General features: G+C 49.1%; 2 protein-coding genes across 15 annotated transcripts in view; both read left to right on the top strand.

The window, feature by feature from the left end:
• EEF1A2 (eukaryotic translation elongation factor 1 alpha 2) overlaps positions 1 to 8,509 on the top strand; it is a 15,066-nt gene extending 6,557 nt beyond the window's left edge. The window contains exons 4-8 of the mRNA XM_074604676.1: positions 750 to 1,046; positions 5,206 to 5,356; positions 6,800 to 7,056; positions 7,143 to 7,377; positions 8,102 to 8,509. Coding sequence (XP_074460777.1) covers positions 750 to 1,046; positions 5,206 to 5,356; positions 6,800 to 7,056; positions 7,143 to 7,377; positions 8,102 to 8,229 — 1,068 coding nt within the window. The 3' untranslated portion in view covers positions 8,230 to 8,509. The remainder of the gene's footprint in view (positions 1 to 749; positions 1,047 to 5,205; positions 5,357 to 6,799; positions 7,057 to 7,142; positions 7,378 to 8,101) is intronic.
• Positions 8,510 to 21,154: 12,645 nt separating this feature from the next.
• KCNQ2 (potassium voltage-gated channel subfamily Q member 2) lies at positions 21,155 to 99,254 on the top strand. 14 transcript variants are annotated; one of them, XM_074604701.1, is made up of 18 exons: positions 21,155 to 21,547; positions 45,646 to 45,736; positions 47,296 to 47,422; positions 48,576 to 48,751; positions 49,907 to 50,032; positions 52,398 to 52,508; positions 53,175 to 53,270; positions 53,991 to 54,085; positions 57,415 to 57,444; positions 61,967 to 62,035; positions 64,030 to 64,059; positions 69,666 to 69,719; positions 77,097 to 77,320; positions 77,728 to 77,836; positions 78,373 to 78,504; positions 81,429 to 81,536; positions 87,415 to 87,538; positions 88,286 to 99,254. In XM_074604701.1, exons 1-18 carry the CDS (start codon positions 21,252 to 21,254, stop codon positions 89,003 to 89,005), a joined length of 2,718 nt encoding a protein of 905 aa, XP_074460802.1. In that variant the 5' UTR covers positions 21,155 to 21,251; the 3' UTR covers positions 89,006 to 99,254. The 14 variants fall into 14 exon arrangements, with proteins under 14 accessions (XP_074460802.1, XP_074460803.1, XP_074460792.1 ...); XM_074604702.1 differs by lacking the exon at positions 69,666 to 69,719 and having other exon boundaries at positions 21,156 to 21,547; XM_074604703.1 differs by lacking the exon at positions 81,429 to 81,536 and having other exon boundaries at positions 21,158 to 21,547.
• Positions 99,255 to 141,516: the final 42,262 nt, after the last annotated feature.

Below are 141,516 nucleotides of genomic sequence, written 5' to 3'. Positions count from 1 at the left end.
GTGAGCATATCTCCACATTATTTTAGCCTCAGCCAACTGAGGTATACAAGAAACTTCCAAGAGTCCCCTAGGTTTTATTGGCTAAAGGAGACTCCTGGATCTTTTATCCTTCCTTTTTCTTGAAACAGCTGTCTTTGTCCCATAAAACACATCACATTGCCAAACTCAATGGTCTCCCCTTCCAGCATAGGGTGGTTTTCCCTTGTAGCACTGCAGGACGTTCCTGCATCTCCCTGTGGTTGATGGGTGCTGGATGAGCCTCCCTGCGTGCCCAGCGAGATTCCCGTTGTGATGCCAGTTGCGCTGGGCATGGCTTTCTGTCAAACCCAGGCAGCTTCTGCTGTGGGTTCTGGGTACAGGAGTAATCTGGGGAACAGTTTCCACGGCTGGAGTCTCACCCGTCGCCCAAGGAGACTATTTGCAAGACTTCAGTAGGGTTTTAGATAAGGCCTTGGCTGTGCATCCCTGGATGATCAAGGTGAGGTCCTCGTTAGAGTCATGTAACCTGGAGGGACCCATCCTGGTTTCCAGCCCATGTTGCAAACCATGCACAGTTGGCAGGTCTGAAATAACACAGGTCAGTTTTGAGGTAGATCAGCAGGGTTATGGGTAGTGCCTGGCAGGGGGTCTGTCCAAGCCGTCCTTATTCTGAGTAATGTTCATCTGGGACTTACTCAAAGCTCTCAGGGGTGTCACCAGGAGCAGTGCTCTCTGGGGACAGAAGCAATTCATTAGCTCTCTCCTCCCAGGCTGACTGCGCCGTCCTGATCGTTGCTGCCGGCGTTGGTGAATTTGAAGCCGGCATCTCCAAGAACGGGCAGACTCGTGAGCACGCCCTGCTGGCTTACACCCTGGGGGTGAAGCAGCTCATCGTGGGCATCAACAAGATGGATTCCACAGAGCCCCCGTACAGCGAGAAGCGCTATGACGAGATCGTCAAGGAGGTCAGCGCCTACATCAAGAAGATCGGCTACAACCCAGCCACAGTTCCCTTCGTGCCCATCTCGGGCTGGCATGGAGACAACATGCTGGAGCCCTCTCCCAATGTAAGTGTGTGTTGTGTTAGACTTTTCCCTCCATCCTGACTACCCTGGTCCAGGCTGGAGCTGACCTCCGTGCCCTGAAAACCGCAGGCACGTTTCACGTTCCCGTTGTGCGTAATGGCCCGTGCTGCCAGCATAGACGTGTTTGTCACGTAGCTCTGATTGCGCCAAGGCAGGATGAATGGGCCCACTGTTCACAGGCACGCTGGTTGCTGTACCATGGCCAGGCGCCCCAGCGGCTAAACACGAGCATCTTCAGGAGATGATCTGTACGGCTTTGCTTCTGGGATGTGATTTGAGGGTTTCGCATCGTCAGACCCACGGTGACATTAGAGCCATCCGCAGCAACTGCCACTCTCAGCAGGAATATTGTGTGTGGTTTTAGGGCTTTGTTTTCTAAGGCAAATAACATGGTCTGGTTGCAGGCTTGTAACGGCTCTCACCATGCAGCCGAGCTCCCACGTGTTGGGTATTGGGTGTCCTTCCCCATCAGTGCCATGTGCCACTGTGGCAGCCACACCTCCAGCTCCGGTGCTGGCATCTCACTTTTTAAGGTGATTTTTTTTCTTGAGGAGGTACCAGGTTTCCCATGCCAAAATCGTGGTTTCCTGGAGCATCCATTTGGGTTTGGTCTTTCTCCAGTTGGTTTTTACCAGATCTCTCCCTTTGTGCGTCAGTGGTGGGGGTGGTGGGCGCACAAAGTCAGGGTGCTCTGGGTGAGGCCTTGCCATTATTTCATATGACAACATGGAAGAAAGAAGAGCTTGAAGAAGGACGAGAGCTTCTTGGCAGGCAGGCTGCCAATAACAGTTGCTACTCTGATACTCTTTTTTTGGAGGAAAAGCTACCCCAGCTTTAGTCTTCTAAACAAATGGTGGGCTGGAAAGTTCTGGCCAGAGGAAGGTCCCTGTTCTCCTGCTGGCTTCTGGGTGACCTTGAGCAAGTTGCTCAGACCAGAAACGCCCAGCCATCCCTTGTGAAACCAATGGGAAATTTGATGCTTAAGGGTGCTTTAGGATTTCAGCGGTGGATTATGGGTCAGGGCTCTGTGACGAAGGAGGCGACGTATGAGGATAGCAGCAATTGAGGGAGGTCAACTGAGCAATTGAGATCACGAGCCCAAGCTAGAGGAGCGCTGCGGTGCAAGCTCACACCATCGTGAAACACGTCTCCCAGCCTTGCACGGGAAAGGCAGCTCACTTGGGGCTGGCTTGGACGGGAGGAATTTTTGGGGTGCTTGGGAGATTCCTGTCCCTTGAGGAGCGGAGCTGGGATAAAGGTCAGCCGCGGCCATGCCAAACCCAGCCGCATAGTTCCTGGGTGCCTCTAATCAGACAGGCTCCAAATGTCAGCAGCTGCTGGGCCGGGAAGATGATCCCCGACCATTCTCCTATTAATAGGCTGCGGAGGGGAGGCACAGAGCGGGATGGGGCTTGTTGGCCTCCTTCCTCTGGAAGCAAAGCATGTTCTCAGTGTGATGCACTGCCCGAGAGGAGGCAGGGGCCGGAATAGTTCACCTCTCTGCTGTAGGGAGGCAGCTGGCTCCAGGGCGGGTTCCCAGCCTGGGAATTCCCAATTTCCCAGCCTGAGCTGGGGAATTGGGAAGAAAGCCTGGCCAGAGGTCTGGATCAGCATGAGCTTTGCTGGAGAGGGTGCAGCGTCCTCCCAATGCTGTGGTCCCCATCCTGCCTTTGCCAGGCTTGGGACAGACTCCTCCTCCCCATATTGCACCACATCTAGGAAAGCTTGAGCAGGAAGCTGGTGTAGATATCTCTCCTCTCGTTCCTCACCCAAAAAAGCTCTGATTTTTTTTTTCACTCACAGTTTCTGGCTGGGTTTCACCAAGGCACAAGGCAGTCAAGTGACTTGTCTGTCTGTCAGGGGACTTATCAGAAAGTGGGGATTAGACCCGTGACGTCCCTGCGGCTCCTGTCACCTCCGGGCGAGAGGAGGTGTGGTGGTACGTCAGGCTGGAGCCAGCTCTGCGTGGGAGGCTCCAGCCCACTGCCCTGTAGCACAGCATCCGCAGGCCAAATGCAAAAAAAAAAAAAAAAATTGCATCAAAGTTTGACATTTGAGAGCTTTTTGGCAAACGGGGTTTCACGTGAAGCCAGCTTTCTGCTGCTGCGGCCGACAGACCCGGGCCACTCGATGTGTTTTGAGGGACCTGCACCCTGCGGGATGCTGCAACCCAAACGCAGCCAGTCTGCGGTGCAAGGTCGGGGTGTGCGGGGCGGGTGCGTTGGGATGCTCACCCGCGTTGGGATAAAATCAGAGAAAGGCGACTGCTCCGTAGAACGCACGTGGGGTGCCAAAGAGTTGGAGCTCAGCTGTTGTTTATGGGAGCTTGAGCCCGCAGTTTAACCCGTCTGGCTGGGGGGTTTGGTCGCATCCAATTGGTGGTCGCATTCCACATTGGTGGAATTGGAATTGCTCTTTGGGAAGCAGATTTGGGGGATACATAAGAGAGGTTTTACTTGGGCGGCCCTAGGAGGCAGCACAAACCAGGTTTTGCAGATGCTTCTCACCCTGGGGACGTGCCGAGGTTTGGCAGAGTGGATTTGCTCCCAGAAGGTGTCAAAGGGCATCTTTATCTGATTCTTGGGATGTCAGAAGTTCTCCGGATAATGCACCAAAAGGAAAAGGGACGTCTCTGACAGCCAGGCGTCACGGGACAGAGTTTGCCATTTCTCCATGTCCCCTGGCCATACAGGGGCAGAGGGACGGGAGCTGCGGGCACACGGTGACTGTCACCCTCAAGACAGAGCCCGTGGGCCGGTGGCCACCGGGTCAGCTGCTGGCACGGGCACCTGCCCGGCGTTTTGGGCTGCGACAGCAGGCTGGGGGGAAGGTCTGACTCATCCTGCGCATCACATGCGGCTCCGTCACCGGCTGGCTGGATTTCTCATTTCGCCGAGCTGTTAGCCCGGCACCGGGGCCGCCTGTGTAGCAATAGCTGCCGTGTCCTGGGAAGGATCCCTCTGCAAAAGTGTCCCCAGGCTCCTCCTGCCACTGTCACCAAGGAAGACAATTGGTGTCAGCTGTGACCCTCTGAAGGAGGCTGGCCTGAACACGCAGGCTGAATTCCCTGGCTGGACCCAGCTTTTCCCCTTGCTCCTTCCCAAAAGCGGTGCAGATCGAAGGATGGGAAACCAGCCGTGTCCTCCAGGGATGGCTGTGAAACCGGGGGCACTATGGGGGTCCCGTTTGACCTCTAGCCCCAGCCCCATGTCCATTGCGCTGTGCCACTGGCATTGGTGCCTGAGGGAAAAGCCACGTCCATAACGTGTGCGATGGAGCTGGGGCACACGGGCAGCGTTTTACGTCTGAGTGGGAAAATATTGTCTAAACCTCTCTACGCAGAGGAAGGGGGAAAGACCTTGCAGACTGAGCTCTGTTTGTTGTATCAGGGCTGTTTCAGACCCAGGACTGAATTTTTCTTGCTGGCAAGCCCTACAGACGTGCACCATCACCCCAGGAAGGCCCTGTGTTCCCTGCATCAAACCATGGCCTCTGCTGAGCACGTTTTCCTACCTCTCGGCCTCTTTTCTGGCCAATCTTAGCTTCAAGGGTCCAATTTAGGGCAGGAGCAGAGGTGAAAAACAACCCTGCCCCTTTGCAGCCCTAGTGCAAGCCCCAGGTTTCCAGCATCCTCCCAAGCCAGGGTTCAAAAACTAAACCCTGTGGGGGGGTGGTGGCAGGAGTGAGCAGGGAGAAGGGTCTTTCTGGGGCTCACCTTGAAGAAACTCAGTTCCCAGGACTGAAGGTTGAACGCTTTGTAGCTAGGACTTGGCTGGAGACCCTGTAGTCCCTGTGCCATCATCACTGGAGGGCAGGATCCAGGAAGCTGGCATAGGAAGGCAACATGCATAGGTTGGTGTTGGGAATGGAGACAGTGAGTTTGATGGATTTAACCACTTCCATCCTTTTTTTCTCATGTTAATGCATGTTTTGCAATTTTCTAAGAGAGAGGAGGGAGATTGAGCAAGGGGGTACAGATAAGCCTGCAGGGATGGTGAAGCAAAAAGAGCTCCCCAGTCCCCAGGAAAAGCCAGGACGTGGTTGGACTGACTCCATGAAGGCTGTCCTGGTGGGACGTCTCTCTGGGCTCGCCTCTGAGGACGGGCACACTCAGTGCATGTTGTTGCTGCTCTGTTTCCAGATGCCTTGGTTCAAAGGCTGGAAGGTGGAGCGCAAGGAAGGCAACGCCAGCGGGGTGTCCCTCTTGGAGGCCCTGGACACCATCCTGCCCCCGACCCGCCCCACAGATAAACCCCTGCGCCTGCCCCTCCAGGACGTCTACAAGATCGGAGGTGAGCAAAAGCCTTGCCACTTTCCCTCTTCCCTCTGCTTTAACCGGAGTCTTCATTCCATGGGAATTTGGGAATGACATTTCCAGGTATTGTGAAACTGGAGGGACTGGACTCAAACTTGAGATGAAGTTGGGGAGAAGGGTGGTAGCTCCAGGGGAAAGACCTTGTTTGAGACTGGACTATCTGGGGTTGGAGGGTGACTTGTCCGAAGGTGCCCAGGGAGTGGAGGGGAGCAGCAGGTTTGTGAGCTCTCCCCAGGGTACACACGACACCAAAAAGGCTGCAAATCTGGGAGTCCCAGAGGTCACGGCTGGTGGGGCAAGATGGAGGCAGCAAAAACGTGCTGGAGCCTGGATGAGGGACAGGGCCAGCGGGGAGGGCCACCGGTGAGGCTGGTGTGTGGCAGCTTGGCCGCGCTCTGGCCATGCTTCCCAAATGCTGGTGTCCATCACCGGCACCTCCGTCTGCCCAGCCGGACTGTGGCACCAGCCATGTAGGGAGTGCATTGGTCGGCGCGTCTCCCTTTCCCTCTGGAGCGGTGATGGGGACACTTTCCGGAGCTATAAATATCCCGTGAGCTCTCTGACCTGCTGGCAGCAGTGGGCAGCCCTGCTGACTCTCCCGGCTGCCGGATCAGGCAGAAACAGCCATTTCCAGCCCTTTTCCACATTTTTCCAAGAACGCGTGCACTACAGAAACCAGGCAGGGATTGAACATGGGGTTTAGCAGGCTTTTCAATGCAGTCTTTTCTTTGCAATGGAGACAAAAGGTGGTGAGCAGGTCTGTGTCCTACCTCAGCTGGGGCAAAGAGATATGGTGTTACCAAGAGGCAGGTCCTTAGAGAGCAGAGACACCGTGGGAAGGAGGGACGTGGAGGCAGCAGGGTGGATGTGGAGGAGTGGATGGGTCCAGCCAACCTCCCCAACCCCTTTTTGAGGTTGTTTCTCTTAATACTTCTTCACCTGACTCCAAAGGTGAGTTTTCCTGCAGTCTTCTGATGACACAGGGTGTAAAATGTCCCCTTCATTTAATTAGCTGCCCTCATTCCCTGGCACAGCTGGGCCTCGTCCCGTGCTGATGGTGTGGCCATCAGGGATGTGGAGCGTGTTGTTGCACATACTGCGCTGTGCCCAGACCTCCATGCAGGAGATGCCACAGCTGCTACAAAGGAAGAGCTTTCAGGGCACATGGATTGCTCATGGCTTTCTGATGATGGTGTTACTCCTTTTTTACAAAACATTGGGTAGAAAGGACGGACTCATGGTATCTTTGAAGATCCTAATGTTGATCTTGCAGCTAAAAACTGTTTTTTTGGGGGCAAGGAGCAAACTTAGTCTTTGGTGAAAGCCACTGGAGATATCTTGCTTTTGCTGCAGCCAGGCTCTGGCTCAGGGATATGCCAAGGAGGTTACATTTTGGTCTGCTCTGTCCCTGTCTCCGCAGGGATCGGCACAGTCCCCGTGGGCCGGGTGGAGACCGGCATCCTGCGGCCTGGCATGGTGGTCACCTTTGCACCTGTGAACATCACCACTGAGGTGAAGTCTGTGGAGATGCACCACGAGGCGCTGAGCGAGGCGCTGCCTGGGGACAACGTTGGCTTCAATGTGAAGAACGTCTCCGTCAAGGACATCCGCCGCGGGAATGTCTGTGGGGACAGCAAGTCGGACCCGCCGCAGGAGGCAGCTCAGTTCACATCTCAGGTCAGCAGAGCTGGTGGTGCCACCATGCACGGTTTGACACCATTATCCAGCTCCCAGCCTTGCCCTGACACCGCTCTGTCCCCCAGGTGATCATCCTGAACCACCCTGGCCAGATCAGTGCCGGCTACTCTCCCGTCATCGACTGCCACACCGCACACATCGCCTGCAAGTTTGCCGAGCTGAAGGAGAAGATCGACCGGCGCTCTGGCAAGAAGCTGGAGGACAACCCCAAGTCCCTGAAATCGGGTGACGCAGCCATCGTGGAGATGATCCCTGGCAAGCCGATGTGTGTGGAGAGCTTCTCCCAGTACCCACCCCTTGGTAAGGGAACGGCTCTTTGGAGGTCTCCTGTGGAGGAGCATGAAGGCTCTTTGGGTGTAGCACACACCAGATGTGCTAAGCCTCTCCCAGTATCCCCCACCAGTTAGACTGGGGAGGGAGCTGAGGATGTTTTATTGCTCCCCCCTGTGCCGGGGGTGCAAAACTGATGCATAAACTGTTTTAGGGCTGGTGGGGTGGGAGGGACTCTCTCCTGAGCTGGGTTTCCAAAGGCAAGGCTGGGGTTTCCCTCTGGGACTAACAGGACCTTGCCCTCAAGGTTACTAAACCCTGATAATTTCTGAATGCAGAAAGATTTTTCAGCTTCCCCATCTCTGCCCTAAAACACAACCGGTCAGGAGAAGAAAGAGAGAAGTTTGCTCACTAGAGGTCACCTTTTAAGGCAGGGAAGTGCGATGCTTTCCTTGGATGACTTTGCACATCTGGAAGCTTTAGCAATGCTGGGAGCTTGCAGAGAGCAGATGTGATTTAAGTTTAATAAATAGATATTTAAACAGAGAGGAGCACCAGGGCTAGCTTGGTGGTCAGAGCAAGGGTTGATGGCTCAGAGCTTGCTCCTGCAGGAACCTGCTCCAAGGACAGGGGTAACGCATGGCACCACGAGTGGTGGGTGTAGATCCCACCGTCACCCACCCACAAGAGCTCAGCCTTAGGGAAGGCAAGGTGGCCGCGTTTCACTCATGTCCCACCACTCTCCATCCCACAGGCCGCTTCGCTGTCCGTGACATGCGGCAGACCGTGGCCGTGGGCGTCATCAAGAACGTGGAGAAGAAAAGCGGTGGGGCTGGTAAAGTCACCAAGTCTGCCCAGAAGGCCCAGAAGGCTGGCAAATGAATCGTGGGCTCCCAGTGCATCGCGCAGAAACCATCCCTGACACCAGGACGCTGCCACCGTCTCCCCCGGGCGCATGTGTGCACATCAGCTTGTAAGAGTTTATATGTCAACGACTGGATGCTCACCATTAAGGTCCAGTGGAAATTCTTTAAAAGGAAAAGCATGTTCCAGCGTTTGTGAGGCTTCATGTTAATTTTACCAATAAAACTGGTACAACATCCACAGTGGAAAAAAAAACCCAAACAAAAAAAAAAATCAAAACAAACCAACCAACCCAAAAGGTGTGGAGCTCTGTGTGTGCGTCTGTCCTTGAGAGGGGCTGGTTTTGATGGGTTTCGTGTGCTCGCACATAGAGCAGATGGTGGGGATGGGCACAGACAGGGCTGGGATGGAAATTTGGAGGGAGGAGGAGAGTTGGGAACACGTATTCAGGGTGTCACCCAGCACCCAGCCCTTCCCCAGGTCTCCCTCCTTGAGTGATGCAGGTGTCTGGGCTGATTCCGTTCCTCTGGCCTAAAGCAGGAGCTGCTCTTACAGCAGTTTTGGTATTCTCCTTAACCCGCTCAACCCTCTAATATCAATTACCAGGGCCTTTATTATAATTTTTTTCCATGCAAAATAAGCTTAAGTTAACCTCCTACAGTTATGCCATTTAAAGAAAGCAAATAGCATACCCCATGCCTCCTGGAAGGGCTGGCAGCATTGCTTTTATTCCCATCATTCTGGGAGAAGTGGCAAGTGGGAGGTGTCCCTGCCCAGGGCAGGGGGGTTGGAACTAGGTGATCTTTAAGGTCCCTTCCAACCCAAACCATTCCGTGATTCTCTGTACTCACTTCTTTGCCTCACACACGGTGGATCCTCAAGCCCTTTCCAAACAACACGGCGGGAGTGTTTCTCCCTGATTAAAGCCAAGTGCTGGTGCCCAGATGTAACTCAGGATTCCTAAGAAACCCCAAAACTCATGGTCTTCACCCAGGATGGTGCCTTGGCTCCCATTGCAAACTTGCAGCCCCGGTGAGGTCTTTGCCTCTCCTCACTCCACCCAGTAGCAGCTGTCCCAATCCAAAGGGTTGTGGTTGCCCGAGTGGTTAGGAATGACCAAAATGCGACAGCCAGAGGCTTGGAGGAGGAAAGGGTGGGAGCACCAAGCGCGGGGAGGAGCAGGAGGTGGTACGGCGGGGCAGGGAGAGGGAGGGAGGAGGTGTGAGAGTGCTGCTCCCACCCCACCACTGTGCTCCGGGGACATTTCCAAGGGACATTTGCCCCCTGAAGGTGGGGTTAGCAGCGTGCCCGGGCATCCTGAGGGTCTCTGTGCTCATCACTAGCCTTTTAGGAGAAGCCACAGCGCTGGGAGTGGATGCCATGCACAGGCTTTGTGAAGGACGGCATTGTGCAAGGTCCTTCCCAGAAGAGCTCCAGAGGCACAACTATCATTACTGTTTGTGTTGCAGGAGCCCTTAATGATCCTAATTAACATCTGTCGATCTGCAACACTAAGTTCCCCCAGGCAGAGCCTCAAGGAGCAGACGACAAGCTGAATTACAGAGAGTCCTTCATGAAGCCACCACCGCCTGCTCCTCCGACAGTGTCCCCATCCCATGTCCGGGTCTGACAGCAGACAGACACACGTGAACTCACTGAGACACATTCCCCAAAACTCTGTGCACGGGCCGCTGAGGCTCCTCGCCCCTTTCCACACCCCCAGCAGCCACCAGCTTCATCCGCAGAAATGGATTTGATGCCCAAGGTCTTTGTAGTATTTGGGCTTTATGAAGCGCCGTGTCCTTGGCATGCCACAAATTGGAAGGGGACGTGGGGATCCCTCCAGGCACAGTGCGACCGTGGAAGAAGGCTGTTTTCCCACTGACAGTTTAATCTCCTCTTCCACCTCCTCCTGCATGTCCCAGCTCCTGAGGCACGTTGTCCTTGAGCCAGCACAGCGGACTTGCGCCCCTTCCTGGGTATTTCCAAGCAGGGCAGGAGAACACCATCACAAGCATGTTTTTCCTCTGTCCTTAAAAGCAGCAGGAACATGAACTCTAGTGGGAACGTCCCTCCTACGCTGGGCAGGAACCTCCAGCTCTCTGGTCCCCAGTGGAAGCCAGTCCCTGGCACAGCAGGAGCGGGGACAGCCTTGGCGTCAGGTCAGAGAAGAGCAGGAGCAAAGTCTGCACCTGGTCCTCTGTAGCTATTTTAAAAGCAAAACCAAGTTTGATAAAACCACAGCTACGTTTCCATAGAAATATGCCAGGGGAGCTGCGAAAGACGCCCTGGGAGCGATGCGCAAGTGGTGCGGTAATTAACGGTGTAGCTGCAGAAAAGGGAGAATATAAACCCCAGCGGATTTAACTCAAACCTGCTCACAGCTCACAGCAGGTCCAAATTTTCAGCCTGATTTCAGCGCAGTCAGAACCCCAGGTAATCTGCAGGGTCAGAAAGAAGAGACAGGGCCTGAAGTGAGATGTCTGCAGCAGCATCCTCCGTTTGGGGCAGGCTCTGTAGAGAGAGAGATTTAGCAGAAATATTCTATTTTAAACCCACTTCAAAGCATGAGGTTCAAAAAAAGAAAATGAAGTGTGCTGATTTTCCGGGGATCGCAAATCAAATGAAGCCATGACCTGCTTCCACCCAGACCTGGGGTTTGAAGACCCATTGTGGATCTGGGTTTTGGGACTGGAACGATGACCAATGTGCGAATCATCGCCTGATCCCACAGGGCTTGCAGGCGCACTGGGGGACGGTGCTTTGTTTGGCAAGGGTGACCCATTTTGGGGTTCTACCAAAATTACGAGCAGCCCAGCATCACCCTGAACTGGGCCACAGATGGCTTTTGGCAAACACTGCGGCGAACTCGAGTTGATTTGAGAGCCATCATCACGCTGTGAGAGCAGGTGGGTGTTGTGTGGCCCGTGGCAGGTGATATATAGGGCTGTGCTGCTGAGATGCATTTTAAAACACTGACTTCTCCTCCAATTCCTCCCCGCCATGGCCAGGGACCTCACAACTGAGAACTCAGAGGCATTTTTTCCTTCACCAAAAGCAACTTTAGATTATTTTGGAGGCATTTTTCATCACTCTCTTCCCTGCAGCCGCCTCGGTGGATGCTTCCCTTCCATAGCGGTCTCAGCGATGCCATCTCGTGGAAACAGGGACAAAGTCCTCCTGGAGCAGCTGCCAAGGAGAGGAGGAACCCCAGCCCCACGTCCCACCTCTGCAAAGCCGGGCCCTGACAGGCAGCGCGTCCGTAAGCGAAGCAAAGGGTACAGCCTGGGGAGCTGCAAAGTGCTTATTGGCATTTCTTTGGGGACCGGAGTTTGCAAATGGGATTGTATTACCGGAAAATTTAAAGCTCGTGGGGGGAAAATTACTAGAGGTTGTAGGAAAGTCAAAAGGCTTCAGGGCTGGCTCTCCTGTACTGCTGCGGGTCAGCTCGTCAAGAGGGTGTTTGAGAAACCAATGGACCTGGAAGAAGAGGGAAGGAGACGGAGGTGCAGGGGGAGCTGGACGTGGACCAGCATCCAGTTTCCAAAAGGGACGTCATCTCCACGATGCAAGCATGCCCCGCGCACAGTGTAGCACTGATTCCTCATTTGGGCTTTCCTGACGGAGATGGGAAGAGCCAGAAAAAGGACCATCTTCCAAGGCACGGGTGGACACCTCTTCCCATTCCCAGCCTGGTGCTGGCTGCTCTCGTGGCACCCACTGGAAAAGGAGGAACGAGTAACTTCTCCTTTCCCACCTCTACCCCACGGGCCTCGTGTCTGGCTGTGCGCTGTTAATAATTTAAGGTAAGTTTCCTTAATCCACCGCAGCTGATTGGCCGACTCAGCAGGCACTTTGGGCTGCTCTAAAAAATTTATAAGGTTTTTGCAAGACTGCAAGTGGAACCCGTGCTGCAGATGCTGAGCTGGGCGAACTTGAGCCGCCCGCTGCCCTTCTGCGCTTGGAAGCGAGTTAAAGCCTCAGCTGCAGCCCCTCGTCCGCCTGGGCACGTCCCAGCAGAAACCCAGCATGGGCAGCATGTCACTAGGCCAGTGTGGAGCATTGCGTGGCAGCTTGGACGCATGAGAAAGCCTCTCCGGTTGAGGCAGCTCCTTTCCCATTGCTCCTTTCATCTGTCACCAGCCTCCCAGTATGTTTTGCTGAACCTCAACCCCACACGGGCAGTGAGGTTCTGCCTGTCTCGTGTTGACTCAAAAGCCTTGATGGCATCTGGAGTATTTCAATGGCATCTGAAAACTCACCCCAACTATGGGGGAAGACCAAGCGGAGATCTCCTGACCTTCCATCCCATTCCTGCTACCTTGGAAGCTGATGGCACCAAGTGCCAGGGGACCAAGGTACACTCCAGCCCTCTGAACACCAGCATCGCCAGAGGACATCACCCATGTGGGTCCTGCCATCGCCTGCTGGTGACGGAGATGCTGAATCATCTATGCCAGAGGTGAGAATGACGCACATGCAGCACGAAGTCCATGACAATGCGACCTCGGAAAGTGAGTTCATCGCTGACCAACACCTTTGCCTGGGGAGCTGTGTCCAACAGCAGCCTCTTGCCTTCTCCTTGGGCAGTTTCCCAGTTTCCCTGGGAAACAGATGATGGGTAAGACCAGAAGGGTGGAAAAAAGGCTGATCAGGGCAGAGAAGAACCTCCCACGCCGGGGTGGGTCTCGTCTCTCCATCCTGCTTCCACCATGCCCCCTTCACAAAGTGCATCAGCCACCCTTGGCCAAATCCTGCCCTGGAGAGGCACAAATTCAGGGAGGGGGGCAGCAAGCCAGGCCCTCCCCCAGCATTTTGTAACATGTCAAGGACTAAACCTGGGAGGTTTTTTACTCATTTCCTTTAAGCACCTCCCTCAGCATCCCCCTATTTGAGATACCCGTTTTCGGTGTGAGCCTGAGGTGCGTTCGCAGCTGGGGGAGCCCAAAGCAGCAGCTCCGGCCAGGGCGATGCACCGTGCCCCATCCTCCTCACCCCTGGGCAAAGATATTGCTGATCTGATGGAGAAATCCGAGCTGTAACACGGCCCAGGGCCAAGATCCCGGCCAGACACCCACTCCTGCCGCCAAGCAAGTGCTCTGATATCTTGGATGTTTTACGTAGAGGTACTGCAGCATCTTCAAATAATTCATTTCAGCTCCGTTCACAACCACTCCTTCCATGTGTCAGGCTGCCCGCAAATTTAGGGTGGCCTGGTTTTGCCTAGTCTAAATGATTTCTAATCACCCCCTGTCTGGCACTATTTTCATGCCTTATATCTGCTAAATGCTTTTTGCAGTCCCGGCCAGCCGCAGCGAATGCCTGCCCGCCGAGCACTTAGGAATGATGAGTCTGGAAGCGGCCAGCCTTTGGGATGGGGCTGCAAGAAGGGGAAAGAGGGCAGGATGATCCCCAAATCTCCTCTGTGGGGAGCTGATGGGGTGAGAGCAGCTACTTAGTGAAAGTTGCATGCTTCTGAGCCTGTGTTTTGGTGTGGAGTGGGAGTACGGGGCGGAGGGTGCGTTGCCTGTGCCAGCCCCTGCCACTGCTCACACATCAGCGTGATGGGACGCTCCTCTCCGATGCGTTCCAGCTCCAAGGACACAGCGTGGACTTCTCCCCTGGCGCCGACCTGAAGGAGCGCGGGGATGAGGGAGGGCAGCCCGTGCCAGGCGAGAGGCAGCTGTGATTAACGGAGCTGCGCCGGCGTCTTGGATTCTCTGAGCGGTTCCCATTAGAGCGATTGCTGCGAGGGAAGCGTGTCGCTGCAGGTCGATATGCTTTGGTGCCTCAGGACATCTCCGGCCACAGATCTCCATGGGGACCATGGGAAATATGCGGGAGAAGGGGGACAGGGAGGGGTGGCTGTGGCTGACCACATCTTCAGGTGGAGGTGAAGTCCCTCTTGAAGGGTGGCCTGGGCAGCTGAGCCGTTGCCAGCCCAGGCTACAAACACATCTCCTTTTTAAAACCACCCTCCCCTGCTTCTCCCACTGTCTGCACACACAGGAGAGCACGTGGAGATGCTGGATGAGATGTTTTGCGTGTGCAGCCAGAGCATCCGGATGCCCAGAGGACAGGAACAGCCTTTGGACCACTACGCGCCAAGACCAAGTTGCAAGAACAAAACAGGGGCTGCATGAAAATAAGGCTGGAAGCGAGGAAATGTCGTCCTGCAGACACAGCATCAGCTTCGCCCGAGGGAACCTGCCCCTCCGCCTTGGTCCCGCCTGCCTTGTAGAGTACCCAGGCACCGAGATGTTTAGCAGAAACTCTCTGCCCCTCCCACGGGATCTAAAAAGAGCCCAAAAAGAAGCAGTTTCACAAGCAGCAGAACCAGGGGGCTGCAGTTTCCCAGGGATTTGTGTTTTGAAAAGTCAGGGGTGGGTTCTCTGATGTCCAATACACAGCATCACCGTCTCCCTCAGGGGGGAGACTTCACGGTTTCTGTCCTCTCTCTGATCACACCATTTCACTTGCAGCACTCTGAAGTGTCCCCCCTACCTTTAACGAACTAAGACAAAAATTGCCCATAAGCTCTGCAGTTATTAAAAAAGAGAAGAGAGAGGCAGATGCACGCACACCAGCTTTCCTAAGGACCTCAGGTTAAAGATAAATAAATCATAAACCCCTGTCCCTTCATGTTCTCTTGATTTCCCAGGCTGAAAGACTGAAGCAAGCCTGCAGCAAAAGCTCATGGTGCAGAGAAACTATGAATTTAGTTACTTCAAGAATTTTTCTTTGTGTGTGACACATCGTATGTTGTGGCAGAGGCAGGAGCATGGAGACAGCCAGGTCTGCCTGGCACTTTCCCAACAGAATACTTGCCTTTTTTTTTTTTAACCCCGTACACTACACCCCATTTCCCTTCTCTTCTCCAAGGGGTAACACCCCCCAGCTGTCACTGGGGCAAGATGGGCTTATCTCCCCAAGGCCTGTAACACCCCAACAGAAACCACTTCCTATCCTATTCCCCAAACCCCCTTTTGTCCCCACAGTAGCCCTCCAAGGTGGGGTGGAGCCCAGCTCTGGAATGTCCCTCCCTCCTAACCCAGGACACCTGGGACCATTTGGAGCCTATTTATATTAGTTGGCTTCCCCCCCCACCTCCTTCCCTCAAGAGTAGAAGAAAGCAGAGCGATCCTGTGTGCTCCTGCACGATTCATCTCTCAGATAAGATATGTCAGAGTTGTTAGCTATTTCAGTATGGGCTTTTTCTTTCTGGTGACAACCTCCAGTCCCTAAATATTCGTGCAGGTTTCAATTCAGCGTTGAAGTTGGTGGGAGGCAGGTGCTTGAATGGGAACAAAGCACCTAAAGGGTTTTGTGGGACTGGGCCCCAGCAAGGATGCAGTTATGGTCCTGGGAGGTGCTTCGCTAGGAGAAGAATCATTCCTGAGACCTGGCAAGGCTGGAAGAGCTCCCACGCAAAACCAGGTTGGTTTTATTCCTATAAAGCTGTATGTTGTAAGATGGAGAAACTGGGAGGGGGTTGCTGATGGGAAGTCTTCTAAGTCACTCCATGTCCCTGAGGGGTCACCCACAAGGAGCCTGTGGTGGCCCCAGGGTTGGGGGGAGGAGGTCCTGGAGCAGCCTTGTCTTGGGAAATGAGGTCTAAGAGCACAGAGGTGATTGGAGTCGTGTGGCTTTGGTCCTTGCGGGTGCAGGAGGAAGCAGAAGCCCAAGGAGGTCAGGAGGAAGAACGTGAGTGCTGGGAGATGTGAGGAATGACTAAGAGAGCTAAATTTACAGAGTCTGGGAAAAGGAAGGCTCAGGGGCAACATGGTCACAGGCTAAAAATACCTTCAAGGTAACAATATAAATGAAGAAAGGGAATTGCATGTGGTCTCAAAGGAGGCTAGGGCAAAGACAGAGCTGGAGGCTAATGAAGGAAGCGCATCATGTAGAGATGGGGAAGGAGTCCTGATCAGTGGGGAATTTGCCAGGGGAAGGGGCTGAGAGGGGCAGGAGCAGGGTGACCACAAGGCGCTAAGGGAAATGGCGCGGGCACCAGTCCCCATGCGACCAAGATGCTTATTTTCATATTTCTGGGCACTCTGAGTGTAACCCAGTCTAATTCAATAGAATCCACCCTAACTTTGCTTTTCCCCATTGCTTCTCCTTTCAAGTGCCCAATTGAGTAGATGTTCCTTCCAGTAACTGGTTTTTTTACAGTTAGGCCTATAAAGCACAAATGAATATTTAGATGTCAGCAATTTTAATCACTCTTAGAAAGGAGAAACATAAGCTTTCTAGTTGAGAAAGAAGTACGTGTGTGTCTTCCTTCCAGGTTAATTCAGTGCAACTCAGGGAGATTTCTGTTTGTGCACTCAGATGCTTCCAGCTGGAGCTCAAGCCAATCTCATACGGCATGATATGTCCTGGGTTTTGCTGGAGCAGCCTCCAACGAGGTAGGTGCTGTCTAAGAACAGGAGAGGAAGATGGATGGTGGCACAGAAATTTTGCATCCAGTAAACATAAAATAAGTAGCTCTGTCAGCACCAGGAGGATGGAAGTCTGGCTTTTTATCAGTGTGTTAGTCACAAATTCAGATTGAAGCGTTTTAGTGGCTGGAAGGGGTGGTGTCCTCTTGGGCACCTTCTCTGGCATCTGATAAAGATGAGATCACACTTCGGGATCCCCTTTGGAGGGGGAAGGAGGTGGCATTAGGAAGACTCTGCCTCTCTCTAGGTTTCTTGTTTTCATGAAAATTGACACAAATGCAATTAGCCTTGAGGCTGTCAGATTTGATTGAAACTGGACAACCAACTGGTGTATCTTCATTTTAGGTGGCCGTGCTGCTGGTGATGCAGCCCGGGCTGTGAGCACACATTGTCATCTCATGTTGAGCTTCTTACCAACCAGCACCCCCAAGTCCTTCTTTGCAGGGCTGCTCTCCATCCCTTCATCCCCAGCCTGTGTTGATACTGGGAGTTGCCCTGACCCAGGTGCAGGACCCTGCACTTGGCCTTGTTGAACCTCATGAGATTCACATGGGCCTGCTTCTCAAACCTGTCCAGGTACCTCTAGGTAGCATCCTGTCCCTCAGGCATGTCAACCGCACCACTCAGCTTGGTGTCATCTGCAAACTGGCTGAGAGTGCCCTCGATCCCCCTGCCTATGACATTGATGAAGATATTGAACAGTACTGGTCCCAACAGGAAACCAGTTCTCTGCAGCTGGGCCCAAATCTCCCCATCCCAAATGACGAAGCCTTTGCTGAGCACTGGCTTATGTTCTAGCCAGAAGTGTGCATCCCCTTGTCACGCTCATCTTTATCCGTTGGAAATCTGCAAATTTCTCCATTTATGCACCAGAATTTGTTTCTCACAGCCTTTTCCCCTGTGGGCTCAAACCCTAATGCTGGAGAAGCATCACTTTCCAGGCTGAATCCCTTGTATGAACCAACCTCTCTCTTGGGTCAGGTTTCAAAACCCAAAATGGTTTGGCACATGTTGGAAAGAGTACCTGTTGGCCAAGCAGTGAAGATGTGTCTAATCAATAAACGTGGGTTCCTGGGGGCTGTTTGCTGCTCAGAGGGTGGGGTTGTGAGAGGCGAGGGGGGTGGCCGAAGCTGAGGGAGATGGGTGGACACCGGGTGTAGAAAGACCGAGCTCTTCATGCCTTTGCTCTTGGCAGGTTAGGTTTGCTCGGATGGTGTAGCCTCCTGTACAAGCGGAGATAAAGCCATCTGCTTTAGGTTTTGAAAATAGCTCTGGAAGAAAGCTGGGAGTGAGAAAACCCAGGCTACGGGTAGCACAGTTCACACAAACCACCAGCGTGGACAAAGGGTTCTGGTTCAGTGTTTCAAGCAGAAATATATCCCTGGACTCTTTCTACATATTTCACACCAGTCGCTTCTTACTATGTCTCAAAAATTGCCAGGGGACAGAGCATGGACTTTCTGTATCTTAACTTAGCTTGATAGCTTTCATCTTACCTTCTGGGTCTAATCTGCCACGGTGTTTGTGTTTTAAAGCCGTCAGTAGTGTTGAAAGTAAAGAACTGACTCAGTAATTCTGTTTGTTTGTGGAGACATAATGTCCTTGGAACAGATAAAAGCACCTTCCCAGTACTGCTTTTATGTACCTCATTAATTGGCACAGTGTTAGTGGCTGTGTCTTTTCTTCCCCCCCCCCCCCCCCCCCCGCAGAAGTAGCAACACGACTGACTTCGTCTTCAAAATTGCCTGCCGCAGACTTGGTGGCAGGACATCGGGGCTCGATTAGTGTTTAGATCTCAGTTGTTCCCAAGAGAGCGCCGCCCCTCTCAGGGCTGCAACTCGCCAGGCACTGTGTAAACCGGATCACAGCTCTGGGAGCTGGCGGGCTGGCACGGGAAACCAGCGTGATTTGGTGGGGGGACCACCAGACCTGCTCTCCTGCCACCCAAGACAAAGCCCTCTCTGCTCCACCATACTGCTTCTGAACACTCCAACTTGCAGTTCCAACCCACGGAATATTGTCTGTAGAGAAAGAGTTAGAGATGCCCTAAGAGCCCAAGGAGAAAGGAGGGAAGGGGCAAGGCTAGAGTGGGTCTTCATCCACAATTCCAGGTCTTTTCCACCTCCCAAGGACTGCTCTGTTTTATATATGGAGACCATTCTTGGTGCTGCTGGCTCACAAGGACTTGCTTGTCTTTGTCTGAGGTTTTACCTCCCTCCCAAGTGGAGCAAAAAGCCCTGACAGTTGCTACAACCACACTGTGCCTTCCCTCGGCCCATCCATGGCTTGGGAAGGACGAAATCCCATCCCCTCCCTTGGCTCACTCTTGTTTTTTGATGGTCTTGGAGATATGTGATACCCAAAGCTGTGCTGCAGTATGACGCCACAAATGACCAACTAATTAGGGAAAGAGGAGTGCGATGAATTTAGATTCTGCTTTAGGGCTCACAGACTGTTAGTAATCTTGAATTTGTTAATTGAAAATTGCTTCCTCTGTTTGTTGTTGGCCTTTCTGTGGAGGGGGATATTTCCTGCTTTTGGACTGCGTCGCTGGATCTATAATAATGCACTTTGTACATTAGTGCCAGGCACATTTGTAATTGGCTACCCTATTAAAGAACACTAATGATCTTACAAGTGTTCACAAATAATGAATAGAACGGCCCCTCGCTGAATTGAGTAATTTATTCACTGACATACTTGCAGATCTGTTTTTCCATTATTTAACCCAGCTTTAGTTTTCTGCCTGCCTTGCAGAGATGACTCCTCTTCCAGCCGTGCGGTGGAGAGAATATGGGTCATGGGAAACATACTGCTCATAAAAATGTAGGGCTGCTCCATGCTGGCTCTTCTTTTAACATACATGGTAGGATTTGGAGAGTAAATGGCAGCAGTTTTAGTCTCAATGCTCCTCTTGTCCATTAGTTGTTGTTGGGATTCTCCTGAGGCACAAGGAGAGGGCCAAAAAGCCAGGACTTGGGAAATGCGCTCCGGAAGGTTACGTTGATTTTATTATTTAAATGTGAATTTCAGGAAAAGCATGTCAATGATACAGAGCGGCAGGACTGGTTTTCCAACTGCAGACCCTCAGAAGAGAGGGAACTGAAAGGCAGCCCGGCGTGCTTCCTGCACATCACAAAACTTTGGGCAACCATTTTGCTACTTCCACATTGCGGCAAAGTACTTTGTCTTGAAACAAGCAGCTCATCTGAGCTTGCAACTTTATTTATGTACAAAAAGCCTGTCCTAAAGCATTGCTTGCTTACAACGGAACAGGCAGAAGTGTGCAGTTCACAGATCATCAATGACTTGTTGGGTTGTAAGGGGTAGGAAATTCCCTGCAGTAGCAGCTGGTGGTCGTGGGCTTGATTTTGTGGAAGACCACCTTGAAGCAGGTGGTCTTCCCGTTGCACTACAATGACCCTTTTCCATGGAGGATAATTGTATGGGGAAGGAACCTCTGCCTCACCTCGGCACCCTACCTGTCTTCTCCTGAGTTTCGTGAAGGTGTGTCAGTAGGAAATAATCCTTGGGGCAGAAGCGAGCCGTGGTGTATGGGTGAAAATGGTAATGCTGGCCCATAATCAATAGGGTGTGTTAAAGAGCTGATTTGGGTCAGCATATCTGGAGATGGACTTCCTGTGCTGGGAGCTTTGTGACCACATCACGGTGGAGCTTCGGTGGGTGAAGCAAGCTGACTTTGGGCTTCCAAACCTTAAGAGGGCAGGTTGGAGCTTGGGGAAGCATGGACGAAGGGAATGGCTTTGCACAAGGAGATGTGTGGTGGGGTTAAGCAGGTCTGGTGGCTGAGTGGAGATGGTGTATGGACTTGGGTCCTTCTCATGAACATCCATCAGTGTCTGTACCCGCTGCCAGTGGGACCACATTGAAGCCATGGGGATGGGCGCTCATGGCAGGCTGTTCCCAGCCCTTCTCATGTGGCCTTTGCAGAAGGACCCCACCCGTGGTGATTTTGCCGGGGGGGGAGATGCCAGAGCCTGGTTCTGGGAGGAGACATTGGACCCTGGCTTGGGGGCAGCGGAAAGGTGCCAGAACTTGATTTTAGAGAAGGACGTGGGAGACTTCTTTGGGGGATGTGCTGGAGCCTTATTTGGGCGGGGGGATGTGGGAGTATTCTTTTTGGGGATGCTGGAGCCTTCTTTGGGGGTGCGTGTGTGTGAACGTGGGAGTCTTCTTGAGGGGGGGGGGATGCGGGAACCTTGTTTGGGGCGGACGATTCCGGATCTCGATTTCTGGGGGAAAACCCAGAGCCTGATTTTTATTTCTTTTTTTTTTTTTTCCTTTCGGGTAGGGGGTGCCGAACCCGGATTTTTCGGGGTGGGGGGTGTGTGGGTGTGGGGGGAAAAACTGCCGGAGGCTGCCTTTGCAGGGGGCCGGCTCGGGAGGGCAAGGGTTAAGGGGGCGGGGGCGCGGGCGGGGCGGCGCTGGCGGAGCAGATTGCAGCCGGCTCCTGCGGCTTCGCCTGCGCCGGGCGCGGAGCAGCGGCGGGGAGCGCGGGCGGAGCCCCCCGCCGCCCCCGGCCCCGCCGCCCCCCCCCCCCCCTCCCCATCCCACCCCCCTCCCCCGACCGCCACCATGGTGCAGAAATCCCGCAACGGAGGCGTCTACCCGGGACCCGCCGCCGAAAAGAAGCTGAAGGTGGGCTTCGTGGGGCTGGACCCGGGAGCCCCGGACTCCAGCCGGGACGGAGCGCTCCTCATCGCCGGCTCCGAGAGCACCAAGCGGGGCAGCATCCTCAGCAAGCCGCGCTCCGGGGTGTCGGGCAGCGGGAAGCCCCCCAAAAGGAATGCTTTTTACCGCAAGCTGCAGAATTTCCTCTACAATGTGCTGGAGAGACCGCGGGGCTGGGCTTTCATTTACCACGCATACGTGTGAGTAAAAGGAATTTGGGGAGGGGGGGGCGCAAACCCCATGGGAGAGACCTCCACACGCACCCGGTCCGGATCTGCCCTTGACAGCCCCCTCTCTCCATCCCCCCCCCCAAAACGCATGCCGAAGGATGCTCCAGCTGCAGAGCGGGTGCAGGGAGGGGATGCCGGGTGCCAGGGCTGGTTGGGGAGCCCCCGGGGGGATGCTAGGGGGTAGCGGAGGCTGAGCCTCCCCCCCCCCCCCCCCCAACTCTCCTCCGCCTCCCCCGCGAGCAGCCGGGCCGCCGCTGCATCCCTTTGCCGGTACCCGGGCACGCTGCGCCCGCGGACGGGGTGTGTGACGGTGGGGAGGGCAATCCGGGGCGGGGGAGAAGCTGTCCCTGCAGAGATGGGGGGTGGCTCCCCGGGGAGATGCAATGCACCGGTCCCCCGGCGTCCCCCGCCTTCCTCCTGCCCGCTCCCGCTGGCGGGGGAAGGGGCCGCTCCCTGCGGTCGGTGCAGGGGGCTGGAGCAGCGGGAGTGATGGGTAGGGACTGCTCCTCCGTCTTGCTTGAAATCACCATAGCAATGCTGTGAGCAGGGGAACAAAAAAGCTCTGCTCAGGCACTGTCTCTCCTTCCCTCCTCCTTCCCCCTCCCCACCCCCCCCCCGGCCCCATTTTTGGTTGCTGCGGAGGGTTTGGGGCCGGGGGTTGGTTTTGTGGCTCTGCGCTGGCCTCTGGAGGTATTTCTTGTCCCCCTGTGGGAAGTGGCTGAATGGAAGATGAGTCTAGAAAGAAATGCTAATCGGTGTCTGGGGCTTCCTGACTGCACAGCCATGGAGCGGTAAACAAAGGAGCAGTCCCAGGGTGCACATTTCCCCGCTGCCACCCCCTTTTTTTTTTTGCCAGAAATGGCCACATCTGACCCGCCGTTTGGGAGAAAGATGCCCATATCTGAAGGCATTGCTGCATAGGGAGCGCAGATGACTTCCCGTTGTTTGGAGGATTGCAAAGGGAGGGTCAAGATAAATTGCTGTGTTACTGCAACTCCCTTCCCTCTGGGACTTTCCACAGTCCCACCAGGCTCTTCTGCAGGCCTGGGCTCAGGCTTGGGTGCTCGTTCCCTTGGTGCCGGTGGGTTTTTTTTTTGTTTGCATGTTTTTCATTATGGCTAGGGCCTCTGTCAGCCCTGGCAAGAGGATTTTTTGGGCCTTTCGGGGTTTTTTTTTCCCCCCGTTATTTTGCTGTTATGCCATTCTCAGATAAGGTGTCGGAATATGCTTTCTGCTCCTCAGCCATTTTGTACATTGAGGCCTTCCAGGGAGGTGTTGGTGAGTCCAGTCGGTGAAATGCTGGCTGGGTGGGAAGGGGGAGCTTTGCCATGCGCTGCAGCGGGTTGGGGTCCTTCCGGGAGCTCATTCCCCCAGGGAAATGGGAGAAAAGAGAAGAGGGAGTGTCTGTGGAGCTCAGTTGTGGTTGCGATGAGGAGTGTGGAGTCCAACGCTGGGACTCCTGAGCATCCTCCATGCTCAGGGCCGTCCCCTCGACTTGTAGATGGTTTGTGTCGCAAAATCCTCCAGAATCGCGTGGAGGGGCCAAGCGTTCGCGTTGCGAGCCGGGTGCTTGCTTGTGTGTGCGCCGAGGATGGGGGGACGTTGGGTGCAGCCTGCGCTGTAAGCTATTAAATACAGGTGACACCCCAGCTTGGGGACACTGGGGTGACAATGACAGAGGTGGAAGGGGATGAAAGCCAAATGGCAAGCGGTAGCCCTGACTGTGAGGGGTTTATAAGCATCCTTGGCTTCTTCAGCTACTCCGTCTTAACTTCTGACCCCCCTGGCTCTCTGCGGTGACATTTTTTTGGGCAGCTGGTAATCCTCACAGGGCAGGAGCGGGGACACCCCAAACTGACCTCCTGCCAGGGCTCACTTTCCCCGGGAATGCCCCGTCCCTGGTGCCAGGCTGCGGTGCCCCTTGGCTCTCACCACGTAGCCGCATCCCCGACATGCCTTTCCCCCCCCTGCCCCAGCCCAAGCAGCTGCATCTCTCCTGGGCTCGTGACTCCACTTGTACCTGCCGTGACACCACGTGGAGCCGTGCTCTCCCATCAGAAACCGCTGGCCTGGGATGCGCTGGGAGCTGGGCAACCTCCCTGGATCACCTTGGGGCAGATGCTCAAGCATCCGGGAGACGTAACCACTGCGAAACCATCCTCTGACCCTCCACTCTCGCACCCATCGGGAAATGGAGGCGTGGAGGCTGGATTCAGGGCTGAGGTGGTAATTGCACCAATGTCTGTGAAGCATTGGTGATATAATTAATTTTTTTAACAGTGTGTCGGGAAGTTATGTGGAATCCAATCTTCTGGACTATACACATCATAGGTTTAGCCTTCGCAGTTTGCTAATATATTGTTTAAAGAGCTGAAGGGTATGTTAAACATCATACAAATCACCAGGATAAGCCCATGCACCAGTTAGTGCCCTCTGTTGGCTGGGCGAGCCTGGCATGGCCTGTGCCAGATGCGCATGTGTTTGCGTGGGGCAGGGAGAGGGTTTTCTGGGTGTCTGTAATCCAGACAGGCAGGGCAGATGAATAAGCAGCCACTAAGCTTTTTAAAGATATGGGAGGGTGAAGGGACTGGCTCAAGGTCATAAAGTTTGTACGGGCGAGCTGGAGCCACCCCCGACGTCCCGATGGCTGGTGCAGTGCCCTACCTGCGCTACTGGGGTCACGCCATCTCCTTCTGCCCAAAACACCATTTTGTGCCAAAGCCTTGAGCACAAAAACACTTTTACCCTTCATACCGCCGGAGTGGGGGCCCTGAGGGAGGCTGTGGCTGGGGGACCCTGTCCTGCCACCGTGTTGGGCTGTGCATCGCTCAGCCCCTCCATCCCGGACCCCATCTACCAGCATCCCTGTATCTCTGCTCCCGCTGCTCGCAGGGGCTTTCTTCCATGAAGATTTAGGACCTGTTTCCAGCGTGAATGAGTTTGTGACCCTGCGAGGTTGGATTTTAGCTTGTAGAGATGAGTTTGTGACCCTGCGAGGCTGGATTTTTAGCTCCTGCAGATTCTTACAGACCCCCACAGCGTTTTTAGGCGTGGGGCTGCTGTGCTGCTCGGGCAGCCACCCTGCACCCAAGCGCCAAGACACAAACTGTAGAGACTCTTCCAGCATGGACGTGTTTTAATGAATCTGAGAGGTGCTTCTGCATAAGTACCTCTGAGAAATGCCGATCTGCAGAGGCCCACCTCCCAGGCTGGTATCACACCGGGTGACTGCTGCACCGCCTCGAGATGCCTCTGCAAGTTGCATTTATTTCCAGTGCTGCATCCCAGCTCCAATCCACCCGATTGCTTTCCCCACCTCTTCTTCCAGTCATCGCTCGTTCCCTTTTGCACCATTTCATGCATAAGAAACCAGGGAAATTCAGAGCAACTCCCACCCCTCAGCCCCAAACGCGTTAACGTGGTCTCATCTCAGATGTTGCCTCTGTAAAAGCGCCGTTACCTCTGCGAGCAAAAGCACTATTTTATATTTCTGTGCTGTGATTCATTTTTGTACTTACTAGCTCTTCCTACACTGACACAACTGGGTGACCTGCTCATGGTAGCTGTGTGTTTATGTATATAATATATATATTTCGTGAAGCCCCATGGACAGCTGAGCCTGATGGGTCCCACTTTTGAGCATGGCTGGAGGCGGGCTCTGGCTGCCGGAGGTCTGAGCCTCCCCTGTCTCGCATCTTCTCCCAGTATTTATCTCAGCGCCTTTCTTTTCTATTCCCCCTCCTCCCCCCCTTTTTTTTTTCTTTTTTTTTTCTTTTTGACAGAGCCCTGGCAATGCCGCACGTGGCCTCATTCTGCTCAAGGTTGAGCTGAAACTTGAAAAGTTGAGCTTGTGCCTGAATAGCAGGCCAGGCTTTTTGAGGGATGCAGCAGCACTTAGATCTTGTGGTAGACCTTCTCTGCATGGGGAGGCATTTTGCTTCCAAAATGCTTCCATTTTATTTCTTTTAATAATTTATTTTTTTTTTCTTCTAGTCCTTTTACCTTGGTTATTGTAACCTGCCCTGTGCTCGGTGGTGCTGAGTTTGTAGGGCTGCGATACTTGAAAGTGATTTTTGTCCCTACCTGCCCTCTTATTTCGAGAGGGATCGCTGTGTTCTGTGCCAGCCTCAGCCAGGTGCTTGCAGAGGGCACCCCCGTGGCCTGATGCATCCGGAGACGCGTTTGCTGATCCCCCCCGGTGAGCTGCTCGTCTTTGGTCCCTGAGCTGAAGACGGGGCCTGGATTTGGGGCAGTAGCAAGAAAACAGCCTGTATTCAGAGACTTCTAAAGCTGTGTGCCCAGGGCCAACGCAATCCTTGCGTTTCCTACTTTGAATTTACAACCTTAATGCGTCTTTTTAACTGCGTTAAAAATAGTTTGGGTGCATTTTTTATCCGCATACTGTGCACCATGCATTCAGTTAATTAAGCAAGTGCACGGACTTAAATTATAATAAGGAAGAACATTTCCTCCCCATCTAATTTATTAAAATTTCCTTGTGCCATCCCCGTCCCGTTTGTTCTTCCCTTTTAACCTAGCCAGAAGCCACCTCTCTCTCCAGAAAGTCTCCTCCCTGTGCCGCCTGCATCCTGGCATGGCCACGGTTGGCGCGGTGGGAGGATGGAGGGTTGATGCGATTGCTTCCCTGAAGGTCCAGGGTTTCTTGGTGCAGAGGTCGCCGCTTTTCTGACTCCTTCCCCTCCTCAGGGACTGATGAAAACAAGGTTGTTTCATATAGATCCATTCCCAGATGATCTTTTGCATCAGATGGAACGACTCTGGGAACCTGCAGCCATTTTTCTGCTGCCTGGGTTGGATTTTTAGGCAGCTCTTGTGTTTTGTTTTGTTTTCCACTTACTTTTTCAATAATGGTTTTAAGACGCGTAAATTTAGTTGGCCAGTCTCATTTATCCATCCCCAAGCAGCGAGGGGTGGTGTTTCATGGCAAGCCCTCACCCACAGACCGGGGTATTGCTAGGAGGTGTGATGCCACCAAACTCAGCCCATCCACCAGCGATGTGCAGGGACCTCTTGGGTTCTCCTCCCCACCTCCTAGTTGAGTATGTGGGATGGAGGTGCCAATAGAGGTCTCCCGTAAGCGTTGAATTTAATGGACCTGCTGGGCTTTGAGCTCAGCTGTGCAGTTGTGCCTGTCCTGGGGACCAGGGACCTCCGCGGTGTGATGCCTCACGAGCTCCTCTCCAGCTGCTTAGTCAGAGCTTGGTGGGAGCAACCTGATTTCAGTTGCTTTAATGTGTCACGTTCCAGCCGTCACATTCGCCCCACACTGACATTAAAGAAATGAAAAACAAGCCGATCCTCTGGGTGACCTCCTTTCTGTGCTGCAGCACACCTCAACCAGGTGAGACTTCCTATGGCTCAATTTATCATAAAAGGGAATAACCCCAAAAGCAAGCCCGAAATCCCCACCCTAAAGGAAAGATGGGCATTGCTTAAAGAGATGTAGTTAGCAAAAATTAGATTTCTTGATTTTTCTTTTCTTTTTTTTTTTTTTTTTTGCATTGCAGCAGAGGGAAGGGACGTCAGCAGGGTGAGACACGGTGTGGTTTGTTTGGTGGGGCAGGGTAGAGGGTTTGCCTGTCAGTTAGGCATCAGTGGGGCTCACCAGGATAAAAAAAACCCACATACATTTAGTATTTGGCATCTGGGATTTAAGCAGCAAACACGTAGCCCTGCATAATCCTTTTTAAGGTAGCCCAAGTGCTCAGCTGGTTTCTCAGGCAGTTCTTGAGGGACAGATTCCTCTTTAAATTGTGGTGGCAGGGAGATGTGCCAGTCCCTTTTTCTGCTATGTAATCTCCTGTAGAGAAGATACAGGAGAGCTGAGAAAGATGGAGAGTGGTTCCTACAAAGGATTAAACTGTGTCTACGGTGTGCTTCTCAGGCAAACGTGAGCCCGTCTGTGCTGGTGTGAAATGTCCCCAGTCCCCACTGCATCAGAGAGAGAGGAGGTCTCCAGCACCGAGGTGCACATTGCTGCAGAATAACACAATGGCTTTTAGCCCCCAACGGCCAAAAAGGAACCCGATTTCAAAACCAGGTTATTGTGGTGGTCTGAGCTGAGCTTCTCGAATGTCTTTAGGCAGGAGGCGTGTTGCAAGGTGATTTGATCAGTGAGCACACGAGGGCAAAACCAGGGAGTGCCGAAGGGTTTGGCTGGCACAGCTGGGTCCTTTACCACCGTATGTTTAAATGGCTCCTCATCGGGTCACAAGCCAAAACCATTTGGGCTACTCTGACACTCGCCTATGGCAAAAGATGGCCCCACCAGGACTACAGGAGTAGGTATTTAAATATGGTCCCTTGGTGGACGTGCCCACCCACCCAAGGTAAAAGAAAAATGACGTTTTTCTCCAGTAAGAACGAGTTGGGTGGTACTTGGTCAGCCCACTGAAGCTGGGGGTGACCTCAGCTCCCCACGCGGTTCTCCTGGCCTTGTCCTGGGTAAGCTGCGAATGCAGCCTCCTGTGACACTTACATGGAAGGTGGTTTTTTGGGGGGTGGGAGTCATGTGCATTTATTCTAAAACACTGAATTAATTACATATAGTGTTGTTTGCTGGGGAGCATCTCACATAAGTCACTGGCTGCAAGATCTTCTCGCCTCTTGCTGCTGTAGGGAGGTGGTTTAAAGCTCCATGAGGGTCACCTGGAGTGCTGGGCGCAGCAGCAGCCCTGTCTGTGTGAGCCCCGTGACTGAGCACTCACTGGATTTGTTTCAGTGCATACAATGGCCAGACGTCGCAGGTGGAGTGGGCGTTCAGCTGGGGTTCGGTGATGCTCAGATACCTGCTGGGTTCCTCGTGGAAATCCCATAGGAGCCTCCGTGCAGATCTCAGGTGGGCAGGGCTGCCTTCTGGAAGTGCCCGTTTCTCTCTGTTGATGGCAGAGAGTTGATGCAAGTTCCCTTGCATACCTTAGGGGAAAGCTGGGGGGGATGAGTCCAGACAACAGAGAGGGAAGACGGAGCCTGGCACAACTTCAAACTGAAAACTGGAGTGAGTCGAGGCATCTCCCACCTCCTGCCCCAGCCTGTAGGAACTGGGGAGTTCAGACCCAGAACTCCTCCGTGGACACCCTGCCAGGTAAGGTCACGGTGAGAGATGGGGCTGATCCGCATTGAAACGGGATGACCAGGATCCGAGATCCACATTTACTCAGCAACGTTTGAGAAAAGGTTTTGGGAAAAGAACCTTTATAGCAAAGCCTGATCAACTCATGGACCTCCAACCCCCGGGACCCAGGGGAAATCAGAAGATAATCAAGCCTTATTAATACTGATTAACGTTCATAAGCAGCTACAGTTGTGTTTAGGCTCTCAGAGGAGAGTGCCCAGTGGTCAGTGTTCGTTCAGAAATCCTCCTTTTTTCAATCCTCCCGCGGGAGGGTGGGACAGGGCAAAGGAACAAGAGGACAGGCAAGGTCAGAGGGAGCGTCTGTCCCTGCGTGGGTTGGGAGGTGACCACTCTCCATCTGAGGATCCCGGCCGTCCATCGTGGCTGGCACTTGGTCTCTTCAGGACAAGATCAAAAGACACAGAGATTTTTGCCTTCCGGAGGGTCTTTCCCAGGGATTCACAAATGCCTCATTTGTAAACAAACCCTGTTCTGCCTGGAAGTCCTGCTTTCTCATTTCGAGCTTTGCCAGCCAGGGGGAGGTGACAGTGTCGACGCAAAATACGGCTGGGGTGATAACTGAGCTGCTGTCGCACGCTGCGGTGGATGAGCGCAGCAGGAGAGGCAATCCTAGTGCTGCTTCCACGGATACGCTGTCACCCTCCATAAAGTTACGATGATGCCTGGGGGGAAAAAAAAAAAAAAAAAACCAAACAAAACCTAGCAGAAATCCTGACTCAAAGGTGACTCACGTACACCTCTTCTCCGTCTCGCGTGTGAATGCGGTAGCTTGTGTCTGGGTACCTGCTGTGTGTGCTTGTTCCAACTTTGGTTTGATACGCTTGGAACAAGTAATACGCGGCACAAAAGAAAAAGAAAAACTTCAGTCAAATAGTAGTTAAAGTGCAAACCAAGGGGAAAACAATACTCCATTAATATTAACAGCAGCGTGTGAGCACCCGTAATGGAAATAGAGGTCTACAAGCTTCTCTTCTGTACGTCAAGCCAAAAAGAGCCAGTCCCTGCTCTAAGGACTTACTGTATTGAACAGACAAGACAGATGAAAGGCATAAAGCAGTTGTCAGGGAAGGGCTGGTAAATGTTATCTTTGCTCGGCTTTTTCTTTTTAACAGTGTTTGCCCGGCTTCTCATCTGCTTTTGAATTGGTGGGTTGGTTTCTATTCATGCTCCTTGGGTTTGCAAAAGAAAGTGGGGTTTGTTTTGACCGGAGCAGACTCTCAGAGACACCGTCGGGTTTATCTTGGAGGGAAATCCCGTGGTCTGAGGACCTCAGCGGAGTTAACTTTGGGCTGGGAGAACGAAGGCGCGTCTTCCCGGGGCCGTGGCTCACCCATACTGGGGCAGTTCGCTGTGGTCTTGCTGTTCATTGCAAATGCGGCGCGTAGAGGGCTGTGAATTGGGCTTGTTGGCTTTCTCACTGTTCGAGTGTTGTACGCGGCAGCAAAATGACAGCACTGGGAGGCTTTTTTTCCTGCGTGTTTATGGGCTTTCGCACAACTCGGAGTCTCGAAGTGGCCATTAATTGAGTTTGTGCTTGCTCGGAGGTTTGTTACCTGATCTGAAGAACATAATAAGGGATGTAAGAGCACTCCATCTGTCACTCAGGAGGAGAGCAAAGGAGTTAAATATAAATATCTGTATCTGATAGCTGGACAAGCAGGGAGCGAGGCCGCGTTGCTCCTGCCACGTCAAGCCATGCAGTGGTTAGGCCTGAGTGCTTCCAGGAGGGGCAGTGAAAACCAAAACCTCTCCCCAGTAACAAGGACTACTCATTGCTCTTGGAGGAGGTAGACGGCACGAAGGGCTCAGGCTGGTGTGGCCATTGCTTCAGTGTTGGACACTGGTTTAATTCTGTGGTTACTCGTCCTTCCTCTATGTCTGGCACGGCTGGAAATACCATGTCTTGTCGGGTTAACCCCTCACTGGGCCTTCCCCCAAGTCTCCTAGGGTTTATTAGCAATGATTTGTGCTTTAAGGACTAGTGAGATCCCTGAGTCATCTCCTTAGGCAGGGAGCTATTTATTTCAGTGTGTGTGTTACACTCCCTGGGAGTGGGTGTCTCTCTTCCGCTTTTGGATCCTGCCCTGACTCTATATAAAGACTCCAGGCTTGAATGAGCAGCAAAACCAACCCTCAAACTGGCTCCATCGTTTGGAAGATTCGTGCTGCTGATCCCGTCTCTCCTGGCTGAAGGAGCATGGCTGTTTGGAGCACGGGTAGGAGTTTGCGTGGCGTAGCTGCTAGGACACAGCGTACTGTGTGTCCATGGCCGGGAGCAAGTCTTGCTCTACAGGAGGTTGTGAGCAAGAGGAAAGCACGATTTGGACCTCCTCTTCTTCCCTAAGGTCGATTTGCTGACACTGTTGGGTTTTCGGTTGGTGAGATTTTTCTTACTTAAGAGAGATGAGATATTCCTGATGAGATGAGATATTCCACTTAGGAGAGTGGCTGTAATTCTCCGTTGCTGTCAGAGCAGGGACTGGAGGTGCCACGGGCAGATGAAGATGGGCTCCTCTGAGACATCATCAGTGCAGGAGCTGCCGGGTTTTCACTGTGTCTTATCTCCTGGGATGGCCCTTTTCAGCCACATCCCGTGCTTGCTTGGTGGCCTCGTAGAAAGCTGCCTTGCTGCGTGTGAGTTTGGGGGTGCAAGGAGAGCCCCTCACGTAACAGTTCTCGGGGGAGCTGCAAAGAAGCCAGCGTGCTAATGGCAATGTTCATCCAAAAGCTGGCTTCGCACCCAATTAAGCATCACCCTGAGCCAGAGGGACAAGTCCTCATGTCATTATGTCTTGAACTAAATTGCTGGCACTTCATGAGGGCTCTGTCTCCGTAGCCTGAGGGGCCGATGCATTTAATCCGTATCAGCGCTAAAGAAACTTTGTTAACGTGACCTCGTGGTTTGGTCCTTACGGCTGCTGGATGCACATTGCTGTGGTTGTCTTTTTCTTAATTATGGCTATTCCTGTAAGGAAGGAAAGAGACCTAGAGAAAAGGAGAATTTTCTGAGCTCTTTGTCTGCAATTTGCCAGGCATGACATGCAGTCACAGAATTTTGCACTGGATTTTTCTTCTTTCCCACGTTTTCCCCTTTAACATCTAGATGTTTTTAATGCTTTCCTTATTTAGCAGCTTCTGTCTTACTGTACCAGCTAATGAAGGGTGGGAAGAATTTCTGCCTTGACCTTTTGTTGTTGCTGATGTTCTTCTTTTCCGCAACAGAAATCAGATATAATTTGAAACCTTCTCTGAGCTGCCCCTCCAGGCCCTGCGCCTGCGCTCCCCCCGATGCCTGTTTGCGGGTGGTTGGGAGCATCTCGAGTCGTGCGAAATGGCACAGAGCGAGCTGCCGAGCCTGTGAATCAGTGGGTCTCCCATCTGAGTCGGGGATAAATAACACAGCTGTAGGTCTGAACTTGGTTTTAAGTTGGTGATGGATTAACCTGCCTTAGTATGGGGGGAATGATTTGAGGTTGTGAGTACAGGGAAAGGTAACGAAAGTGCCTGAATAAGAGAAGTGAATGGGACTCTAAAGGTGTCTCTGTCCCATTGTTTCTGCTGGGAGATGGAGACGTCTACAAGTAGATGAGTTTAGATTAAATATCAGGAAGAAATTCTTTGCTGTGAGGGGGGTGAGCCCCTGGCCCAGGTTGCCCAGAGAAGCTGTGGCTGCCCCATCCCTGGAGGGGTTCAAGGCCAGGTTGGACGGGGCTTGGAGCAACCTGGTCTGGTGGGAGGTGTCCCTGCCCAGGGCAGGGGGTGGCACTGGGTGATCTTTAAGGTCCCTTCCAACCCGAACCATTCTCTGTGTGTGTGTGAGGCATATCCCAACCTCAGGTCTCCACCTTGTGCTTTGGAAAAAGCAAATCTGGGAGACCTGCTAGTAGACAGGAGTTGATGTTGCCTGGGTGTCCTGAGCTTGACCCATCCGTATGCAAGAACTTGGGCACCTGGGGAACACCTCCATTGAATTTGCCATTTTTCCTGTCCCTCCTTGCAAACACCCTGCAGAGCCAATAAGCCCACCCTGGGGTGTCCTCGGTGGGGAGCACCTCCCAAGCCCCAGCTCCCTGCAGAGAAACGGGCTGAACCTCCAAAACGAGTTCCAGTCCTACCTAGCCTTGCTCGTTTGGCCCTTCTCCACGTGGGAGCAGACGGCTATTAAAAATTCTGGAGAAACTCATTAAGCTAACGGGTTGCCAGCCCCCATCCGTGACGGGGGAGGCCTGTCTGCCCTGCAGCCGTGTCCCCGTGGGATGTGAGTTGGGAAGAGTGGCCGGAGCCAACCCCAATGGCATTCCCTGCTGCTGCGGCGGGATGTGCATCCCATGTGTGAAACACAAGGGCTGGCAGAGCAGCCCAGGGAGGTAGCCCAGACCTGATGGGACAGCTTATGTTTCATTTGCTGAAAGCACAGCAGAAATTAAATGAAGATTAATTAAACCTTTTCTTTTTTTTTTTGTCTCCTGCTTCCTCTCGCTCTTTGCTGTTTCTAGGGAAGACTGAAAAAAAAATGTGCTAGAGAGGAGGCTAACCTCTGAGCATCCTTTCACGGATGCAGCATTCGGCCCCCACGGGACTGCAGGGAAAGGCCCTGTAATTACGGGGAAGGTCCTGCGAGGCCGGGTTACACAACCAGGACGGACGGGGAGCTGCTCCCGCTTCGGCTTAGCAGCAGGCCGATGATGCTGTAACTCGAAATACTACCTGGCTATTATCCATTCATTGCTTTTTATCACTGTCGGTGTCCTCAACGCGCAGCACAGACCACTCGCGAGGCTCCGAGCCAAGGAAGGAGGTAGGAAGGAGCGCGCAGGATCATAAAAGGGCCATTTGATATTTACAGTGCCTGGTGACATAATTCCCAGACAGCCCGAGCGTATCTCGGAGCCGGCTGACGAGTCGCTGGGGAGATCTTGCTACGATGCCACCAAGTGAAGGTGACTCCGTCCCGGCGCTGGCGGGAGCAGGATGCCCTGGTGGAGAAGTCGTGCTGCAGCGTCTGCTCGCAGGCTCTGCACCGGCTGCTGCCACCGGCGTTAAGAGCCAAGTTGAGCGGCTGGGAGAAGGGATTCAGGGCTGTGGCAACCGCCTTGAGATGTGGTACAGGGGGAGCACTAACACCTTGGCTGCGGTGCTGGGCATGCCCTGGTGTCGTGTGCTGGAGGACGTTGCTCTTGCGTGCTCCCCGGTGGCTTTGCGCTGTCATTTAAGATGCTGCTGTTGGCGCTGGTCCACGGGAGCCTTGGTTTCTGGCGTGCTTTGCAGGTGCTGTTGTGCCAGGCTCTAGGAGGACTTATTCATTGCTGAGGGCCATGGGCATGCCTTGAGCTATTTGTGGGCTTAACCTCAGCTGTGCCCCCGTGGGCTGGGGGGAATCCTTACCCCTGTTTTCCAGTTTGGGAGCTGAGGTACGGAGGAATTTAGCGCCTTGGGATGCCAGCAGCATAATGCAGCATCCCTGCTCCCCGTGCTGTAACCCTAGCCTCTCCCTCCTCCTGCAGTAAGAACCATTTCCCATACAGACAGGGAGACTTCAGCATGTATCCTTGTCCCGTCAGGCCTTCCTCGGCTTTGAATTATTAAATATTGTCTCTGGTCTCCATTATAAAGGTTGTTAGAGCACAGCTACTTATCAGAATAGAAAATACTCAGTTTCCGTACTTTAACAGTTGGCTTCATCTGCTTGTGGGATTTACAATAAATGAGAAGAATTAAAAAAAAAAAAAAGGGGCAAAAAAAATTATGAGAGCCTGAGGTTGGAAGTAAACACAAAGAAGTAACGTCTTTGCGGGAGGATGTCCGCTTTTCTGTCCCAGTACCCACGTGGCTGCTGGTCTGTATCTTCTGTCTAAAACAAAATCCCATGCAAATTCATTAGCATTAATAGGCTGGAGAATGTGTGCTGCTGTGACTCCCCTGATGCTGGATTAATTGTGCTCTGGGGGTGCCCCTTCCTCACCCCCCCCATCGCCTTCACCTCCATCAGCCAGCGGAGACCCCAGCAAACCATCCTGGCTGCGTTTTTGGGCAATGATGGTGATCAAGTGATATGAGGAGAGGCTGAGGGAGCTGGGCATGTTTAGCTTGGAGAAGAGGAGGCTGAGGGGAGACCTCATTGCCCTCTACAACTCCCTGAAAGGAGGGTGTAGAGCGGTGGGTGTTGGGCTCTTCTCCCAGGTGAATAATGACAGGACCAGAGGAAATGGTCTGAAGCTGCGGCAGGGGAGGTTTAGGTTAGATATTAGGAGGAATTACTTTACTGAAAGAGTGGTCAGGCACTGAACAGCCTGCCCAGGGAGGTGGCTGAGTCACCATCACTAGAGGTATTTAAGAAACATCTAGATTTGGCACTTCAGGCCATGCACTAGTGGCAGAGATTGTAGGTTGTGGGGTTTTTTTGTTGTGAGGGGTTGTTTTTTTTGTGTGTGTGTGTGTGTATGGTTGGACTCGATCTCAAAGGTCCTTTCCAACCATGAAGATGCTATGACTCTCTGATTTCGGCTTAGGGGGAACAACAAGAAGGTGCAGATGCAGAGGAGGAGACCCAAGGCCAGCTGCAGACTGCAGCCAGCTGCGGAGCTCAGTGATGGGTTTATCGTTATTCCTGCCAGCCTGAAGCCCTGGCTGCAGATTGCCGTAATTTCCAAGGTCACGTTTTTTTCCTTGTTACTTGTAAGACATCGGGTGGTACCTGCTGCTTTGCACGTGGCTGGGTTTAAGCAGCAGTAATCCGGTTATTCCCTGGCTCTGGAAGTCTCTTGCCCCACAGCTGGGCACCTCCTGGACCACTCATCTGCAGCATCCCCGAGCGGAGCTGCGTGATGTGACCCAGGCAGGTGATCCCTGTTTTTCCCAGAGCATAAACCATGGAAACCGGCTTGAGAATGAGCTGGAAACTGTGACGCGGGGTCACAGTGCTGTCAGCCTGTGTCTGATTTCCTTGGACCTGCTGGGAGAGGCCCCGTCCCCTTCTCCAGCTCCCGAGTTAAGCCGTGGCAGCTCTCCCAGGCGGTGGTATGGCACACAGGGAGCTGCCGGGGGACTTGGATTGTGCCTGAGAAAAGGGGGTTAAAAGCAGGTTTTTGCAAGCTTTTGCCTGCCATTTTAAACGGGAAGGATGTTTCCCTGGCAACGAGATGGATGCTTCCCAGCAGAGCATATGGCTTCCATCGACTTTGATTTACCGGCGTGTTGAAATGGCAGCTAGTTAATCTCTCTTCAGCTTTAATGTGTCCATGCCCTGTGTCCCTGTTACTTATGAGCTTTAAAAGGCCGTGGGTCTGGCCCCTGCGGTGCTGGCCTTGCTCCCAGTCCATCCCAGGGCTGGAGCTGGTGGGGTCCCATGTCAGGGTTGGGTCCAGGGACCTCTGCAAAGAGGGACCCGCACGGAGGACCTGAGCATCGCCTGGAGCAAGGAGCTGCGGGGTGGGCAGGAAAAACCTTCCCTGTCTCTGCTGCCTTTCACCAGCCGAACTCCTCCTCCTCCTCCTCGGAGAATATAATCCGCAGCACTCTCTTCCTTTCCTCCTCCCTGCTTTAAATCATTTTTAGATGTTTTCCACCTTTCACCACACAATCATCTGCCTCCTGCAGCTTGCTATTTATTGTTGTGTTTACTGGCGCGGAGAAATAAGGAGAAGGGAACAAACCTGTCCTTTGCGGAGTGGGGGAGCTGGTTCCCGCGAGCTTGTGGCTCTCCCAGGCTCAATGGCATGTGCTGGCCCCACCACGCTCCCACGGCAGCCGCCTCCGAGGGGCAAACCCTTGGGTGCACCCCTTCTCGTTGCTGCCCATCGCTGGGTCTCTGTGCTTCGGCAGGTTTGATGAAAATTGGCCAATGGGTGCAAACATTAGGTAGGGACAGTGAGGGAGCCAGAGAGGGCGATGGCAGGAGCCTCGTTGCCTTAGGAAGCGGGATAGCCGGAGAGGTGCATTCGTGCACCTGGGCGATGCTGGGGCTGGTTCCCGGCTGCCCCTGCCTGTGGATGGTTTGTAGCCGCGAGGGCCAGGCACGGGGCTCGGGAACCTGCTGGGTAGGGTGGCCTTAAATGAGATTAAAGTGTGGCGCTGGGCTGCGAATGGCTGCGCCGCAGGGACTGGGGGAGACACACATCATTCCTCCCCTCTTCCACTCAGGGAGGATTTTGGGGAGCTGTAGAGGAGGTAATGCCATCTTCTTTGCAAGTGTCCAGGCAAGCCACAAAGCCCCGGTCGGCACATGCTGGCTCTCAACGAGCCCCCAAAGCTGCCCAGCCTGAAAGGCTTTAAAAAGGCGGCTCCCTTGTAATGGAGGTTGCCTTTATTTCTTCTATTTATTTCTTCTGGCAGGACCATTGCTTTGTCCTCCTCCCTGGGCAGCCTGTCCCCCTGCAAAGGGCGCTGTATGACGGGGGTTCACCCGCTCACCCATCCACACCTGGCCACCCGCTTGTTGCGTTTGACTTATGCCGGAGAAGAAGCAAGAGATAACAGAAGTGATTAACCACCCGTTGGTGCTGGGGATTAATTTGTCCGGTGTGAGGAGAGGCTGTGCCCTGGCAGACCTGGTGCTGCCTGTGCAGGTGGGGCAGGTGTCACGAGCTGGCTGTTCTCTGCCCTGAGCAAAAGGGGACACCGGCGTGGGTGATGGCAGGAGCATCTCCCCATCGCTCCTCGGGGACAAATCTGGCTCCCCAGGAAAAATCTGGCTCAGGGAAACTTTACTGCTGTAGAGGGGAGATTGGTGGAAAAGGACTTTGAAGCTCCTGGAAGACCCGAAATAGTTATATTAGTGGCAAAGTTGAGCGGAGTTTGACTGGCAGCTGTTTTGATGCCCTCCCCTCCATGCAGCATAACCAGCTGTTTCAGCAATTTTTTTAGGGCTAAAGAGCGCTGCCTTTTTAAGCCTGAGCTCTCCGGAGATCTGGGTTTGTTTTGCATCCTGTCACCCCGAGCGGCTCCCCCAGGCCCCCCTGTCCGCATGGCCCAGGCACTGCTCCCAGCAGAGGCCTTCCATCCCGGCGGACGTGAAAAGCACCAGGGCCGTATTCTGCCACCTTTGCCGTGGAGGAGCGCACCCTCCTGCTGCTGTGGGGAAGGGATGCAGAGCTCCGAAACTGGCCGCTGGCCTTTTATTTCTTGTTGTTGGACCTAATCCTGTGGTTTTTTGTGTGCCAAACTCGGGTGTCTCTTGGGCATCGCGGGGTTTGGATCCAGCTGAGCTGGACGCGCTCTCCTGGCAGTGCAGCCCCCGTGGCTTTCAGGGGGTTATTCCTGATTTGTACCAGTCTGAGTGGGGGAGAGTTGCGGTTTCTGCTGGTTATAGCACTCCCGTTATTCCTCTGGGTATATTTTTTTTACCCAGCTTGAGGGTCATCGTCTTCTGGGGACTAAAATCAAAAGGCTGTGAACAAGCTCTCCTGCTTTTTGGCTCGGAGCTCCTTCCTAGTCACTAGCTGGGACGAGAGAAGTAAAATTGAACAGATGGCAAAAATTACCAACTCTAGGACATATTATACGGGCAGTTTGCAAATACTTCTTTCTTTTCACCAAGACTCGGTTAATTAAATAAACTGATGAGCAAATGAAATTAGCGGTGCTTTGGTAATGCTTGCGTTTTATGCTTTGGCATTATCCGTTAGCCGCTGGCTCCGAGAAGCCACGTTCTTGTCTTCTCGTTATGGAGGCACGAAGCTGGGGACGGACCCAAAATCTCCGCTGTCTTTCGCCGTTAGCTGGGAGGGAGCCCCGGAGCACAGCTCTGCGGTCCTGCCTTTACAGAAGCGTAAACCGTGGGCTTGAGGCATGGGGAAAGTGAGATTTTTAAAGTCAACCTTGAGATTTTGAGCTGTTTAGTTGCCTGCTGGGGATCTGTAGACGGTTCGTGCGGCTGCTGGGAGCCGCCGAGCCTCTGTGCCGGCAGCTCCCTGCGGATGCTCTCGGCGAGGATGCTCGGTTTAGAAGTAAGTCTTGGTGCTATAAAACCAGTGCAAAGTCAGAGCCGGGGAAGCGAAGCTCGAGGAGCTCAGCGAGACAGAGCTTGTCCTTTGCGGGCAGGAAACCTCGGGCTCCAGCTGAATCACTGATTCTGGGACAGACCTTTGAAAAACCAGCTACTATTCCTGTCTGCAGCGGGAACCAGCCCTGCACATTTTGAGACGATCTTCCTATCTGCAATTAGACCGGAGCCTATTTTTGTATATCCCGTTCCCTCGAGGAATGTTTAGATGAGATGCAGCATTACATTTTACAGGGGCATCTTGCTTTTAACCCAGTTTTCGAGCTCAGTTAAGTCAGGCCAAGTGACTTGCCCAGGTCAGTCAAAGAAGCTTGACATCAGCAAGAAGATTTTTTTTTTTTTTTTATTCCTGCCTGCTCCAACCATGCGGTATAAATCTTAAATTTATTTAATTCATTTTTCTTGAGGTGTTGCAGAAAAGCAGGGCTTCGCCCGTAAGAAACGGAAATGACTTGATCTCCATATGCAGGTAAAGGTTAGATGAGGAAGGCTCGTGTCCCTGTGCTCTTCAGTAATGGTTTCTCAGAGGTGGGGAGGAAGCACAGGCTCTTTTGGGGGAATACCCTGCGGGATGAAACGGCGCAGTGCTCAGATTTCAATCTGAATAATACGGGCATTGCATGAGACAGCAACTTTCCCTCACATTAAAATCAATGAATGCGCTCTGAGTAAATGCCTGCGCAGACATTTTAAGAATTACTTAAATGTCCAATGTTTTGTACTCTTAATTTACCTCCCAACGCACCGTAATTGCACCGTGGTCTTTAGGATTTTCTCTCCCGTGAACCGTTTCTGCAGCTGCATGAATATATTTCTCCCCACTAAGTTTTTAAACGAAAACCTCATCCCGGCAGCGCTGAATCGCAGCGGAGACAGACTCTTCTGGCAGGTGCATGGGCTTGATTAATACTTTGGGTTTTCCTCCAGACATCTGGCTCCTCGGAGGCTGCGTGCGCAGGGCACGAAGAATACGCAGACAAGCATTTCCCAGTGATTCATGTTAGACGAGGATGGAGAGGAACATTTGAGCTAGAACTTTGCATGCGGTGATTATTATTAATAAGGCTTTTACTCGGAGTTGAGTTGCCTTGAGTAAGTTAAATGAATAGAGCCAGCCTGCAAAACAAACAACCGATTCCTTAAATTTAACCCCTTTTTCTGCTGTAAACGTTCAGATCTTGATCTCCATTCCCTGTCATTTCCAGTTGGCTTTTGTCCTTTCAGGCTTCAATCCAGAAAAGCTCTTAGGCTCACTCTGGCTTGGAAGTGTGGAGACACATGATCCTTTACTGGACCGGGTCATGCAAAGATACATCACATAAAACCCATTTCTGCTCAAATTCCTGCCGTTCATGGGTCCAGGTGGGGACTCCGGCTCTGGGCAGTCGGGGAAGATGATGCTGTTGCTGCTCTCTGGCTCTGATACAAGCAAGAGGGAAAGGCTGGAGGAGCTTTTGGAGTGGGAACTGATTTCAGAAGTGGTAGCTGTTGAAGGAGAAAACAAATGTGAGCCCGTATCCTGCCCTTTTCCTAGCTGAGAAACGTGCTGCCTAAATAGAGGGAAGGCAGGGGAAGAGAAGTTTTGTGACTTGTGCCCATAGAGTGAAGCTATGGACACCTATTCCTTTTTCCTTAGTTTGCTGGAATGGATTTGTGAATGCTCCTTGTGTGCCCATAAAGCAGAAAATGACCTTCCCCCCGCTCCCCCCAAAAAAAAATGGTGCAAAGGAGATCTCATCCCCCTCTGTTTCCCTGGGGTGTAAATGTGCAGGCATGTTTCGGTGGCTGGAGGGGAGCCGGAGCGGGGAAGCAGGGTGCTGTGCTCGGCCAGCAGCGTTCCCGCTCCTGGCCATGTGTCCGGGGAAGACCCCAAAAAAACCCGATCTGCTGGAAAACCACCTCCTGTGTTTTGCCACGTTGCTGTCGGGCAGCCAGGAGAGCAGGTTTGCTGCATCTGTGCACGGGGCCTGGGGGGCGTTTCTTGGGGCTTGTTGGGAACATAAACCCTTTCATTTTGCTTCCCACCCCAGTGCCACCCCTGTAATGTGATCTGCGATCTCTTAAGACCTGATTCTCTGTAGCCTGATTAATTCCCACCTCTCAATTCCCACACTGCAGCCTCCTCCAGGAAACTGCTTGGGTCCTCTGGAGATGCTCCGTTGCACGTTTTACGTCACCGTCCTTAGCACGCTTTATGGCTTTGTACGAACAAGGTGCGTCTTATCGGGGCTGCTCAGCCATCATCTCAGTGCACCGAGGAGGCACAGGAGCTATTAACGTTGTCCCAGAGAGGCTTTTGCTAAAGATTTATTAAAAAGTGTATAAACAATGAGAATCCCCGCCTTGGAGCCAGCCTGTGTGTTGCTCATAGGGAAGGTTTTCTACCCGCTGGGTGCCCGGGGAGCCTCCAGGCTCCTCCGAGGAGTGAGACCTGGGCTGGGCACAGCCGAACCTGCGGGGAATGAGACGCCATCAGGAGCTATTTTGGGAAAGGAGAGCATTTATTAAGGCACAGGACCGAAAGGCAGGACTCCCTGCTTCTATTTTCGGCTCTGCTAGTGACAGAAGTTGCCTTGGAAGATGATTTTGGCCGAGGCTGAGGGATGTGGAAAGCCGGAGTGAGGCATTTAGGCTCGTGTTTAGCCTTGTAAATGAAGAGCTGGGTTACAAATCGCGGCAGGGTTGCCAACATGAATAAAGATGATGGATGCTCCTGGCTAAGGGTAGGTGCAACGCGCAGCGTCTTTAGCCCTGGAAAAGTCATGGCGTTATCAGAGTTCTGCTTCTGATTCACCGGAGATTTGAGCTGAGCTGTAAATGCTCCCGTTCTGGTTATGAGGCCCTCTGAGTGTCAAAAGGCGTTTGACAATCTCTGTTTCTCTTCAGTGCGGATGTTCTTTCGCCTTGGTTTATTGTTGTTGCTGCGTTTTCATGGCCCTGTGATTTACGTTGAAGTTTCAGATAGTTGAAAGCCAGGGCTTTACGGAGACCACAGCAAACGGATTGCTGGGATTACAGATGGATCGCCCGTCAGCATTTTGGTTTTATTTCAGCACAATTATCAGTGCCGTTTTTACATCCCCAAAGTAATTTTTAAGAGTTTTAAATGTTTTCAGTTGTTTTCCATTGTGCAGCTCTCAAATACCTGTCATAAAATACTCCTTCCTTTCCGGCTTTGCTCTTTTTAATTAGATCTTTAATTCCCTTTCCCAATTCCAGGGAAAGCCAGCGAAGTGTATAACAAGCACAGTGGCTTGTTACCAGCTTGGGCCGCCTCCTTGTATCGTATCCATCCCCATCGCATCCAGGCATCCCGTTGCTAATTACTGGTGCTCCATCAGAGGAAGCCCAAAGCTTTTGGATGTCGGGTGAATGTTATCTGAATACAAGTATTTCAGGAATAAACTTAAAGGTCTTTTAAAGTTCTTATGTAAATGGCTGTGTAGATTCCAAGGGGGTTTCTTTTGGAAGGCAAATGAGATGATTAACCTGAAAAGCTTGATGATGATTCCATCATATGCTTTTGCTGAGGGGAAAAAAAAGAAAAGAAAAGGACAGTCTTTCCTGTTTCAAGTCATTTTAAGTAAGTTTTTTTTTTTTTTGAGAGGGAGTTCAGTCATTTCTTTTTTGTATTGCTCACATGAAGCACGATGGGTATGAAATCTGGATATGCAGATTTTTGTGCTGGGATTTATCGGTTGTAATAAGAAGCTTGTATGGGTGTTTTAAGTCAACGTAACCTTTGGATGTAAAGCCAGGCTTTGGGAGGACTTTGGATGTATTAGTATTAGCGGCAGTCAGATTTGTGCAGCTGAGTCTGGGCTGAGCGTAAAGGTCTAAGCGACAGGAGTGGGGGATGCCCAACAGCAGAAGGTGCTTGGGTGCCCGTCGGAATGGGGGGGGGGGAGAAGATGCAGTGACATGAGGTGTGTCCTTCTCCAGTGGCTCCAGGAGGCTGGAGCCACCTTCCTCTGTGCCATTGCTCCATGGAGGGGACAGTGGTCCAAAGCCCACTCTTAGCACCCTGGCCTGGGTTTGGGAGAGGCTGGTGCCGGCTCCAGCCGTGCCTTGCGTAGGACCCAGCTCCTGCCTGCTCAGGAGGAGGATATTGTCTTCTCCCAAAGCTCTAAGCAGAATTGGCATCTTTAATGTAAAAATCATTAGACGGGACATAATTAACGTTCCTTATTGCACATTAACATTACCCAGAGTCAGGCTGCAGACATAATTTGCTTTGATTAGATATGTAGCTTTAAAAATTAGATTCTTCCCAACCCCTACACTATTTATTGGCCTGTTTCCCTTTCCCTAGCTATCCATTATTGTCTGGAGCCCTTTCCTGCGCTGTCTGGGTAGATTAGGTGAAATTAAAGCAGAGTCAGCCTTCCTGTTCCCCACTGCCCTCCTCCGGGGGAGCTCAGAGGACACGCGCCATCTCCGGTGTGGACATACCTCTCGGCTTTCTTCTTCCAACCCTTATTCATAAGGGGTCTACAGATCCTGCAAAGCCTCCCAGGAGCCATATAGCCTCCAAAGAAAGGGGGGCAAAGAAAGGTTTCATGTTCTTAGTCTGCTTTTACAGCCTCCCAGAGGTTTGCGGACCACAGGGTCAAACAGAGCAGCTGTGCATCACTGTGGAGCTATTTTGGGATGCTTGAGCATCTCACCCTGTGATGAGCCAGTGCCTGCATCCCTTGCTGGCAGGATCGTTCCTTACCTGGTGGCTGAATGTCCCCATCGGGACTGAGACAGGGAGATTTTGGTCCACGTGGGATTTGGCCGTGGAGCTCCCATACTTCACTGAAGAAGCTGGTGCCTTCCCTATTGCTTCCCGTGCTTGGCAGTGCTGTAATTAACGCTGGCCCTGCAAGCATGATCTGCATCAGGTCTCCCCGGCAATGAGAGCCCTGGAGAGCGTAGAGCCGAAATTACAGCAGCCCCGAGCTGGCCCCAGGGAGGTGAGGGAACGGAGAGGTTGGGGACAAGGCTGCAGCCGTGTGCTGGGGAAGGGAAGAGGCAGCACCTGGGCATCCCACTGCCCCAGCAGCCCCCGGAGCTGCCCTGGCTCTCCCCATGTAACTGCTGCTTGCACAATCCACCCTTGGGATTCAAAGCGATACAATTGTTTTTCCTTTCTTTCTTCTACCCGATCAATACATGTCTAATGACAAATTTAATGTACAGCAATCCGCTTTCTTGTGGCGTTTGTCCCTCCCAGGACTCATCGTTTGAACGTGGCGTCATTCTGGATCCCTCCGAGGTGGTCACCTAACCCAACGCAGTGTGCAAGTCCACATTGATATTGGCGCTTTGCTTCCAGCACCTCCCCAGGCATTTTGTTGTGATGTTTGGTCATAAAAATACAACCCACGTTCTACTTCTTTAATCAGAAAATGTAGGATTTTCTTTTCCCCCTCTTCCCTTTCCATTATCTGTTGTTGTTGTTTTCCTCTTCTCTTTCTTCTTTCATTGATTATTCATTTGTTTCTCACTCCAACGTAGGAGTTTGCAGCCAAATCTGGGCCACCCCAGCAGTGGGGCTGCCTTGACCCAGTTGCAGCTCCCTCCCTTCAGCCATGCGGGGCTCTGCTTCCCCCACCACGGTGGGTCCCCAGCTCCCGGGCACCCGGAGGGATGGATGGAACCCGTTTGGCTGCAGGGCGGGTTGTGGTAGGCTTGTTTATGGCAAGGGGTTTTAAGAGACCAGCTGGGGGACAAAAAAGCATTTTAAGTGAGACACAAGGAGACATTAGGGACATCGTGAGTGGGATTGCAAGGGATGTTTTTCTTGCTCTCTTGAGGTTGTTTCAAGTCTCTGGGTATCAGATCTGGTGTGAGAAGAGGAAATTTGCAGAGAGAAATCAGGCAATTGTCCTTATCTGGTCTGCACTGAATTCATCTCGCTGCTGACAAAGCGCAGCCTTCGCCGAGATGGCTCCGAAGGTCCCTTACCTCCAGCAGGCAGGGGACGGTTCAGCCTGTGGTTCAAATAAATACTGCAAAGTCCCCGGTTTTGACTTGTTATTGTGACATTAATGGTCATTGTGAAGCCACAAGCACGACGCGCATGGCGTGAAACTCCTTCGCTTTATACAACGAAAAGGAGCAGAACCCACCAGCTGAACCGTACCTTATAAATATTCAATATGCAGTTTGTAGGAATGCGAGACAAAGCCAGACAGATGAATTATTTAATGCTTTTAAAGAATGCAGCTTTTAGTTTCTCCCTGAGCTGGCCTACTTTATTGTGTCAGTAAATAGATCTTTAGTAAATTAATTTCCCTCCTTTTGTTTGAGCAAGCAGTGGGCATCTCGGGCTGGTGGAAACCTTCTCTGTCTGTGAGCGGATGCCAGGACACCTCTGTAGCTGTGGAATGGAACATGAAATCCGCCGGAAAATGTCCTACCTTGGCAAGGAGGGGAAATGCAATCCCACTCCTGTGTGAGGAGAATGCATAAGCGGAGCATCAGAGGAGTTCTGTCGGGGTTCGCGTTCAGCCGGGCTCCTGCTCATCAGCCAGTCTGGGCACCGCTTATCGTGTTAATAAACGAGTGTTTCCCTCGTTGTTTGCACGCTTGTTGAAAGCGCGTTGCAGTAAGAGCTTGACAGTTCCTTGGGGAAATAATGTCAGAGGTGATCAGAGCCAGCAGCTGGGAGAGGAATTGGGTTGGAACTGGCCAAACTGGGAACAGTCCAGTGGGTCCGTCTTCTTATAACCCTTCCAGTTAGTAAAACCAGGGACTCTACTCTCCCTTTTTACATGGTGTTGTAGGAGCAGCATAGTAAATACTCCTAGAGAAATACGTCCAAAAATGCTCTCTGGATTAGTCTGATGAAGTGTGAAAAATTCCCGCTCTGGAGACTCATGTGCGCTCGCTCTCTCTCTCTCTTTTTATTTTTGTGTTCTATAGTTTTCTACTAGTTTTCTCCTGCCTGGTGCTGTCTGTCTTTTCGACCATCGATGAGTACCAGAACAGCTCAGAAGGGGCCCTTTACATCCTGGTAAGTGGAGGGCTGCAAATGAAGCCATCAGCGAGGCATTAAAACAAGGTCAAAAGCACACAAAATACCGAGGTTGGGGGTGTTTAACTTGGGCAAGAATTTAAATTGTGGCTTGTGAGAAGGGGACCACTGGCACCTGCAGGTAAGAAATAGGGAAAATGTGAAAAGGAGAAATCTGGATCAGGAATAAACTAAAAATATTTTTAAAGATCCCTTAAAACCCTTCTTCCTAAACTTTTTCTGCATTTATCTTCAATTGCAAAGCCCAGTAGCAAGACTGATCCCCACTGAAAAGCAGTTTGATGTCCAGCAGCTCCCAGTATTTAAAGCTGCCGGTGCGCTGCGTAGGGAGCAGCCTGCTCCTCTCCCACGTCCCTGCAACTGTTTGATCCGACATCAAGCTGCAGACTTTCGTTCCTTAAATAGCCTGGCATCCCTCGCGCTGACAGCGTGGCTTCTGCCATCAAGAGCCCGCAGAGAGATCCTGCACGCACCGCCACGGCGCGGGGCTGCCGGATTCGCGCCTCTGCCTGCCTTTTGTCTTTCTTCCTCTTCCCCAGTCCCTGCCCTACATCGGCATCAAAAGGCACTGCAGGCTAATTAGGGCTTCGTCAGGTTTGACACATGACCAAGCTGAGGCAAGCGCCGCTAGTAAAGAAATGGGAGGAAAGGGAACGTGCAGGTGTTCGGGTGGTGATGGAAGGAGCTGCGATGCACAGCATCGGCATGCTCGCTTGGCATCAAAGGATGGAGGATCTCCACAGCCCCTGCACCAGATGGCCCAGAACAGAGACAACCAGGCCAATTTTCTAGGGAAAAAGCTCAAATAGCTTATTAAGAGTCTTAGGGTGGAGTAGCCAGTGATTTCCATCTCTGGTCTTCCCCGATCTGCTCAGCGTTAACCTAGCCAAGTCATAGAGCGTGGAATGGTTTAGGTTGGAAGGGACCTTAAAGATCGTTTAGTTCCAAGTCCTGGAGGCTCGGTGTCTTCTCCAAGGTGATAGGACAAGAGGAAACAACCTCAAGTTGCGCCAGGGGAGGTTTAGGATGCGTATTAGGAAAAATTTCTTCACCGAAAGGGTTATCAAGCATTGGAACAAGGCTGCCCAGGGAAGTGGTGGAATCGCCATCCCTGGAGGTATTTAAAAGCCAGGTAGGTGTGGCGGTGAGGGACATGGGTTGGTGGTGGGTTTAGCGGTGTTGGGTTGATAGTTAGACCTGATGATCGTAAAGGTCCCTTCCAACCTAGATGATTCTATGATAAGTATGTACTCATCAATGCTGTAACGTGGGACACAAACACAATATAAGAAGGTGCAAAATTCTAGTTCACGGCTGCAATGTGCGGTACCTCTCACCACGCCAGGGGAGGGTGAGGGAAGACGCAACAGCAAAGATCTGACAATCATTCAAGCCTGGGCTCTCCATTTAATGGTGCAGAGAGCTCTGTGATGTGTTTTCTGAGGTGTGCGGAGTTTAGGTTATGGGTTGGTACTTGGTTCTGGAGCATGCTCTCCGTCACGCTGCTTTCTCCACTGATGGCGTTGTCTCCCTCTCAGGAAATCGTCACCATCGTGGTGTTTGGGGTCGAATACTTTGTGAGGATCTGGGCGGCTGGCTGCTGCTGCCGATACCGGGGCTGGAGGGGAAGGTTAAAATTTGCCCGCAAGCCTTTCTGCGTCATCGGTAAGACCTGCGTCCGATTTCCCAGACCAAAATGGCTATTGCGGGCTTTTGCTTACACAGTGCTCCGATTGTATGGGTTTTGAGAGTTGACCCTCAGCTGCTTCACGGTTGCCTTGAGAAGGGAAAGAGTGCAGAGGCCGAAGTCCTAATCCATGGGCATGTTTTTTGTTATTCTGCATGAGGTCCACCCTGTTTTCTGCAGACCGGGGAGCCATCCTGTGGCCCTGCGTGTACCCCAGGCATCGCTGACAACTGCCCATGGCCGCAGAAAGGGGGTTCAGCCAGGAGAAGCTGAGCACAGGCGCTGGGATCCTGCGATCCCGTGTCCAACCTCGACACCGAATCGCTCGGTGTCGTTGAAGCTCTCGGTGTCTCACTTTGCCTTCCCCGGTGCTGATGAGGTGCCTCACAAGGGAGTTATGAGACTTAATTAATTCTTGTTTGTGAAGTACTCGGCGGTCCTCTTGTGAAAGGGGCCATCTGTGCACAGCAGTTATTTTTAACGGGGTAAGGAGTGGGCAGAGAGGCCGTGCCGTGCGCTATGAAGCCTGCTTTCAAAGGTCCGGGAGCTGGCAATGGTCATGTGCAGGTTTTTAGCTTATTCCACAGAAAAGCACCCCTATAAAATTTGCATAGAAAACCAGGGAAGAGGGAAGTTCTCAGGATCCTCAAATTTGGGATATATAGAGCAAGGCTTTTTTTCGTTGGCCTTTTTCTTGGCCTTTCTGCGTCCGTGAGCACCCTAAGATTGCTATGGTGGACCTCGAGGTTTTCATTCCCAATTTAGACAGGGGAATTCACACCTCTGTGTGACACTGTAACAGGCAGCTGCGGCTGATTAAAAAAAGGGCATGCAGTTTGCAAGGATTTAATCCAGTTTAGCGGTGTTAACACTGAATCATAGCAGAATTCAGGCTTTGCAGTATTTGACACGTTTTCTATAGGAAGGATGAGTGTAGAGAAAGAAACTAGGGCGTTTCCATAAGGTGCGTAGTGGCTCCTTTCATCCAGGTTGTCCTTCCAGTACAAGGTACAACTGACACAAGACAGCTTTCCTGCACAGCCTCTGCTGCCGGCGGCAGTAGGTGCGCCACCCCGTTTGGTCGTGGTTCAGCAGCATTTCTTCAGCTTTCAATGCTCTCTGTTGGTGCAGACATCATGGTGCTGATCGCGTCCATCGCTGTGCTGGCAGCGGGGTCCCAAGGGAACGTCTTTGCCACCTCGGCGCTCAGGAGTTTGAGGTTCCTGCAGATCCTGCGCATGATCCGCATGGACCGGCGGGGAGGCACCTGGAAGCTCCTGGGCTCTGTGGTCTACGCACACAGTAAGGTGAGCAAGCCCTAGGCAAGGATGTTGAGTTGCTCTTCGTGTGTCTCCCCACCAGAGACGCCCCTTTGGTTCAGTTCTCCACCCCAGACATCTCCCAGGCCTGGGGAGACTGGAAAGTCACCGCAGAGTAACGCGGGGAGCAATGCAAAGTCAGACACCAGGTCCGATGGAGCCCTCCGACCAGCAGAGGAGAGAAAGGAGGGATGTTCGGATGTTTGCAGGGAGTATCTTGAACATAGCGACCACCTGCACACTGACACAGCTCATTTCAAAGAGTTAGCAATTAGCCAGCAGCCTCGTTAAGCACAGGTGGTGTTGCCAGCTCTTTGTCTACGCTTCAAAGCGTTTCTGAAAGCGCATCCTGCGAGCGGCAGCCTCTCGCAGGCACGAGTGTTGTGCTGGGTTCCTCCTCCCAGTGTGAGATCATGGACCAGTTGCAGAACTGGTCCCGGGTGTAAGGCACCGTTCTCCGGTTTGGGAAGAGTTTGTTGATCGCTTTTTTTGTTCCCTGCTGCTGAATTATTAATTTGAATTTTCTCCTGTTTCCTGCACTTTTCCCATTGAAAAGCTTAGCCAGCTTGTCCGGATCTACGTAAAAATCACAGGGATTTTGTGGCTTTTTTGTCCATTGCTGTATTAACTTCATCCAAAACCAATCGCTCCTGTGAATTCTGAATTAAAACTTCCCTGAAATTGGGGGATATTCTATCCAGACCCCAGCTTTGTAGCTCCCCTCCAGTTAGCGGAAGGGACCTGCCCTAAGCAGAGTCCCCAGGGATTTGGGGTTCCCATTTCAGTTTTAACCCCCCTTCCCTGTGAGAACTGGGGAAATATTATTTTTTCTTTTTTAGTCCCAGTTCGGCATCTTGAAATAATGGAGCTATTAAGACTCCCTTTCCTTCTCCATTTGCTGTGTGTGTTTAGATGATGGGGGTCTTCAGGACAGGGATTGCCCCATGCGTGTGGCGGGGCCACCACCGCTACGTGTTTCCGTCTCAAAAAAGTGTCACTACTGATCTCCAACCGGAGCCCCGAAACCTAAGAAAATGCAGGGGAAGTTCAGATCTGAGGCCCATCCGCAAGCAAAGTAACTCAGCTTTCGGAGACGCGCACCAGATTGCAATTATTCTCTTCTATTCCTTAATGATCTTGCAGGAGCTGATTACTGCCTGGTATATTGGCTTCCTGTGCCTCATCCTGGCCTCTTTCCTGGTATACTTGGCCGAGAAAGGAGAAAATGAGCACTTTGATACATACGCAGATGCACTCTGGTGGGGTCTGGTAAGTAATTTTCCTAGAACAGCTGCTGGTTATTAAAATAAAATGTCCATTAACCCTCCATCTTCTATCACTTATGCGAGGAATCAACTTACGGAGTGCTTAGTTAACATTTTTATTAAAAGGCTTCAGGCTGCTCCATTTAGCTCTTTTTTTCTTAAATAAACCTCATAGAAAATGTTAGGGGTTCGAACGTCTTGAATTAGCTGGAGCTGCAAAGAAACTGGTAACTCTGGGCGTGCTCTCAGTCGTGAGATTGAGCTCTGTCGCGACAGCAGAGGCAGGTCAGATGAAGGCCCCGTGCTACGGCGTGCTTTGATCATCGTTTTGACAAGCGCTGCCGCCCTTTAATTATTTATAATCACCCTCGGGCAACGCGTTGTTAAACATGCTGGAATAAATTTTATAAAATTAATAGGGTCTAAGTACCAGAAAGACTTGAGCGCTGAAAGCATTCCCCCTTCACATCTTTGCTGAGAAAGGAGGAAAGGGCAATACTTTCAGTTTGCTCTGTGTGTGCGTGTGAATTATTGGATTACCCGATTAACAAAGAGAGACTTAATGACGTTCTAATCTTCTTGCGTTATTGTTCTTCTGCTCCGACACTGTGGCGCTACTTTGGCCTTGATTACAAAGCACGTAATGAAAAGCCCCCAGATGTGATCAAATCCCAATAACAGGCTTGGGGAGGAATCGGCTGATCAAGCAGCTCCTCTGTTCCAACAAAGGGAAAGAAGCAGTAAATTGCTTTTCGAGCCCCTTGGTTATGACAGAAAAACAAAAACAAAGCCCAATTTGACATAACTAGAAAATAAACAATGAGGAAAAAGTGGCAGCCCATAATTAGCGCTCAGTCTTGGGAGAGCCATGCGCAGATTCATCCCTCCTGCTTCCCAGGCTGTGCGAGCCGTTGGCAGAGGATCACCCCTTCCTCATTTCAGGACATGGAGATGCACCAGACTGTTTTGCCACTGAGAAGCTGCTGGGAGTAAAATTTGAGCTTCATGAAAATAAACAGATTTTGCTGTGGTCCAACTGACGGGTCCAATACAGACAGATGTTAAAAGATGGGCAAAATAAATTAAATATCATGTTCAGAAACTTATCCCTTGGTCGGATCTTAGTAGATGCAATCCTTGTAGATGTCTATATAAATTATAAAAAAAAAAAATAAATTTATTCAACTTTGCAGTGATTATGGAGAGCGCGTTGCTTCGACATTGTGTTTCAGCGAGGAATAGCCATGTAGATGCGTTCTCTAACCACTTTGTCCAAATGGCGTCTAATTGATAGGGCTTTTAGTGGGTCCAATTAAACAGTGCTTTGGGATCGTACTTCCATTTGTGTAAAAATGATTTTATTCTAAGTTGAAGGCATGAGGTTTCTAAAGCCACATCAGCACGGTGTCGGCTCCTGTCCCTGGGGGCAGCTTTGTCCGTGGTGGCTTTGGGACGGAGACAACAGGGATGTTGGGGTCCGTTGAGCAGAATTCTCACAAGAAGATGTTCCTAATCTCTCCCTGCCTTGCCCTGCCAGTCCCAGGCTCTCTAAATCCTCTCGGAAGCCTCAGGGAATGCCCAACATTTCCCATTAGTGATGTCCGTGGACCGAAGTGGGCAAATGCATCTTTTCCTGCAATTTGGAGTTCTGGGGATTCTTTGTCTCCAACAAATCTCTCGGTTCCTTCCCCAAAATGCACGCACGGCAGCTTGCCAGCGCTCGCCTGGTGCACTGCAAAAATACCGAGGAGGGGGAAAAAACATCCCTAAATTAGGTTGTATGAAGCAGCCGTAATTCATCCTGTTGGGCTAATACGCTGTGTTTAAATAGGAAAGGAGACCGGCTAATAGGCAGTGCTGGGAAGATTAGGAATAAACAACATCAGCTTTTTTCATTAGGAATAAATAGCATCAGTTCTTTATGCATGCAGCTCGCCCTGCGTTCTTTCATGAGATGCTGAAAAGGGAGTTTGCGGGAGCTCTGCCGGTTCCCTTCCCCTGCCGAAGGCGCAACCCCATCTCCCAGGGGAGGCTCCGAGCTGCCGCAAGCCTCTGCGCCAGATGGCAGCTCCCTCCGTGTCAGCCGAAGGCGAGAAAACGCTCCCGACCGGCCTTGAAAACTCAGAGTGTGGAGCAGGGAGGGTGGCAGGACTGTCCGGGGTGGCAGGGCATCGCTCCTGCCCGCCCAGGTGCCCGTCCCGAGCAGCCGGTGTCCTCCGAGCCGCACCTCGACTTGCTCGGCTCGGGGCACGTGGTGGCCCTGGCTCCTCCATGTCCCGCTCCGGTGTTGGTGGGAGTTTTGGCTGTGTTGGTTCAGTTTTAGGGCTGTCGGACCGAGGGCTGTGCGGTGATCTCTCTCCTCCCTGCAGATTACTCTCACCACCATCGGCTACGGGGACAAGTACCCGCAGACCTGGAACGGGCGGCTGCTGGCGGCGACGTTCACGCTCATCGGCGTCTCCTTCTTCGCCCTTCCTGCCGTAAGCACCTCGCTGGGGAGAGTGGGGCTGAGCTCGGCTGCGCGTTGTCCCCAGCCCCAGGAGCTGGTGGCAACGTAACAGTGGCGTGATGCACCCAGAGACCTCCCGACCGCGGCTGCTCCGTGGCTTTTGAGTCAAAAAAAAAACGGGAGAAGAGGGGAAAACCTGTCTCAGTTTTCCGAGCTCCGGGCACCGTGTGTATGAGCGAACAGGATGGAAACTCTAGATTTGGCTCTGCAGAAATATTTATTGAAGTGAAACCATTTTTTTTCCTGCCAAGGGCTGTTCCTAGGGGCGATTACGCCATTTCAGCAAATTACCCCCAACCCTTTCGCAGCAAATTTCAGCATCTTGCATGGATCTGATTTTCCCCCGCGGGGATAATTTGCTGAATGCCAGCACGGTGTGGTTGTGTTGTATTTTATCAGCCAGCTGGAGGTAGTTTGGTAAAAGCAGCAATTCCCGTGAGCGCCAGCAGAGTCTGCAGCCCCTTCAGGGGGAGCTTCTGCCAGCGCTGCCTCGGATGGAGGCTTCTCCTTCTTCCCCCCGTGCGTTCCAAGCGAAAAATGATCCAGAATAAACCTTTGGAGGGAAAGTTCGCTGCAACTTTTTAGTGGAAACGTGGCTAACACCCTGCTAACTGCAGGTTTTCGTTCTCTTGCCCAGGGCATCTTGGGTTCGGGGTTTGCTCTGAAGGTTCAAGAGCAGCATCGACAAAAGCACTTTGAGAAGAGGCGAAACCCAGCAGCGGGCCTGATTCAGGTGAGGAGCGCATCCGAGGAGCCCTGGGGGGTTGTCACCCCAGTTTGGGGGGAGGCTTAATTATTTTTTTTTTTTAGAAATAGAGGAGGAGACGGTCAGGTGAAAAACGGGGCTGTGTGTGTGAGGTGTGAGACAGCAGCTGGTGACTGGTCTTGTCTGGGAATAAATGCCAGGAAATCAGCCATGGGAAAATAGCGTATGTTGTAGGCAATCCGGGGGAGAAAAGGAACGAAATCCAGCCCAGCGCAGCAAGACAAATGCATTAGGACAGTCTGTTTTCACCAATTTTTTTTTTTTCCCCTCCCCAAAGCGATTATTCATACTGATATAAAGTTACCATTGGGAGCATTTTCTTCACGATAACAGATGTCTGCGCAGAAGGCTGGCCTTGGTGATTTGAAATTAGAGTCATTTGACATTCCCCTGCTCCTCTCTCTCCAAATTTTTTTAACTCCCTGACGTGCGACAACACCCATTTGATCCCTGACCTCACCCTGGCAGCGAACGCCTGGGACCCACAGCACTTTTACCCGGGCTCACATCGTCCGGAGTATCGTGGTACCGCCCCGAATTTGTCATGTCTCAAATCAAGGAAAAGGCGGAATGTCAGAACCGTCCCACAGAAAACAGAGGGAGGACTTGGTGTTGGCTGAGGTTTATAAAACCCAGGGTAGTGCTGGGCACACCTGGGGCCACCATCCCACCGTGTCTCCTCTGCAGGCGGCTTGGAGATTTTATGCCACCAACCTGTCCCGGACGGACCTGCACTCCACCTGGCAGTACTACGAACGCACCGTCACCGTCCCCATGTACAGGTACCTCCTCCTCCACCTCCCTCTTCCACTGCCTTCCTCATGGTGCCACCGTCTCCATATTTATTTTTGTTATCTGGATATATTGTTTCATTTCTTTATTTTTTTTAAGTTGAAAAAGTTGATTTGAAGGCCTCTTAAAGGCCGGTATATGCTTTTTCTTTTGGAGTTTTTTTGCTTTGGTTTTTTTTTTGGTTTTGTTTTTTTGGTGTATTTCTTTTTGACTTGATTTTAATTTCCCTGTTGTGTGTTTTTTTTTTTTTCTTCTTTTTGTGTCTGTGTGTGTACGTGCTCTTCTTTTCACCTTTATTTCTCCACGTCCGCTGGTAGTTGCATTGTGTTGTGACAGTTGCCGTGCCCAGGTGTGAAGACCTCCCTCCCGAGCTGCTCTGGATCGTAGGTAAATGCCCCCCTCCTTGTGCCCTTGCCCGGGCTCTCCTCACCGCTCCAGCTGGTCTCTAATGGTCCTTCTGCCTTTCAGCAAACTTCTCTCCCTCCCTCGCCTGGCCCAGCTCTCTCCCCAGGTGCATTTGCCCTGGCTCCTCCTTTCCTTTCCTTTTTTTTCTTTTGTTCTGTAAGAGGAGGAAAACCAAATCGGGATTCAGTGAGCGTTTTCCCATTTCTTGGATTTCATTTATCCATCACGATCTGTTGACATGAGTAGGGAAGGGACGGCGGAGCCGTGACGGATGATGCTGATAAAGCACCGCTGTCTTTTAGCAGCGTCCGTCTGTCTTGCTTTGAGGAGAGGTAACTCGTCATCGTACCCAGGCAGCTCTTTCAGCTGAAACAACACAGGTTATAGCAGGGCTGTGGGAATTCACAGCCTCTTGGGATTTGGAGCTTCATGGAGATGGGGACAGAGTCCTGCGCTGTGCCTCCGGGACGTGGGGAAGCACTGCATCCCCCATGCCGCTCTTGGGGTTGGTGGCATCGAGGAGGAGGAGGCTTCCCCAGCACCTAAAATGCAAAAGATTGCTTTTCATTTTCCACTGCACTGCATCCCGGGCAGGGCTGTTGCATCCCTTTCTCGCGTGTTTTTAGGGGCTACCCAGATCTCTTTGGGTTTGTGCAGGAGTCGGGCGTGTTGGTTAGATGTTCCCGTAGCTTCGCGGGGTTTTCTTGGCTGTGATGGGGCTCGCTGTGCTCCATCTCCCTGCTCCCACGCAGGGCTGCGCTCCAGCACCGGGTCGTGCCACTGCAGGTGTGAATCCCTTTGTGTTTTGCCACGAAAAGTGGTGCCTTTTAGCCCTTGGCCAGGCAATCTGGATGTATTTCCTAGGGTAAGCATTAGCCTGTATTTAAAGCGCAGCAGCCAGCCTCTTAAACCATCTTAAAAACCTGTTGGAAGTCACGTTGTCGTGGTCAGTAAGTTTTCATTGGATTTGTTCCCGGTGTGTGTCTGATCGATTATTTCCCCCCCCCCCCCCCGAGATTTATGAACCGACTTCACGATTTTGCTTAAAAAAAAAAACCCCAAACCAACAACCCAACAAAACAGACCAAACCTGTTTTCCAATAGCATTAAACCCACCCCCTCTCCCAGTACTTGACCTTCTCGCCGTGCGTTGGCGGCGCTGGCTGAGATCAGCTACTGGGGGGGGTGAGGACCGGAGCCTGGTCCAAAGTCCGCTGCAAAACGCAGAAAGCCAGGGGCCGGTTTCAGTGGACTTGGTCAGGTTTTACTGCCATTCGAAAGACTGAACTTACCACGCGGCCAGACATACAGCGACACCCTCTTGCACGAGGGCGTGCTGGGGTAATTACTTGCTGCTTAATCCAGGAAACCTGTATTTCCCATGGAGCTAAGACACGCACGAAAACTAAACTAAAGAGCTCCAGAACAGGCTAAATAAAAACTTTTGGGGTGGTGAAAGAGCAAAAAAAATGTAGTTTGGTGAAGCGCCCGGCTGTCTTGAATAAAAAGCCGGGATAAAGTTGTAGCAGTTTTGCTGGCTGATGCCGCGGGTGCTGCTGCTCCCTGGGCTTCCCTGGGCACAGGTTTCTGCTCTCCCAGCTTCACCCTTAAATCCCAACTCCTGTCTGTGCGCAGGCGAAGCGAAGATCACCTGGGAGGGTGAGGTGTGGGCGCACCGATGGATTCAGCCGTTAGTCGAATTGGATTTTATTTTTATATTTTTTTAACCGAGAAAGCAGCGAACCTCTTTCGAATATATTTTGGATGCAGGCAGAGAAATTAATCAGAGGAAAAAAAAAAAACAAACAACTAGGAAAAAAAAACCCCAACCCAACTATAAAAAAAGAGGGGGTAACTGTATGTTCTGGCTGCAGCTTCCATCACTCACACTGTCCATCTGTCCTCGTCTACCCACTTCTCTAAGCCGGCTGGCGGATGCGCTGGTGCAGCCTCAGCGGCACGTGGAGCCCAGCGCTGCAGGAAGGCGATGGCCGCTGCCCTGCCGCTGCGATGCACAGCGGCGTTAGGGAGTGGGTTGGAGGAACACAATATCCCCGTCTCCCTCCCGGATGCCTGGGACCCTTTCTGCTCAACACCGGGCTGCTTATTCCTCTTAGCGGGAGCCCTGTGACTTGAGCGTTCCTATCTGCCCAAGGCATCTCCAAAAAGACTGATATGCTTGATAAGAGAAAATTGTTCCACATGCCTTGGAGGAGCTGACGTGTCTCCAGAACATCACTCAAATCACTGCAGTAGAGCTGGTCTCACTCGTTCAGGGGAAAATATGGTGGCCTCTGAGAGTTATTTCAGATTTCATCTTCAAATTGAAAACGTGGGTAGAACCAAATCTGAAATTTGCATGAGGCTCCTGCGCGTGCAGGTAGGGTTTGGGCTTGTAATGCATGCATAGCTTGGTGCGCCCAGACCTCGTAACCTGTTGTGCATCAGCCACTGGATTTGCTGGAGAAAAAAAAAAAAACCTGCTCTTTATTGTCACTCGTGAGAACAAGACCTTGGTCTCGCCGATGTCCATGTATTGGTCTTTAACAAAAGCCACCAGCACATCGTGCCCGAGTCAGCAGCGCAGCCCGAGGAGTCGCTGGCTGCTGGGACCGAGGGCTGTGCATGTCTCATGAGCGGTCTCTCGGAGGCCCCCGTATTTTCCCTGCTCTCTGGTGCCCGTTTGCTTTCGGAGCAAGGTGCCAGCTGCCTGTCCCTGAGGGTGACACGGGCACGCGGTGGTTTCTGACCCCGCTGCCTGGTCACAGCGCATCTGCTCCCGGGGATACACTTCGTTCATATGCTAATTTTCTTTATTCTGTTTCTTTTCCCCTTTCCTCCACCCTGTCTTTCCCCCTTATTTTTTTTCTTTCTCTTATCCCTTTGGTTTTCTTTGGTGAAAACACTTGAAAAGCACGCAAACGCAAACGTACGGTGCCTCCAGGTATGAAGTGCATGTGACTCTGAAACTGTGTGTCATGTCACTCCTTGTTCTTCGTTTGGGACTGTAACGTGCAAAGCCTTTAATTAAAAAAAAAAAAAAAAAAAAAAAAAAAAGAAAGCTCTGAAGATCAGTTTTTTCAAAGGAATGAGTGAAAACCCAAACAGACGCCCCATCCTGCTGCCTACAGACTAACTCCATGCACCTCCATGTACATCTTAGCTATTGGTACACACAAGTGTTGGGAAACTGTCTGCCAAAAGGACAATTTAAGGAAGGAGACTGGGAGAGCGCTTGATAAGCTTGCTTTTTTAAGGATGATTTCTTGATGGTCTTACCAACCTCCTCCAATTCGTACAACGCTTAGCAAGAAAACTTCCCCGTTCACGCTTCCATTTTCCCTCTGCCATCGCTCCTGCGTGTTCCCCTTCCTCCGTCCCTCTTTTCCCACCCTTCATTGTGTCATCTACCTCACTTCGTGCTGTAGGAGCTGTGCCCACCAAGTAACGCTGCGTTTGCTGAGTGTGCTGGTGTGGTGGCACCGTGGGACGCATCAGTGGTAGCACAGGGTCAAATCCCAGCAGCAGCCGTGCCTGCTTTTGAGGACAACATCTGGAGGAGAGAGAGATCTGGAATGCTAAACTGAAATGGTCATTCATTTCTTCTAGTAATCCGGCCTGATTTTTGGGAAAGGGATGCCCCATCTCAGCAGGACTTTTCCATTTCAGTGTTTTCTTCCAAGACTGACCTAAAGCCAAGCAGTTCTTAGCCCCAGTTCTTCACTCTGAGGCTTAGCCTTTTGGGATGAATCCAAACGAAAAGACCTGTGTGTGGCTGGGTAAGATTTATTATAAATAATATTATCTCAGGTTCTGCAGAAAAGAGTAGATTTTCAAGTCGCAGGTGTGTTTTATGTGAGGCGGGTATCTGAAGGGGTAAAGTCAATATTTTAAGATGGGGAATAAATGGCTTGCATTTCAAGACTGTGAGCCAAGCTCTGTTCTTAGAGCGGTTTAAATCCTCACTAGATGCATTAGTGCCGTTCGAGCTGATGTGATTTAGTGCCTGATTTCCAAACCTGGTTCCAGTTTTCGCAGATGCAAATTTTACGGCCTTAGTAAATCACACTTACCACTTTGTGTGGCTAATTTGCAGCAAATGGCATCAATGAATTGCAAGCATAATATTATGAATGTATTTTCCTGTTGTCCTAATCAACAGCCTGTTGTGAGAACCAGACACTTTTCTACTGCTGGGCGTGAAATAAGGATGTGTCACTTCCATCCCATTTCTTACAGTAAAATATTTTATAAGTTTCATAAATGTTCTCAGTTATGAAAAACAGCTTAGGTTGGGGACGTAAAGTCATGGTTAGCACAATAATTGGCTCATTATAGGAACTCCAACACAGCATGGAAACTCATTTAAGTCCCCATCCCATTCCGGCATCCATCTCCTTGTCACCCTTTTCCTAATTGTTCACATTGGGGCTGTTCAACAAAATCATCGTGGTCTCTGCGTGCGTGTCGCGGTGCGTGCGCGGTTCTGTGTGTGCTCCCACCCACTGTTGTGTGCTGCTGCCCTCCTCGTGTTGTGGGGTTTTGATGGTGTCCTGGCCAGAGGCATGATATCCCTGCCGTCCCCAGATGCTTGAACGTTATCTGTGCTTCCAGGAATAGAAATTTTCCCTTCCCTTTGGACGGGGTGAGCCGGCACCTGGAGTTAGTGTGGCGTTTCTCTGTGCTGTGCTGGGAGGGGTGGTGGGATGCAGCTCTAGGTACCGCTGGGTCCTCTTCCGAGTTCCCGAAAACTCAGAAGCGTTGCTGTGGTGGGTGGCATGAGCTGTGTGTGTTCCCGTGGCGTGCAGATCTTCTCACCTCGCTCCCTTTTAACCCAAACGTCCTTCCCTTGCTAACAAGTGACATACGGACCAGGAGGAGAGAGAGAAAATGTGAGATGCCCCAGCCGGAGGTCTTTTCTCCACGTCTCTGGAGGACACGGTGGCACCGGTGGCACCTGTCCCCCGGGCGCGCACACACCAGTGCAGGGTGCCCTCCATCCAGCATTTCCTAGCAAAGCTCAGTTAAAGCGTTGTGCTGAGCCCTGCCTTTTCTTTGAGGTTCTGGTGAAATAGTGCAATGCAGTAGCTGTTCCCCAAGCCAAGACGGGTTATGCTGAGCTTTCAACGCAGATTAAATTTCAGGTCAAGCACATGGGTGAGTTTACACCCATTTTTAATAATTATTGTTTCGGTAAAACACTGGTGGTTTTTTCCACCACACGTCTACCCGGCCCATCACCCAACCACAGAAACGGTAAATTTCTGTGCTTGCTTTTGTGTCTTCACCTGTGGTGGCCCAGGAGATTGCCACCTTCAGCACGCTGTAGGCTTTGTGTTATGGGCTAATGCAAAGGCAGGAGCTCCTTCTGGGATCTGGAATCCTTCAATCCAGCGAGGTAATGAGCTCTTCAGCTCTGAGACTTGCATCGCCGGGAGCACTGGATTTGTGATCTCAGCTGGAAAAAGCGGGGCTGTTGTCCTATGTTCTGCTGAGTATGGACCTCCCTGAAAAACTAACTCACCGAAGAAGAAAAGTTGTGCACCCTTCATTAACTGCTGGGTACACTTTGTGCTTGATTTTATGCACCACCATCTCCTATCTTGGAAGGAATCTGCAAACCCTCTGGTGGGTTTGAAGGGAGGTGACAGCCCAGCGCTCGCGCGCTGCTCCGCTGCACCAAGGTCAGCTTCTTCCTGACGTCTTGAGTGAAGAGGATCATTAATTCGTCAGATCAAGATGTGCTCTTCTCTGGATGGAAGCGAACAGGGCTGGACTGGGGAGCCGAGCCAAAATTTTCAGGCCTATTTTTATTCTTTCCTCCATACTTAGGATTGGAAAATTTTCTGATTGCCTCAATCTTGGGAACAGCAAATCTGCTGTGCTGAGCAACTGCGGGTTGGAGGATGAGTTTTGTGCATGCAGAGGAGAGGCTTTTCCAGGTGGTTTTCTGTTTTTCTTTTTTTTTTCCAGTTAGAGGAAAAATGTGAAACTATTGGTCTCGTAATGGCTGAAAAAAGTGTGGACATGAATATGTCTGCTTTTATTTTACAGTACGAAACAGCCCCGTTTCTTACAGCACCTCAGCCGAGACTGGTCTGTTAGTCTGCAACCACTTACACCCCTTTCCGTCCAGTCCTAAGCCGCAGGTTTGGGACAGTTTGAGTAGGTCCTTCTTGCTTTCATTAAAACATTCATGGCTCGTTTTCCATCAAAGCCATAAGTATACGCTGCCTTGGGGTTGTGGCTCTTTGGGTTGTGGCCCCAATCACCCAGATATGGGCAACTGGAGGCAGCCCGTTCCCAGCCTGCCAGCAACCCCTCATCCTCCCCTTCATCCCTCCCTGGTGCATCCTCCCCCTCGCTTGTCACAAGCGCGACCGGAGGCGACTGCTCTGCTGACTTTGCACCCTCTGGGCACAGCGATGGCGTGTGGCACGTTGACGCTTTGACAAGGGCACCGCTGGTGGCCCAGAAAGGAGTTTGCAGCAAGCCACGGGATGAGCCCCGTTGGCCTTGACCTCGACTGCAGGGTCCCCAAGTGCGCTCTGAAGTAGATGCGGCTCTTCCCAACCGCGTGCAGCGTTCTCCGTCCTTCCCCCGACACCTCACGTCTCTCTCGCTTGAAAACTTGACTGTGAATGTCAGCGTTAAATATTTACAGAGCAAGCCCCGGTCTGCCCGGGGCTGAGGGAAGAAAGCAAAAGTGGATGCGGGAGCTAATTCAGCATCTTTTAGCACGACAGCAGGATAGGCAACAGGGTGTTTGTGCATTGGGTGTTTTTTTATTATTATTAGCCAGGATTCCCATTGTCAGGTTCTTTTTCTTCCTGAAAAAGATTCCTTCCTGATCCAGAAGGCAACGATACATGATTTTGCCTCATTTTGGGGTAAAACCTAACACAACCAGTAGGGAATTGGCTAAACTTCACCCCAGAGCATCCTGGGATGCTACCGACCCCAGGTCCCTGTTTTCTCTGCCCTATAAGCTGCTCCCTGCCATTCCTCCCCGCATTCCCAAGAGCACCAGGGTTGAGTTTTCCCTTTTACCTCCGAAACTGGAGCCTCTCTCCACTTAACGCACAACCAAAGCTCCAAACAAAGCAACGGCAACCTCTAGACTTACAGGTGGTGACAGAGCTCTCCTGCCAAAACACCGCCGTGCTGCTCAGAAACCCTGGCAGCCGCTTGTTTTTTTGGGAGGTTTGAAATCCGGTGGTGCAGACAAGTTTCTCTCTCTCTCTTGCTGTCGCTCTCTCTCTCTTACCCCACCGCTCTGCCGTAGGACACTGTTGGAAGTAGCAGCCAAACCCTTCTCCATCCTTCCCGAGCTGTCCCCTGGTTGCAGTTGGTGGCACAAAGCTGGTTCTAGTTGAAAGGATGGGGCAGCGGGGGAAGTTTCCAAGACAGGAGGCTCTGAAATCAGTTCTGCCGGAATATTAACGGTCTTTATTTTCTCCCTCTAGACTCATCCCTCCTCTGAACCAGCTGGAGCTCCTGAGGAACCTGAAGAGCAAATCGGGACTGACATTCAGGTTAGCAGCAGAGTTAAGAGAGCTTGGAAAGCACACACTTTGCAACCTTTTTCTTTTGGTTTTGTTTTTTTTTTTTCTTATTTTTTTTCCTTTTGTTTTTTTTTTTTTTTCCTTCCTGCCTTTTTGCATATGGACAGCCTTGAAGATGTGAGAGGTTTTGGCAGCAGGTCCCCCCTGGGTCGTTCAGCGACCTCCTCCCCATCCCTCTCCCATGCTGTACATGAATTTCTTCAGCCTAGCTTGGCTCTGGAGTGATGTTACAGTGCTTGACTGAAAATGCAAAGTCGTATTTTCAGAGGTTCTCAGCCAGGCAGTGTTCACAGTTTTCGTCTGACCTTTCTCCCTCCTCACCACCCTCAGAGGAGACTCAGGCCCACGATGTGTTAGTTCATTCTCCGTTCCCTCCAGCCTTCCCTCGCCGCCCCCGAGAGCAGGCAAGGTTGGAGCGGTGAGAAATTTTTGCTAAATTTGCTGTGGCAAGGTGTACAGGATTGGCCCAGAAGGCCAGGAACCCTGCAGCTTAAAACTACGCTCAGGAGGGGTAATTCTCGTGGGTTTTTTTGAAGCAGGTGAGGTTGCCCCAGTTGAATGGGGAGTGTGCAGACCCTGGGAGGGATGGAGAGATGCTGGCCGTGCCGGTGGGCATCGGGGCCACCTGGGGAGGTGTGGGACGGGACCTGTCCTGGGCTGTGCGTCTCGGCAGAGGGTAGAGATCTGTAGACCCGTGGGTCAGACTTCTAACTTTAAAATGTGAGTATTTGAGCTAATGACTGAGGCTGGGCTTCCAAGCTTGTCTGAGCAAGGAGCAGAGGGTGGAGGGGTATTTTTTTTCAGCCTCTTCAGGCTCCCGCCTTCAGCCTAAGGGAGAGGGGTCGGGGTCTGCGCAGATCCCAGCGGTCGCTGCGGGGTGGAGGCAGGGCCAGGGCTGGTACAGCATCCTGCTCGGAGGGAACCGAGCTCCTCCTGCCCAGGTCTTCTCACAGTCAGATTTGTCCCTTAGACTGCCCGGTGACAGGGCAGGCAGACCCTTATCCGCTGAGGAACGCAGTCTGCTCCCTCTCTTGTGGGGCTGCAGGGGCAAGGCTGCTTCGAGCCCCCAGATTGAATGCAGTTTCCCAGTGTGAAGAACCCATGAATCAGAGTAGTTGAAGGCAGAGGAGGTTTCCCTCACTGGTGGAGGGAAATGCCACCAAGATGCCTTGTCAGTGAAGGTGAGATTATTTTTTTCTGCTTAGCTTGGCTTGCAGTGTTACGCCCACCCTTTTGCAGGTGTTTGGCTCACTTTGTCCTCAATGTCAATGGTTTTTCAGGGCAATCAAGCGGTTTGGGTTCTCAGGACAAAACCGCATACAAAAATTGTGGTGTCCCACTCCCTCCGCCTAGCCTTTGCCAGCTCCTTTGGTAAAGTAGCCGCCAAGGGCTTTGGAGGCAGCAGCCCCACCTGGGGTGTCAGGGGGTCAGGGCAGGGGTCCGTACTCCTTCCCGCCAGTGTCCCCCCAGCACCACGCGTTATCATGGCAGCATGAAGCCATGCATCAAGAGATCTGTCATTAGCTCAGTCCCAATGGCCAGGAAAGAAAAGCACCAGGGGCACGGGAGCCGTGTGGGTCCTTCCCTGTGTGCAGAAACAAGACAGGGAGGTGCATTTCCGAAGGAGAGGGGGCCGCTCTCTGAGCCCACAGAAGTCCTCCTGTGCTCACACAAATCACACGACCGTCAGGTGTCCCAGTCATGCCTAGGCACAAGGATGGGTTGGGATAAACTCTTCAACCCTGTGCGTTGTATGTGTCTTCTCTGAGGTTGTGTGAGTCTCCAGTGATCTTCTGTCCGGGCCAGAAACTCCGGGAATTAAGTGCTCCTTTCCCTCTCTTCTGTCCACAACTTCCACTTAGTTGTATTGTTTGGTATTGTCCTTTCGTTATGTTTTAACAGTGAAGCAGCAACATCTTTTGCCACCTGACACCATGCTAATGTACTATTGCTTCTGTTTAAAGGAAAGAGCAGCAGCCCGAACCATCGCCAAGGTCTGTATCACTGCCAACACGCCATTCCCATGCATTCCCTGTAGATTTCTATGTACGTGTGTGCGTGTGTGTACCATGTCGTGGCGCCATCGAGGGAAGCATTCTAGGTATTAACGTGCTTTTTCTGTGCTGTGGCAGTCCAACGTATCTACGTGTATGCTGGACCTTAAATCCTGTCTTCCTTCCAGTCTGCCTCGGGCTGTAGCTGCGAGGATAGCCAGGCTGCGGGGGCTAGAGAGAGCGGTGGGCAGCACGGGCAGAGCCGGCGGACACTCCTCCGGGTGATGGCAGGGCTTTGGTTTATGCTGCTTTTTTATTTACTTTTGTTGCTGGAGTCGTAGCTGAAGGAGTATAACGCAGGCTCAGTGAGTGCCGATGGGTAGGTGGTGCTTTGCTGATGTCTCCATCACCCAACGCCGCGCCAGGCGGAGGTGACATGGGAACACGAAGCCGTCACCATGTCACCGAGTTAGCGACTTCTCCTGAGCTCCTCTCGCTGCAGGGCGCTGCACGGGGCTGCGTGGGACCTGCTGCGCCGTGGGACGCAGGAGGGTTCTCTGGCCCGGCACGACGTTGCATGGCAGGGACACCCTGTCTCCACCCCATTCCCTTTGGCCTCACAACCTCTGGATGAAGCACGGTCCCTGCTCCGTCCTCCCTCCACGCCTCCAGTCCACCACGCAGAGCGCGCTCAGCCGGGCGCCCTCTGAGACGTGGCGAGCACCTTCCAAGGGCAGCCATAAATCTCACCGAGGGGAGAGCTTTTCTCTATTCCCATGTCCCAGGGAAAGCAACAGGGCTGGTGTTTGGGATACTTTTTGGATGCTTTTCATCACCTTAGAAGTATTTAATTCTGGGATTTTTTGTCCGATATTTTCCCTTTTTTTTTTTTTTTTTTAAGAAGTAGTTCTGGGGCTGAATCTCATTTATTTTTCTTGGGAGGCAAGACGCAGAACCGATGATCTGTGGAGATCATCTGCTTGGCTTTCGGATCTTCCATCTCATATCTCAAAACACAGCTTACAGCCTAAATATTGTAAAGACTGAGTACGTTTTCCAGAAGTATAACTGGAGCCTGGCATTTTGCAGATGTAATTTTCTGCTGTGCCTTTTAGCTTATAAGAGGCCAGAAACTAATTTTTCCCTGGCATTAAATCCAACGAAAGATATCTGGGTAGATACGGTGCTGAGTAAAGGGAGGAAAATTTCATCCTTCCTTCCTTTTTGCCCCTTCCCTCCCTCTTTTTTCTGTCTTTAATTTGAGCTTTTCTTTGCAAGCAGAACCTCCGCGGCGCTCCATCCACTTTCCCTACCAAATAATCCAAATCGCCAAGATCATGTTTCAACTATCCAGAATTACTATTTTTTATTTTTTTTTCCTACGTGGGGTCTCAGCCTGTGTGGCGAGAGCGAAGGCAGCCTCCATCCAGCCGTATTAAAGCAGGGGGTGCATTTCATGGGAAGCGTTCCCTGGGAGCAGAGCGGGACTGAAATCCTGGCCACCTGCCCATGCCATCAGGAGGGTCGGCGTTCCGTCCCAGGGGCCTGGCTGCTCCACTGCCCTGTCTCAGCAGTGACACACGTTGGATGCATCCAAGGGTAGATCCACATTTCTCACAGGCATATGACCGTGCGATGAGACAAAATCTCGTTCCAACCCCATCGGCTCCGTTAGCCGAGGAAATCTTAGGACAGGCGGTCCCTCATAGGGTCACACCAGCCATCATCCCTGCAATCGCAGGCCCTAGTCTTATTTCTGAGGCAGTAGTCTTATTTCTTATTTTTAAATTTCAGTCCCGTCTTCCAGGGTTCATTTTCACCAGTTAAAACTCCAGGTTGGATGTGTTTCTTTGTAAAGGTTGCAGATTTTTCCCTTTCTACATCCATTCTCTACATTGCTTTCTTAATCTCGTGTCACAGAAGGAAGTAAATATAGCCTTTCACTGCCCTTTTTCAGAGTTTTTTTTTTTTTACTATATATAGCTCCTTCGTCGGGGTCGTTTCCAAATGCTGCTTTCCTGCTCCTGTAGCGCGTCTGTCTCTTGTGGCACTGAGGGTTTTGTTGCCCTCTGTTGTAAGACGCTAAACCAGACCCTGAAGCTGAGGGTCTGCAGCTGCCGTGGACATGGCATTAGAGTCCTTGCCGTATGGTTCAGCTCAGCTGCCACAGCAAAGCTCTTCCCTTCTGTGTTTTGTTTTTCTACCTGCTCCCGCTGCCCTTTTCCATCTGATAATGTCTCAGACCTCCGGAAGAAATTTCACACAATGGTCCCTACATTCAGGGGGCCCCAGATCAGGTATTTTCACAAATAAAAGTTTCTGGATCTTTTAGATTCACATCCCAAATCTCCCACCCGCTTTGATTTCCAGCAGGCTGTCAATGATGCTCGATGTGTCATCCTGCCCTTAGAACAGAAAGCTTGTCCTGTTTCTCAGCCCACCCACCGGTTAATCATCCCGCCGTGGTCTGTCGCTGTTGACTGTTTCTCTTAGGAAACTCCTCGGCACGAATCTTCTCTCGTAGGCGACCCCAGCACCGCACTTTTATTGCTTCAGCTGGCAAAGGATTTTCCACTTCCCATCGATGTAAGGAGACACAGTCTCTCATCTGGAGATAGCTGGATCTTCCTCCCGTTGTAGTTATGTGTAGAGAGTGGCTGATTTCCTATATCCCTCTTTCCGTAACTGATACACCGCAAAGTCCTTACAGCAAACAGAACAGGAACGTTTTTTCTGCTATTTTGCATCTTAATGCATTTTAAGTCAGAGAAGGGATGCTGGCACGGCTCGTGGGAACGTGCTGTGCCAGACCAGCATTGCCTTGCAAGGTCAGGAGCATCTCAGGCGCCCCAGCACGCGGGGTCTTGCCCTCTGGCTCTGGTGCCGCTGTGGCCGTGCTGATTTCTGCCCAGGCAGTGCTCGCGGAGCTGCTGCCTGGGACGGGAGGACACGGGGAGACGATGGGGTTAGCGTGGCGGAGGCTCAGGGTCACCTGGAATTACTCGGGTGGCTTTTGATTTGGAGTTGGTGTAACATGGGACAGCCGATCTGAGAGACAGGTTACGTCCTTTCTCTGTCATTTCTGTTTTGTTTTCCACCACGAGCTTGTCTGCATCCATCTATGCCCAAGTGCCGGGAAGCTGGGAGCTGACCTGCTCGGGGCGGGGGGGCCGGAGCTCACCTCCCCGTGACGTGGAGCTGCGATGAGCGGAAAAGATGCTGGCCGTTTTCTACATGCTACCTACCTCTTCCCCCTTTTTCCTTTACTTTCCTCCCTTTTTAAAAAAACTGCTTACGGAGCCTCCTCTGTTGCCCGTCGCTTCGGGTGCCGTGTCCGCCCTACCATCTGCCTTGGCCAGGAGAAGCGGCTCCTGCCCTTCCCCGGCCCAGCTGCTGCTGCAGGAGCAGGTAGTGCCCATCCGAGCCCAGGCTGCTCTCGTGCAGGGTCCATCGATGAGTCCTCTCTGCCTCCTAACCCCAGGGAAGGAGGGCTGCTCTCTGATGGGGCTTGTCTCACCCCTGCTGCTGCAGAAAGCCAGCAAACCAGAGTGGTAACGGGGTTCGATTGCTCCCATGTGAATCAGGCTGGAAATTCGCTGTGGCATCTCGTCTCTGTTTATTTTGTCTTCTGATTGTAATGTCAAAAAGACGAAGGTACGGTTAGCCAGGACTACGGAGGCTTCTATACGAAATGTGAGCTGCAGATGCTCTTTAACAGATGGTTTGATCAACATCTGAAGGCATCCGTGACCACATTTTTTCCTCTTGTATTTTCCAAAGTGCGATTGGGTGAAAAGCTAAAAATCAATGACCCAAATGATCGTGATAATGCACTAATATCAGAGAAAAAGAAACAGAAGGATTCCAGGGAACTGGGAAGCTAAAACTCAGATTACTTTGTCCAGCATGAGTTCAGTCCTGTAGGTGACGAGAGGAACCTCTTTGGAAGGTTGTCCACAGCTGTGGCTCGTTCTCAACCCTAATGAACCCAGCAAGACCTTGGCCGTTAACATTGAGTGAATGCTGGGCTGGGCCGCCTTGTAATGTGTGTGTATATCTGTGCGTATACCTATCTATATATCAGTGTATGTATATGTCTGTCTGAGATACACACTACATTAATATCTCCGTTCAGGGGTGTGATTAAGGCTTTTGTAGGCACTGGAGGATGCCTTTGGGTGACTCAGTGGGCCCCTGCTCATCCAGCCTAGGGTGTCCGAGGTGTCACTAAGCCCATGGAAACCGGTGTCAATCACAGGAGCCCGATGAGCCATGTTAGTCTGGGTTGGCGTTTGACCTTCTAACCACCTCAGCTGGTGTCAGAGACTCATGCTGGGACTGACAGTAATCTGGAAATAATCAGTTGCCTTTAGGGGAGCGGATTATTTGCGCAGAAGGGACTGCATCTTTCCATGGGGACCACAGAGGAGACTAAGAGGAGAGTAACCCACCTGTCTCCCTGAGGCTCTGCATGCTGAATATCCCACTCCCCCGCCGCGATGCTCAGACCCCGGCTCCAGAACAGCCCCCGTAGCACCACCGGTCCCCGGGGATGCGGGGTCCCATTGCGGGTACCTGAGGAGTCCCCAGGATGGAGAGGGGGGTGTCGGCTGAGCTTGCACGGGGCGCTGCGAAGCAGAAAGAATTCCTGCGAATTCCTTCTGTGTGTGCCCACGAGCTCCTCCGATTGCTGAGTTCAAGTGTAAAACGAGGTTGGGTTTTTATGCCCTTCAGCCTTTTCGGTCTGTCCATGAGCTCAGCAAGTGATGCCCGCTGGGGGCCAGGTGGGGTGACGGGGGCCACGTCATTACCCTTCCGCAGGTAGAGGGCTGCTCCATGGCGTGGAGGACCCTGGTCGTGGTGGCGATCTCCTGGCAGGGCAGTGCCTGAGCAGCGATTTGGGATGGGCGCTCACAGGAGCTGTGGTGGTGCCTCAGCCGAGCCAGCGACTCCCCAGAAGTGGTAGGGCCCGTCTAAAAAGCATTAACGAGAACCAGATGCGTGAACGCAGATTTTTCAAATCCTTTCCTATAAAAGACCGCACCACACTCCGTTTCTATCTCTTTATTTTTTTTTTAATGCCAGGCTTAATATAATGCCATTTCCTCTATGAGAAGTGCAAATAATTTGCAGATAAACTTGCTCTTTTTGTGATTTTTTTTTTTCTTTTGAAAAAAAAAAAAAGAAATTTGAAACTTTTGGATGTCGTTGACCAAAATAAGTTAAAGTTTTGGCTCTCCATGGCTTAGACAATTGAAAAAAAAAGTCTTTTTTATCTGTTTAGAGGAAGAGGAGACTACTTTTTGTTTCCAAGGCGGATGAAAAAAAGTCTTCCTGCAGGACTCAGTCAATTGTAGATGAGCTGACGCCACCCATTCAATGCAGAGTGCATCATTTCTAACTTATTGACCACAGTGAGACAAATTTCGGAAACCCCCTTGATTTCTATATTTTATTTTTTTTTCCCATTTAACGCTCAAACAGAAAAATCCTGTCATGAACCCGGCCCTCAAAACACCTGTCTTTTAAACCTAGAGTCAGTAATCAAAAGTTTCCTGTCTGGCATTTGCTTCCAGGTCTAATTTTTACTCTCCCCTCATTTCCAGTAAAAGCAAACCGTGCAGAGAGTCACTATGCGGATGCTGCTCAGGAAACTCTAGGTACCACGGGAAATGCGTCGCACGGAACTAATCAAAAGCTGCACGGCTCATTCTCCCTCTACCCTGCTACCACCCGTTCTGATCACTTCTCTGCTTAATAGAGGTACTAGATGAGTGGAAAAAAAAAAAAAAAAAAAAAAAAAGGTGAAAGAGCCTCCCCATTGCCCGCTCAGAAATTAGAGGCTTCCTTGTCTGCTAATCGTGCAGAACATGTGAATCAAAGAGACGAGGATGGGGAATTTGGTCTGGGCTAGCAAGCAGTGTCTGCTCAGCAAGGAAGGAGGCCAGGAACTGAAGATTAACAAACGATGGAAAAAAAATTAAAAATTAAAAAAATTAATTTTCTTTTTTTTTTTTAAAAAGACCCCTTCCTCCCTATCACTCCATCCCTCCTCAAGGTGCAGGGAATCCTTGCAAATTGAATTGCACTGGACGGCAATATCGAGTTAGTAGCAATAGAAATACCAGCTTCCTACCTCTGCTCAATCACCGTTCCTTTGGCTCTCTGAACACTACAAATTGACTTTTCCTGGTCTTGTGGCCTTTGGAAGCCATGGCTTGCCTATCTAGCACCTCTACTACGCAGCTAGAGAAGGACTAATCTCAGCCTGTCCCACCAGGCGTAGGGGATACGGGCTCCCCGTAGCGTTGACATTGGCATTGTGAATGGTTCTGTTTCTAGATCCCGTGGGGAACAGCTAGCTAGAGCAGGGGGTTTCGTTCGGGCAGAGTTTTCATCCTTTTCATCAAGCTGACAATTGTTAGGCGGCTTCAGAGAATTCCCAGTGAGCATCCCTTAGCGCACCCATCTGATGGCCGTAAGGGTACACAGATTTTACTTCCGCACAAATACGGCGTCTACTTCCGCGCCTGCGCTGGAAGAGCCTCTTCCCCCGCCCCAGACACTGCTTCTCAGCAGCAAACGTGCACCTTCTTGAATTAGCAACGCCCAGAGTTTGCATGCGGTGAATGCTGGCAGGTGAACCCCATCAGCTCTTCCCCCCGCAGCCAGGCAGGTGGAAGCCCAGGAGTGGCAGGGCACTGAGCGATGCCGCATGTTTGTGAAATCGGATTTTTGCATGCTCTTTTTTGGAGTCCGTTTTAATTCTCAAAATCACCAGTCTCTGTCTCCCTCAGAAAGCCAACAAACTGCAGTTTCAAAAAGTATATGTATCTCTGATTTTCTCCATTAATTGTTCCAACTTGTATCTTTTCTTTTCTTGCTATTTTTTTCCCTGCTGGCTATTTTTATTATCTGTCAGTCTGGAGGCTAAGACTCACGCCTGAGACTTAAGTGTACCAGAACTCAGGAGTAGTGTGGTAAATCCCATCTCCGAATGGGTAACAAAGAGGACGGGGGCATCATCGAGGTTTCATAATAAGCAGTTCTCCATGGTAGAAAATCCCTTGTCCCTGGATAAATAGCCTGAATCTTTGAGTTAGCCTCCTGCTACGTGTTTTGACGGTACTGTGGCCTTCCTTGAAGCTTATCCATGAAAGGTCTGGTTTAAATATTGGGTGATCATCAGTTGCACAGGCAGCATTTGAATACGTTCCCAAGTGGCAAAGATTTGGTCAATAGTCTAGCTGAAAAAAAATAAAGTTATCATGACTTGTGTGGTGTTGCCGCTTGCCAGGTGAGGCTGTTTCATCCTTGGAGGCAGAGGCGTAGTGCAAGTAGGGACTGCTCCCCAGAGAAAGGCTCCTTTTAATGGCTTAACGTTGGGGTTGTTTTTGGCAGAGATTAAAGCAAGCAGTGATATTCGTAATGCTGTCCTCTCACCTGTCCGCGTCCAGTTCTGTTTTCTGGAAAATCAGCCACTCTGATCGTAATGTCTTCCTTGCATGTCTTCCTAGGCATGAACTGTTAATTGGTAACGCCAGTATAATTGTTTTCTATTTCCTACTGAATTCCTTCCCACTGTGGTCCTCATTTCATCTCCCCCATCTTGAGTTCTGCAAGGGAAAGGGAGGATGAAACAAATTATTGTCTCGAGTTCATCTTAATCCATTGGAGACCCTGAGACGGAGGGTTACAGACTGTGGTTCTTCCACTGAAAGAGAAGTCTTGAACTTCAGGTTAGCTACAAGAGCATCTTTGATACCTGCATCCATCCTGAGTGTAGTGTTTTATACGCTGTGCTTTAGCAAAACTATAGGTTAACCTTGAAGGGACGTAAGGATAATTCAAATCTCCTGTTTTCCTGGACCCTTGGGCTACCTGCCTGCAAACCCCACTGCACAAACTCTTAGGGGCAGATGCCAGCCCTTTGATGCATCTAGGGCTGAGTGCTAAAAGCCTTCATCTAGGATGCATATAACAAAATAACAGTAAACGATGAGGCAATCATGGAAAACTCAATGTAGGTAAATTAATAGAAAACTGCTTAGAAGCTGTGGTTTCTTAATGTACTAAACCAATGATCTCTAGTCAATAAATGCAATAATGCCTGCATTTTCAGACAGTAATGTAACTATACCAAGCCAGATTATCAGGCCTATCGTATTCTGCTTTGTTAGAGACTTTCCTGGCGTCTACTCGGAGAGATGAAGGCACCACGGAGACCTGACAGTGGGAAGAAATGGCACGCAGGCCGGGGAAAGAAAGGTGTTTTGCAGAGCCCTTGGCTGGCCTGCGGGTCTGGCTGTGGCGTGTTTCTTAAAGTCTTGTTTAGGAATAATCAGCCAGCTCAAAGATGCAATCTAGCTGGTTTTGCCCTGCTCCTGAAATGCAGAAGAGCTGAGCTGGCAAACAGCAAACGGTTGCGAGAAGCTGCAGGGTATGTGTGATGTGGTGTTTGAGAGCGCTCAACGTCAGTTTGGGGAAGAAAGGCTGTGAGTTAGGAAGAGAGGGGTGATCGTAACAGCAGTGCTGCAAAATACCAAAGGCCGAGGTTAAAGACGTGTCTGGCTCCAGTGTCCCTTTGCTCACCCGAGGCCCCATGCTCGGCCAGCCTTAAGTGGTGGCTGTGGGGATGGTGCAGCTCTGGTCTGTCTCGTTATGACTCCCTTCAACCCACGTCTAACACCGTGGTTGTCGACGAGGAAGAGAAGAGGGATTACTCACCATGGCATTGATCATTGGCTGACCTTTTGTTTTCCTTATGCCCAGGTTCCACTCCTCCTAGAAACTCCATTCTCTGGGCTGAATTCACCTTTGCAGTGGCTTTTCTGAAATCACTGGAGGCAAACCAGGCTTGAGCCTGGTCCTCTCTTGATTTCTGCTCTAGTCGTGGCAAGTTTTGCACACACAAATGTATTTTCCCTTCCTCCATGTCTCCAGTAATTGGTTTCTGCCTCTTATTCACACCTGCGACCAGACTGGAGCCCAGCCATAGCCACAAAGGCTGTCATTCATTCCCAGCGCTCCCGCCTGGTTTTAACAAGCTGTTCTCATACGCCACGAGCTCAGCACAAACTCTGGATTTAAAACCAGACTCATTTCCCAACAGGAGAGAACCTCTTTCTCCTGGCCGTAGCTTCTCAGAAGAATGAACGCTGTTCCTGCTTGAGTTCGTATGCAGAGACGGATCTGAGTCCACCCTAGTCCAACTCGGTTTGGCTAACATTTGCTGCCTACAAAACGAAAGGAGAAAGTGAAATAATTGCTCAGGAGTAGTTTAGAATCAATGACGAGACATTACAGGTGATGCTTTTTATTGACCCGAAATTACGGCTCACGTAATGAGTCCACATTCTTTAAAAGTGCTGGTTTGACACTGTAGAGGACTGTGGAATGAGCCCCAGACCAGAGGGTTTCAAACAGGAGCTGAAGTCCCCAGCATCCTAAGGAGGCTGATGGCAGCTTATTTGAAGGTTAGTTAATATTCATATTTGAAGGTTAGTTCATATCACTCATATTTGGCTGCTGAGTGCTGGGCTCTTGGACCTAAACGAACCTAAATGCACAGCCCACTAATGCAACGAGCATCTTTCCATCAGCGGTGGGACCACGGGTTGGTCCTTAGCGTGGTCGTCCAGCGTGGGCTCTCGTGTTCCGACTGGCAGCAGAGAAAAGGTCAACTCAGTTTCTGTCCTTTGCTGTATTCAAGTGAAAAGCTGAAAGTTTTGTAAACCTTCCCCAGAGTCAGCCTGGAAACATAATTGTTTTGTTGTCGAATATGTTTTTAATAGATGCCAACTGAAATTGGTTCTGAAGACCCAGGAACTAAAGCCCCCGCCCCATTACGCTGTTATGGCTTCCCATAATCTTTGTCTGTGGTTGCAAAACCACGGTTTTCTTTCCCCTGGAACGAGCAGGGCGCCTGCCCCGTGCTCACCCCCCTCTTAGCTATCACAGTTCCAAGCTTCAGTTCATGTTGTCGTGTGTGGCTGGATTTACTGCGCTCCTCACGCTCATGTCACCGACACGGGCACTTCCCACCCAACTGAGGCTCATTTTCCATCCGCTCGAGCGCCATCCAAAGACCCCTCCTCCCAGACACTCTGCGTCACTCTGCATGACGTTCTGGTTGAATGAGAACATGATCTTGGATTAGCTGACAACATATATCTCTATATATGTCTGTATTTCTTTTGGACTCTTTCCTACCAGCTCCTGCAGACCCCAACAGCATCCTCCTCTGCAGGGGTTGTACTTGCATGTGATTCCAGGTGTCATTTCCAATGAGAGAATTGCATGGCAGAAGGAAAAATTCTATTAATTGTCCGTGTTGTCTCATGTCGTCTATGTTAAAACAAAGAAGCGTCGGGTTTTTTTCTGAGTAGTGAGTACTCAGGAGCAAAACCCACCCAGATCTTAATTGTTCATCAGATTTCTAAGCGATTTTTTCATGTGTAGAAGCGTTGCACCTCATGCTAGCAGGCTTGAAACTCCTTGCTCATATTCCTCGCCGAGTTCAACGCGTTCTTTCTTGCCTTTTGTGATTCTCGCAAACGTTTGCAGCACATTTATGGTGGGAGTGGAAAAGGGGCCCAAAGAAAAGGCCCTGCTTTACTCAGGGACAGGCAACTGGTTTCACGCTGAGGTCGGTGATGGGAGCAACTCAGCAGAGGACAAGGCATAAAGAGATCGCTTTGAATTCTGGATATTGGTGTGTTGCCGATTTGTTTTTATAAAACTTGCTTTTAAAAAAGACCAGGTAGTTCAAACTATTAGTACTACTGGAATGCAGTAGAATCCAGGAATATTCTTCTGTAAAATCAACTAAAATAAAGGAAAAAAAAAAAAAATCCAATTGGCCTATTTAGGCTTAAACGACAAAAAAATTTTCAATCTGGTTTCTAATCCAGGAAACACAGAATGAGAATTGCTTTTAACCGTTTGGCTCATTGTGTGCGAGGATTTTGGTAGCATTAGCAACTAAGGCTTACATCCAGAAAGGTATTTAGGCACGTGCTTGTTCCTAGATTCCTGTGTGGATTTGTACCTCTGATCTGATTTTCAGCTACGCTCAACATCTGTTGGCCCCGTGGCTTTCAGACAGACCCTGCAGGTGGGCAGCACGCTGGGCATGACCTCTCCAGTACTTCCCTGAATTTTAAAAATGCGTCATTAATTGGAAGAATTCCGCCTTTTCTGACTTGGTCATGAACAAATTGTATTTTCTCTCAAACCAATCTTTCGATGTGAAATCGTTGCCCGGCTGGTGGCCACGGATAGCCCTGCCTGGCAGCCCGTTCCCTGGGGGTCGTTCATCAGGACAGCGGTGACCCCCCCGGGATCGCGCTGCGCCACTCCCGAAAATGCTGCCTAAGCACCTTTCTCTCCCTGTAAATGTTCGGCGTCTCGCAATGTGAAGTGACTTTGTAAAAATAGCACCTTCTTACTCAACAAATCTGCTCCCTGTGTGTCTTCGAGTCACGTCTTCTTCCTTTACTGGCAAAAACAAGCGTCTGTTCCCGTCAGCACGGTGCAGCCGACACGGCTGGGGAAAAGGGAGCTGGGTTTTGCTTTGCTTCAAATATCAGCACTTAAGTTCTGGTTGAAGAACCTTGTGCCAGTTTGGAAGGCAAAGGAGGACTGTTTGGCTCTGAGTTTTGAGGTGGCGATGCTGGGAGACAGAAAAAAAAAACACCCAGGTCTTTGGTTGGTGACCTGGAAATCTGGTGCGGAAACCAGAATTCCTGCAATGTTCTTCCCGCAAATTGAGTCAGAGCATTGGCGGCAAAACGATAAGTGGCTACTGCGATGGCGCAGAGTATCAGGAATTAAATCTGCATTTTTACTCAGCTTTGACTCACCTATATAAAAAATATTGTCTGTACGTGCAAGTGCCTTGCACTGGTTGTCTAACCTCTATTAGTGTATTTTAATATTCAATTGCTATTCAGAAAATACCAAATTATCCAAAACTAATTGCAGTTTGGTTTCCCCAGCGCTGTCTCTATAAAGTTTGCCCTTTCATAAAGAGTCACAAAATCTTTTTTTTTTTTTTTTTTGTTTTGCAATTTTCACCTGAAAATTCATCATCTTCATTTGGGTGAAAGTTTTTTAAGTACAAATTTCAGAATTTGGAAAATAATTCCAGCTGGGTGGTCCGCGGACTATTTCCCAGTGAGATCATCTCTGTTTCTGGAGAGATTTTCTTTTCAAACCATAATTGCAAGGTTTTAAAGAAGTGGGATTCTAATAGAAAAACAGCAATAAAATGCCATATTCCGAAGTTGTAAAATTTTGCTTTGCGTGTTCATGACACCGGTAGCAGAGCTGCAGCTAGATGTTAGCTAGCTTTTAGATCGAATCTTTATAGGATACAAAGGAGTTGCACATTTAAGTGTTTGTATTTAAGTATTTAAATATACGACTGGGAAAAGAGAAACTCTTCAGAACATATAAAAGGGGCAGATCGTGTTTGAAGAGGGAGGAAACACAGGAGTTGCAGAAAGGGAAAGGGCAGAGCTGAGCACGAGAAGTGAAGTGTTTCCAAGAAAGTTAAAAGTTCAAGATAAAGGCTGTTTTTAATTAGTATTTTCTTATTAGATGTAGGGTTTTGGAAGGCAGTTGTGAAAGAAAAGCTTCCTCGCTCGTGATCGGAGCCGATCAGTGATTTAAGGAGTCATAACTTCATTGTTTAACGTCATTCTGTCCCGCCAGCCCTGGCATCCCACGAGGGGCTTCTGTTTAAGTCCTCATTATTTTCTCTCTCTTAATAATCATCCCCATTTCACTCATTATGGCGGAAACATTTCTACAATGCTTTCTTTGAAAAAAAAAAAAAATAAAAAAAGAAAGAAAATAAATATTAATTTTTTTTTTTGGAAAAAAAAAAAAAACCAACAGCAAAACTACATCTCACTGCTGCTTGGAAGTGCTCTTGGTTTCTAATGGCTGGTGGGGAAGGACTGCGTGGTTTCCAGAATGACTCCTCCTGCTGTCTCCTTTTTGTCTTTGTTTCAACGTGTTTCTCTGAACAGTCAGAAGGTCAGTTTGAAAGATCGTGTCTTCTCCAGTCCCCGCGGTGCTGGCACCAAAGGGAAAGGCTCTCCACAGGCTCAGGGCATCCGGAGGTCCCCCAGCGCTGACCAGAGCATCGAGGACAGCCCGAGCAAAGTCCCCAAGAGCTGGAGCTTCGGAGACCGCAGCCGAGCCCGGCAAGCTTTCCGCATCAAGGGAGCGGCGTCGCGGCAAAACTCAGAAGGTGAGGACTTGGGACGCTGCGCCGGATCCCAAAGCCTCATCCAGCCCCAACGTCTTCTCCATCTCCACCCAGGAAGGGCAGAGCTGCCAGCCAGGTCTCCTTCCCCTTCCAGTCCTTCAGCTCAGAGTATAATAAGAGATAAGAAAACCCCTGTTGGCACCCGTGATAATGTATATATTTATGTATATAGGGGTGGGGAAAGGAGGAAGGGTCAGGCATCTAGAGATGGATGAGCGCTGCAGTTGGCATTGCTGGATGTCACCATAACACGTCTTGGGAAATGCTCCCATGGGGATGCTCAACAAAGATATCTCCGGGGATCGCTGTTTGCGATCCGACTTGCGTTTTCTCGCGCGGCACGGGAAATGGTAACACGTCGTCTTTGTTTCTCCCTCTCCCAAACCCAGAAGCAAGCCTCCCCGGAGAAGACATTCCTGATGAGAACAAAAGCTGCAACTGCGAGTTTGTGACGGAAGATTTGACACCAGGACTGAAAGTCAGCATCAGGGCAGTGTGGTAAGAGAGGGAGAGGGGGAAAGCAGTCCGGAAAAATAAATAATAGGTGGGGGGGGGGAAATCTAAAAAATTTAAAGTCCAAGCAAAGGTGGCAAATGCTGAAATGTCTGTGCTGCAGGCTGTTTTTCCCCTGGGTGGCCTGCCCTCCTTTACAGAAAATTCTGCCAGAAAGGGCAATTTTTGCTGAGGGAAGGAATAAATGGAGAAACAGGAAAATCCCCCGCAGGGATGCATCCAAATGATCATTCTCACCAGCTTTGAGATTTAATGCTGACATTTAGAAAAGCGATGCAGAGAGGACATTCGCACAGCTGATAGTCCGAGGGGCATTGGGGACCCCCCGTCGCAGACAGGGCTTCGGCCCCCGCAACCCCCTTCCCCTCTCCTATTGCCGCATCCTCTCCCACACCCACAGGGTTGGAATTTATTCCATTTTCCTTCCACAGCTGCTCCCCACGGTGTTTTTTATCTGCCACTAAGCAGGTCAGGCTGCAGCCCAGGGACTATATTTTCTCTTTCCTCTCCGTCTCCTGCAGCATTATGAGATTTCTGGTCTCCAAGCGCAAGTTTAAGGAGAGCCTTCGTCCCTACGACGTGATGGATGTCATCGAGCAGTATTCAGCTGGTCACCTGGACATGCTCTCCCGGATTAAAAACCTTCAGGCCAGGCAAGAGACCCCTCCCTTTGCTTCATTTTTTCACTGTTTTTTGTTCGTTGTGGAGGTGTTCCCAGGAGAGAGACACTTTCCTTTGCAGCTACCACTTCTTCTTTTTCTTCCTAAGAGAAAGCCTCAAGGAAAACTTCGGTGCTTGTGGCTGGAACCCACAGGGATGAGCAGGACAGGGACTGCAAAGGGGGGTGTTATGCCACTAAAACTGCCTTAATGCCCACCCCAGGGCATACACACATAAAACACGGCTCGTCCTCCTCCAGGCCTTACTTTGGGAGTTTCTGTTATTATATTATATCCTATAAGTACAGCAGGTCCGTATCTCAGTGATCTTCCTGGCAGGATAGCAAAGGTTCAGTGCCCCAGTTTTAAGGCTGATCTGGACAATTGGGTACCTTTCTGGGAGCGATAGAAAATAAAATCTGGTGTGCTGGGTGCGAGACGGCTGCGATGGGCAGAGGGGGCAGCGAGGAAGCAGCGCCTTCCTCCCCCCCATCGGATGCTAAGCTGTTTCAGGAGAAATCCCTCCTGGGATGGTGCAGTCCGGCAAAAGTACGTGCAGATGGGGCTTTCTCATCCAAGCCCACCGACGTAGGTGTGGTTTCGCTGAGCTGCCTTTCGTCCTCTGTGCTCAAATTTTAGGGGGAGATGAGTTAGTTTTAGCAGGGGAAAAAATGCGAAAAAGGTGGAAATGGAACCAAGAAGGGCATTTAAAATTTCATTTTTCACTACAGTCACCCAATTATTTCTCCTGCAAAGAAACCCAGGGGAATTCGGTCCCCTGACCAGAGGACCTGAGCTAAACCTTTTTGCCTGACCACTCCTCCCTCCACCCTGACGTCCCACGTTGGACGCTGGACCCCAAGCCCCCAGCACCCCCCAGCTGTGTCGGCTCAGCAGAAGTAGCCCCAGTTCTGCTGAGCTCGAAGGACACCCAGAACAGAGCCAAGGCTTGGCCATAGGCTATCTCCAGTCAAAATAATTTTCCATTTATTTGTATACTGGGAGTATCTCCCTTGATGGCTGTGGCAGCCCAGCTTCCTCTGGAAGTCATTTGAGACGTTTTCCTTTAATTTCAAACCCATCTAGGTCCCTGGCAGAGTCAGAAAATGTGCAAAAAAGTGTGTCTGGGTACGCAGGCAGTTAATGGGAACCCCAGGAGTGGAACAGGAAAATTGTCTTAGGAAGAAGAGGAATCTCTCTTCTCCCATTAACCTCTCAGAGACCATTTTAACTCTGCTATTTTTGATCTTCAAGCAGCAGAGGTAACTTTCTCAGCCTTGCTGCACGCTGTGCGTTTCCCATTTCCAGATACGCAGCCAGAAGGTAAATTCTCCCTTGCGAGGGAGACTAAAATATCCTGGAGAATTTCCTCTGGTTGAGCCTCTCACCCCCTGTTCAGTACAAATTCAACGGTTATAGATCCAAGACATGTAGCTGAATCTGGAGAGGGAGGAGGGGGATTTATATTTCCTAACTTTAATGACCTGAAACGTGAGGCGTCCCGGCTGCCTCAGTGGGTAGTGAGCCGTTGGGGTTGTCGTCTCCACTGGCTCCAGGGGGGACACCTGAGTTTTCAGCCCCCCGAGCTGGTGTGGCAGGTTGCCTCACCGTCCACCCAAGTCTCCCATTGCCAGTCCTCCGAGGTGATGTGCTGCACAGACAAAGCGGTTTGGTTGGCTGCTTCTCTGGGGGAGGTTGGGGGTAAGGAATATCAACTTTCAAAGACCAAACTGAATTCTCCTTTCAGCTGTACCCGTGGGACTGCGAGGCTGAGGTTGCTGAGGCTGGGCTAGGCTACCCACCCCAGCGCAGGGAAGTCAGGAGGACCAGGAACTGCTTTAAAAGTGTGAAGTACCTGGATTTGGGCTCCAGGGCTACCAGGAAGCTTCACTGGTTTTACTGTCCCCACTGAGCAGGAGACCAGTGATGGTGATGGGAGCAGACCCCCTTGGGGTCATCCTTCGAAGCACTCATCATCAAAGCCAGGTGGGCACCAAGAGGTCCCGTGGCTGATCACTTGTCCAGTAGAACTGGAAGGGACACCCTGTAGACGAGGTGTGTGCCTGGGGTGGCCATGGGCAACGTTGGGGCATGACCCAGCTGGTGCTAGAAGTACAGTGCACCCATACGGTGGACTCCAGGGAGGTCGTCATGGGCCTGCTCAGAGGAGAGCAGATATTTTTATTTCCTTTTCCATCAGCAATCAAAGCACTGTGTTCTCCCTGCCAGCCCAGCTTGGCAGAGCTGGCTGTGACCTCCTGTAGCCAGGGCTTTAGTGGATTAAAGCTGCATTCCAGCAAATTTCTGGGGTGTTACATGCACTTTCCTCTTTAATCATGAATGTCTCTGTCACTGTGGTGTGTCTGTAATGTGCTCTTTTTAGTGTTGTGTTGACATTGTCCTGTGTCTCATCCTGACACCTTGCCAGCCATGGATGTCTCCCATTCATTGAGTTGTACAATCCCGCAGCGTGTCTCACCGACTCCGGCGACTCATGCTTTTCTGAACTAGCTGAGGATGTGTTATCTAGCACTGGAACTTAAAGGAGAATGAATATTTGTTGTTGGTTCATATCCAACCACCTCAATGGGATATTGCTACACATATACAAATATATTCCAGAGGGTAAAGCATGTTGCCTGTTATATCTGGGGCGGGGGGATCTCCTAATGATGTTTCAGTGGTGCCTAAATCCCCAAATCTTACACCAGGGTGGGTAAGACTCTGGCTTTCACCGACAACCAGGTGGTAGGACAGAGCCTTCTGTTTCCAGCGGAATATATTTTCAGCGTCTCTTTCTTTCTCTGTCGTTCTGTTTTTCAGTTGTTTCTTTCTGCAACTTTTCTGACCAACTTTTCTCTACGTGTTGCTTCATTATGCATTTTGCTGGTGTCTTTTTTTCTTATTTACTTTGCCAGGATAGATATGATTGTGGGTCCCCCGCCCCCTTCAACTCCCCGGCATAAGAAGTATCCAACCAAAGGACCCATGTATTCTTCCAAAGAATCTCCCCAATACTCGCCTAGGTTAGGATTCACCAAACGCCGCTTTCTCTGGATTTTTCATTTGCTTAATGTCAAACCCCTTTCATGCCAGTTATATGACGGCATTTATCACTTAGCAGTGCAGCTTGCTAAATCGTGACTCAGAAGGGCTTGCCACTCTGGGTACGCTCTGATTTACTTTCCGTAATGAGCTTTCACACTAGGCAAGCCAAAGGCAAAAAAAAAAAAAAGAAAGGAAAAAAAAAAAAAGAGGATTTTCATACAGTCATCAATAATCATCAGTTTCTTCAGCTAGCGTATTTTCTATTTTCAGTCTTCTTCTAGGTGTTAGAAAGCAAAAATGTATCTTTTTAAAATCCCATATTTTATAAGGCTCTCTTCAAATGTAAAAGGTGGAATATTTACCCACAAAGCCAATGTAAATGATCTACTGGCTAAAAGATGAAACACTCCACACACAAGCGAAGGAGCCGCTGCAGCTCTTTGTGCTACGAAGTGAGTTTACTTCAGTGGGCAAAGTAAGAATGAAGTGTTTAAAGTGTTTCATACCGGAAGAACACAGTGGTCTCTTTTTCTTGCCGATGCGACTCCACCGACCACGGAGGAAAAAACGGTGTTGAAATATTTCAACCGCGGGACTCATATTCAAAAAAAAAAAAAAAAAAAAAAAAAAAATCCTGGTTTTGCAAGCAAAAAGAAGAGCAGGAGTCAAACCCAGCCCTCAGTCGTGCAGCGAGGTTTTTCTCATTGCCCTCATTAAGTTCTCTCCTTAAGTAAAGCTGTACCTGAAGCTGATGCCACGAGGAACGTATTCTCACTGAAGTTCCCATTTGAGGGCATCCTGAGGTCTGGTCAGCGGGGCCACGAGCCGAGCTCTATTTTCACCTTGTATTGAGACCGCTGGAGCCCAGGGCAGGTATAAATATTTGCCAGAAAGTCATTTTCCCAGCACAAATAGTAGGTGATTTTTAAATGCAGCAAGCTTAGCCTCAAGTATTATTTTTTTTTTCTAAATATATTTGCCCTCCCTAAGAGCTAATACATGACAAATCTCTTGATTTTTATTTAAGCCGCTCTGAGTAATCTTCGCTAGAGGAATGTGAGTAAAAGGAATATTGAAAGCTTACCTTTTCCCACTCAGCTAGCTCAAAGATTGAAAAAAAAAAAAGAAAAAAGGGAATTTTCCAGAAGCCCAAAGCATTATGCTTGGAAAAAAGATGCTCCCAGAAAAGCATTTTTCCCATTTCTCCTCCCTGCCAAATGATGAGGCCCAAAACTAGTTTCAAAAAGGAAATAACTTTCTTATCTGCCAAAACATTTTGATTTTAAAATGAAAATACCTACAAAAATACATACAGATGGATTTTGTTGTATTTAACCTATAAGATCAGCTGTGCGACAAGCCTTCATTAGAAGTAAGATGTTCGTGTGAAAGCTTGTGCCTCGCAGACAGAAAAGGTGATCGATGGATAACGGGGGAGGAAGCCCAACACCTCACACTGGGATGTTTATTTTATTCAATCCAAGCCTGTTGCTGTATCAGCTTAACGTCAATGAGTTTTCCCCCCCTGTTTTTACAGTTTCTAATACTGATGGCCAGATTAAAAATCTATTTGCACATGCCCACTATGCTCCTGGGACATTGAAACTTAATAATTGCTCCCTTTTTCATTGAATTCCCTCATTTCTTCTGTATTGAGCTGTGGCTGAGAGGCTCCAGAAAGCAGCAGAGCACAGAAGGCTGCTGAAATCTCTGCTCCCACCCATTAAAAGCCTTATGCTGTGCTTAATTTTCGGCAGCTGCATCCTCCCACAGACACCGGTGGCACTTGTGAGGTTCTCGAGGTGCCCGATGGATGGGAACCAGAGCTCTGAGCAGCCCCAAGCCCAACTCCAAAAACTCTGGGTCAGGCTCTGCTGCTGCCATGGCCTTCATCATCTCAGCGCCACGTGGGTCTGCGCCAGGGGGACACGTGCTGTGGGGTCCCCATGGGCTCTACCGGCTTCTCCTTTTTAGCCTGCGCACCCCTGTTTCAGCCAAATGCTGCCCAGCAAAACGGAATGATGTCCCGTGAGCTGTCTCCACCCCGTGGATTGCGCTGTGGTGCTCTAGTGACAAGGGCTCAGTTCAGCCAAAAAGGTTTCTGCAAGTATCTCCCAGCAAAGGCAGCTGGATTCCAGTGGAGGTCCACGGCTGTGGTTTGGCTGAAGGTGTTTGCTCCACGCAAACATAGACAGTTGCACACAGGGACAATTCGGATCGAATTCCCTTGATCGGCTGATTTAACACAGAATAGGTGCAACCTCAGCTGTAATTTTTAGCCAAGAGATATTGGTCAAAATATGTCTAGAGCAAACTTTATTGTGAAATGAGGAGGTAAGTAGCCAGTCCTGTGACATGGATGAAGGGGGTTTGGCTTCAATGCCTGGATTGTGTACAAAAAATTATAAGAGATAAAGAAAAAAAAAAAAAGAAAAGAATCGAATATATATTCCCAAACACTTCATTTTTATCTCATTTGAGCCGTTTGACCTTTTGATGTCTGCTTCTGGCCCGAGGGTGACATATTACACCTCTTTGCATGCACTGTTAGCATGAAGCATAATGAAGCATGAGAAAACCTGCACTGTGGCTGATGCAAGACTTTACATTTTTTTTGTACCATTAGAAAGAAGGAAAGATATCAAAGTGCACTTTAAAGAGCAACCCTCTTTCTCCCTCCCTCCCAAACTAAGACCCAGCAGAGCCTATCAAGGACAGCAGATGGCACAGTTTGTCACGCATCGTTAGAAATCTCTGAATCCTCTTCTGCCACGCAGGCAAAAGCAGAGGGCTGACTCTTGCAAAGCCTCAGCCGAATTCTTCCCTCTGCACGTGTGTATTCGACACAGCCAAGATCAGTGTTGGGAAGGCACAAGGCTCCCCGCAGGATGTAGTGCAGAGGTGGGATTTGGCATCTCAGAAGATTCGTGGTCCTTTGTCACGCAGTAGGAACATACACTATTCCCCTGTGCTTGCCAAGGTGGAATATGTTCTCTCTTCTTCATCTTTTGAGCTCTGCTGCCCAATTTGGACAAAACTTCAAATTCTTTTATAGTGGCTAAGAGGACCTCCTGCTCTGTGCAGTGCCCAGCCAGGCACAGGTAGGTTGGGAGCTCGCAAGGAAATTCCTCTCTTCTCTTGTATCAGATAAGGCACAAATGAAATCTGTGCACTTTGCTGAGGGTAGGAGCACTCTCCTCTGGTCTGACTTCTGCCGTGGGGAGCAAAGGAGTGGGAGACCTTGAGCCTGGTTTCTCCCGTCAAAAGAAGACTTGGTTCACCACCTTCTCCCCTCCCTGCGCTGAAGTCAGTTGTTCACAGCTGCCCATTGCACCTCCTCGGTGCAGACCCTGCCTCCAAGGTGAGATCTGGCTCTCCAGTTCCTCAGAGCTGTGGAAGATGACCACCTCAGGGGTCAGGACTATGTTAAAGTATAGACACAAAGGGAATAAATCCAGCAGGATTTGTCCTGGGCTCTGATATCAACAGCATATGGGCAAGGGCTTCTGAATGCTTTGTGGGTGAGCTCTATGAAGTGCTGCAGTCCTGCTTTTAAATCACAGCAGGTCCACAGGCAAGTTGTGTCCAGCCTGAAGGTGATGGAAGAAGATGGTGTTTTTCTATATGGTACTAGTGATCACTTCATCTGTGAAGTGCCAGCTGGCCTCCTGTGCTTCACATGGATCATGCAAGGTTCACTTACTGGATAGCTCTCCTCTTAAGGACGTAGCAGAGAGCAGAAGTCCTTCCTCAGTTTCCGCGAGATTAGAAATAGCGTTGTACAAGACTATTTCTGCTATTACGATACTCCATAGCATGGCAATGTTCAGTTTTCCTCTCTGTGTTACAGTCTGTCCTGCCTCCCTGCTCTACTCAGCAGCTGTTGAAGGACATCTCATTTGCATTAGTGGACATGTTTCAGTGTTAGTGCTGGGCTAGATGGGACACGAGGACAGAGCACCCGGTTTTTTCTTGGCCTTCCAGTAGCATTTAGACTTTGGGCCTCTTTAAATGCATGTTCATTGTTTTACTAGTCTACTTGCTTGTGCATACAGGAGAGGAGATCGTACAGTGGCTGTACTACGCCTTGACTTGTGATTCCAAACCAAGGTAGCCCGAGGTATCCAATTTAATACCTCTTTGCTTACATGGTAGCAACATTGTCGTAGGATTTCTTGTGCTGTATGTCATGTCAGTAATTGCATCCCTTGTGGGGAGTTCCTGTACGTGTCAATAATTTGCTTCTCCCATTACAAGAGAGAAATAAGGCATGCATATTCCTCACACTTGTAATTATAGCACTTGGTGCTCCTTGTACTCCTGTGCTTATGTTGCTAAGCAAAGGATCAAACATGACTTTTTAAACGGAACAGTATTCTGTCGCATCCCTGCCCAAATGAAGTATCTTCTGGGATCAAAGATAAACTCTAAAATAATTGTTGGCTTATATTTTCTGTCTTTGGTGTGATGTGCTCATCCACTTCATCTCTTTGAGCCAGATCTTCTGGTGCTGTAAACTGCTGTTGGTCTAATATAAGCCAAGGGAGCCCCGCTGGTCCATACCCACCGATATCTGCCCCTTAATGTCAACAGCCAACATACGTATTAAGTCCCTGTCAAATGTAAAGAAAAGAGATGGCTCTTGTGTTGGAAATAGCCTCACGTCTCATTCCTTTCCTTGGTTTTTGTTTGTTCATTTTCCCTGTCTGTCTGTGTTCAGCTCCTTCCTTTTCCTCCTCCTGGTGCATGGACCCATGGCCCACACGGCAGAACTGCGTAAGAAGCATTTTGAGTTTTCCGCTCAAGATACCTCAACTTGGTTTCAGTCAGATTAATTAACCCTTCTTTTCCCCCGCCACCCTTACGTTTGGTGCATTATGCAAGAGTAAAGTTTGCCTGGTGTAGAATTAGGTTATAAACAGGGCTGCCATTAAGAAGCTCTTCCAAAACCGAGTTGCTCCTCTGACTTTTGAGGGATCAAGAAGCCCCAGTGTTTACTCTCTATAAAATTCATATTTGATGCCTCAAATAAAATTGACTTCCAGCCTCCAAACTGGCTCTGCCATCCGTCTTCCTTTCCATATGGAGCTGTATATCAACCCAGGTGTTTCTAGACTGGGAACGAGGAGTTGCAAATGTAACGTGCGTAAAGAAGTTAGTGCCAACAACATGCCCAGTAGCTTTAGCTGCTGATTTGGCAGGAGCGTCCTCTGCTGTTACCAGCTTGGAGCCCTGCTAATAGAAACTGTCTAATGATACAGGTGTGAATCACCGTAGCATTGAGATGAACACAATTTGGGAATATTTGGTGAGTTATGACCAAATTCAGACTTGATGTAACTCCACTAAACCAGTTAGCACGACATCCCTTTGTCTGGATCTTAGGGCAAGCGGCTCATTTTCATGGGCATGAGAATTACACACTTACATTTGCATCGAGAAGAAGAAACTGCTGCAAGGACTGAAAAAAATCCCGTTGACATATGCTAGACAGAAAACTTGATCTTCCCCCAAAATAATAATTTTTCAGTGCAAATAAGAAGTTAATTGATTTGGAAGAAAGCCAGTTAAAGAAATTCTTTGCAGCGGGTAAATTTACTGTGCATAATGTGCCAGGTTTTATCTGTATAAACAGAAATGGATAATTTCAAACTCTGCTAATACTGCTCTGAATTTTGCATCTGAATTAACACTTCAGTGCCACTGCGTGTCTGTGAGTAATTTGGAGTGTTAGTTGGGCGAGAGGCTGTTGCTTTGTCCCATGGAGGCGCGACGAGCGGAGCCTTCCTCGCCTGCTGCCTCCAACTGACTCCAGGTCCTTTTCCGGGGGCGGGGGGGATTTTCTGATCCCGGTAGAGTTGACCAGATCGTTGGGAGAGGATCCTCCATGACTGACAAGGATCGGACCAAAGGGCCGGCGGAGGGGGAGCTGCCTGAAGACCCCAGCATGATGGGCAGGCTTGGAAAAGTTGAAAAACAGGTATATTGGGTCAGGAGGAAGTTCTTAGTAGAAGGTGTTGCATGCATTGTGTTGGTTGTTTTCTTGCCTTATTTTTCCCCAGTGGGGAAATTTTCCCATTTAGAAAAAACAAGTAAGAGCTAAGAATATTTTGAAGAAGAAACAAGGTGAATGTTATGAAAGGACACTAAATGTCTTAGAAGCCTAAGGACTACTTTCAAAACAGGCGCTTTGGAGTCCTTGGCATATAGTCTTTCTTTTTTAGAGATTTTACCAAAAGTCTACATTATTTTTGAAAATGTCACATTGATTTCTTTGCCACCATACTAGACATGTTTCAAATGAGTCTGTGAGCCTGACTGCTGTAGCTGCTGGCCTTGCCAAAGATTAAAATCTTCCTAGAGGATAAGGCTCAGAAATCCCCATGGCCACCTGAGCCCAGGCAAGTGCCAAATGCAGTAAGGAGCTGAAAGGATGCGAGTGTGCTCCAGCTTTCCTGGAATTTGGCGCCTGTCAAAAAGATTATAGGAGCTTATGGAAAACCCTGTAACAAGGTGGAGAATTAAATGCTCCAGAATAGATTACGCTTCAGAATAAATTAGTATTTACTAAAAGTTTCGGTTTGGTGTAGGTCGGTGTAGGCTGAGGTCATCCATGAAGCCCAGCCCCACACTTCTGCCTAGATGGGTTGGAAGTTGCTTGTACTCAGGATGTTAAGGTGCTTCCACCTGCGTGCAGCGTGTAGCACTGAACTGTGGTGTTTTGCAGGTTCAGTCAATGGAGAAGAAGCTAGACTTCCTGGTGAACATTTACATGCAGCGGATGGGCATCCCACCAACGGAGACGGAGGCTTATTTTGGGTCCAAAGAACCAGACCCAGCCCCTCCCTACCACAGCCCCGAAGACAGCAGGGAGCACATTGACAAGAACGGCTGCATCATCAAGATCATCAGGTCTACCAGCTCCATGGGTCAGAAGAACTTCTCTGCCCCGCCAGCCCCAACCAACACGTGCCCGCCCTCGACGTCATGCCAGCAGCAGGTCTACCAGCGGCAAAGCCATGGCTCCTCGCCCGTCGGAGACCCCGGCTCGCTGGTCCGCATCCCACCTCCGCCCTCCCACGAGCGCTCCTTGTCAGCGTACAGCGGTGGGCACAGGGCGAGCGCAGAGTACCTGAGGAACGAAGACATTACAACCAAACACCACGAGAGTGCCATGAGAGACAGCGACACGTCCATCTCCATCCCCTCGGTAGACCACGAGGAACTGGAGCGCTCTTTCAGCGGCTTTAGCATCTCCCAGTCCAAAGAGAATTTGGACATCCTTAACAACGGTTGCTATGCAGCCGTGGCCAAAATCAGACCCTACATTGCAGAAGGGGAATCAGACACCGATTCTGACCTCTGCACGCCCTGCGGTCCTCCTCCCAGGTCGGCCACGGGCGAGGGACCCTTCAGTGACATGGGCTGGTCGGCCCCCAGGCAGTGAAGCCTTCTCGCAACCACCGAGCCACGACCAAGCGCTGGCAGCTGCCCACTCCAGCTGTCCACGCGTTGAACTTCTCAAGGAGATTGACAGCTAAGGTTTTCCTCCCTCTAGGACATCCTTAGCTGGCGGATACTTTCTTGCAGCTTACTCTGGGGGGTGAATGAGCAGGTCCAAGCCTGCATTTGTGGAAGAGGTCACGGTGGTGAGCGAACTGGAGCCGTGAAGTCCAGATTTCTTTCATACTCTCTTTCTAAGATCATTAGGTGAAATTATGTCATGGTGCAGGGTAGGCAATTTGCATTTCTTGGGAATTTTCAGAAGTGCAGGGCAGGAATAAATCACCCAGCCAGGGCTTTTGGAGTGTTAGGTGGGAATTGCCATGTCATGGCACTGGTAATTACACCTTTAGGTATTTTGGGGTCGCAGAATGAACATGTGTCTGTTTCTGGCTTAGATTTCAGGTCACGTGTCATTACAGGGGGGTTGTTACTTTCTGGTTCTTCATTAACTGTCAGGAAGGTGGAATAATTCCAGTATAATACATGGAAATGTTGCATAGGCCCCTGGAGGAGGGGGATGGTGGCTGGAATACTTGCATGAACAGAAGACATGGCCTCAGAGTGGGACAGGTTGGGATACTGCTCTGAACCAGAATGGTTTGGAAATTATCCCATCTTATGAGACTGGAAAACTAAGAAATACGAGCTTGAGTGTAAGAAGAGAGACAACCCAGAGGGCAGAGAAATGAGACAGAGGAGGAGGATAACAGACTGTGGGGCTGGAATTTTATGTTTTAAACCATGTATTATATGTAATTATCTCTCCTCCCGTTGACAACGGACCTGGAGGTGCTTTGGAAGCATAGGCAAACCAAAGGCAACCCCTCTGGAGGGCTGCCACGGTGTGAAGCCAGTCTCGTGGCCAGCTGCGGTGCTGTGGAGTCACAGCCACACCGGGCCACAGGGAGAGGGGGGGTATGCGAGACACTGTGGTCCCCGCGTTGCTGCGAGTTAAGTGCTGAGCTCCATCCTTTTGAAGCCCTGTTGGTCAGAGCGGGCACTTTTCTTACAGTTTGCATCGTGCCTGAACACTTTTGCACACACTATGCCCCGTGAAAATCTTCCCTTTCTTCTTCTGCCCTGCCAAGAATCTCACACCCATGTTCTTGGGACATCCTTTGGTTTTGTTTGGGTCCCTCAAGCTGAGTTAAGAGGTGCTTCTTCGTTTCTTCATGGTCTTTCAGAAGCCTCTTACCTGTGCTTGCCCGCAAGCTGTGCCAGTCCAAGTCTGCCCCGTTTCGTTGTTGTTAAAGTACTTTCTCTTGGAAGGATCTTTGTGTTGTTACCAGGAACCTCAGCAGCACGTTTAGCTGGGGGAAGGCACGGGAAAAAGTGATGCTCAAAGTTTCTTTTGGGACCAGAACGAAGTCACAAAGTGATCCTTTACATGGATAGGTTGGTGGGGGGGTTTTGCAAGGGGGTGGGTCAGGAAAAGTTGTGTTTGGGATCCATCTCCAGGGCTGGGACACTGTGGCTGGCATTGTGCCTCTGAACCCTCTCATGCATCTCCAGCCCAAATCCCGTGTGTGTTTCTGCTGGGGCTGTGCCTGTGGTTTCAAACCCCATCTCTCCACATTTTCCCTGTGTCGTATCAAGAGCCTGTTAAGGATATTTAGGTGACAATTTCATTTTGGTGTGGCCTTTGAGAGGTTGTACACTGACTTGCTTGAGGTGAAAGGAGAATCACAGCCTTTTTCTCTCCTCCTGGTTGTTTGACCAGAGGCAGCAACCAGGGGAGACCCAGGACTATTTTGGCCTTAGGGAAGGTGTGGGTGCAGTCCGGCAGCTTGCAGGTGGGAAATAAAACCATCCTTTTTGCTAATGCTCAGGACCAACACGCAGGTCTTCACGTGAGATTGAGGGGTGGGGAAAGGCTCTGCACAATTTTTCCTGCCATTTTTCACCGTTCAGGAGGGGAAAACATTTTTCTTAGAGGGAACGTAGGCTTCCAGCCATGCTAGTTCCTTTCTTTCCCATTTGATCCATTTTTTTGTTACCTCCAGCAATTTTTCCCTCTCTGCTTGTGCTCCCAAACTCCTTTTTGGCTCCAGATTTCTTTGTGCAGAGTGACCCCAGGGATGCCCTTGACTTCCATACAGAGAAATCTTTGAATGCAAAATGGCTGCAAATTGTGCAGATTTGCCCCTGGCGTGTTGCAAAATGATGCCTTCTGGTAGGGCAAGAAACGTCAGCAGGTCCCAAATCAGACTTGGTGGCGTGTGTTTTCTGGTGACCACAAGAACGGAAATTGAATCGGGTGAGGCAAAAGTCAACGTTGCTCCAGCCAGCTGCTCACTGCAAATTTTTGCCCAAGTCAGAGATAGCAAAGTTTTATTATCTTATTTGTTTGCAATTACTTTTCAAGGCCTGCTGGAAATTTGGCGCAGAAGGATATGATATAAAGGGTCCGATAACCAGATGAGGATGATGACATGCAGCCCTATTGCAGCACAGGTACATGACTGGGTTTTACTATAGGAGGCAAAGTGAACAGGACTTCAAGGCACAGGCACAATTTTTATGGGATGTAATTTGCATCGTGTCCTGGTGTTGAAGCCCTGTTGGCTCTATTCTGAATGTCCATTTCCTAGTTCTTATTGAAAAATCCCTTTCTCCTGCCCAGACGATGTTACACCCTTGAAAGCAGATACTGCGAGTGTGTCCCAAGGAGACGCAGTTCCGCTGTGTCCTCGTGAGTTTTCCACAGATTGACGTCCGGCAGTCTTTTACGTCCTTTAGGAAGAATTGTGTTTTCCCTCTTCAAGTTACTACACCAGAGTTTATAGAGATCTTCTGATTTGTACCTTTAAAAGGTGTTGGATTTGTCCCGTAATCACCGATTAGAGAAAACTGGTTTTATATACATGCAGCACAGATTGTGTCTTGCTGTTACAAATTTCACAGAGAATTTTATTTGGAAGGTGTAAGAAATATCCCACCTTTATCTGTGGCATCATTCCAAAGGAATTCTGACACATGCCTCCATCCACAACCATGCCATAAATCATCAATTCTCATTCAAACAGGCAAAAAGACCTGGATTTTGGGGTTAACTTGCACCAGAATTAGCTCCAAATAATGCTCCTTATTTCCATGGAATTATTTATGCCTGCGTAAATGATAACAGAGCCTGCTTGTTGCTTATTGACATAAATAATTTCATTCGTGTCCTAAATCACAGTCCAATACTTCTTCACTTACAATCCCTCGATTCCCCCATGCCTGTGTCACACACTCCTGGTGGTGATCTCCCACAAGAAGTCATAATCACTGGATTAAAAGAAAATAAGTGTGTTTTGTTTTGCTAATAAAACAGTCCCGATGATAAAGACCTTTAAATGGAGCATTAGGCAAATTTTGTCCCTCTGCTGAGCCTCTCTTGGTCCGGTCTTTGCTCCCCTGTTCCTCCCAAATCCGGTTCTGCATTTTTTGGAGGACAGAAACAAGTTTTAGCCAATGCCGAGTGTGGACAGAGGAGACCAAGAGGAGCTGAAGGAGATGAGAAAGCCGAATTTCCAGCAGGCCATGCTGAAGTGCTGCGGGGGTGCCTGTGCCCACACGTGGTCGTGTGCACAGAGCCTGGGTTCGAGGTGCCTCTGTGCTGAATGTGAAGCCGTGGCCTTGGACCAGAGCCTGGGATCTGGTCTCCAAGAAACCTTTGGACTTTTTTTTTTTTTTTTTTTTTCCCACAATCTGGGTCTGGGTGCGGAGAGAAATACTGCAAATGGTCCCACCTGCAGGATGGAGCAGTCCCTGAGACTGGGACCTGAAGCCACAGTCAGTTTTTGGGTGCCTCAGGTCCGAGCGGGAGTTCAAGTCGTCAAGGAGTCCACGTCTCCGAACAGGAGATGTGGCTGCAGATGTTGCCATCTCTGTGCAGGCGGCCTTCCATGATGTGACCCCGAGACATAGGAACAGAGCACTAGCCATAAGTCGAATTTCCCAATATTTGGGAAGGGACTTCGGTGTTACTCAAGTGCAGATTTTGTATGTGAATTTCCTTGTTGACTCATTTTCTTATTGATAATTTTTAAAACAAAACTGTCAAGGAACTCACTGAAAACAAACCTCTTGTCCAGCTCAGAAAGCCATTATATTTCTTTAGACAGACTATGTGATAGATCAGGTTTTCTAAAAATGTATTTTATTTCAAATGCTGACTAATAGATCCGAATAAATTCTGTGGGGCCGTTGCTATTTACAGCTAAATAGGTATATTTTTAAATTTTTAATTGATTTTTAAGATTTTAAATTATGTGGATTTTTAGAACAAGTTTGTGTAATCTGCCTGAGAAGCCAGAGCATCACCTCAGATGCAAACGCTCCCCTTCCTAACAGTTACCCAAGAGAGAAGAAAAACACATTTACTTCTATTTTTCTCAAGAGGGAGCTACTGCAAACCTCATTTCCCTTCTATCCGCTATGGTCACGGCGACGTTGTTGCTAAAAACAAAATACAAGTATTAAAAGAGAACCTGAAATTCCTAAGGAGTTTTCCAGGAGTTAGACCCTTAGCAGTGAGTGTTTTATTGGGAATGTTGAAAAGCCCAGGAGCAGGCTAAAGACTTCTCTTTCTCCATCCACGCTCGGGCTGAGCGAGCCCCGAGCCTCCAGCCCTTTCTCTCCGTCACCCCTGTGGTCCCCCGACCCGCGCCCCCCGCCTCCTCTCACCCGCTCTCCGCCGTGGGTCGGCATCTTCTGTTGTCATCCGCTTCCTTTTCGTGAATGAAAAACAAGGAAATCAGATACAAAAGCTCCTTCACCTGCAGTAACGCGGAGGCTGCGATGCGGGGGTCCGTGGCGCGGGGGTGAGGGCAGCAGCCCCCCACCCCGAGCCCCGCGTGGGTCGCTGCTGCTCGGAGCTTTGGAAAAGCAAACTCTTGCTTTTAGCACACAAACACCCCGACTTTTCTGCGCCACGGAGCAAAATCTGCTTAGAGCGCGGGTGTGGGTTCGTTGGTTTTTTTAACAATAACAATAGGGTTGGTTTTTTTTTTTTTTTAATAATAAGGATAATAATAACGCATAGGAATCTTCTTTAGTATATCTTAGTGTTTGATGCCCCAGTGACACAATACTGCTTGCCTTATATTAGTGTCTAGAGGGAGAGGGATTACACACGTTTTGATACAATATTAATCACGCTTATAATTTAGGTAGCAGCAAGGAGCGGCTGCTGCAGGAGGAGCAGCCGGGTCCTTTTTAACGTATGAATGTGCTTTCCGGACTATCTCACGGACTGTACTCTCAATTTTGCCTGCTACTGCATGCAGCCTGAGATGAGTAGACAGCAACGTGCTCCAGCTGTATCTGCACTCCCAGATTGCTGTAGTACCCGACGAGGTGACATTGCCAAAAGCATCATTTTGGGGAGAGGCCGTCCTCCCAGCGACCCATCACGTAGGGTGCTGCGGCGCTTCTGTAGGTAACACTGATATACCAAGTGTCTTTCATGCTGCGGCTGGTCATCGCCCCATCCCTCCCATACAGCATGCACGAACTCCGCTGATACTGCTTGTAAAGTAGGGGGAAGAAAACCACATTTGTACCTGTGGTTCCTTGAAACGTGTACTCGGGGAGGAAAAAATACAAATTGTGTTGGCTGTGTATAAAAACCTCTTTTCCACCCAGATGCCTCTGAGGAAGAGCATCCCAGGTACCCCTTTCTGAGGGTTTGGAGGAGCAGGCAGGACAAGGCAGGCAGTGCCAAGGATGGAGGCCTGGTCTTCGTTTAGGAGATGCCATTTGATCCCACGCGTGTGGGACTTGCCATATGTCTGGTTTAATTCCCGTAGGGTTCTCTCGCCTGCATCCAGCTCTGGCGTGCATGAGCGTTTGTGCCCGCAGGCCGGCACGGGGGGAATGTGACTCCCAAACTTTGGAAACCCCACTTTGGAAATTGCATCCACCCTTGTCTACAGCCCCTGGGGCTCTCGGGACCCTGCAGCTGTGCCACGTCCATTCCTTGCGGAGGCAGCTCTTACTCTCCTTATGGAGAGGCGTGGAGCTACCTTCATATCTCTGTAAATGTTTTGCCAGAGTTCTCCCCGCTGTAACACCAGACTGTCATGAGGCCTTCGGGGTTTGCTCACCTCACTGGTGTTTGCAGTCTCTTGTATCTCTTCACGCCGCTGCCATAACCTAGTTTGACACTGGTCCCGTGTCCTCACCTTCCTTGTCCAGACTATATACAAGTGAAGATGTAATGCCAGAACTCTGCTCTGAGACTTGCTTTTGGCCTGGCCTCACTAGATGCACCAGAGAACCTTCATGTTTTGTTAGCATGACAGTTTTGCTTTTTATTGGCAATTTATTTGCTTCGTCATTGAGCCACTGTGGCCTCAACACATCCCTGGTTTGTTCTGCTGGAGCCTTCCAGCGCAGGGATGGAGTCCAATTTGCCGTGCGGTGCAGCGCCCTGCGAGGGTTTGTCCCCTTGGCTTTGGCTGATTGCAGTGAAACAGGGATGAGGGTTCGGTTCAGGTTTTCTGGTCAAGCTGAACGTCTTACAGACTCTTAACAGCGTTGATGCTTTTGCTCCCTGAAGCAAGAGCTGCTTTCAAAGACCCCAGTCCCCTTCAGCGGTCCACGCGTGTGGCTTTGCATGCCAGGCTCCAGCTCGGTAGTGGGGACAAACGGAAAGCAGCCGGTCCATGCTGTGCTATTTCCAATGCTGCCGGTGAATGTGGGAGCATCTTGCCCTCTCCTAATTCCTGTAAATACAGACGCAGATGAATTGTTCAAGCAGCATCTCTTTGCCTAGTCCTGAGAAACTTGAGCTAACCGCAAAGCTTTCCGAAACTCAGTGCCAAGCTCAGGCTAGATTTCACCTGCAGCTACGCCTATAATTTTAGGGCAGGGTTAATGGTTTCAGGTAGAAGCCATGCCAAAATCTCCAGTTTGGATGGTTCTGGCCCCAAACCAAGGCTGAATGTCATGCTGCTGATGAAGCCTCCCCTGGAATTTCAGCTCCATTTGACACTGACGACTGTGGACCTGGGGAGATGCTCCACATGAGAAAAGGTGGGCACATGCCTTGCAAGCCAAGATGAGAAAATGCCTCCTTATTTTAGCGTGCCATGAGCACCTCCCATTAAAAGTAGAAGCAGCATTTCACGGTGATCCCTTAAACCTGACCAACACAGTGGCCGTGACCCAGTGTTTCACGTATGCAGTGATGCTCGTGAAAGGGGTTAGTTACAGATGTGGATATAGAAGGCTCAGTCCTTTCGCATCTCTGTAGACACCATGTTCAGCCTTGCTGATGACCTGAGAAGTCATCAAAGGAAGTGACAGGTCTTTTCTGTCCTGCCCGGTTATTCCCGCTGCTCCAGCATCTTCCCTGGAGCTGAAGATATCCCGTGCTCCTGTCATCAGGCAGGATGGGGACCCTTCTGTGTTGCTTACTCTTCCCCACCACCCAAACCCAGACCCTAGAATTTCGAGTTTCTTCACTTTTTCTCAAAAAATTCACGCACAGGGTAGAGAACCTGAGACTTTCAGGAACACCAAGGTAAAGGAAGATACAGCTGATAAATGACAGAGATTTTGTTATTTTAAGTCAAAGCAGATTTTAAACATAGTTGCAGTTGCTGCGTGGTATATCAAATGCTTTAGGAGATTCAATAAATTATTCTTATAAATGTTTTATTCTTTTATCGGTAATTCGTATAGGTGGGTGCCACTGTTCTTATACAGCGACGCTCCACACACGAAAACTATATTCCTGTTTCTCCACTATAGACATTGTATTTATGAAATTTATCTTGCTTAGTGTCTCTTTGGCACACTGTCCACATATACCGCACACAGATTGCACATTACATGCCAAACGCTGATAAGTATCACTACCTGTAATACGCGTATGTGCGTCGAACAGACACCACACCGTTACCTGCCTAGTTTGTGACGTGACTCGACATAAGTGGGAAAAGAGAAAAAGGAAGATCCTGTTTCGTTAAGAAATACACTTCGTTTGAATGCTTCTTTAAACAGATTTTACTGGGAAACTAAAATACATGAGATTGCCTCTGTAACGTTACTTAAAAAATACCTGAACAAAACAAACGCACACAGCCCGAGAATACTTCACAACTGCTGTATTTCTATATTTTCTTCATTGCTATTCATCTAAACTGTAAATTCTGTACAGATTGAATGAAGCTCACAGTTTATCTTTGTCATAACCTGCAAGATAAAAGGACAACACAACTTTGGCTGCAAAAGTGTGTGCGTGCTGTTTGCGTACATGCATGTATGTCTTGCTGTACGTGTATGTTTACACAAACACATGCGCGCACGCGCTTCAAACCAGATAAAGCTGCATCTGAGATGCACAGGGGACCAAAACGTTCTTTTTTTTTGGAGGTGGGAGAGTGGGTAAGACCAAAACAAAAGAGTATTTCAATAACGTGTTTCTAATAAAAAGGAAGATTTGCAAAGGGGATTGATGCGCGACTGCCATCCCGAGGAGAAATCCCACCTCCGAAGGCAGCACGGGCCATGCAGCGGAGCGGTGCAGTTGCTTCAGATGATAATTTCTTTGGCTTCCTTTGGAACGAACAAACAAAAGCATATAGCGGCCAGTGCCAATTCCAACTCCAAACCAAAAAGCCCATTCCCGGGACGTGTAGCCAAACCGCTGTCCTGGGCCATCAGAGAGCCAAGGGCGAAGGCTGGACGTGCTGTGACAGGGTGACCTTGATGGCAGCGGTGCCGCCGGTCACCCTGGGTGACACCCAGGTGGGCAGTGCCACGGTCTGCCACAAACCCGGCATCGTCCGGGTATGGGCTAATACCCAGGCAGAGGATCCTGCTGCCCTGTGGGTCCTGCTCGTACCTTTGCCTATGTATTTTAAAAAGCCCCTAGTTAAGAGACATTTAAGAAAAGAGTCATCAAAAGCCCATTTTTGATCTTAGAGTTATGAAAGAAATGACAAATCAATAAATCTGATTTTCCAAGCAGATCAGCCCGCAGATTCCAATTGCCCCTATGCAGAGATTTCGCCAACCTCAACAAATGAATCATCCTCTGGTTTAAAACCCCTCCGGGTTTAATTTTGCCCGTGTTTTCAGATATAAGAGCTATATTGGGTAGAACTTACCCTTCAGTGTTCAATCTAAATAAACAAAGGCATGAAGAGCTAACTTTTCCAGTTAAATACTGCTGGATGCCAATGAAAAAATAGCCATCGGATTTTTACATTGGCCTGGAATTCATCTTTAGGTCCAAAGTTGTCAGCAGTAAGAGCCACTTCGGTCCCAAATAGGTTTCTAAGCAAAGGGTACATCCATTGCTGGAGAATGTTGCCGTTTCCCTGAGATGCCTCGAAGCTCTCACGGTTTATAACAGCATCTGGCTCATTTGGCCTTAACTAGGCTGAAAAACGGTCGATGCCTTTGTGCTGGGGGTGAGCCGAGGGGTGGATTTCGGAGTGGGACAGGCCCTTCTCGCTTGGGGCGAGCGCGGGTGCTGCACCCCCTCGCCTCCCGCCGGAGCAAACCCGGGGCCCAGCTGAGCATGGGAGTTTGGTTGTCCTTTAGAAAGCAAAGGCAGCTGCTGCTTTGCTTCCTTTAATTTGCTCTGTTGCCTTGGCTTTTTTTGCACTTTCGTTTCATCTCCAAAGAATCTCTCATAATGCCTTTGGTACTTATGTACAATTTTAAAACATTTTGTATGTATTGAATGGTACACACTTTCTCTTGTAAAATAGCGATCGGACTTTTTATTTTTCTTTTTTTTTTCCCCCTTTTTTTTTTTTTTTGGTGAACGTGTAATTTCCTCTGTACATTTTCAATCATGACTTTGTGCGATGTACATTTTATAGGGACAGATGCCAAGGGAATGACCTGTAGTTTTCTAAGGGAATAGCTAGAAGCCGAATGTCACAGTCACAGACGGTTTTACATTAGCACCGCGGAAGAGCGACGTAGCCCAGACTTTTACACCGAAGCGTTGAGCATGATGCAGCGTGTACCTTCACGCGAATGACTGTGGCAGCTGCAAAACTGTGTACGTGTGATGCTAAAAACAAGAGCGACGGTTGCAATTGGAAGGGAAACGGAGGAAAATTAAATAATCACAATCATTAATTTAAGCCTCAAAGCATCAGAATGGAAAATTTGCATTCAGTAAAAATACCAGAGATTTAACCTTCATGAGATGAAATACACATTTATTTTTCTTTGCACTTCTGTTCACTTTGTTTGTTTATTTCTGGTGATTTCTTGGTGCTTTGGGGACATGTTTAATGGCTGATGGAGGAGACCGAGATGGTGACCGAGGGCCTGACCCTTCCTGGCATTAAACCTTCACACCTCCCTTTCTTATTTCCAACGCAAGACAATGTTTGTCTTTCTGACATATAAAATCCAAGCTTAGAAATCTCAAGTGCCCTCAGTGTCCCTTAGAGTCCTTTAACAATATTGATTTTCTTAAGGTTGGACATCAGCCGCATCCTGACAGATGAAGGATGGCTATCGAAGCTCTTTGCCCCCCGTGCCAGCTCCTTATCACCGTGCTAAAAATTGAGGCTGGTGTCACCCAATTGGGCTCGGATCCAAGGAATGGCACTGGAAAGGGACCTGTATCTGTCCCACGAGTTATCTTGCTTAGCAGGCCTCTGTCCTAAATTAAGTAAGCGCATGCTGGCTTTTGGAGAGCTCTCTAGGAGCGAAGTGTACGGACTGATGCTGTTTTCTGTAGTGAGGTTGGCTGATGAACCAGCGCTTCCATTTTGCAAGAGAAAAGGAAAAAGTAAAATCCCTCCCTCCACCCTGATTTTTTTTTTTCCCCAGAAAGATGAAGTACGAGAATCGAGATGAACCAGTGCCTGGATTTAAAAAAGCCTGCCAGTCATCTGGACATGGCGGGGGAAGAGGCTTGGCAGAAAAACCGGTTTGCTTCAGGCACAGCAGCCCCCTGGTTGTACCAGATGACTTGGCTCCAAGCCCTCGGCAGCTCCCGTCCTCCCCAAAGCTATTAAAGAAGGCCAGGTGCGAGCGTTTCCCAATGGAGGCAGCACATTAAGGCGTACTTAAATAACATCCTTGTGTTTTATCTCGTTATGTTCCACTCCAGTGAGATAAGCAGGAAAATTCTCGGCTTGCTAAATCATGTTCCCCCATCACCTGAACAGGCCGGTGCGTTGGCGTGTGCTGTGCCCAGACGCTGTCCTGCAGCTTCTCCCACCGCCCGGGCAGGGATGCTGGTGGAGCCAGACGTGGTACCTCCTGTGCTGGAGCGGAGCAGAGCTGCCCAGCAGACCCAGAGTCCTTGCTCGCAGGTTCACCACCCCACCAAGGGAGACCACGCAGGAGGAGGCGTTGCTGTCTCTTGGCAATTGGCCTCCAGTGCCCCGATAGTCTGGTCCAGAGGAAAAATCAGGAGGACCCTTTTCCCTGCAGTGGGAAATGTCCCTTTTTTGCGGAGCAGAAGTAAACGCTGGAGCTTTAGAAGAAATACATATGAATACAAGGCATCCAAATTCCTTAGGATTGCAGTTGCCCTGGCTATCATAGGAAAATATCTACCTGGTCTTCTCACAGCTAAAGCTCCTTAAGGGGAAATTATTTTTATTTAATTTCTCTGGGCAGGGATATTTTACCCTCCATGCTTTTTACCGCATGGTCTATTGGGATGCCAGGCACTGGGTCCTGAGGAGCTGCGATAACACAAGGACATGGCGGTAACCCGGGGATGCTCCCACAGGGGTTTACAGCCCACTGACTCCAACTGGGCAAAAGCAGCTGGTTTAAGGAGTAAAGTAAAAGTTGTGTTCCCGAATGAGCATGGTTATTTGGGATGGCATATGCAGTGACAGGGTATGAGCTTCTGCAGGATGAACACATTGCCCAAAACTCTGCCAAGCTCTCTTCCTAAGCAGAATCCCAACCTGGGTATTTCTGTGCCTCGTTCCCTGACTAATTAAACCATATACTATCCTTGAAAATTAAAGAAACATTTCTTCCTTATTCACCGGAGGGGTAAGCAGGAGTCGTCACAAGAGGAGGGGTCAGGTCGTAAAATCTGAGTCCTACTTTTGGGCACTCAGTTTAAGACACCTGAAGCTTCTCAGTCCAAGGTGAAAAAGACAAAAACCCACAACTCTGGTTTTTGATGCCACCAACACACCTGACTCCAGCATTTGGGTTTCCAGCCCTGGCTGGGCAGAAACCTTTCTTCTTTCCAAAAATGCGCAATAACTCAGTGGCAGAACCGTGAATGAAAGCTCTCCGATCCATTTAATGCTACTCCAGCACTGCTCTGGGGTATCATTTACCCTCATTACGTTCTTGGCAGCTCTCTCCTGTTTCCATCAATAATAACCTAATGGTGGTTTTGGCCATACAGTATCTTTCTGGAAAGAGGAACCTTTTTCAGCAAGGTGGTCGCTCTCTTTTTATATGAGGAAGTTAGTAATACATAGCTAAAGAGAAAGACATAAAATGAAGTGGAAGGAAGAGGAAGAGAGCATGGGACACGCTTTAAAAGGTTATATAATTTGGCACGAATAAAGAACTCGGTGAATAATGGAACATGGGATTTTTCACACAAAACTCATGAGCAAATTTTTCACCTCCTTGCCCTCGAAGGACTGTTAACAGGAGGCAAGTCAGAGACAGAGAGAGGAGAGTTTTGGATACTGCTGCAAAGCCAGCAAGATTACTCTTTAAACTATTAAACTAAAGGAAACAAACAAATGCCCCCGAGCTCCTCTTTCCCCTTTGGCTTTCAGGGATTTCTCAGCTTCAGGTGAGTCAGTCCCAGGTACTCCCCCAGGACCACATTTATGAATTACACATTTCCTGATGATTTATTGAACAAATGTTTTAGCTGCACTGACGCACTTTGTCACTCCAACTTTCTAGTACCCAAAATGAGTAGAAATCCTTGCCGTTTCTTTTTCTCCCTCAGCCACTCGTCAGCACTGATGTCAAGTTTTTGTTGACCTGGCATTCCTTTCATTTTTGTAGCTTTCTGCTCAATTCCTTCTTAATCACAAAAGCGGTGCGTAGGTTTGGGGCCGGTTCTCCTCACCAAGATACAAACGCCATGTCCGTGTCTTTTTGGGTCCTGGTTTCTTCTGTAGAAGACGAATACTAAAATGTGATTTTTATTCTTTGCCTTCTCCTGACTCAGCTGAAGCTTTTCCTGAAATCAGAGCATGAAGGAGCCAGTGAATATAAATCAATTAGGGCAGTTTTAATTAAGTGGTTAAGCCAAACGGCAGCACACACCGAGGCGTGATAGATAGATTAACTGGTGCGCCGTGTAATCCCAGCTCCCTGCTACGCACAAAGAGGGCTTCGCTGGGGCAAACACACGGAGGCACGTTTTCCTTGGGTGGAAAGGGTTTGAAATAGTGAATAAAAAAGTAAAGTCAGACAGAACAGCTTCTGCCCAGTGGTGACGTGACCGAAGGAGGTGATGATCCCTCTGGATCTCCCTCTGCCAGAATCATAGAATCATAGGGTTGGAAGGGACCTCTGGGGATCATCTAGTCCAACCCCCCTGCCCGAGCAGGGTCAAAGATGCATTTGCAGATGCACTTGCAACCGCCTGCAGAGATGCAGGCAGCGTTGCCGCTTCAAGGCTCGTCCCCGAGCAGCGCGCTGCTGCACGTGTGCATGGCGTGTGTCGCATGAACTGTCCCCAGAAGGGGCTCAAAGCTGGAATTTCCCCTCCAGTCCGTCCTGCAGAAAAGTCAGAGCTCCTCTTGGCGAGGCAGGCAGGCTCGCTGGAGGCGTGCAGCCCGCCGCGGAGCCGGACCCTAGATGGCAGAGCGACCACGCTGCCGAAGAACCGCGCCGGGAACCCGCCTGCTGCCGCAGAGCATCACCTTCGTGGGAGCAGACTCACTTGCTCCCTTTTCCACCTGAACTTCTGAGTCTTTCGGAGTCCAGAAAGCCACCTACGTGCTCGGTAATTATAGTTAAGCACCACTTGGACAAACACAGTGGAGTTTCTGGAGGCTCCCAGGGAAGCATCCCTTACGACCAGCCACCTCAGAGCTGTTTTTTTCCTGGGAGAAGCAGGAGATTGCTCCCAGAATTGAGCACACACACAGGCTGTGCCCGCAATCCCAGCTCAGCAGGGCAAAGCGTCTGGATTTCCTTTCTCCTAAATAAGGGAGGAACACAGGCAAAGTCTGGGGTCTTCCCTGGTTTTCGGAGATCTCCCTTAGGATGTCTCACCCTTGCTGTTTGTAGAGTGGAAACAGCATTGTTGGCAAAATCAAAGGGATTCAGTGAGATTGGCTTCCTAAACGGGGCAAAATCTGTATTCTTTAAGGAATTCTGTGGTATTCTGTGAAAAAGGTATTCTGTGAAGTATGCAAAGCTGCCGGCTAGGCAACTACCAAAGACTCAAGTACTCATGTCTCCTGTCCTCTTGCCCTAGGACAAGAAAACTATTTTGGTTTTATTCCATGATTTATTGATAGCATCAAATATATTATTCAAATCTTCCTTCTCATCCGGGGTCTGCAGGCTTTCTCCTTCAGCATGGCAGGGAAGGCTGGGGTAGGGGATTTTCCTGTCTCCACCAGCTGAGTTTCACACCTGGTTTTGCTGTGGGTGCCTCGATGCCCCTGATCATGCTGCAGCTCAGATACCTGTAGGTCCAGCTGCAGGTCCACCAGTGAATTGGGGGATGCACCAGTCCAGGGAGGGGGTACCAGAGCAGGGACTCAGGTCTGGGGTATGCTCAGGTCTGTCCTGATTTTCATTCTTACATAAAATAACAAATTTTTCTAGTGTCAGGAAAGAAAAGACGAGGTCTTTATTAGTCGTCTGTTTCTCAGTTGAAGGATGAAGAGCTCCTGGCATGAGTCAGGGGTGGTGTGAGCACCACCTGCACATCAGGTCTTCTCCTGCTCCGGCCCGTTCGTCTGCTGGTGGCACATGGCAAAGCCGAGTGTCTGCAGAGGTCTCAGTTGGTGTGTGAATCCCTCGGGAGCAGCAGACCCGGACGCGCACATGTCTGTCGCTGCCACCGCATCCCCACCGCCCATCGCTGCACTGAAATGTCAGATGTCCCATTTGCACGGGTCCTCGCTTGGGCTCGAGTGGGGAGGTTCGAGGAAAGGAATTAAAGGAAAAAATCTGGGTTTTCTGTCCTGAAAATAAGGGAGCAATAAAGGAGAGGTGAAGCAGGATGGTCCCAGTTCCTCCTGTCCAACATATGGTGCCTCTTTAAATGCATGGACCCCTTTGACCCTGCAAGGGCAGCTCAGCCACAGCCCTGCTGGTATTTCCCTGGTAAAATAAGCACTTTTTAAATTCCTTTTAAAGGACAGCGTCCGACCAGGACAGCGTTGGCATGCCAGGCTGTGCATCCGTGACCCTCTCCCCAGCAGAGGGTGCAGGAGCTTTATTTCCAGAGTCGATACTGCATTATTTGGTTAATTTGAGATATTTATTAGTGCGGTGGTACTAATTGGGTCCTGCCTTCTCTCGCTTGCATTTTCTCCTGCGGATTATGGGGGTTGTGCTCATCTCTGTATCCAAAGACCTGGGACACTGTCCTGCGAAAAAGGGGTCAAGGTCCCACAAGTTGTATTTCAGAGGGAGGAGAATGTGCACTGTTTGTCCCCAGCTTGCATTATGGCTTGCTTTCCTGTGTTGAGCAGTGCTATTTAGCTAATGGACGTACAGCTCTTTGAAGACATATGGCACTTTGTAAAGCCTTAGTATGATTACTCTGCATTAGTCATAAAAGGCAATGGTGCAATTCAATCTTCCACTACAGGGTGGATGCCTTGGGGACCAGCTGGGGAGCTGATTTACTTCATCTCTTCCTAATGGAGAGAGGTTTGGGATGCTGAAGCTCATCTTTGGAGGAGATGCTATGTGATGGATATCGATAGGGTATTTGATACAGAAATGGGATGGCTGAGAGAAGAATAGGGGTGGCTTTTTTTCAAATCAAATTTCTGCAGGTTGCTAGGGCACAAAGTGTGCAAGGTGGCTTTATCCAAAATGCCAGAGAAACTGTTTTAATGGGTTGGAGTTTTTGCAAAGGCGGGACTAAAAACCACGGGTTCTGCAGAAATATGAGCTCTTCAGCCATCCCATTTCCCCCTGGAATCTCAGGCTGCCGCCTCCTATGGCAGACCAGCCTGTGCACTCGCACCCAGGCACAGGGACAGCACGGGGACGTGGGGAAGGTCCTGCTGCTGCTCAGCAGCCGAGGCTTTTCTTGGAGAAGGAGGGGGAAAAAGCCCAACGCTGGATCGCTAACACAAAGTTCAGCAGCATTCGGGAATTTTATCTGCCGCATTGTGAGGGGGTTTCAAGAGTAAATCTTAAATAGGCTCTTCACCACATTGGCTGCAAAAGGGGAAATTTGATCAAACTGGCTGAATCTCAAAACTCCACCTCAACCATACTGGGTAAATGGTGAGGGGGAGAGGGAAAAAAAACAAAAAAACAAAAAAACAAAACCAAACACCAAGAACCCTTCCTATTCCTTTCATTTCCAAGATTTCCAATAACCAGAAACCGCCTGTTCCAGCTGGTGGCATGAAAGCTCAGTCCTTTTCCATGCAAAGAGAAAATTCCTCTGAAATGTAGGGGAATGGATGTGCCAGAGGTGCCGAGCTGTATTTGCCGCTCACCCTCTTGCTGTGCTGGGCAGAAATGAGAGACACTGAAAGGAAGGAGGTGGCTGAAGAATGAAAGAGAAGCCAACCTTGGCCTGTGACAATAAATCCTGCTCCTTAATACAACACTGCTGGGAAGCATCGTGTTCTTGCCCTGCTTCCAAGCAGATAAGGTTTGCTTCCCAAAGTCCGTTTTCTCCTTCAATCTTCACAGATATTGATCTGTATAAAAATGGATTTTAGAAGAAGGAGGGGAGAAAACAGCCCCATGACCTTCACATTTTTTTAACAGTCGGAGTCACTTGAAAAATATCTTGATTATAGCCTGGCAATTTTCTCCAGCCGCTCCGCAGCAGAAAGGCAGGGCAGCTGATGTGGGCAGGAGGCAACACAAGCAGCAGAACTTGCCTCTGTAATGTGAAGAAAGACTTGTTCCAGAGGATATACAGTGATTTCTTTGTCCTATTCAGCCCTTTGGACAAAGAGTTGAGGTCACTGGTTTTGCCTGAAGGTGGTTCTCAGTTGTCTGCTGGCCAATGGGTGCACCTCCATTGGAGCTGCTCGCATTTATAAGAGCTGATGAGGTCCCTCATTACCCCTGCCCAGATCCGTTCCTCTAATCCACATCATGTGGGGTGCCCAGCATCCTTCTCAGGAGCCACACAGCTGGGCTTTGCCCAGGGACACTCTCCAATGCCACGTGTGGCTTTTGGATAGCAACGAAGATGCTCCCAAGCATCTCTCACATCCCACTAAGCAAACCAGGTACATCCTTAGTAAACAGCAATACATGAAGGGCATCACAAGACACACGCATGGACTGGTGATCTAGTGACCATGACTGAGCATAACCACAGTTTGTGGGCTCCTATGGTGAAGGCATCTGGTACGGCCAGAGTCTACTGAAGGCACAGCACAGGCTTTTGCTCACACGGTTTTGGAAAAAGTCTCAAAACCTTTCTGGTTATGGGTGTCGTATTAATGTGTAGTCAGATAAATCTCCAGGCATCTCATAGATGTAGTGCCTGATGAGATGGGTATCTGATTCCTGGAAATTTATGTTCTTGTGAGTCCTTGCACTGTAATTTTCAATTTTGTGCAAGACATTATTTGTGCTAAGCAAAAGAAAAAAAAAAAAAGCAATTTCTACGGAGGAAAAGAGGAAAAAAGAGGTTCTGTGCTCTTGCCTTTGGCTAAAGTATCTTTAGTAATGTTGGCAAAATAGAAGAAAAAACCCAAGCTTTGTTTTTCACAGAAGGGTGGGCAGACAGATGGAGGGCTTGCGAAGAAAGCTCCAAACTGACTCGTGACCTGTCCCTCCTAGGCACAGAGACTTTCGCCTTTCGCCTTGGCTGGGGGTTGTTACAAGAAGCTGCTTTCTTTGTGAGGATTTTTAAAAGCATTTAATGAGTTCCCTGTGCAGAAATCAAAAGCCAGCAGAACAGCATCACAGCCTGCTCTTCACCTCTCATGGATACCGTCTTCAGTGTATCTCCCCCTCTGGAGCAGTAAAGGGGGATGTAGACAATAAATAAATATCGTAAATATCTCTTAGTCCTAGTACTCCCAGCCACTGGGTGTATGCACAGTCGAGCCAGCTTGTCTTGGGGTGTACACAGGGACAACCACTGAAAGAAAGACTTTGCTGGAGACACTCTCATTAATTCCCCATGTAGACAAGACATAAAGACACTCTGATAGCTTCTTCAGATGTTGAGAGCTCCTGGGTTTTGCCCTCTGTAGAGCTGCAGACGCATAACCCTGGCCAGTCTCTGCCATGCTACTATTTGCTGAGTGAATTAAAAGTCTGCGCTTATCGCGGGCACACAAAACAAGTGTTATCTCTGTAATTAGAATGTTAAACCACAAGGCAAGCTACAATTTCTCCTGATAATAAAATAGTGCATTAGCATAAGTCAATCAAGAGCAGATTTTAAAAATAATAGGTTTAGATTTTGAGCTAACATCTGCTTTGGTTATTAACTCTCGGACACTTTGTTTTTAATTGCAACAGTTTAAAGAAAATGTTATCCAGTGCCTCCGGTCTTTCTTCAATAGAAAAATTCTTTTTAAAGAAAATGTATGCAATAACAACAGTTACAGACATTGTTAACTGTAAAGGTGGCTGAGGCACAAAACTAAAAGAAACAGAAATCAGGTAACGTTTTTGAAAGGTTTAAATCCTATCCTCCAGATCTAAGCACAGTGTCCTGGAGGAACCAAGCATCTTGCATCTCAGAGCTTCCTCGTGTGCTGGAGATGCTGTTCCACTTGGGGTTGTATTTTTTTAAAGTGGTACCCAGGGACCTCCGGTGGGATCCCAGCCCATGTTCTCAGTGCAGAGACTATGCAGCAGTCTATGGTGATGGCCCGTGCTGGCAGGAGAAATCCTGTTATCGCCTGCAAAGCCAGGAAATAGAGGGACAGAGAGGCAGAGGGAGATGCTAGAAATGGTCCGTGAAGTTTTGTGTTACAGAAAATGGATCACATGGACAGAACTTCAATTTAGAGAGCTGGAAATACACACCAGATGGAAGAGACCCGTTTGTGCCAGAGCAGAACTTGGCAAGTGGCGGCTGAAACTGTTGAGATAACATCAGCTTCTGTTTCATTTGAAAGCTGTGTTTATTTTTCTTTTTAACCTGAAATCCTGTTGCAAAAAAATGGAGATTCTACAGCACATGAGGAAGAAGGGTGAGGTCACAGGATGAGCCAGACCCTTGAACCTTCCTCTTCCAAAGCAACATGAATCTTGGCCCATCTGGGGTTCTGGTCCTCCTGTTTTTCAAACTGCAGCCTTCCGGCATTGCCAGACATCTCCTCTTCTGCTGCCGCTCTGCAGCAAGTCTGTAGCCAGTTCCCAAGTCATACTGTCTCAGTCGTTACTGTCTCCATAAGTTTGGACCATCCTCTCTCCACTCCTGCCATTGTAGTCCTCCTTTGGGATCCCCCATCCTCCCAGGCCCCCTGCAGAGCTCCCTCATGGGACATGAGAGCTACCCGGGTCACTGCTCCCACGGAAATGATTACAGACCCTTTCCGGGCAACTTTTCCCTTTCCAGCCCAGATTTCTGGAAATAGCAGCCTGCCTACATTTGGAGGCCTTGCCTGAAATGAAGCAGATGAAGCCTGTAAAACTCTTTCCCTGACATTCAGAGCTGCTAATTTTTAATGCAAACTGTTGCCTTGGTATTCGCATTTGAAATGAGTTTGCGTTTCCTTAACTCTGTTGCCGCCCCCTCTGCAGCTCTATCGACTCTGCAATTCTACAGGAGCATTCGAGACACCAGGATGTCCCTGGGAGCTTTGCCCGTGTCCCCAGGACATGCAGTTCTTGAAACACCTCAGTAAAAGGATGATACTGCCCTCCTTGCTGCCAAGATTCATCCCAACAAGAAAAGCCCAGTCCTCATAAAGCAGTGGCTGGGGAAAGGACCATTTCTGGCACGCTCGTATTCCTAATCTCTTTTTTTTTTTTTTTTCTTCCTGGTTTTGTGGCTTGGGAGCTGTAATCAAACCATTTTGTTTTCTCAAAGGCATGTAAGAACAGCTGGTCGTTCAGCGTGAATTAGCTTCTACCAAGCATTATATCCTGCAGTAAGAATAAGATATATTGTAGATGATCAAACAGACTTATTCTGCTTTGCTTGAAAACAAACCACCATGAGAATATAGCAGAAATGAAAGATGATATATTGGGTCTTCTTCATGTCAGGTTCCTCCAACATTTTTTAAAAATTGGAATTCTAATCAAATTAGCGATGTGTTAGGGAGGGTGAGTGCTACTACCAGTTAGTATAAATGCATTTATGCAGACAACTCTCTTCAGTTTTCAAAGTTTATGTTAAAGCCAGAAAAATATGGAGTCACACAGTTCAGCGTGAAGTTTTCAAAGGGACAGCCTGTGTCCAGTTTTATACACACCACGATTTGCCTGAAAGCAGAATCCAGTTTATATGCGTAAAGAAGGATAGGCACACAGCCTACCACGTTTGCTCAGAGTATGACGACAGATTTGCAAGATGGCATGTTAAGGGGTGTTTCATCACTTTCTTTTCTAAGGGTGTTTATTGCAACAGCCCTTTGTAGCTACCAGGTCCCTTTGTTACTACAAAACTGCACAGAAACTCACGTCAAAAAAAAACATCGTAAAAAGAATCAGCTTTTGCATATGGGTGTTCAGTGCACATTGAAAGAGAGGGGAAAGGATTTATTGCCAAGCGTGAGCACATTTCTCATGACAATGAATCAATTCCAATATACTCAGGGTGAAGAAGGAATTTCATGCTTTGGTTACTTTTCCTGACATTGTAATTTATATGGGCCCTGTCTGTGTAACCACTGAAGTGCTGAAAGGAGTGGTTTTCCCGAGGAAAACGCAGCTCATTTCCCCCATGCGACTCCATGCAGAGTTGCTCAAGCTGGAGGAAACCTCTGGGTGCCTCCTTCTCCAGGCACCCTCCCCAAGCAAGGAGGACTGCAACGTTAGACCAAGCTTTGACGTCAAACCAGGTTGCTCGGGCCCTTTTGCAATCAATTTTTGAATGTCTCCAAGGATGGAGACTTCACAGCCTCCCTGGGCAGCTGAACAGCAGAAGGGTAGACACAAAGTTGACTCCGCTGATGACCCAGTGGTGGCTGTTCTTATCAAAATAGAAACAGCACTTGGTTATCTAAACTGCATAGACCCATATGCAAGTGCTGTACTCTCCCTTTTCAGTTTTTCTGCTAAATCACATAAGCACATAATCAAATGAAATCAAGTTATGGCATGACAAGGTTAAGCTCACCAGATGAGCAGAGTGGAAAACCTTATATACGCTTTTATCCCTTCAGACGGTGAAATGTATTTGCTTAGGCTTCTCTCATTAAGTCAATCTAACATGATCATTTGAGCTGGCACCCTGGACCCATCCATGCTGATGTGGAGGCTAGGATTACAGAACCTAATCACTGCCCTCCCCTCAGTCCTTTTCCTCTCTACAATGTAAGACAAGGCAAATATTGCAAAGATGAACGTAGCTTTGTCAGGCATCAGGATCATGGAAAAAGATGCTATTCCCTTTTACTGGGTGATAAGCACTGAATATGGCAGCAGGAGACAGTCTTTGGGCAGTAAGCAGTGGTTTGGGAGCTTTAGTGCTTTTTGCAACAGCACAATCCGATCCAGTACGATAGCATCTGGACACAAATAACGTCATTCAGCCAGACAGCTAAGGGAAGGAGATATTTTGCTATCCTGAGAACCACAATATGGTGTGATTTCAGACTATGATAATGAGCATACTGTTATTTTGTCACACGAAGAGCGACTGCATTCAAGTCCCTTTGCTGCATTACAGCTGACAGATCTGGTCTCAGTGGGAAACCCAAGGAAATGAGTCAAAAGTCAAAATTCATCCCCTGTGGTGGAAGAGAAAAAAAACTTTTGACAGACAAAAAATATTACCTTGATAATATCTACCCCAAAAATGTCCAAAAGTCGCCAATGCACTGAAATTTCTGCTCCGCAGGTACTGGCTGCTGGGGTCAACACAGCATCCACAGCATTACAAAGGAGTCCAAAAAGGTCCCAGGTGTCTTAAATCCTGGTTTCTTAGCCTAAAATGCAATGTTGTGACCCTTTCTGTTAACTCAGAATCCTAGACTTGTTTTTTAAATTAAAAGAGGAGGCTGTCGTGTCTGGCTGCATCTGTGAGCTTGTCCTTTGTGAGCTTTCTGGAGCATCCATCCCTCCGTCCATCCATCCATCCATCCATCCATCCATCCATCCATCCATCCATCCAGTCTTTTCAGACCATTTAAACAGTACCTTCACGTGTCAGGCCGCAGAGCTGCCTTACAATGGATTAAACACCAAGTATATTTCTTCCAATGCAATTCAGACATGAATCTCAGGAGACGTAGGTTTATTCACCTCACTGCTCTCTTTTAAAAATAACGAAATTCAGAGTGTGCTAACTTTATTAGTAATCACCAAATTATAGCAGTGTTGGCTGGAAAGGGCTTCTGGAAGTCTCTAATCCAACCTGCAGCTTGAAGCAGAACTGTTGCCAACACTTGATCATGCCAGCCGTGGCCTGAAATCCCTGACCTCATGGGTTTTATCCATGCCCTTCACATTGTCCTATTTTCCCGTATTTTTTCCACTCGGTTAGTGTTTGTATTATTCTGCAACCAAGAACCCCTAACTACCATCATGCTCCACTGTGCAAAATGATGCACAGACACATAATAGATGGGATTTGCCTGAAAACTGCCTAAGTAGGCAAGAACTAGTACTATCTTTATTTTGCAGTTGGAGACACAAGGAGGTACAGATCCATACATTATGTGCCTTAAGGCAGATGAAGGGCAGAAGGGACACAAGAAGAAGGAATGCTGTGACAAACAAGGGACTGAGCCTGTGTCATGCTGGGGGATGTGATGGATGGGGAGCGCGTGCAGCAGAGTGTCAAGACCTCGGTACCCTGGTGCCTGGAACAAATTGCCTCATCAGAGTTCAAAACGATTGGTGCTGCCCAAAATTCATCTCTTGCTATCTTTTGTCTTCTAGAGCCCAGCCCAACTTTAATCCAAAGCAAGAAAATCCCACTGGTCTCCTACTCATTTCCCACCACAAGAGCATCCTTCGCAGGGGCAGTTCTTGCTGTTCTTCAGAGTTTGGTCATCTTGCAGCAGTTCATGATTTTCTGCGATGACTTACTCACCAAGAACACCTCAGAGTCAGTGGTTGCAGGACCTGGGCTTGTAATCTATTCCGGGAAAGGAATCTATCTTCATTAACTCTGTAAGCAGCCATGTGCATCCAAAGTCCTGCGTTAATAATAACCGGTCCCACACTTGATTAAAATGGAGGCACAAGTCCAACATTCATTAAATGCAAGGGCCCAAATCCCATAAACATTCCTAGTGCCTTAATTACAATAGAACAGAGAACAGACAGCAGATAGTCATGTACTTTTTGACAGACAGTTGCTCTGTATTACAAGGGCACAGGGAATACAGACCTTATTTGAATGCATCAAGAAACAGCAGCCCTCAGAAGAGCCTGAAGAAAATGTCTACCATATTTTAATGATTTTTTCCAGCTAATTTTCCACTTAAACAAGGGAGCAGTATCAGTTTACAATCAGCTGAGACTCTAACGCTAGCTCTCAGTGCTTCCTTATCACATTTACAATAGCTCTTTTGTACGGCTTGGTTGGAATTAGCATTCAGGACCAGAAGCAATGCAGGCTCCCGAGCCAAGCACCTGTATTCGATCGGAAATTAAAATCAGGAGCCAGAACTGAAAGCCAGATCTTGCATACAAGCAACCCAAATCTCCAGAGATGTTGTATAGACTGGGGGATTTCATGCTACATTGAGCATGAATGTAGCCTGATTTCTAGGTCCAAATCTGCTCTTATTAAAGGCATACAGAGCAAGAATAACCCACAAGGTAGGATTCGGGGTTGGGGACTCTGCTTTGCCACAGATTAATCTTGATCAATCACTTTGTTTCTCTGTCCATCGGTTCCCTGTAAAATGAAAACGGCAGTTTTTCTCCATCCAGGCCATGAGATGCTGAGATCTTCTGGGTGGGAGAGGGCAGAGGAAGTAGGAAGCAGAATTGCTTGGATAAGCCATCCAAATACCAAATACCAAATACCAAATACTTATTTAAGTGGAAAATACAAAAATCCCACTAAAAAAAAGAAAGGGGGTGGGGGGGAAGCACAGATTCCCTCCTTCACCCATTAAGACGCAAGTTTATGGAAGAGGAAACCTGCCTGCATTGGGAGCTTGGAGAAAGCCACTGCCCGAGATCACTGCTTTCTCTGTTTCTGAATGTGCATTAAGTTACCTGAACACAAAGCCTCTGCGTTTATCCTTTAAGCCTTGTCTGGTCACGCAGAGCAATCCAGCGGAACAGCTATCTGTTGCAGGCAGGCAGCTCACGGCAGGTCTTTGTGCCTGTTCCTCCCTCCATTTGGAGGAACGACGCTGATCGCCCTGATCAAGCCTCTGGTGACTGCCAGCTCCCATCAACAGCAGCTCCCTACATGGGGCTCCACTATTTCTGGTCTCCAACTGTGGTCGGTGCCTCTCCATCCCTCCCTCCTACAGTGCCCCACCTCAGACACCTGGCTGCCGCCGCCGCCGCCGCCTCGTAAGTCTTTCCTTAAACACACGACAAAAAACACAAAAAGGCAGATTTATTCTTTCACAGCCATTTTTGCAGAGTCATGGGCTGTGAAAAAGTGAAGACCATCTCCACCTTTTAAACAGGTCCAAGGGCAAGGTACCTGCCTTGTTGCACTCTGCCCTGACCCCAGGGCAGCTTTCTCTCCTCTTGGAGACAGGGACCACCAGGGACAGTGTTGTAGCTGGGCACATCCCTCTGGGAGAGGGGAAGGCTGCAGTTTTTCTCCCGAAAGGGGCCAAATCCCTGAGCTGTGGTTTGCTCTGTGCCCTGAGGAAGGAGCTCACAGGACTTTGTCCAGAAGACATCTTTTTTTTCTGACATGCTGTCTTTCTAACCGGAGGTTACACACTGTACTAGTAGAGGATTTCTCTTGAACCCCAGGTCCTAGACAGCAGAGCCTTCCTGGGGAGAAGTTGCTTCGTGGATCTGGGCAGTAAGCCTGGGATGCCTGCTTCCACCACAGTCACCGCAAGCAACGGGAAAGAGGATGGGGTGCTAATTGCATTCAAGGCATGGCACTTGGGTCCTGACCATTCAAGTTGGCCCAAAGGAAGCCTGTGATGAGCTGGTGCAGGTCAGACTTTCAGATGCTCAGGTTACAGTCACTCACGGAGTCAAGAAGCGTTTTGTAGCACAAAGACCCAAACCCTGTCTCGGAAAAGTGAGGCAGGACCCGTCTTAGGGCTGAAAGACAGATGTATTAATCTCCTTCTCACACCTTCCCTGGCAGGGCTGAAATGTTTGCCAATCCTTAGTTTATACGAGGTAGATAAGGGTCTGGAAAAACAAGATTATATTCACTGAACACTTCAAAGAGAAGTGGCAACAGTTTCACGCTGCAAAACCAGCTCTGCCTTCCCTGTGCGTGCAGCTGGAGCCCATCGGGAGGGGAAGCGAGACCTGCCTCCACCGAAAGCAGCAAAGGGACTGTCCCCGTCCTTGTCCCCATCCCTGTCCCTATCCCTATCCCTATGCCTACGCCTATCCCTAGGACAGCCCTGCCTGGCAGTCCCTGCAGACCCAGGCGCTTCCATAAGGCACACTGCAAGCACTGCGGTGGTTTTCTCCTTCAGAAATATTAAATCCGCGTTTCACTTCTCCCTGGCATTTTCCTTTCATTCCAGATGGCACGTGATTAGACTCCTAATTGGCTATTAGCTTATCAACACCATCCCTAAGTACTGACCAACCCATAATAAGAAAAAGCAAAAGGGAAGGAAAAAACATTCAGTGGGGTTGATTCATTTACCTTATACAGGTTTGCATGAAACAATTAACTGGGATCCTCTTGATTGGTATTTTGTCCTGAAGGATGCCCCCATTGACACCTTGGAGGAAAAATCATTACGGGAAGGGGAGTTATAAAGTGAGGGGAAAAAAATATTGAAAAGGATTTGGGTTCATTCTTTCATCTTAAGCAAAGAAAACAAAGGAAAAATAAAATTTTATTTGCCCCCCAACTGCTGTTCCCACCTCCACGGGCTGTGAGTCACTCTGACATGCACAATCTAAGGTGTATCAGAACCTCGTTTGGCTCCGGCAAGATCTCTCCGTCACATCCACACATTGTCAAAAAGCAGCTGAATTTCATGGTTTTCACTGGAGTCATGCTGATGAGTATCTCTGATGGTCTGGCCCTACCTCTGCTAGGCGTGACACAGGGAGGGACTGGAGCGGTTGAGGTGATCAAAATGATACTTCAAGAAAATTGGAAGCCAGCTAAGACGGCAAAATACCATGAGAAGCTAATGAGTCATTTAGGGAGGCAGAAGAGAGAGAGAGCATCCTATCCTGAAGGAATACAAAGGAATACAAAGGAATACAAAGGAAGGAGCTGAACTACAGAGGCAGATGTAAACCTGGTTTGGTTGTGCCTCATTCAGTAAGAGGAAACTCCATCCCATTAAAATAAAAAACGGAAACTTGCTCAATGCTTGGAGCAAGAACCACCGAGCACACGGCGTCTTTCACCGTTGCAGTGATCAGGGCTCCTTCCCCCAGATGTTGCGCTGAAGTCAAATTCAGGGGTGAAATGGAGAAAATATTGCTCTTTTTCATGAGGGGTTTGTCCCTTCTCCTGCACTCCAGCGTGACAGCGCCCGAGCTGAACAAGCAGGTCCTCCTTTCTCGAGGCAACTCTGCAAGGATAAACACTTCCTCTTACCAATTATTTCCTCCTCATTACAACTTGGAAATCTATTTATTGCTAAATTGTCCATCTTCAGCCAGGCTACATTTAGAATCACTCATTGCTGCCCTTTCCTAAATATAAAATATCTCCTGCTATAGTTAGAAATGTATTTAAGTTTCCTGTATTACAGGAACTAATCCAAAATTCAGTACAATCTGAGGATTCTCCCTATCTCTCTTCTTGTTGGGTCTTGTTAAAATAAAAAAAAGAAAGGAAGTCAAATCTCAGGCTACTTTTGAAAGAGAGAATTGATTCGTGTAACCTGGGTCCTTTGAAGCACCAATAGCTCTTTATTATACATAGCTGACTGGTTTCTCGGGATGTCAGATCAAGCTCTACAGGTAGGATGAATGTATTCATGTGATATTTAATTCATACATGGCTGCACGGATGCAGCACTGATAATACGGCACCGCTCGCTGAAGGCGTGGGAGATGACGCCGCTCGATTTATGTCTCTGACAATGTCCCGAGGGGGGGAACAGACTTTTGCACAGCCCCTTCAGGGCAGGCTCTGCCCTCAGCCCTGACCAGGCAGGGTTCACGTTTCATTTGCTAGCAGAACAGTCCTATAAATAGCATCCTCGGCTACCCCTTCGGATGGCTGATCCTGGCCTCTTTCCCAGCCTCTGTAGCTGCCCGAGCATCTCTAGATCAGAAATTGGTACTAGCCTGTCCCTGAAGGATGCTGTTGGGCCATTTTTTCCAGGATAGAAAATTTAGGGTTGGAGCTGTGAGGTCTTCTGCATTTTGGACAGCCTGGGAAGCTAGTTTCCACACTCTAGCCTGCTTATTACATATGGTGATATTTGTAATGCAGAATTACCTGTAATTAAGAAGAAGGGCAGCGAGGTGCCAAAGTGACCCACTTTGGCATCCCTTGGCATCCCTTCTCCTGACGCATTTCCCATGGCTCTTGCAAAAGACAATCTGACAGTTCTGCAGACAGAGGTCATTGCCACTATGGCTTGGACTATTTACCAAAAAACAGCTCTTTGGCATCTGAAGGGAGGAGACGCTTGCGTCCTGGGAAAGGAGGAAGACAGCTGAGGGACTGAGGAAGTTTAGCCAACCGTAAAACTTCTTTCTTTCCCAGAGACAGGGTGAAGACTTCCACACATGCTTAGGGTCACCCCAGGTCTTCCTCTATTGAAATCAAGAGGAATTGTTAGCACTGAATGGGAGCTTTTGCTGGGGAGGTTTGCCTGCTTTTGAAAACCCCATATTTCTTTCTTTTTTTAATTATTATTTTCAATAAAGGTAGCAGGAGATCCCAGTGAGAAACGATCTGGGCTGCTCAACAAGAACATGACAAGGAAGAGAGTATCCTGTCTCGGGGTGGTTGTTTTGCTTGTTTTAATTACTAAACCTCAGCTGAAGGCCCATGTTTCACATATTAGCAAAACCTGGATTTTCCATCTTGCAGTAAACAGGTATATAGTTTTGACTAATGTCACCAAACCTCCCCCTTCTCCAACAGTAACTTCAGAGTGAAATTCCAGGCTGGGCCCAATTCCCAGCTCAGCGTGCGCTTTGTATTGACAACCCCCGTTAGCAAAACAGAAGGAAGAAAGGAGTAGTCTGAACTGAAACACTTTGTATGAGTCTATCAGTGTTTGATTGCTGGTGCCCAGAAAGAGGATGTTGATAATGTATCATTGCTGAGGGCTCTACACAGCCTGGAGAGGAGGACATCGGCATGACAGCTAAAGCAGTGAGGCACGAGTGTGAGCACAAAAACCAGAAACATCCACCAGTGCATTTCCATCGTACCATTTACTCTTAAAACCAAAATAATGACAGAGACTGTGAAGATTTGTACTACAACTTAATTCAATGTAGATGCGATGACCTATTGTACTATGTGCATTTCCTCTACAGAAGGTGACATCTCCCGGGGTTCCAATCAGTGCACTGCTGTCCCCCATGACTGCATTTACATGTCCAACGCAAACATCATCTTCCAGAAAAGATGGCAAAAAACCCAACCCTCTCCTATTAAGCTGGTTGTGGTTCTGATACTTGCTAAATAAACATTAATGAGCAGGATGGGACCATCTAGCTCAGCCCACCTTGTAAACAAATCCACTCAACATGTCAATGCCACACCAGAAGGAAGGAAGATAGGATGTGGAGTCCCTACTCCTTTTTGGGGATAAAGTGCCTGAGGTTTCTTAAAAATATTCAGTGTATTTAAGCGTGTTTAATAGCTGCCTGTGAAACCTAAAGTAAGAGACTGCGAATTTCTCTTTGACTGGCTAAAAAGCTAACCAAAACATAACATGAGATGTATTATAGACTCTTAAATGTGAACCACCCAAGGAAAAGCATATGACCTTAAATTTAAAAATATGTCTAATCAGAGCTAGCTGCTAAGGGCATTATTACACTCCATGAGAAACTGCCAATATCGGTGCATTTTTCTCTTCTACAGCAAGACTGACAGTGCCTCTGGTCAATGCCATTAGACGAAGGCTCCTGGAAGCCTTTGAAATGTTTTTCTGCCAGAATGAAAGAGAGCGAGTCAGATCAAAGTTGAATAATACAGGCTAAAAAGCCCCTCTTTTCCTCTTCCACTTCCTAATTAAGATTAGTGTGTAATCTCCATGAAGACAGAGGTTCAGCAAAACCAAGAAATGGAAGTGCTGCAAATATAGGGCTCGAACCTTTCTTCGCTAATTGAAGTTTTTCAAGTAGCCTCCACAAGCCATAGAGACAAATTACCCTCCGGGACCGGGCGAGAAGGAAGAGGAGGATTGCTAACGACAAAAGAAGGAAGAAGAGAAAGGGAAAATATTCTGAATCATATTTTTGATGGGATTTCCAGTTTCCTTTATCAGCCTGTACGTACTTCCCGGCTCTGTCTGTCCCGAGATTGGTGACATTCACCCTAAACATCGGCTTGAACACCAAACCCAGCCATTTCCAGTGCTCGGCTTTAGAGATGCCTTTGAAGGAAATAGCACTGGCTGTTGTTTTGGGACAGTTTAGAGCTTTTGAATATGAATATGGTCGTTTCTTCCAGAACAAACTCAGAGCTGTTAAAATTGAGCAGCTGACGAGGCAGAAGGTCTTTGTCGCTGCCTTTCTTTGGAGGTAGAATTTAGGGAGCGGAGGCAAAGTTGGGTGCTGTGGAGCTGCCTGGCTCTGGCTGAAGGTTTTGCCTGTTTGCTTGCTCTCTGCTCGCTTGGTCCAACAACTTGTCACAGCAAACCAGAGCATCCCAGGGACTGCTCAAAACGGTGCCAGGGTCAGCCTGGCCTCTGCCTGGCCCAGGGTACAGACAAGCAAGAAAACTGTGTTTTGCAAGAGTTTACTTAAATAGGGATTTAGTCCTTTTGTCCCGCTGCCTCAAATTGTTGCTACTGTGCCATATTGCATCCCTTGTACGAAAAGTGACCCCGACTCCTCTGCCCCTAGCATCTGGCCAGTATTAAACGGTGGCCTCGTGGAAGCGAGGTGAGCCAAGAGGATAAATAATTATCCTTTGGTGTGGCGAGACGGGCTGGGGGAAGGGTGGAAGAGATTAAAATAATCTTTTTGGAAAATGGATCAAAAAGCTCTAAGCGCAGATTATCCACAGGCCAAGCCAGGCCCAACGCTATACATTAAATAAATAAAAAACCGCCAGTCTTAAAATGAAAAGTCAGAAGATTGACATAAACCCCACGGAAATTCGCGGCTAGCTCACTCCCTGGCTGTTTAGACCTAACAGCAGCAGCAGAATGACAACAGACAGATTAGACTCAGCAGGGCGCCTTTTGAAACTGTTCCACTAATCGCCTCCTCCCACGGGCTTATTATTATCTTGTGTGGGCAAAATCAGCTTGTTCCCAGTATATCCCCATACAGGGCTATGAAGAAACTCTAGTAGGGCTTTTCCCCTTTTCCCACTAGTGACAGATTAGGGCGATCCATCTTTAAAGGATGCCAAGAGCATAGAAGTTGCACAAAAGACAATGAGTAGATGGTTCTGTGATTTTCAAACTCATGACAGGGGTCTCTGCTACTTCTTTGAGCATAAGAGAAGAAATCCATGGAGAAAGTGTGCAATTCGTCTCCAGAACTGATACTGGGGAACACCAGCAGAGCCAACAAGGCACGTGAGGACACAAAGATGGGCAGGCTGAATTCGTGGGGACAGGCAAGAGGTGAGAGGGCTTTTTTGTCACCAAGAGCATCTTTGGGGAGACTCCCATGCCCTTGTCCCACAAAGAAATCCCAATATCTGTAAAGTGAGGCTGCACCTACCACTGCTCGTCGCTCCTGAGCTGCTCTCTTATCCCAATGAGCGAAGGGGGAGGTTCGGAGACTTGGGAGTGGAAGAGAAAAGCAAAAATGTTACGTTTTGCCTTCAATTTCTAGTTTCCCAAAAAGAGGATAAATATTTCATGACTCCTTTCTGCTTAAAATAAAATGCTGTGAGTCAGAGAGAAACCAACAGCCAGTTCAAGTGGGCAATGCTGAAAGATGTAGCTGGTTGTCTTCAAGGTAAAATGCCATGGCATAAAGTGACTGATAAAGGATGCTGGAGTCAAGGGGACAACTGACCACTCAAGAACACTTGGATGAAAGCTCAAAATGCTCCAATTTCTTTTTATTATGGGATTATGCTTCAAGTTACACAAAGGGAATGGGCCAGCCACTAGGAACTTCTTTGCACGCATGCTGTGGGCAAGAGCAATAGAGGGGCTGCTTGTCATCCAAACTTCTGGTCCATCCAGGCAGAGGGAAACAAAGCGAAAAGTGCATTTTGTGTTGTTGGATCATTTCTCCTCCTTCTCATCTCCCTGCCTCGCTGCTGGTTTTGTTTGCTAGCATCAGATCGTCTTCTAGGCACAGATTCAGTCCGAAGCCTGGGCGGCTCCTCCGCATCCCTCTTTCACTTGAGGAGTAAATACAGCCCTTCTCCCCCAGCAGTGCTGAGTCATTAGTTTGCCATAAAGGACAGCCTGTTCTGCAAAAGGAAAACAGGTCTCAGAGGGGCATTTTTCTACACTTTGTCAGACACAGAATTTGTATAGACATGTGTGTAAACAGAAAAGGCAGCGTAGGTCCCAGCAGGGGTGAGGAGGGAGCTGAACAAAAGCGCAGACTTCAGAAAGGGTTTAGAGTGATCGGAAAATGAAAGGAAGGACAGTTTGAGATGGGGAGAGGGAAGGGGAGATGAGAGAAGGAGCAAATTTCGGAAAAGATGGGAAAAAATGGAAGGGAAGAGGCACGAGGGCAGCTGGGTGAGAGAGAATGAGATTGCAAGGTGATTAAGCCCGAACAGGCAAAAGGCTGTGCTGGGGGGGGGTGAGAAGACCCAGCATTTCAGCAGAGAGCGCCCAAGGAGTACATCTGGATGGGGCTGACCCCCACTTTGCTGCTCAGCCCAGCCCGGTCTATAGGTAGAACCAGGGCAACAGCTGTTTTCAATGACCTGCTGTTTTATGGCTCTGCATTGGGATGCAGAGGCCAGAGTTTTATTCCTACCTGCTTCCCTTTTCCCTGGGGAAATCCATAGCCCCCTTGTCTTCCAAAACACCATCTCTGCCCAAAGCAGGGGTACAGCGAGACGCTCTCCCTCCCTGGGGCTCACAGCCCTGTTTTTCAGCTCTTGAGACATAAATAAATGAATAGAGGAGTTTCTCCCTCACCTGCATGTTTCCCAGTACCCTGCAACAGACTGATCAGCTGCCTCAGCCCCTGTTACATTATGAAGTAGCATAAAACTGTTATTTTGTACTGAATTAAAATGAGATTCCTGGATTATGTATGAAAAGAGCTAAGAGCCTGGACGAAGAGCTGGGGAACAGGGAAGGCTCTGCACGGCTCTCCAGACGAGGTGTTAGACTCAAGGTCAGTAAATCAATCACCATCCAGGAGACAGAAAAGAAATTGGACAACGCAGAGTCTCTCTGACATGCAGATCCTAAACACGGTCTATTGGCGTGGCTCCAGTGACACAAACAAAGGGTTTCATTCCCTGCGGCACCCTGGATGTTTCTCCTTTCAGCACCTGGGCAATTCTTCTTCCCACAGTCGAGACAGCTTTCATAATCCATCATTACACTTGCTTGAACTTCTTGCCCATCCATCACACGTGTCAGCACTCACAGTAACGTGGACCTCACACTCCACATCCCCCAGACGCATCCTTCCCCTCACAGGGCTGACTTGCCCTCAGGTTTCTGTCCACAGCATGTCAGCACCATAAATTATTATTGCCGGGGAAAAATTTGGGGCTGCTGAGAGATCTCAGCAGCTCTCTCTTCCACCCTTTACCTTCAGCACTGTACAACTCCGACTTTCGTCTGACAACTAAGAAAATAACAAATCACTGCTGCCTTTTGTCTTTTGCCAAGACTAGAGCTGAAATATTTGACTGACATGAATTCTGTCTAACATATGTGTATTTATTTTAAATCCCAGCCTGCCTGCCCTCTGCTAAGTATTGCTTCCGTTAACATCAGCCACACTAATTGTATATGCAAATGAATACAAATATCCCCCCAAAAGATACAAAAATCAGCAGGTACGGTGTTTGCAGGAATCGGTAGAGCCTGCCAGATAAAGTATGTGGGGGATTTATTGTCCAAATGCATGTTGTTATATAAAACTGGTGCAACTCCTTCATATCCCGTGGGAACATGATTCATAAGACCATATCACTGCACCGAGGCTCAAACGTGTCATACAATTAAATGTGCTTAACCACCTTCCCCAAATCAATTCAGTCTTTTCAACTCATTTTAGCCATTTTTTTCAGCATGACTGTTGGGAAAAAAAACAAAAAACAAAGCAAAACAAAACTATTTTAAGGAAAAGCTAACCATGGGGGAAGAGAAGGAAACATCTTCATTTGTTGTCAGAACAAATTAGCTGCCCAATAGATGGCAAAGACTCAAGTGGGCATTGATGCTGTCTGACACCTGCAGTCAGGACACAGCCAGCTCTCTGACTGCTGTGACCAAGTGTGTTTTTTCTTGTCACACAGCAGCGTTAGAGAAGGCGATGCTGACCCCCGGTGAGTGTTGCTTCAGACAAAGCCAAGGGGGTCCTGCTCAGGCTGCTTCAAGGGTTGGCTGGGTTTTACCCTTTCCGATTCTCCCATTAAGTTGGTTTCTTTCTGCCCAAAGGAAGAGCAAACCTTGTTATCCCACTGACAAGATGACAAGTGCAAAGCTTGTGCCAGTCCAGATGACACGGAAAGACCGTTGTTCCAGCAAACCCCACGCTGCTTTGCTGCTTCAGGGTGCGAGCCAGAGATCGGACCCAAAAAAATGAAAACCATAACTGCATTTCCAGCTAGAACAGCAGCTTGCTCTGCTTCCCGAATTTGTTTGCCCTTGATCAAAGTCAAGCTCTTGTTAAGAAAAAATCTTGCCAACTGCTAAGACGTGAGTATCTGAGAGCTACCACAGCCTGTATTTTCCAAGGTGAACAATGATAAATGGTGAATATTTGACCAGGGAACACTTATTTCAGAATACCAACTTTTTTAAGCTATCAGTCAAAAAGTATATTTTGCAATGGGCTTAACAGTGCCCTCCTCTGAGGAGGGAAACCCTGGACAAATTTGTACTGTTAGGTCTAAAAATGTAACACGAGAGTGATATGAAAATAGGGATCCAGCAGTCCTCTGGGTGTGCGAGAAATCCTAGAGTGTTGCTGTGCAGAAAAGATCTCATTTCCCAACAGGAGCAGTTGCCTGTTCACTGACATGTGCAAACGCACAGAGGAACATGGAGGAGACCAGGGACCCGCACATCGTAACGAAGAGCAGATTTGGGGTTGCTTCCTCACTCCTCATGCACACACTTCCCTTCTCCATGCCTCCCCAAGGGAATCCTTAAGCCTGCAGTAACTTGCCGCTGCCCAAACACCGTTAGAAAGGTTTGAAAACAGAGAGCCCACTGCACTCCCTCCTCCCCTCATCCACTCCCGCACATCTTGAAAGACAACATGGCATAAATCGCGAGCAAAAGGAGCTTGGAGAGCATGCGAGCCACATCTAATGACACCACTCAGCCTTTAAATGGTTGTCACTCCCGTTACAGAATTAGTCCTGACAAGGAGTCATTATCCCTGCAGTAAACACACGCAGAGCGTGCAGCAGGCTGTCAGGGCCGAGAGATGCTCCCAACTTTATTCCTTTGATGGTGCTGCTGAAAAGCAGGATGATGCTTGTCCCCTTGCTGGGATGCAGTGAAAGCAATGGTAATTTTCCATTTGTGTTAGCAACCCCCCAATTGCAACTTCATGCCGAGCCACAAGCACAGGGGCTCAGAGTCTGTTCTTTCTGTTATTTCCTGCCATAAATTCACCCATTTCTTTGAAGTATGACCTATTTTCTTTCATACAGTCCATCCCTAGAAGCTTAAGTGCTTTCTCCTCAGTGCCTGTGCCTCCTCCGCGGCTCCGGGTTGTACTGACCCCACCGGGAAAGCGGCACCTGCAGCTCTGTGAATCAGTTTCCTCCTTGTTTCACTTGTAACAAACAGAAAATATTCAGGAAGAAAGGTTTTAGGGAGAAAAGCTTGCAGAAAAGATAGAATCCTCTGACTAGGCACTATCAGCTAGGGACTTAGAAAGCAGAAGACACACATTGTTACACCTCATCTTTGCGGCCTTTTCAGGCCTTCATTTCATGCCCGCAAAGCTGTTGCTCCCCATGAAATTTCCATTCCCCAGTCTTGCTCTTCCTCCTTTTTTTCTTTTCTTAAACAGAAAAGTTAAGAGAAACAGAATAGAGATGGGTCTAACGGGAAGCTCAGCTTGATCTCCTGCCTGACTCCTAATATAATGAGTAAAAGAAAGCGAATCCATGCTAAGAGAATACATTTGAATTTTCAGACAACATTTACCCTCGCTTATAAGGACAGCCTTTCCCTAGCAGCAATCATTGCCTTCCACAGTTACCTCGTTTATATTAACTCGTGCTCGTTAGGTGCCGCCTTATAGGAGCTCAGTGCCCAGCATGCATCTGCCCTTTTGCATTCTCTGGGAGGAGCTCACCTGGTCCTGGAGAGGTGGTTGGTGGTTTCCTGGTGCTTACTACTTGGTGAGTGAACAGCACTTCAGTTGTAGTTTTTCTTCGTGATTTGGCAAAAAGAATTAAGCAATTGGATTGTTTCTTTCTTATCTCTGCTGTTGAGGAATTAGTAGCCTGGATATTTCATGGATGTTCTCTGAAACTGTATGGGTCCTGGGGAAACCTCTCCCTGCTGTAGGCAGGGCTTTGTTCTTGCCTGTAGGCTGTGTGTTGTTGCTGTTTGTCTGTCTCTCTGTTCTTTTTTTTTGCCCTGTGCTCAGGGCTGCTGAACAGAGTGCTAGTAAAGCCCCACTGTGGCTCCCGGGGCAGGGCTGGAGGAGCACCCTGGGGGTCTCAGCATCATGACTCCTGACTACTCTGTGGCTGTGACTAAGTGTAATCAGGGCAATGTACCTTGTACAGAAGGCTTACATCAGGAAAAACCAAGATTCCAGCTAAACTTCAAGCATTCTGTCAAACACACCCATGAGAAGATCCGCATATGCTTCAGTGCTTATATAGAAAGTCATGTCTGAGTGTTGAGAGTCCTCCTAAAAGACTTCAGTTAACAATATTCCCGTGTGGATGGTAACAAGTGGGTGCTCCAGTCTCACAGTCCATTTATAGCATATATTCTCCCCTCCTGGGGTGCTTTTCCCTAGTACTTTCTGGAAAGATCCTTCATCTCACAGACTGAGCTGAAACCTCTTTTGTGAGCTTAGAAGTGAGGTGGTCCCTGCAATAAAGATACAGTATTTTAAAGGGGAGGAAAGGGTGGAAGCAACTTATTGCTATGCTGTTGGTGCATGTGAGAGAATGGCTGATGAACTGTATAAAATGGCCTATTCCTGCTGGGCACGGTTATCTCCCTGCTGCGCTGACCCTCCGGCCTCAGCAAATTCATCTGCTAAAGACTGAGCCAATGCATCGCTGAACTGGGGCACGACAGGAGGCGGAATTAGAAACCCTCTTTGGCGCAGCCTGAATGAGCAGCTCAAACGTGAGTGTGGTCCTCTCTCTGAAATGCTCCAGGCTCCCCAAACAAACACTCACAACACACAGAAATCACAGTTCTCTGCTGCACGATAATCCCAACCAACCAGGCACTAGGCTCAACCCTAAAAGACTCACTCTACCCACACATCTCTCCATAAGCCTATGAAGCTTTGTAACCCTATTAACACAGAACTCATAGTTTGCATAGGTTCAATGAATTCCTTCCTGCTAAAGCCTTTCCAGCCTCCTATTTCCTCCTTAAAGAGGTGGAACATTAACCTCAAACTCCACTCTGCAGCAGATCCTGCGCAGAAATGATCCTCTTATGAGGAAGGTCCCCCATTTCTCAAGAGTTTAAATCTGCTCCAGACTAAGTGTAGGTATGGGTTTATTCAGGCAGAGGCTGTCAAGTATCTCTGCTAGTTATTTTCATTATTATTTGTTTAAGTGTTAGATTTGAAAATTGCATCATGCTGCAAAAGTCGAGTGTGTTGGTCATACAGCTGTCAAGTGCCAAACCACCCGTTGCTGGTCTCCATGTGCACATCCCACTGGCCCTGTCCTGCCTGAGTGCTTCTGGCTCACTGCATATTGTATTTAAAAGTGTCTAGATAAAAGATTTTTCTTTTCTATCTGGAGAAAGCAGAAAAAGAGCTCTGATGAAAGCTGAAAAATGTCCTTTTTGGAGCCTGTTCGTGGTCGGTTGCAATTTTAAATTTAATAAGGAAGGGAGCAGATGAACCAGTTTCCATCCTTCATCTGCTGGCTTTGGTTCTGACCTTGTGGGACAGGTCAACCAATCCATCAGAGCCAGCCTTAATCTATTGCTGGTACCTGATTGAAATTTAAGGCCTCGGCTCTGACAAACTCTGGGTTAAATTGTTAAATGTTTTGTAAATACTGTTTGTATTTACTCCTTTGTCAAAGCAGATTAGCCACAAGTGTGGTTAGCTGGTTTTAGGACCTAGTTTTAGCTATTGCTGCCCAAGTCCCCTTGAATATTTGGGCTAGGCTTTGATGTTTGGTTTGTTGCTCTTTTTTTTTTTTCTTGCTAGATCACAGCAAACAGATAATGGAAGAATGACTTAAAGCTAAGACTCCAGCAAAAGTAAAACCTAATGCCTCATAGCAAGCATGAGGCTGATGAATGACACCTTATACTTCTATTGGTTTGTTCAATACCCTCCCTTAAGTGAGGGCTGGCATGGGTTACCTCATCCAAATTTATCTAAATAAATTGTTGAGACTTCTGCTAGGGAAGAAAAGAACAAAGCAATGAGTGTATCTCTATTTAGCACCCACAGCAAATAAGCTGGGTGGGTAAAACGGGCTTCCAGTGCCAAAAAGCAACCCTGACAGATCTCCGACAGATTTAACAATTTTCAAGAAATGAAGTCTCCTTAAAGCTGTCGGAGCATTCCAGGTTTCTTGAAAGAACGGAAAATTAGGATAACACAGCATAGGTCACTTTTTTCCTTGTCTTTCTTCCCCCAAAATACGTGTTACACTGGGGTGCCTTCCAAAGCCTGTCTCAATATGGCCAGAAGTCAAGAATTCCTGGGCTCTTACCCTGACTTTGCCCTTTTGGTCTGCACGGTTTTGAGGCGAAGGTTTCGCTTGGATCAATGGTTCATAGCTGACACATTCGTCAAGGGGAGTAAGCAATGGTTCCAGCACGATGTCATGATTTGCTCGCAAGAGTTTATGCTTTCTTGTTGAGCGTTAAGCTTGTTTTTTATCTCTGAGGTCCAGTCAGCGCGCGATGATGTGTATTCACCACAGGCAAAGGCCGGGGGTGATAGCAGGGGTTATTCTCTGTAGCTGGCAGGTTTTGTTAGAAGCCCTTTTCCCTGTGATCAGGCTGGGATGTTGCCGCCTTGTATCCAGTGGGATGTAAGGTGGCTGGAAGGGACGGCGGAGCCTCCCCGCTGGGGAGAGGAGGCTGTGAAGACAGTCTGAGCGGTTGGGTGGGAAGATGCTCGGGGAGGAGGGGGCTTATGCTGCCTATGCTTGGGGGGGGTGGGGGGGGATGGGAAACAAACCCTGGGAAGCACCTGCTGTGTGGGCTGCATCCCTGGAACAGAGAGGAAGACATGAACTTCCAGACCTTGGAAGAATGCTTCATCCGTTCACCTACCCTAAGGCAAGACCAGCTCTGCTGAAACCATCCGCGTACAGTCCTGCTCATGCAGAGCGGGTGGGTCAGAGCTCCTGAACAGGCACACAAAAATACCCAGAGACCTGCTCAGAACCAACTTGCTTCATGTTAGTGTTTGTGCAATAGTGGATCTTGCAAGGGTCCTTATGGACAGAAAAAAAAGAAGCCTGTGTTTTCAGAACAGGCAAAATAAGTAAAATGCATTTTCAAGCTCTCGGAGAATGGAGGAGAAAGGAAATGACAAACCCCAGTGTTCCCCATGGCATCCAGTAAATAATGCAACAAACTCCTGAGAGGAGAAAGGTGGGGAGGAGGGAAAAAAAAAATGGAGAAAAAAAAAAAACCAGGAAAAAACCCAACCAAACAAACCAAAAGAGCTAGAGTTCATGCAGCAAGAAGCATCTACTGCTGGCACAATTAAAGAGAGGGAACTTTGTCCTGAATACTAATGGCCGTGGAAAACCATTGCAGCTAGGAGGTGAACCTAAGTGGGGTGGTGGAGTTGACAAGACTCGTTTGATACAACTCAAGGCAAATAGCAACAGTGGTTTGGTTAGTTTTATACAGGACTTTCCACTTCTTGAAACCAAGAGAAGCAGGCTCTGTTCTCAGCTGCACCAGGAGGGATCGGTCAGGGAATCCCCTGTTCCTGCCTGGCCAGATGGGTGATGCATAACTGCAAGCAGCATCATGTTCTGGAGGTTCCATTCCCACCTATTGCATGCAGGTTGCAAGAAGAGAGGTGCTCTTGTTGTGGGAAGAGTCACCAGATGGTGCTCTTACACGTGGTCATAGCAGGTCGTTGCCTGCAAATGCTGTAGAAGAGGGCTGCCCTGCCAGATGGAGCAGTCCTTGGAGCAAACTGTTGTGTGCAGCAGAAGACTCATCCCCAAGATATGTAAATCATTTGTAAGATGACTGCAAATGGTGGCATTGGATTAAACTGAGGTTAAACTGGTCTCACCTGACCAGATGCATGCTCTGAGTCCACAGACAAGCTAATTATATGGGTTAATATATTTGACTGTGGGCTGGACACACGCATAGCTGTTCGCTGGGTTTCGCTTGACTGGTGGCTTCTCAGACTGTTAAAAACTGTAATTGCCTGATCATATTTGTTACCTCCGAAGACAGTTTCTAGACATCAAATGTTCTCTGGTGTGGGCCAGCTCAGCTTTACCATGGCTATCACTGGAACCTGTAACCAGCACTAAATAGGAATCCTTCGCCTTGTCTACAAGAAGCAATTTTTCCATAGCTCTTGAAGACCCCATGTCATTGACTTCTCTTCTAATGGGAAACCAGTCTGGGACGGTCCAAACCTGTTCCTGTCAGACTGGGCTTTGCAAGCATCTGCAAAGCTGGTTTGCACAAATAAACGCAGGAGTTGTATTGTCTTCTTGAACTCCTCAGAAACCTCTTTGGAACGGGTGGACTGGACTTTGAATCTTGGTTCCTCTTTATCTGTCCCCTATCCCATTTGGCACCTTTTGAAGTTTCCTCTCACTGTTCCTCATTGCTCAGGCTCTAGTGTCCCTCTTACTGAGTGAAAATAAAATGAAATATATGTGTCTGGTTTTATATTTATTTATCTATTTATATATAAAATATATTTTGCATATATATACACACATATGTATAGTCTGTATATAAATATATGGGGTTTTAAAGTGAGGCTTTAAAGAGTTTCTACTGCCTGCTTAAAAATAAAAAAAAATCTTCAGAGAAAATGCAAACCTGTAATTTCTTATGACAGTAAAGTTATGTTTATTTAACCTATTTCCTGTGCTGGCTTTCAAGTCTTATCCTGGAGAAAATGTTATGCCAATGCGTTATCATTTTTTCACAACTTGGACTTTAAAGAAAATGCTCATCCGTGAGCTATTTTTTTCAGATCTTCAGAAACTTTAAATAGCATTTTTCTGCCTCCATCACAAAACCGGTTAAACGCTAGCTGACTAAATGTGTGAGCAGAAATATCTCATTTTGTTCAAGCTTTTAAACCCTCCTTGTCAACAAATGATTTGAACATCTCTGCGAAGTGTACTGTCACTTCTCTGCCATCTGTCATGTGTCACTCTTTCTCTGTTATTCCCCGAGGAGAAATGTCAATCGCTGATTTATATTTCATGTTTTCCTTCATAAAGGAAAATCCTGTTAGGATACAAATGAATTTTGTGGCTCTTACTCAACTTCACAGAGGATATTAATTGTTCTCTTCCAGGCACTGTGTAATTCCTTCCTACCAGCATATTCTGTTTCTCTCTAATTTTTTTAATTTTTTTTTAAGAATCCGTACCTTCTGTTCATTTTAAAGTATAGCAAGCGTACACAAGTTTCAGCAAAAATACTAATTGTTTGTTGATACTGGTGGGAAGATGCTACTGTGGAATCAAAGGACTGTGGAAAAGATTACATTAGAGGGGAGAAATATTATTATAATTACTCGAGCCTAGGACAGCCTCAGACTCACAAGGCTTGCTTTTGGAAAAAAATATTTTTAAATCACCCATGGCAAACCATTTCTAATTAGCTCTCACTTACTGTGGGGTGGGAACTTGCATATGGGGAGACCAAAACAGCTGACGTGTTCAGACAGAATTAAGATACCCTTTTGATTTTGAAATCTAAGGAAGGAGGGAGGGAAGATGTCTTTTTACTGATGTATATTTAAATGGAGCCATTTACATAGCCACTCTCTGTCCAGCTAAGGAGTCTATTTACTATAACTAGTAAAATGCTGGTTTTCTACCCATGGAAAATGATCGTTAATGTTGAACCAAGGGATCTCCTGTTTAGCAGGGTTGGGCTCAAGAAGCGTGATGGTGGTCCCTGACCTTCCCTTTTCCTTGGATGTTCCTGCTGAGCTTCCCACCATCTGGCTCAGAGCCTTGTGGGATGGGCAGTAACAGAGAAAGAGGCACCAGTGTGCTATGAGGGAACCTGCACAGTAGGTTGTGTCAGAGAGGCAGAAAGAGGCAAAATTTAGGGAAAGGGTTAGAAACCTGTTTGGAATTCTCTGTGCTCTTATTTCCTTGTAAACGTGTGGGCGAGTCTCAGGTTGGGGAGGAAGGCAGGGCTGGTGGTGGCCAGCAGTGGACTTTCCCTCTTTAAGGGGAGCAAAAAAAGTTTTGGGAGCTTCCAGAAACTTTGGTCCCAGTCCATGCTTCACTGTCAAAGGAAGATTTGCACTTTTGAGAGGAGAAAGCTTTGACACAAGAAAAGAAGCTAACTTGCAAATCTTAATAGTTGCCGTGTGTTTGTTTCTTTTCCATGTGCATTTGATCACTTCTGCTCTCGAGCTTTGGAGAGTCTTCAGCTGATGTCTAGTATTTTCACTTTATCTTAGAAAAGCTGATGGTTTTGAGATTTAGTTAAAAGTAACACTTGTATTGATTTATGAAGTTTCCCGGTTGCACGTGGCAGCACCCGCACCAGACTGCTGATGTAGAGCAGATGGCGCTGCTCCAGCTTTGGGAAGAGCCTTGGCTGGGATCAGCAGCTCTGACAGTGGTTATGAGGTGAAATGTGTGGTCATACGCGATTACCTACAGCCCTGCTCCCCTGCCTCAGGTTTCCACCATTCTTGGAAAACTCCGGTCTACCTTCTCTTTAAAATGCCACTGAGCATCTCAAGCTGTGTGGAAGCAAACCAGTAGCTCAGGTAACCTCCAGTTGGAACCCCTATGATGGGATTCACTAGCAAAGAGTCACCCAACGCCCCGTGACCCTCTGCTGCCGCTCTCTAAGCATTTTTCTACTAAACCAGGACTGAAACTTGAAATCAATTGAGCGATAGGATTTTTTGAGCTGAGCATGTTCAGTAAAAACAGGCACAATGTTAAGCTGAAGAACAGATGAGTAACTTCGACACAAAAATGTAACACATGGCCTAGAGGAGCCCTGATGATGCCATTACCTTATTTTCCCCATGCTTGTGATGACGTGCCGTTTCCAACACCCCTCCAGATTCCTGTACATTACAAATTAGATCCAGATGAAGATGACTTTGATTTAAACACCCTTGCAGTAGGAACATGGGCGAGCTGTGCTCCAGCTAATTAAACTTTCAGCAGTTCACCTTTGTGAGAGCTTAATTAGCTGAGATACTGCCTTCTTTATATTTATCTTGTGTGTCTTCCAGAGATGCATGTCGGAAGGAGGTTTGATTTGCAGCTTGTATAACCACAAGTGTGCTAAAGCTTTTTCTGCTGCTCTCCCCAGAAGGATAGATGCTGTGTAGGAGTCAATGGCTAAGTTTTGGTTTGTTGTGGGTTTTTTTTTCACATGGAGCCTGAACATTCAAGGTACCTGTATGTTCTCATGGTTGCATGGTGAGATGTGTCAAACATTTTCAGTGCTGAAACTGCTGAAGCAAAGCTATCGGGTGTGCGGAGCCTTGTCTATCACCTCTGCTGGTCTCTGGGTCAGGAGCATGAAAACCCACTTTGGTAAATGATCTTTAATTCCGAAGAACATCCACTGTGTTTAAACTAAAGCACAAAAGCCACTGGAATCCCACCCCATCCCTCTGCATAGCTCATGCCCTGCAGCAGCTTTCATTCTTGCTGGGATTTCTGGAGATGTTAAACTTCTCCCTCCTTCCCTCGCTCTCCTCCTTGCCTCAGTTGGCTGTTCAGTCTTTCTCACATGGGAATGTGGGTGCTGGTTCCAGTGCAGATGGGGCAGTTGCCTTTACTGGGGGCAATATGCGATGCTGGGTGGGTGGGAGAGGGAGGAATGACTTGTGCATAGTGCCCTTCCTGCAAACCTGTGTGTCAGTGCCTCAAAAATCCTGAGAGAAGCTTAAAATCGTGAGGCTTTAAAGACGATGCTGAGATTTGTTTTCATGTTTGGTTTGCTTGCCATTTCTTAAACTCCTTTTTGACTTTACCTGCAAATATCAGGTTTACAAATTTATATTAGAATTAATATAAAGAATAGGATGTTCTTCTGGCTCCACAATGTGTAATATTAAAGGAAAGGCATTTCACAAGCAAGCCTCATGAGAATCGAGCTCAGAAAGTTTTATTCCTGTGTAGCACTTCCTCAGGCAGGTATCACTAAAGACTTTCAAAACCCCACTTTTCCATCCCAGACTAAAACCCAGCAACTCAGCCTTACCTTCTCTCTTCTAATGGTTTCAGGGCCCATCACCCAAACAAGCGAGCATCGCTAAATCTGCAGCTGCTGTGACTGCGCAATGCATGTCACTGTTTGACTTGCACGCTCTAGCTCCAGAAGCTTTTTCCCTCCTCCTGAGAGATTGAAATGACTAGTGGCTTCCCTGAGCCTACACAGAATGCTACACACAGCCCAGGGGGCAAATAACACCTTGATTTCTCAATGTATCTCCAAACTGTTGTAGAAACAGCAGGTGAACCACTGCTTCTGTTAAGGCAAGGTCAGGTCACCTCTCATATATATATATATCCCAAGAAAAGTCATTGTCCTTCCCTATAAAATTAAAAAAACCTATAAAAATCATATAAATGCCACAGCACACTGCAATTCTGGAGAAGAATTGCTTTAAAAGTACATATATCACTGCCTTCCCCCAAAAACTGAGTCATCTTGGAGAATACCTGTGAACAGTCCCTAATAGGGCAATAAATATTCAATGGGGCTTTGGTGGATGGCTTTGGAGGACTTCTCATTACCTCTAATTAGGCTTACAAAGCCTCCCTTGTGCACACTTAACCAACTCGGACTTTTCTGGTTGACATTTTTTTCCCTCCCCTAAAGGCTGGCTCCCAGCTCTATTCACATGTGGCATCGTTCATATGTAGCATCCTCTGCCAGGAGAACAGATCTGGGGAAGGGAGGTGGTAAATTAAAATGGGGGCCCAGGGGAAAGGGACTGTCCTGCTGGAGGTGGGTGCCAAACCTGGGAAATGCAGGGAAATTCAGCCGCTTCCCAGAAGCTTGAGCTGGAAGGGCAGTGTGGCTGGTACCATCTGGGTGCGGACCACAGCCTAAAAAAGGTGGATCCTCATGGAATTCATTGTCCTGCTTGGCATGGAGTCTTATTTTGTCAGGAATCAAGTGCCCCAGGACTGATGCTGGCCACTTTCTGATTTTTGGATGGTGCTTTGGTAGCAGCAGCATCCCAGCTTTGCCAGGAGATGCTGTCAGCCCTGGCTTTCCCAAGTGCAGGCTCTCAGTAAGCGCCCAGGCCTTGGAGGACGTGTCACAGGGACTGTGCTCAGCCCATGATTCTGTTTTCTGATTTATACAGCACTTGGAGGTCTTTGCACTGGTGAGTGTTTCTCCGTAGGGTAATTTGGCCTTTTAAAATGTGAATAGCTCCCCTGTACCTCGCTCATCCCTGTCCAAGGAAGGGCTAAAGTCAGTCAAGCATTGAGTTGAGCCTTCTTAAGGAAGCCCATGAGTGGCTGTGTCACCTTGAGCACAGACCCCATGGGTCATTCCCTTGCTCCCAATGCCAAGCCACCTCCAGGCAGCATCTGATCCAGAAATGCCCCTTCCCTTTGCAGGGTGACATTGGAAATGCTCCCTATGGAGCACTGTTCTCTATATGTTATGCCCAAACCAGCATCCCAGCTTTTCTGGGCACCAGTCCTTGGCAATGCTATCTCACCACATCCACCACCACACATGGGGCATTTCCCTGTTCCTTCATTTGGTTTTCACACAGGGCGATTAGACTTCCCTTGGCTTTGATACGCTGCAATTAGTCAAGCCCCAACACAACAATGGCAATGGTACCTGTCACTATATGATTAATGGGTGTCTGACAGCCTTGGGGGGAAAAAAAAGAAAACAACTACAAAAACATCAAATGGTCTGATAATGAAACCAGTGCCTGGAGCCAGGTGGGAGGCACTCGGCAAAGCTCCCACTGTCCCAGGGTCTGGTCACGCATCTTGCTCCGAAGGACCAGCATAGCTGCCGGGCACAGCAGGGGTGGGATCTCTGTGTCTCAGCCTTTGCAGCCTTTCTGAGTTAAAGCCAATTTCTACAGTAGTCATCTTTCTCCCTGAAGTCCCCTATCCTTTGCATCACTGAATTTTACTTTGAAACCTGTTTTTAAAAGGGCTCAGGCCAGGAGCTTACAAAGGAGCTAGAGGGAGTCCTGTGGATACCACACCAGCTGCATGGAGCCTTCCCTGGCAAGTAAACCTTTTAAAAATGAAATAAACCTCAACAAGCAGCTCTGGGCAAGTGTTTGTAACCCTGTTCCTATTCCCCCACCCTCTCTTCCCAACCCCGTGTACTGCTGCAGCTCCAGCCCTGAAGCCTTTGGATGAAGATCTTCAGAAGTGTGCTCTTCCCTCACCTTGGCCCAAAACAAATGTGCCTGGTTTCCTCCCAGGTTCACCTCGCTCGGGGCTGACTGTCCAGATGCAGAGGCAGGTAAATGCTCTGGCACCTGTTGTCTTGTTCTGGCCTGGTGCAGATATCTTTAAGCGATCCTGGTGGAAGTCAGCATCTTGCCAAGTCAGTCTCAGCACAACACATGGTGGCACCCTGGACTGCGAGACGAGGGGCATCAGAGCTCAGGATTGCCACAAACCCTGACGCTCATCCCTGCCGACAGCTGATGCCCAAATCACACAGTTGCTCTGGCATGGTTAGCCCTGGGTGTAAAGTCAGTTGACCTTGGCTGGGGTCAATGGTATGAGGTTCAACAAGGCCAAGTGCCGGGTCCTGCACCTGGGTCACAACAACCCCATGCAGCGCTACAGGATTGGGGCAGAGTGGCTCGAAAGCTGCCCGGCAGCAAAGGACCTGGGGGTGTTGGTTGACAGCTGGCTGAATATGAGCCAGCAGCGTGCCCAGGTGGCCAAGAAGGCCAACAGTATCCTGGCCTGTATCAGGAATAGTGTGGTGAGCCGGACTAGGGAAGTGATCATCCCCCTGTACTCGGCACTGGTGAGGCCCCACCTCGAGTACTGCGTTCAGTTTTGGGCCCCTCGCTACAAGAAGGACACTGAGGTGTTGGAGCGTGTCCAGAGAAGGGCTACAAAGCTGGTGAGGGGTCTGGAGGACAAACCTTATGAGGAACGACTGAGGGAGCTGGGGTTGTTTAGCCTGGAGAAGAGGAGGCTGAGGGGAGACCTTATCACCCTCTACAACTACCTGAAAGGAGGTTGTAGAGAGATGGGGGCTGACCTCTTCTCCCTGGTGACAAGTGATAGGACGAGGGGAAACGGGTTCAAGTTATGTCAGGGGAGGTTTAGATTGGATATTAGGAAACATTTTTTCACTGAAAGGGTTATTAAACATTGGAATAGGCTGCCCAGGGAGGTGGTGGATTCACCATCCCTGGAGGTGTTTAAAAAAAGGGTAGATGGGGCACTTAGGGACATGGTTTAGAAGTGGCTTTTGTCAGGGTAGGCTAAAGGTTGGACTCGATGATCTTAAAGGTCCCTTCCAGCCTCAGCGATTCTATGATTCTAAAGATCATCCTTGTTGAGTGCAAACACCTTTTCAGTGGCAGCTGAACCCCTTGACACAGATATTGTCCCAAGGCGGACACACTGCTCTGCGCTCCCTTATCAGGTGCTGCTCAGGGCTGGTCTGAGGGGAAACTGAGCTGCAGCAAACAAACAAAGGAGGCAGCAAACAGCAGCACTCAAAAAGGCAGGTCAAAAGGGCATTGGAAGGTTTGTCTGACTCTCTCAAGGCTGTAAAAGGGGAGGATTTCTACGATAATGTCTTTTTCTCCGATTGATTTCTTCTGGCTCTGCCTCTGATGTGCTTCCGCTGCACTAGGGCCTTGGCATTTATGAACTGCTGATCCTGCCAGCTGCATGGAAATCTTTACTGTGTCCAGCACGGCGGTGCAGGAGGATGCGGTGGGACAGGTCCTACCCTCATCTACCTTGCGAGGGATGCCCCTAGCCAGCCAAGGGCCATCTCTAGCCTTGGCTGCATCAAACCCCCAACAGTTTCACTGGAGATGGGGTACAAATTTAAATTGTCGGTGCAGTGTTTCCTTAAGTGTGGCTAAAGTCTCCACCACAGACAGCGATGGCATCTGAGGGGCAAGGAGAGCCTTGCCAGGGGTGCACAGCTTGATGTGCGTAAAGGAAAAGGGTGCGCGTGGCTCTGAGCCCCTGCGCTGGGACCAACACTGCTGACCCCCTTGGATCTCACCTAAACCAAGATCTTTGCAGGGACCATTTTTATAGGCAGCTACTTCCCCCTTTTATCTTTCTTTTTTTTTTCACAGCTACCAGCTAGATTATTTGTGTACGGATGTCTAGATCTTGGATAAACACCAAGACGTTGAGGTGTTGATCTGGGGTGAACCATCCCCTGGAATGTTTGGGGAATTGCTCGTAATAAGTTGTTGCTATGGCTCTGGACAGATTTTCTTGTATCCTAGCAATGATTGTCTTTGACTGAAGCTGCAGTTGCTGCAGTTGGGATCCTGATGGAAATATTCAGGCTGTCAGCCCCTTGCCTGCTCTTGCGCTCTCTCTCCCACAAATGATCTCCCGTCCCCCTCCACAAAACTGATAGCTTGCCTCGGGCAACGTCAGTCCTCGCAACCTAGCAATTTACACCTTGCCGAAATGATTGCGATATTAGAATCTGCACGGGACCTGACTTGATTGTTAATAAACTGCAGGGCTGGTGTGATTGGTACTTGTGAGTCACTGGCGGTAGCAGAGCTGAGCCACTCTCTGCCTTCAAAACCAGCTTCAGTGAATCCCCCCTCAGAAGCCTCATTGATTTTTTTGCCTGCATAATTTATACGTTTGTGTTTGCCTTCTGTGAATAAAGGAGCAAACAATGGCTGGGTCTGCTCACAGAGGCAGCCCTTTGAAGCAAATATCCCTCAACGAAACACACTCATGAATTCCAAAGCTCCTTCACTCGTGGGAGAAGAAAATAAAAAGCAGCGAATCCTAGCAGCAACAACAACAAAGTTAGTTATGTGGGTTTTCAAATCTAGGAAGTTTTCCACAGTTCCAGCATGCAACATTTGCCAGAGTAGAGCAAACCGTGCTGAAACGGGGCCAGAGGTTTGGCTTTCTAAGCCTGCTGCTCTCCTGAGAGGATGCGGCAGCGGCACTGGCAGAGGGGTGGACACTGCTGCTGGATAAAGGGCTGAGAGCTGGGACTGCCGGGTCGCAGGGTTACATGGCAGGACTTGCCTTGTCCCATCAACAGCCACGGCCACTGAAGTTAAATGAGCGTCTAAGAACCTCAGGGGCTTTTTTTCTTTCTTATAGCTGTAAAAAGTCTCCATCGAGAAGTGAAGTGTACGCTCTCTGTAAAACAGGACAAAAGAGGATCGAAAAGAACGTCATATACATGTTTTAATCCTATGATTTTTAAGAAAACCTCCTGCTTTTTGGAGTATGACTCATGTTTGTGGGCTCTTTTGTTTCTGCGCTAAGCGGTCAGTGCTTTTTCCCTTGCACGATTCAAAGCTCAGCTCAATGATTTGAGTCTTCATTAAGGACAAAGATGAGAAATCTCTCTCGGGCAGAAAGGACGCACCGCAGGAGCCCCTTCTGCTGGAGATGTTTGACTACAGAGAGCAAAATGGCCCGTAGGTCCTGGCAGCACAGCCTTTTATATTTGCTGTTATAGTTGATTGATTTTTATTTTATTTCTTTTTCCATTCTGTGCTGTGTGGAGCTGTCTGTCTGATTTCCATTGAAAAACTCATTTGCTCAAGGAGTTTGTATGTGTGTAATATGTTATATGTACCTAAGCCATAGGGTCAAACTCAACTGCTCCCACACGGGAACAGCTCTGCATCCACCAAAATTTCCATCCCGTGAAATGGACGTGATCTATGATTTCAATGTTCTCCTCTTCCGAGAGCCTGGTTTGGTTTCCCTGCCAATAACAAGACCACAACTGAGAATATTTGAGGAATCCAAATGTTCTACTGTGAGCGCTTTCTGGACAAGGAGCAGGGATAATTTGCCCATGCCCATCTTTTCTTCTTTTACACGAATTTTACTTCTTGCTGCAGCCCACAAATTAGTCAGCTCCACTCTGACTGCACCAAAATCTTTCATCAGGATTATGAGAAAAATGCTAGCACAAGCCTTGCTATTAACAAGGATAGGGTTTTTTTTTTTTATTGGCTGCTCATTTATTCGTACCTACTTTTGTGTGAAATAGTCTGTGGAGTCCTTTTTCATTTCTCTCTTAGTCCACCATGCCAAAATTTGAAAGAACGGATGAACTTTTACTCCTGAAGGTCTGGATAGTCCTGAGGACTTCAAAGAAAGTGAGTAGAGACATGTCACTGTGTTTTCGGAGATGGTATACAAAAGGAAATACGACAGCGCCCATTCCTTCAAATTTCTACCACCAGCTCATTCTCAAGAGTTCAGTCGAACTCCTCACAGATGAGAGAAAGTACCCTGGCTGTGGGTATCCCATGCAAGGGTTTCAGGCCCATGGAGCAGGAGATCGTTCAGGCCAAGGGTTCTGTTCTGTAAAGGAAGGAGCCATTTGATTTTTGAACCTGGAGGCCAGAGCTGGGAATGGATTTCTATTCTCCCAAGTCCCATTCAGAGCTGAATGTCTGATCTGAAACCTGTTTCTAGTCGGAAATACGCTACAGGAGATCAAAAGAGGAATATTTTATCCCCGTAGAGAATAAACTTTTATGTATATAGCTCAGTGTAGAAAATGTCTTCTTCCTGTTGAACAGCAAAATAAAAATGACATGACTATTTCCATTTGCCAAGAGCATTTTCAGCCTGAGCCAGCCCAAAGGCACAACTTGGTATTTTCAAGTGTCAATCAAAGATGCTTTCCCTTCAGCTGGTGCAGGGTCCAACAATAGGCCATATGGGACGTTAGTCTCTGCCAAAAGAAGAAGAATTGAATCAGGAATAAAATACATCAAAGTATGTTCGTGCTAATTCCAAGCTCTACAGTCATCATGATGGGAGGGGACTTATTGTGGTCATGCCAGCCCAATTGGCAAAATAAGAAGCATCACAGGTATAAATATCCCTACACTTTTGGATATTTAGAGTGGCAGGATGAGGCCCAAAGACATCATGATAAAATATTTTTTGTGAAAAATTAACCACGTTCTTAAGTAGCAAGAGGCTGTTGTGGTTTACAGACAATGCTTTGATGGGCGTGTTCCAGATCTCCAAAGATCAAGACACTTGAAACCAAGTGTTTGTGTTCCACTGCTCAGGCTGAGCAGGACGTAGTGCTGTAAATAACTGCTGTACAAAAACACGCGCTGTAAGTGAATCTGGACCCAAGTAGAAGCCGGTGTGTTATTAATATGCAGGACTTCTGCTTTGAAAGCAGGCGAAGAAACCGTAATTTTAGAGGAAGACAGTATAGTTTTGGGAAATCAGTGGGAAACGGGTGCTTTTTTGAAAAACTTCCTCCTTAATCAAGGAAACCATTGTGATCCAGAAAACTGTGGGAGTAACAGATGGCTGATGTTTCTTTTCATGTAGGCCAGTCAGCAGGAAAATAATAGAAGCTCGTGTCTTAATGAGCAGAAAGAAGATGTGAGCCTGAAGGTACCAGTAACGTGGGTGATGGACGCAGACAGACCAGGTGCTACCATCCCAGTTATCGAAAGACTTTCTTATCTGTTTTTCAAAAAGAGATGTGCTGGGGTCTGTGAAGGGAGATGGGATCTTGGGCCCTAATTCAGACTATTATGGTATCTTTTTCTGGAGCTCTTGGACTGAGGGTGGTGAGGCACTGGAACAGGTTGCCCAGAGAAGCTGTGGCTGCCCCATCCCTGGAGGTGTCCAAGGCCAGGTTGGACGGGGCTTGGAGCAACCTGGTCTAGTGGGAGGTGTCCCTGCCCATGGCAGGGGGGTTGGAACTGGGTGATCTTTAAGGTCCCTTCCAACCCGAACCATTCTATGATTCTATGGCTGCCCATTCTCCACCTTCCGAGGTGCACATTTGAGAGATGCAGCACCCGGATCAGGTGCCCTTATGATGAGTGTGGCTGCAGCTTCTCTGTCAGCCATTAAAAAAAGGATGTTCTGAAACTTGTTTTTTTTTTTTTTTTATAAAAAACTTTGAATGCAGGCTCTATAATGGGTACCAATAGGTACCATCTCAGCTGGCTTGATTACAGCCGGTCTACCAGACAGGACAGCAGCAACTCAATGACCTCTAATTCCCTGGGTTTCCTGAAAAAAAAACTTCCTCTCCTGTTTGGACAGTACTTTGGAAGATTCACATCCTGACTGTCAGCTATATATGAATGAATCCAACCAGTAATGAGGAGAACTGATGAAAAAAATAAGAAGCTGGAACAGAACTGTCATTACAACCTCTACTGCTGGCAGCTTTTGGACAG

Source organism: Larus michahellis, chromosome 12 (genome assembly GCF_964199755.1).
Source record: "Larus michahellis chromosome 12, bLarMic1.1, whole genome shotgun sequence".
Lineage (NCBI taxonomy): Eukaryota > Metazoa > Chordata > Aves > Charadriiformes > Laridae > Larus > Larus michahellis.
This window is presented reverse-complemented; position numbering and strand designations above follow the sequence as displayed.

Coding starts and splice junctions, on each gene's coding strand:
- KCNQ2 (XM_074604701.1), top strand. CDS start 21,252: ATGGTGCAGAAATCCCGCAACGGAGGCGTCTACCCGGGACCCGCCGCC. Junction 62,036..64,029: donor AAATCGGGACTGACATTCAG/GTTAGCAGCAGA, acceptor TTCTGTTTAAAG/GAAAGAGCAGCAGCCCGAAC. Junction 81,537..87,414: donor TCTCCCCAATACTCGCCTAG/GTTAGGATTCAC, acceptor TGATCCCGGTAG/AGTTGACCAGATCGTTGGGA.